This window comes from Notolepis coatsorum (genome assembly GCF_963971535.1).
Source record: "Notolepis coatsorum genome assembly, chromosome: 4".
Lineage (NCBI taxonomy): Eukaryota > Metazoa > Chordata > Actinopteri > Aulopiformes > Paralepididae > Notolepis > Notolepis coatsorum.
In genome coordinates, this window is record NC_140168.1 from 87699896 (window position 1) to 87844074 (window position 144179).

Here is a 144179-nt window from a genome sequence, read left to right on the forward strand (position 1 = left end):
CGTGGATTATGGCTTGTTCAATATCGTCTATGTTTGAATGAATGAATGAATGAAAACTTTATTAACAGATTGCAGAATGGGTACAATACAGTACGGCTCAATACACACAATTGTTAAGGGGATGCAGACCAGAGAAAGACGTTTGTCTTGTTTACATCAGGGTCTCAGATTTTCGATTCATATCGATAGTTTAATAGCTAGCCTTGGCTCGTTTAACAATATGCAAAATATGTGTACAGCCCTGTACTCATACTGAAGTTATTCTTGGTATATAATAGGTCTGATTGTGTAACGAATCGATTCCACGTCGCGCTGTGTGTGAGAGAGAGAAGGAGAGAGGGAGAGATCTGCGTGTGTTTGGAGACGGAGCGAGTTTTGTTTCTAACTTTTCTATTTATATATTGTGTTTCAAGTTGTGAATTAGACTATACTTTATTTGACTGGTTGTGTGTTGTTGTAGTAACAGCTGAGCGACTCGTTCATAAGAGCCGATTCATTGCCGTGAGCGTGAGTCGAATCGCTCACGTCTTGCCATGAGTCGGTTGCGTGGTACTGTACATGTTTGCAAAATGTTTTGGTATAGCGCCCCTAGTGGAGAGAGAACCAGCAGCCGCTACTGACCAGGATTCCATAACAAGAGTGTAATAACACTTGTTCCTCTGCTATTTAAAGTGAGCCACTGTTTACTGTGGGGTGTGACTTCCCCTGTGGCCTTTTATGACCGGCAACTGTTGTTCTCTACTCCAGCTAGAAAACAAATGTGCCCGACTCCTGCTCCCGATGAGCAGGTTGGCACCTTGCATGGTTGCCTCTGCCATCGGTGTGTGAATGTGTGAGTGAATGGGTAAAATGTGAGGAACAAACTGTAAAGCGCTTTGGATAAAAGCACTATATAAATGCAGCCATTTAACCATGACAATGGAACTCTGAATCTTTGACGTTGATTGGCCACTTACCTCAGTGGCGTTCCTAGCTTATATGCCACCTTTTTTTCCCTTTCTACCTCCTCGTGCCGCCCTTACACTGTAGCAAGATGGCACCCTGAGTGGCTGCCCATGTGCCCGCCACTGACTTGCCTTGGTTATGACTTTACATTCAAACTAGTTAGGTTATGTCCTAACTAGTAATCGTGTAAAAACAATTTTAGTAGTTGATTTAGTTACAAACTAACTAGTAGTTACTAAGCATCTAGTGTCGACTTCACACCCCCGACTTACCCACTTTCAAAACCACTCTCAAAGAGCACCTACGGGAGACTGCAATTCGAAAACTGGACCCTGTAAATGTCCTAACCCAACCCCCTCCAATGTACAGTTACCCAACCCCCCCCCCACCCCGCCTACCCAACCCCCCCCCACCCCGCCTACCCAACCCCCCCCCCCCCCCCCCCCCCCCCCCCCGCCCAACCACCTCCAATGTACAGTTCCCCCCCACCTACCCAACCTCCTCCAATGTACAGTTACCCCCCCCTGGTACCCCCACGGTTGAAAAACACGCGCTAAAGTGCCATTTTGAGTGGTGAAAAATGAGAGGGTGTGCCCTATTGGTGCTTTTCCAATGGTCTAAACTTGACCATGTGCCCCACGGTTAAATAATGTCATGCAAAAGTGCCCTTTTGAGTGGAAGCAATTAGGGGATATGCCCTATTGGTGCCCCTCTAATGGTTAAATGTGACCATGTGCCCCCACAATTGAAAACATTGCGCTAAACCTAAAGTGCCCTTTTGAGTGGCAAAAACTAGAGGACGTGCCCATTGGTGCCCTTCCAATGGTCTAAACTTGACCATGTGCCCCCACAGTTGGAAAAATATCACGCAAAAGTGCCATTTTGAGTGAAAAAACTAGAGGATGTGCCCCTCCAATGGTCTAAATTTGACCATGTGCCCCCACAGTTGAAAACATCACGCTAAAATGCCCTTTTGAGTGGCGAAAATTAGAGGACGTGCCCATTGGTGCCCCTCCAATGGTTAAACTTGACCATGTGCCCCCACAGTTGAAAACATCACGCTAAAATGCCCTTTTGAGTGGCGAAAATGAGAGGATGTGCCCATTGGTGCCCTTCCAATGGTCTAAACTTGACCATGTGCCCCGACGGTTAAATAATGTCACGCAAAAGTGTTAGCTACAACTCTGAGCAGCCCCGTCACTACAATATTCCATGCTTATGCCATGCTTAATGCAGTCTGAGCTGTAACCCTGCATCCTACTGCTGTGTGTGAGGTAGGTAATACATCAAGCTTTCTTTGAAGTTGCAAAGATAGAGTTTGTTTTACCAATTATGCATTACTAAATACTAATGTATGTACATTGCAAGTGATTTTATTGATGGCAGTATGTTTTAGCCTAGGCTACTGTAGGCTAGCTGTATTACTACTGTAGCTAGCTAACTAAACAGGTACCTTGCTTAGCTGATTCTATGCTAACCTGTGTTCTCAATTTAGAAATATTATTATTTATTATTATTATTTTAGGACTATTTGCACAAAATATACCCATAGCACTAGCACATAGCAAGTTCAGTGTGAATTGCTTTTTAAAACTAACTTAAGAGTGGTAGTAAACTTAAAAGTGGGTTTAGCATTAGCCTATATTCTATGATTACAGAATCCCAATGAGAGAAAGAAATCGGAAGAATATTAAAAAGCAGCTGAAAAATTGGGTCCAAAGTAAGGGTATAACGGTACACAGAAGCCACGGTTCGGTTCGTACCTCGGTATTGCGGTCACGGTTCGGTACAACAGAAAAAAATATTTATAATTATTATTATATATTTATGATAATTATTATAATTATTAATATTAAATTGAATAATTTTCTATAGGCTTGCCATGGTAGTCAGTGATACTGGTGGCATTCTGTGTTCAGGCATCCACTGGTATACCTTCGCGCCAGCAGTGAGTGTGTCGGGTTTAACGTTTAAACTAAATAATTACTCAAGGTAATGGCTTATAGACCACTGCACTTCCGCGTTACATTTAGCTCATTAAGACATTAAGTTGTTGCTAGGGCTGTGGGGGTGCTGGAGACATGATCCAATAGACTTGTATACGCCCGAGTCTCCTGAACACGGAGAGACCAATCCCAAGTCGATCGGCACTATAGCTATATTCACTTTTCCGCACCTACTCCCGAACTCCACATGGGCAGATTGATGAACCTATAGATCTCTGGACAATCCAGAGACTCCGTGGGCAATCATAGTTCAATCAATCAATCATCTTCACTAACAGACACAGGGTCCACAGAGTAACAAAAACACACAAACATAATCAACAAATGACATCACAATAAATAAAAACATAAACCAAATAGCAGCTCTACAACAGGGCACTGACTGTACCAATACTTCCAGATACAGGACTGGAACTTGATGTCACTGAAAGACTCGGTTGAGACAGCAACTATTCTGACAGATCCTATTCTGAGAAACATTCAAACTACAGATACATCAGGTGTCTCAGCAGAGCATGAAAGGAGTTAACTCCAGCACCACAAAACATTTCGCTGGCGCTCAGGCAATCATTGTAACTGTAAGCAACCTGGAGTTTATGAAAGCTAGCCTGCTTACACTTGGCCCACAGGGGGGCAGTATAGAGAGGAGTGCAGGGGTGCATTGCTGATTTCAAAGCTGGTTGCACTGTGTTTTAATGACGCCACGTGCACGCACGCTCCCCGGCTCCCTCGCATACGCACAGACTAAAGACAATGCCTAATTGCCTCTACGAATGGAATGGAACACATTTCATTCACAAGTTGTGTGTGAATGTATCCGAGAACATATTTGAACACACCTGACGACCTGTGCTATTGTTATGCAAAGTAGTGTTATGCGTGCTTCTGCTCACAGAGCCGGTTGCACGGCGTGCAACCCCGTCTCCCATGAGCAACGCACCCCTGGAGGAGTGCAATATGCCCTAAACAGGTTAACTTTAGTTTCACCCCAGAAGAGCAGAAATGGAACTTCTTCCTCAGCACATTGTTAGCTTGAGCATACAGTACACGCCGATGTCATGTCATTCGGGAGTATAGGTGCGGAAAAGTAACTATAGCTCGGCCGAGAAAGTGCCGATTGACTTGGGACTGGCCGCTCAGTGTTCAGGAGACTGCGTCTATTGGATATGTTTTGGCTGTGATCTTCCTTCAGTTCTGTGGCCTCCATAGGGGAGAAGGTGATCGGTGACCCCTCTCACCCTGCTTACTACCTTTTTAACCCCCTTCCCTCTGGTAGAAGACTCCGGTGTAGGACATCTCGTTTTAAAAATAGCACATATCCCGAGGTTGTCACCTGAACTCAAGTCCTAAATGCACAGGCACTTTGTACCATTACCATAAGGGCTAACACCAGCCGACAGCCACTTAAATTGGAACACTGAGCTCTTTTAGGTACTGTATTTTTTTTTAAATTGTTTGTGAAATACTTCTATTGTGGGGATTGCATCGCATGTATTAGTGTGTTTTTATAAAGTATGTTTGGCACCAAGACAAATCCCAATCAACCATGTGTTGAAATGGCAATAAAGTTTTCCATCTTCTATCTATCTATGTCTCCAGCACCCAAACAGCATCATAACGACTAAATATGAAGCGATTCTGTCAAGGCGAATGTCTTAGTCCTTTAAACAATGTTGGATGATGTAATTGATGGGTCATGAGTCATTTTAGAACAAAAGAAAAATCGCGGATTGATTGATTGATTATTTCTACTTCCTTCCCACTGACTGCAGCGTTCACTCTCACACTGTCCGACGCTGGCGTACCCACAAACACACACACACTCCTGTCTGTAACAGCGGGGGAGTCAGACTGAGAGAGAAGCAGCGCTGTTTTAAGTGAGCATGGTCTATTGAATTGATTGATTGGTTGATTGCTAATTTTATTACTGTACGCCTGGTTTCCAACTGGTTAAGTTTAGGCTAAAAAAAAAGAAATAAAAAATAGGGCGAAGAAAACATTTTTTTTCTTATAGGGCAAAGAAAACTTTTTAATTTGTTTTACCTACTTTCTATAGAAGCATCTAAGAATGAAGTTCTATAGAAAGTAGGTCTGCATCCCCTTAACAATTGTGTGTATTGAGCCGTACTGTATTGTACCCATTCTGCATCTGGTAATACAATTTTCAATCAATCAATCATTCCAATAACCACTAACTTCATAATTAAAAACTAAAGAAAAGTTGGATGTGTTAGTTGGTTGGATGTCTTAGTTGAAAGGCAGTTGGATGTGTTAGTTGGTTCGATGTCTTAGTTGAAAGGCAGTTGGATGTGTTAGTTGGTTGGATGCCTTAGTTGAAAGGCAGTTGGATGTGTTAGTTTGCCAATAACACACAGTTGGATGTGTTAGTTGGTTGGATGCACTTCAAGCTGCTTCCACATGGAGGCAACTTCTCTCAATCATTCCAATAATACACAGTTGGATGTGTTAGTTGGTTGGATGCACTTCAAGCTGCTTCCACATTGTATTTTGTATTTATTTGTATTTATTGGTTTAAAATACAGAGACAGTGCATATTAAGGAACATTTGACTGTAAATATGCCAGTTTAGCCAAGTTGGCTAATTTTCAACTGTAGTCTCTGGGGCAGGTGACATGAGCACAACAATAATTAAAACATAGTACAATAATTAAAACACAGTAGGAATCAATGTTACAATACACTAAAATACATACAAATAAATACATTAAAATACAACCCCTCAGTTAAAAAACATAGTACAATAATTAAAACACAGTAGGAATCAGTATAGGTTACAATACACTAAAATACATACAAATAAATACATTAAAATACAACCCCTCAGTTAAAATGGTCGCACACTTGACCATCTCTCAACCATGATTTTAAGTTAGTTTTAAATGAGATGTAACTTTGATACTCCCTGAGCCGTGTTGGCAGACTGTTCCAGGTGTGGGCTGCTCTCACGGAAAAGGCTGTCTGACTAAAAGCAGACCTCCTGTTTGGGACTACACAGTCCCCTCTGACTACAGACCTGGTATATCTATCAGCAGATGCTTTCTGTTTTATGAAAGTACAGAGGGGGGGGGGGGGGGAGGAGCCAAGCCATGTAGGATGTTATAGGTAAGGCAGGCATCTTTGAATTTGACAAGATTGTCCCAGCTCAGTAGGTTCTGGTTTGTTATGCTATGACAATGGTGGTGGCTGTTTGTTTTCCTGTCCAGAACTTTCACAGCCTGATGGTAAACTACCTGTACAGATCGTAATGTTGTACAGGAGGCTTGTGTCCAGCTAGTCAGACAGTATGTTAAGTGTGACATAATAATGGCATTAAAATACAGTGCTGCTGCTTTTGTTGACAGAGAGTTTCTGATGCGACGGAAGTTTGATAAGTGAAACTTTGCATTGTTTACTACCGATTTAATTAGTTTTTTAAATGTAAGATTGGAGTCCATTTTTATCCCAAGGTATCTATATTCGGATACAACTGTCAACCTTTCTCCTCTGACATAGACATCAGGTGAGACAGTATTCATCAGCCTCTTTGTAAAAAAACATGCAAACAGTCTTTTTGGTGTTTAAATGCAGACATGAGTTAGTCAACCATTCAGTGACCGATGTCAACACCGCTGTTAACTTGTTTGCAGCTTGCTGCTTGGTTTCTGCATGGACATAAATGACTATCATCTGCATACATCTGGATGTCAGACTTATTGCATACAGCTGGAAGATCATTAATGTATAAACTAAACAACAGCGGTCCCAATATAGATCCTTGGGGGACACCAAAACCACAGCTAAGGGCAGAGGATAGCTCACCATTTGCCCTTACTCTCTGAGTTCTACCTTCAAGATAAGACTTCATGTATGTGATGGTATTAGGGGAGAAGTTGTACCGAGAAAGCTTGGTGAGCAGGACACCATGATCCACATGGAGGCAACTTGTCTTTTTTGTAGTTGTGGGAACTACTTTTTCTGGCGGATGGTTTTTTCAATAAATCTTCGATTAATGTGTTTATTGTATAGCAATAAGGTTGGATGAATGTGGCAGTTGTATAAAAGCATTACACCACTTGCAGTCGTGATTTGTGAACAATAAACCATGCCTAGGGGTGGTCGTTAGGCCCGAGGCGCAGCCGATGTAATGCTTAAGCACTTAATGTCAGGGCTCTCATCAACATTCATAAATCCCCCCCCCCCCCCGCCCCCTTTCACATGATTTCAGAATACCGGAAGTGTTGCCGTGGTCTATTGGCACTGGTGTGATGTGGCTGTAGAGGAGAGGCTGAAAGCAGTGTTCTGTAGATTAGCACAATGGTGCCGATAAACCGCCATACAGCACGGCCTTGAGAATGTTATTGCTTTCATAGAATGTTTTCTATATAATCCTTTCAAAACATTAAGGATAAACAAAGACCAAAGCTTTATTTCGGTCCTCCCTAACGGCTAGTTCACCGTTGCCAAGCAACGCCAGGTAGCATTTGTTCTGCAGATGAGAACCCATGTCTCGTTCACTCACAAAAAGCCTATTTGGAATTAAACATATTCAATGGGTTTATAAAGTTGCTAATCTTCAAAAGTTCCAACACAAGATCTGGACTGACTTTAAAATGTGATAAATGCTAGGTGCAAAAAAATTTAAACACAAAAGAAAAACTATGTTTACAAAATGGAAGTGTGGCATTTTGACTGATCCAAGAGGGTAAGGATCAGGGACACATCTAGCAGTGTCTGCTTAATGTGGACGTGGAATGTCAATAGGAGGAAGCCAGTAAATGGCACGGACATAAGTAGACCTCAGTACAAGACAATGAAATAACACGCCATTTCTTGATATTTAAAGCTGCACTATGTACTACTAAATTACACCCTGTGGCCATGAGCTAACTGCACTTAGAGGATAAGAGAAAACATAAAAAAACAAAAACATTTCTTGAAGCAAAGTAATCTCAGACTGTAGTCCTTCATGGATTTTGTGCCAGACCAGAAGCCTGCATTGCGACTCATGCACCGCTGTTGGGAGGAGTTTCTCTTCCAAGACTTAGTTTATAAGCAATATTCCTTCACGAAAACATTTAGCGCAAGTTTAAAATTCAGGAAATCTAAAATATGGATACGGTTATTATAAAAATGTTGAGTCAAGTCACAGCCCCCCATATAAATTGTAATAATTTTGTTGCACAAAATAAGCTTTACAGACATGCCCAGCCTCAGATTAAGCTTTTCAGAAATGTCCATCAAAATAGAAAAGAAATAAAAAACAGAATTTAAGTGGAAATTTTTTAAGAAGTCCTTGTTATCGCTATGCCGTTTACTCTGCAGATAAAAACAAGACTACAAAAATGCCAATTAAAGCTAAATATCAGCTATAAAAATACACTACATTCAAATGAGTTTTAAAGGCCCAAAAATAAGCCTGATGCCAATTGGCTCTCAGGCCCCGCCCAATTTTCTTGATTCTCCAACCACAACTGTTGCAAATGGAGGAACAAGAAAAGAGGGCAGGGCTCGAGACTGGTTCTGCTGATCAGTGCGTCCCACGAGACCCATCCGCGGATCTGGACAGATGGACAGGAGACAGAAAGCGGAAGCAGTTTCTTTTTTATATATATCTTTTTGTTTATTCAGAGGCATTTGACAAGTGGGGCTGTGTGAGGGGGGGGGGGGGGGGGTGTAGGGGCACAAGCATGTTGGCGGAGAGGGGGGGGGGGGGGGGGGTATCATGCTGAAATCAGACTACTTTTCCAAAAAAAGACCCCAGACCAACTCCCTCATGTCTGTCCCACACCAACAGGATTTCCACGTTACACAGCCAAGAAAGGGTTAACAGAACAAATTGCTATCGAATCAGCGAGTGAATGTAGCATCCGTGAAAAGACATGAAAAGGTAAGGAAAAAATACTTTTTTTTGTATATCTTAAGTCTTACAAACCAGAAAAAAAGGCGGGACCTTTTTTATTTTTATTAAATGCATTTTTCTTCTTTCGACCATTGAATGCAAAATCAAAAACAGGTGAATTGACCTTTTTTTCTTTTTTTTAACGAAAAACCCAAGCAAGAAAGTTCAAATACATGGAAGCCACACCACCAAAAAAAATAAAGCAGGAAAAAAAAAAAGCGTCATGTTTGAGGATTTCAATCAATTAAGCTAGAAGAGAGTATATATATATAAACGTTGTCAAAAAGAAATATTTCTGATCACTTTCGATTCGAGTACATGATCTTATTTAAGTTCTCATTCAAATCTGGGGGAGATGGGGAGGGGCAGGGGGGACCCTAAAAATCTAACAAATAGAAGAATGCCTCTAATTCCGATACATGTCTAAAGAGGTAGATCAAAACAAACTGAGGAGGGGTGGGGTGGTAGAGGGGTTAAGAGGGGATAATATAACTGTCACTTGTGCCCCTTTATGTAAAGCGCGGCGCTGGATTGCGTGGAGCACACACACGCTCAAAAATGCGGAGAGAAGTGTTCCAGAGGACTGAGGTTATCGCGGCGCGCGGGCGCTGGCAGGGTGGGACGCGTAATGGCCACACCCCCCTCAGCTGAGGTAGATGGCCTTCTACTGTGGAAGCATGATACACTCGAGCACTTTTTTTTTTAAACCACAATCAACATTATTTACATTCAGCATGAAAAAACAAAAAAAACAAAGAGAGAAATGTATACTTAATGTATACTTAAGTCGTTTGTTATCTCTTTCCTCTTACCCCAATCAAGGTTTATTCAGTTTTATAATTTTTTTGTGTGCCTTTTTCTCATTTTTAAATTTTGGCTTTTTCTTTTCTTTTTTCTGTTATGAATTAACAAATCGAAAAGTCACTTCAATCAAGGTGCAGCTGCTGCCGCGTTTTTTTTGTTGTACTTTTTATTTATTTTTACACAAAAACGCATCCTTTTTCCATTTATAAGTCATTTCTATAGCGAAAAACAAAGCATCTATTAGCGTGACTCAGTCTACTCACCCCGCAGTGAATCATCTAAACATCGACTCGGGACGGCCCGGCTACAAGGGGGGGCCGTCGCAAACACTGGCGAAGCGCTCTATGAAAAATAAACCTAGTTGGTCGGGCTTGGACCTAATTAAGAGACATCTAAATCATTAAGGAGGTGGCTGGTTTTCGAAACGCCTTTTAATAAGCGGCCGAGCGTAGAACAATGGGAATCGCCAGAACTACGCGAGGAGCTCCGCCGTTTCCGCTTCTATAAAAAAGGCTACAGAGAAAGGCCCCTGATGAGACCGCCCGGCGCGGACTGGAGCCGCGAGCGACCCTTCTAGGAAGGTTGAAATAAAAATAAAAATAGGGGAGGGAGGGGTAAGGGGGTGGGGTGGGAGTGTACCGTCGACAGTAAGAATGTCAGAATCCCAAAACTTAAAAAACGGCATCGCTGCAATTAAGTATGGTTGGCATTATTCGGTGTCTCTAAATAAAAGAGTCTGTTATTTTTTTGTGTGTACATTTTCCAGAAGTTGGCTCGACCCTCAGGAGAGAAGCTGAGGGCGTGTTTTGTCTCGATACTCCTGTCAGCCGCCAGCCAGGGGGGGGGGGGGGGGGGGGGGTAGGGGCGCCAACTCTCGCTCCAGGGCTGGACTTATGTACGGATAGACTTTTTATGTACAGGGTCATCGCAGTCGTTATCCAAGCCTCACACATAAACACACGTACAACGCCGCCTAAAGCGCCAAGAGTCGAAGGCAAAGGTCAGTTGGCAGCCGACCAAAATTTTAAATTTTTCTTAAAAAAATAAAAATGTTCAAGAACTATCAGCTTTATAAAGTATACAAAATACCACAAAAGCAAAATTTAAAAAAAAAGAAAAAAAAAAGAAAAAAAAGAAAAAAAAGAGAAAGGAACATTTTTTTTCATATATATAATCATTTTCTTTTCTTCTCTGAGGTACTAGGTCCTGAGGTAGTTCAGTAAAATGCATATTAAATTGGTTTTTCTGGGCAGAGGCCACTCGCCACCGTTCCCCGAAGTGTTGATCGTGGCGCTGCCCACACCTCTCTAAATATATATTTATATATGTATATAGGTATATCTATAAAATGCATCCGAATTTATAAAATGCCACTATCGATGCAGGGGCAGGTCGCCCCCCATATATCCACCCTTTAGAAGGGTGCCCTGGCCCAAAAAACACAAGAATCTCACCCCTAAATCCAACCCCCCTCCCCGGTCTACACTAACCCTCCCTGCAAATTAACCTCCCTCTCTCAGTCCGACAGGACTAGAGCAATGCCTTTTTCCTTTCCACAGAAAACCCAAGAGAAAAAGCTTCCAACAACCAATTAAACAAACACTCCATTCCAGGGGAAGAAAAAAAATTAAGTGTAAAAAAAAAAAAACAGAAAAAGTCGTTCAACTGAACATCTAGTCAACGTGGTGCGGTTTTCATCAGGTACCACACCGTGGAGGTGATGGGGAGGGGGGGAATCCTTATTTCTTCTTTGTGTTTCTAGTGTCAAAAATAAACAAAATAAAAATAAAAAAAATCAGAACACACCCGTAGAGGGAGGGGGACAGGGGGGGGGGGCGAGGGTGTGTGTGTATGAGGGTGGGTGACGTTGTTACCCTCAGAAGTACATTCTCACAGAGATGCAGAGAGGTGAGGTGGGTGGGTGGGGGGGGGGGGGGGGGGGGGGGAGGGGAGGGGCGTAGCATCTTCCTTATCCACACTGGAGGAGGAGGATGGAGGGGGGTTGTTCAGTTGGGTTCCAATGACCTTTTGACCCCTGAGATGAGCTTGGTGACCCTCCCCCTAAAAAACCCCAAGTATTCTTCCCCTTGGGTCTCTGCTGCATCTGTCAGTCCGTCCGTCCGTCCATCCATCCGTCTGTCCATCCATCCGTCCATCCCATCATGGGGCAGATTCAGTCACCGTTCCTCAAGGGCAGCTTGGCGTTTACTTCCTGCGGGGCGCTGGCGTTTGGGTGGCACCCGGTGTGGGTTTAGGTTGCTGCTGTCTCCGGACCTGGGACAGGATCTCCTGAATCTTCCTCTGGGCCAGCTGAGAAAGACCAGGAACAGGGCAATGTTAGGCTCAGAATTTTTTACAAAAACCTATAAAAGGAATAGACTGCGTTAGTTGTGTAGGTGTTGCTCAGTTTGTCGCATCCCAGAAGCTAACAATGTTGAAGTCAAAAGTTTTGATAGCTTACGAAGTGCTCCATTGACTTTAATTATTGTCCAATAAGAAAGCTTATTGTGGAACGTTAATGTCATTAATTTTCAGCTTCAGATGTTATCATTTGATTTGTTCTGGCGCAGCCTCTGAGCAAAGCCAACTCAGTTAAGTTGAGGGGGCTTTGCCTTTTGTTCCTTGAAAGGAGATGTCAAGTTAGTGTCATAATACATGAAGCTTTCAAATGTAAACAAAATCATGGGACCAGTGTGATTGGTTGCTGTGTGGGATTAACGAGTGCGTTTACTGCGTGAAGGAGACCACTAACCACATGACTAAACGGCAGGGGTGTAAAAAGTACCCACAAATTATACTTAAGTGAAAGTATGGGTACAGTCTCCAAAATCGTACTCTAGTAAAAGTCAGAGTATCTGGCTAAAAACACACGCGAGTAAAAGTCAAAAAGTTTCTACTTTTAAATGTACATAAGCACTCAAAAGTAAAAGTTTAACAGTCTATTCTTCTGATAGCAGGTGTTTAATCAAAGATCCCCGCTTTCTAGTCTTGCACAAGGACCAATCAGCATGGGTATGGGCTGGATAATTTTCCATTGATGGCGATTTGATTGGCTGTTTTTAAATAAAGTGCGGCCGCAGGATTAATAACGTTAACATTAGTTTGGCCAGAGAAACAAATATACTAATTAAAATGGTTGGACCTGCGAGATTTGTACTCGTAGGTCTGCATTTTAAATGTAAGGAGTAAAAAGTATGTAGTTGAGTAAAAGTACAAGTATACAAACCTAATAATACTCAATACAGAACTTAAACGAAGTACAATTACTCTTAAGTACTTTACACCCCTGCTAAACGTTTGTTTATTTAGCAGGGGTAGAGAAGCTTTGCATACCATCAACTTCCTCACTGTAGCGTATCCGTCAGTCCTTCCTCATGACCAGGAAGGTGCTAGAGCATAGCACATCGAGTAGCACACATATTTAATATTACCGTGAATCTTATAATTCATAAAAAACACCCCCCTTCCGGAAAATAAGTTACTCTTGTGTATCAACTAGGGATGCCCCGATCGATCGGCCAGCGATCGGTATCGGCCGATATTCAGTATAAATATGAGATTGGGGAATTCCGATAATGCTTTCTAGTCACCGATTGCGAAAACCAATCCGATGACGTGAACAACATGAGCCAATTCTCAGTGGAGTTTGTGTCATTGTCGCATGTTATCTAACTTAAAACATGTCGGCGGTGTGGAACTATTACAATGTGTCTGAGATGGGGGTGGAACAGTACGCATTCTAACCGTACACCGTTCGGTACGACCTCCACGGTTCGGGGCATGTGTGTATCCACTGCGCTACCCAGCCGCACCTGTAGAACAGTTTCATGTGGTGCCCATGTTCTTTTGGCAACGTGGCCCTTGCAGTATCCTAGTCGGTACCAGCAACGCTGTCCCTCCACAGCAAAGCAATGCAGTAGGACTGCTCTTCGTCGTGCAGGAGGTCAGTCATCGCCAGAAGTCATTTTCGTAGATCTCATGTCTTACAGGCGACTGCAGGCTCGCCAGGGCGCGTGTACCACTTCCGCAACGGATTTGATTTCCGGGGTTGCCCCGATTGGCCGTGACGGCCACGTGACACGCCGCGGCAGCCCCAGACGCGAGAGGCCGCTGTGTTGTACTTGAACGCGACCCGACGCGGACGCTGGAGTTGACTTCGCCTTTCACATCGCAGTCATCAGTTGCAGTCATCCACGCTGCAGTCATCAGTCATCTAATAATATTAATCACTTTTCAACGTTGAAGTAAGTGCTATATTGTATATTGTATGGTAACTCAGTTACTTCTATTCTGCATCGAACATTGTACATATGTCTCTATACTATTTTATTTCAAACAACAATGTATGCCTTTCAAATGTTAAATGATTAAATGATACACACTGAAATCCTACGCTCACGCATCCTGCTTTCCACAACGCGACAATATTATTAAACAGCGGCTCTGTCATTGAAGTGGGAAAAGTGAGCCGTATTGTATATTAGTACATTGCATAGTATATTGTATAGCGTATGGTAACTCAGTGGGGAAAGTGATTAAACAGCTCTGCACTCGGGAGATGTGGCCCGACAATGCTGCTCAGCACAGTCTCTAACAGTAAGAAGCATTTTGGATAAAAGTATTCTGTACTTCTGTATGACAACAATGTATGCCTTTCAAATGTTAAATGATAAATGATTAAATGATGCACGCTGTTACTGTTAGAGACTGTGCTAGACGGCATAAGCGTGGTGCGATGTGAAAGGCAGTGGGGCAAGTGATTAAACAGCTCTGCACTCAGAAGATGTGGCGCGGCAATTGCTGCTGCGGCGTTGAAGTGGGGAAGCGGCAGTGAAACACAGAAGCCTCGGCGCTGCCGCGTCTGGGGCTGCCGCAGGGCGGGGCCGCGGCGTGTCACGTGGCCGTCACGGCCAATCAGGGCAACCCCGGAAATCAAATCCGTTGCGGAAGTGGTACACGCCGCCAGGGCAGGAAAAAAGGCATGTTTGCAGCGGACAAAAATGTTGCAAACTCAAAAATAAATAAAAAAGTCCACGTCTCAAATAGTGGTTCAGAGTAGTCATCGCCAATTTGGCTGCATACTGCAAGAAAACATTTAAATGGGTACACCCGATAGCATGTACTGCGTGAAAACATTTAAATGGGTACACCCGATAGCATGTACTGCGTGAAAACATTTAAATGGGTACATCCGATAGCGTGTACTAGGGCTGGGCGATAGCCTGTACTGCGTGAAAACATTTAAATGGGTACATCCGATAGCCTGTACTGCGTGAAAACATTTAAATGGGTACACCAGATAGCATGTACTGTGTGAAAACATTTAAATGGGTACAGCCGATAGCCTGTACTGCGTGAAAACATTTAAATGGGTACATCCGATAGCGTGTACTAGGGCTGGGCGATATGGCCTAAAAATAAAATCTCAGATTTTTTCACACCACATCCGCATCGATTTTTTTCTCTTACAAACTAGAAACGCCAAAGAAATCATTCAAATAAGCTTGGTTTGATCATTTGTGTCAAATAAAAAACAAAGATGAATTTCCCTATTGGGATTGAAGTGCAAACCTAATCTTCACTTAAAAAAAATAATTATATATATATATATATAAAAGGTTACTCTTGATCAAACAATGTCCCTATTGGGATTAATAAAATTAATAAAGCGCAAATCTAACTTTCACCAAACATCACTTTTTGTAAAATAAAAGGAGACTTACATATATTTTTTTAATCTATTTTAATTTTTGAAAATTGTCCTAAATCATTCATTCAAATTAATCGATTATTCACCCAGCCCTAGCGTGTACTGCATGAAAACATTTAAATGGGTACACCTGATGACTGTCGACACCCACCTGGCTTGCATAGAAGTGTCCACTGATCTTGACGACCACCTGGTCGTTCTCATCAGGCGTCTGTTCCCGGGGCACCACCACCTCCGCACTGGTCAGGTTCTGCAGCTCGTTCACCTGCAGCCACACACGAAGAGCAGAAGAAGAATAAGGCACCAACACAGGAAGAGCAGAATAAGAATAAGGCACCAACACACGAAGAGCAGAAGAAGAATAAGGCACCAACACAGGAAGAGCAGAAGAAGAATAAGGCACCAACATAGGAGCAGCAGAAGAATAATGCACCAACACAGGAGCAGCAGAATAAGAATAAGGCACCAACATAGGAAGAGCAGAAGAAGAAGGCACAAACACAGGAGCAGCAGAAGAAGAATAAGGCACCAACATAGGAAGAGCAGAAGAAGAATAAGGCATAAACACAGGAAGAGCAGAATAAGAATAAGGCACCAACATAGGGTAAGGCACAAACACAGGAGCAGCAGAAGAAGAATAAGGCACCAACACAGGAGCAGCAGAAGAAGAATAAGGCACCAACACAGGAGCAGCAGAAGAAGAATAAGGCACCAACACAGGAGCAGCAGAAGAAGAATAAGGCACCAACACAAGAGCAGCAGAAGAAGAATAAGGCACCAACACAGGAAGAGCAGAAGAATAATAAGGCAGAGAAGGAAGGATTATGTTGATCCAATATTAATCCAATCTACTAAACAGAATCAGACAAAATAGAGATGAAAGAGATAAACAATTATTCACCATTAGAGATCAAGGACCTTTCCACGTTTCAAAGGTGGAAAGAATTAAGTTGCTTTGCTCATTGACATGTGCTCCGTTTGCATTTTACAATACATGATCCCACAGAGATATCCGGTAACAATTCATATAAAAAGGATTTCCTCAAAGGATTTCCTCACAGATCCTTCCGTACCGTTTTGCCACCCTTGCCGATGACTCGTCCGGCAGCAAACGAGGGCACCTTGATGTGAGCTTCCAGTTTCACCTCCTCCTTGGGGCCAAAGAAGTTCTCTTCTTTCAGCTTGCCAAAGATACGACCCTGAGCCTGCAACAGACAGATGGGGCCAGTGGTCATGTAGGGGACAGTTTTAATAAAAATAAATGGTAAAATGTATCAAAGAAATTAAAAAAGGAATTGTGTAAAGTGAAGAACATGCAAACAGCAGCCAAGAAACAAGCTTTGACTAAACTGTGGTACAGAGTAGAAGCACCGACAAAGGAACAATGGACAGAGATAATAGAGGGCAGGGTTCAAAATTAAGGGGGGCTTGGGGCAAAATGCCCTCGAAAATTTACCAAATGCCCTCGAAAATCAGTTAAGGGGGGCAAGAAAAGCCCCTGCACAGATGTTTAGCCCTTAGTATGCACTAGGGATGGGCATTTTAAAGAAAAATCCAGATCGATTGATCGCATGCTATACTCAAGTGATCGTGTATTACTTGAAAAGGGAAAAAATACTAAAAAATAAAAATTATTGTATTTTCTTAATTTTTTTTACTTATTTTTGTTCATTCACGTATATGTTTAAGGAAACCAACAAACAGTTATAATCTTACACATACATGTGAACAAATATGTAAAAAAAACTTAATATTTTCCTCCGATTTTTCTCATAGCTACAAGTAACGATTACTCACGCCCCTCCCTAGTATGCACACGCACAGTATAATATGCATGTAATAAATAGTTTAACAATTTTCACTGTGCTCCAATTTCTTTTTTTAGATTTTATTTATTTAAATTTTATTTAGGAGCACATGTGCTCCTTGGGAAAAAGGTTAGCGTAGAGCCCTATATATGGAGACATTAACATTACGTTATCAAACATAGGGACGAAGACTGTAAAAAAAAGTGTCAACAATGGTTTATAATATTTATGTTAATTTTAATCATAAAAATTCAGTGCCCCCGAAATACAAAAAAAGCCCCTGAAAATAAATTAAGGGGGGTAAAAAAAAGCCCTGGAAAGAAAATGTTAATTTCTAACCCTGATAGAGGGGATACAGGAAATGGAGAGAATCACACATATGCTGAGGCTGCAAGAGGAGAAATTTTAGTCAAAATGGGAAAAGTGGGAGGAATATAGGAAGAAAAAGAACAACATCACAGAAGAATGAAATGGAAACAAGAAAATAAATGTAAATGTAAATAAACAATGTAAATATAGAATTGACCGAAGGACCCATGTCACTTTTTTTCCTCTTTTCTCATTTGTCTATTTGTTTTTTATTTGTATTTCTTTTTGATACTATGTCTTTATAATTTTGTATGTTGAACTGTATCGTCCATGTTGTTTTAAAAAAAAAAAAAAAAAAAAAAAAAAACTTGCAAACAATAGTCGAAACACAAGGAACCGGACAAGTCTATATTAATCCCAGACCAAGAGTGCTTCGCGTTTCTCTGATTGGCCACGACGCCCATGTGACCGCGGCGCGCGGCAGAGCGGAAATAGGCTGCTGCCTCGGCGTCAAGAAAGAATTCTATTGCCATGCTCTGCGACAAACTCTAACCTGAACCAACTCCGAAAGAATGACTAAACTTAACCCTAACCAACTCCGAAAGAATGCCTAAACTTAACCCTAACCATAACCAACTCCGAAAGAATTCCTAAACTTAACCGGCGAAAGAATGCACGTTTATATAGAGATGATAAATGAATTAAACGTTAAAAAAAGAAGAAAAAAAAATGGAAGTGATTCGAACTTGTCACCAACGCACCGCAGGCTCCACAGCAAGGCGGCGAACGAGTTGAGCTAACCGTCGATGTTAAAACAGGGGGGATTACGGCTGCATAATGCCGCGGCAACCTCGCTCTGCCGCTGCCGCGGGGCGTGCTAGGCGTTGTCGCGGCCAATCAGGGAAAACGCGGAAGCACTCTGCAGCACTCTTGGGCTGGGATTAAAGAATAGGCGAACCGCGTACCTCTTGAACTTTAGGTTGGACCTCAAGTCCACATAAGTTCAAAATGTCACATTAAATATATATATTTTTTTTTAAACTTTATTTTTTAGCGTTTATCGCTTTTCTGGTCAAGCATGACCGACAGAAACAGGTTGAAATGGGATGTAGAGCAGGGGAAGACATTCTGAGAAATGGCGGCAGGTCCGGGAATCGAACTCGTGTCCCCCAGATCCGTGACGAGCACGGTTTTCCCCGACGCAGAAATAGCGCTGAGATATGCGGTGAGCTACGGGAGCTCCCCCACATTAAATATTTCTACACAGGCTGCCTAAAAAAAAGCTGAAAACCTTGCTTGGTTCCTCCGACTGGGCATCATTAGAAAATGTTCAATGTCTGTGCCAATACCAAAAACACTTTTCCATACCGTACTCTGCTGAGAGCCAATGTGCTGTGTGAGCCAATCAGAGTGTTTGTTAAATTTTGGACGATTTTGGATTGCGGTTAAAGGGGAACTCCAACATTTTGGGAAATTAGCTTATTTAACATCTTCCCTGGAGTTAGACAAGAAGATACATACCTTTTTTGTCTCTGTGTGTGCATTTTAGCTTTGGGAATAGACGCTCCGTTAGCATAGCTTAGCTTCATCACTGGAAGTGAGGCAGGACAGTAGCCTTACAGTGCCTTACAGTGTATTGCAAGGTCTGACATTGACCAAACTTGATATGCATGACCTTGGTGGGCGCTAGGTCAACTCCTGAAAAGGGGGTCAATGTCAGACTTTGCAATCAAAAGTTAGGGGGCTAATAACCCTTGCCATAATTTCAGTGCGCCCCCTAACTTTTGATGTGTATGTATCTTCTTGTCTAACTCCAGGGACGATGTTAAATAAGCTAATTTCCCAAAATGTTGGAGTTAAAGTATTTCACATCACAACTTTCCGACGACACTAATTGTTAACGTACACTTCGGTGGATAGCTTCAGTACAGATGTGACAGGTGTCAGAAATTCTCTTTTGTTGTTTTGCCTAGCACTCTTTATTTTATATTTACCTAACTAACCCATCTTATTTATCTTTGTCATCCATATTACTGTGATTTTCGTTGTTCTTGTGTGCAATAACTTGTTTTCCCTGGACATTGCCTACTGACTTCCGCCACTAATTGGACACTGCGCCATATAAGGCAAACGCCAACATGGCGTGCAGGAAGAGACGGTAGGTATGCTACGGCGGGGGCTGTGTGCGCGGCATGTTTTCATGAAGGGAATAAGGAAAGGCACGGGTCCACGCCATTGGTCGGGATAGATGCGCCTCGACTGGGCAGCGCTGGTGAGCGGAGAGGAACGTGAGGACGAGGGGAGTGAGTTACAGACGGCGGAGAGCTTCCCGTACAGACGATTCGACCGGAGGGTGTCGGCAGATGCACTACGTCGTACTCATGATCTACGCAGCGACCGGGTTAAACCGGTCGCGTGTGTAAGTATTTCAAGAACGGCGTAGTGTCCATTACCAACACCTGTTAAGAGCGGTCGCTGCTATAGGCTGCTTGAAATGGGAAGACTGCCTTCGTTTTTGTAATTTCAGGTCTGAGGGGGACGGACGTCCAGCGCTCTCCGGCTTGGAGACAGACGGCATCTTTCATGCACACAGTTCACCCATGCTAGACTGCTGGTTTTGCACCACGCTTGTTTGCACACTGCCGTATTCTCAATTATTTTTGTTAGTTATGGTTGATTTAGTTATTTGGCGCCATAGGGTATTGTATTTCCGTTAAGAGCACTAGTCGTATAGATACAAATGGTAAATAAAAATGGAATAACAAGTTAAAAATGCACTATAAAACACTATGTATAAAAAGGAGGATTTGTGTGTAAAATAAAATTGACAAAAGTCAAGGGGACAACAGTATTGCACATTGGGTATGTTGTAGCAGCAGTCCAAGTTGAACAGCAGCAGTCATGGTTGACGGTGTAGACAGCAAGTAAGCAAAGTGGAATGTTTAGCTTTACGAGTCGAGACGCCCGATGCCCCGTTGGTAATAACAGCCCCAAAGTCTGGCGGCACACGCAGCCAGCCAAGCTCCTGCATAGTCTGCCAGACGGTAACGGGGGGGGGGGGGCAGCCCCTTCTGCAGGCACAGCTGATTAAAGATATCCTGTATGGCTGGGAGTCCGTTGGCAGTGATGTGCTCCACTATTGTGTGATTTGCGGCTGTTGGCCCGCGATGCACGCCGTCTGCAAGCTCTCGACTAGGAAAGCTCCTCAGGAAATGGAGCCGCTGGTGAGCTTTCTTGCCATATATATATATATTAGAGCTGAGCCGCTAACGGCGTTAACATGCTGCGTTAACGAACTTAACGCGAGACTAGTATCGCGCGATAATATAATTGACGCCGTTAATATTTTTCTCAACGTTGGGTCTGTATTGTCCTTAAATACTTGCCGTAGTTCCCAGCTGTGGTACCAGAAGTGATTGCACTACCGGAGCTGTAGTCAGAATAATGTGTTAAACTAAAGTAGTGGTCCGGTAATCATAGTTATACAGGTGAGGTTAAGAAGTCTTCAGGATATAACACAATTCGACGATGAGGACGTCTGAATCTGCGCAATGCAAGAAAGAAGAAGTCCGTTGCAAGCTTTGTTTACATTATTAACGTTAGCGAGTTAGCATGTTAGCTCACGTTGATCGGGCGGCACTTGGAAACATCTACAAGAGGAGGAATTGATCGACTGGACTATCGTGAGTGTTTACAACAGAAATGGCTTGGGTTATTGGAAATATTGGACCGTTTGATGACAATGTAGCCCCTTCCGTGACTGTGATGCACGGAGTGAATCCACAGTCACTTGCTCCTCAATAGGAAACCAACCTAGATTTACCATGAAGGACTGGTTCTGGCCGAGCCGTTCGTTATACAAGTATCACAGAGACGTTTCAAAGGTGCTCACAGTTGCACAAGGGTTTCGGACAGAGATACGGGATGGTTTGAAAGCTCTGCGTTGCCAATAAACATTTTAAATAATTTTTATAAACAGCTCAAAACGGCATTATTTCCTCCGTTGGGTGATCACAGCGCATGCGCACCATCCCGTATCTCAGTCCGAAACCCTCGTGCAACTGTGAGTACCTTTGTAATTTCTCTGTGATACTTGTATAACGAACGGTTCGGCCAGAACCAGTCCTTCAGGGTAAATCTAGGTTGGTTTCCTATTGAGGAGCAAGTGACTGTGGATTCACTCCGTGCATCACAGTCACGAAAGGGGCTAATGACAATGTGGAGCAATATGAAATGAAAATGGGGGACCCTGATGTAAACAAGACAAACGTCTTTCTCTGGTCTGCATCCCCTTAACAATTGTGTGTATTGAGCCGTACTGTATTGTACCCATTCTGCAATCTGTTAAATAACGTTTTCATTCATTCATTCATGGAACTGTTACACTGAGCTTGCACTGAATTTGTTGAGAAACCTGCTTCTGCAGCAGTCTGTGTGAGCAACCAGTCAGCAGCATTGTGAATTTAGAGATTCACTCAAAGACACATTGTTTCAAGTTTCTTTAATAGTTGTCATACAGAAGTACAGAATACTTTTGTACAAAATGCTTCTTACTGTTGCGCTCCAGAGACTGTGCAAGACAAGATAAGTATGAAATAAAAACATAGTAAAATTAGAAGTAAAAAAAAAGAGGTCACAGTGTTCAGTTTAGACATATGTACAATGTTCGATGCAGAATAGACGTAGTTACCATACAATATACAATACTGTGCAGTGTACTAATATACAATACTATATAGTGCAAGGCAGAAATGGAGAAATGGGACGAGGTGCAATTTAGGTACAATTCACAGTAGGTGTACGAGTTGTAGTGCAAATCCTTTATCAATAAATATAAAGTGTAAGTGTGTTTGTGTGATCTAAAGTGTGGAGAGTGGGTGCTGCAGTGTGTTGTTTGTTTGAGTGAGTGTGTGCGTGTGGGTGTGTGTGCTGTGTGCATTTGATGGTTGTTGCAGTGATTGTTCGTTTAGCGATTATTGTTCGTTTAGCAGCCTGATGGCCTGGGGATAGAAGCTTCTTCTGAGTCTTTCTGTGCTCGCCTTAAGACTCCGGTATCGCTTGCCTGACCGCAGCAGTTCAAAGGTTTGAGAGACAGGTTTGTGTGTGGATTAAGAAATGAAGGTGCACAGAAGAAACTACTGACAGAGTGATTTGACACTGGAGAGAGCTGTCAATATCAGTGTAACAATGTTAATGGCATCAAAGGAAGGGCACCGAAAATTACGATAAATCTGGTTTTAAATGAAACACTGGAAATTACAAAAAGAAGAGACATGTTCATGCTGTTGAACAAGGAGATAGAACAGCTAGTGACTCCTCAGATGAAGAGGAGAGGATAAATCTCCTCCTCTGGTCATTATTTGGGTAGAACACACCTATTTTGAATGCCTTTGGCAGACTTAAAAAAAGAATTTTGAGCCATTTTAATCTAGATTAATTCCAGGATTGCAGGTAGATTAAAAAATGTAATCTATGCCCAACTCTAATATATATATATACACATACATACATACATACACGTAAAACAATATCTTCCTTTTGAATGAAAAAGGTTCAGGAATCAGGATTGTTCGCCTAGTGTGTGAGAGAAACTCTGAAAACTAAACCGATCCTCCCCTGTGCGCGTTTCCAGGGTAAGCTTAGTTAGCATTAGCAGCTAACGTTAGTTTAGGCCTTTACCGTGATGTGGTCATAAAGGAATGGCGAGGATGCAAAGCATGTTAGACGCATTGGACCAGTTGCTCTCGGAGTTTTCACTGTACATAGAAACAGCGCAACTCACGAGAGGAGTTGTCACAGGGCTGTCGAACGCAAGGCTTAAGAGCTAGATGTGATGGCTTCTAAAATTGAAGGTCCGCGCTGCTCTCTCACACACACAGCTCCGGTCACGCATCCACTCAACTCATGGAAAATACCATCAGGCTATTATTCTAAAAGTATCAATACCAAGTGAGTATTGAACTGTTTTTAACAGCTGGGTATCGCACTACTTTTCTAGTATCAGTGTATCGCGCAACCCTAATCCTGAGTAGGGATGCACGATATTGATTTTTTGACACGGATAACTTTATGCTCCTCAAGCCGATATTTATTGTATTACAATATATATATTTTTTTAAATGTATATACCGGTATATATATATATATTTTTTTTTTGGTATTTATAAGCTCCGACGTCATCGGTACCGCTATCGGTACTTGAAAAATTATGGAGTTTTTTTTTGAGGAATTTAAACGTCGCAAACTAATCTTGTTGGCCGTTTTCTATATCTCTCCTGCCTCGGTGTCTCTGCCTGCGCGAGCAGCGGGCTGTGCTCACACACACACACACACACACGAAACGTTCAAAAGTCTGGGTCTATTTTACTAAAGTCGATGCGGACAACGCTCGTTGCCACAAGTGCAACAAGACATTTGCCAGTAATGTATAAGCGCTGGTACTCGTCAATGTGGCTGGCGGGGATCTAACGTTATTAGCCTGAGCTCCGAGTAGAGTAATGGCTGACAATCCGGAGGTAAATAAACGAACGAGAGCTTCTGATTGGTGGTAAGAAGAAGAGGTGGGTGAAGGCGGTGGGACGTAATTGGCAGATCGACTGTCTGCCTCCGAATGTAACGAGACTACGTCACAGCCAAGAAAGGGAGCGCTGGATTTGTGAAAAACTCCGTTCCTAAACCACACGCCATCAATCGTACCACAGTACTGGCAAAACGGGAGGAGGCTATAATAAAAACAAGCGCCCTTCATCCAAATCCACCCACACCGGATTTCCTTTAACCAAAAAATGTATTATTATCGGAGCTATCAATAACGTTATCGGGTTTATCGGGATGACGTCATAATTGCTGATATCGGCCCGATAATTATCGTGCATCCCTAATCCTGAGTACTGTGGTATTTAGGAGAATACCAGGTAGACTGAGGAGATGCATAATATTGTGCATTACCTCCCTGGTAGACTAAGTAGATTAACACTTTGATCGCCATGGGTTAAATTCATAATTTACCATCCCTCGCCAGCTCTATTTGTCTATGGAGAAGTTCCCCTTCTTTGCAGGGCTATAACTTTTTAAATTCTATTGCTACATTGCCATTATTATGGCCCATTCAATGTCCTATATGTATTGTTCAGGGTGTAGCAACGTTAAACTTTTTCATTCACATATTCATACTAAAATATGGTCTAAAGTATAAGTATGTTTTTATCGTTTTCTGCAGCTTTATTCAGAACGTGATTTATAGCCCTAAATGCATTATATTGATGATGAAATACAGTTTGGTAGCGATCGGCGCAAGATGAAAAATTTCAACTGGACGTACTTCTAGAATGATCTACGTATGATCTGATGATGACCGGATGGGCGGGGGATCGTTTATAATTCCGTGGGCAACATTAGATGATTCATCCAGAGTGGGTCATATGTTCATCATAGCAGTTTATATTGAACACGTTAGAATATAACGCTGAATCTTACCGTATGTTCCTCACGCCGTTGGACGATCAGCGTGGAGTAGACCGTTTTCGATTATGGGATGTAGAAATGCCCGATCCATTTCCAGGTTGTATAATAGTATATATGTCCAAATAACGTTGTTTATTGAGTTAGGGCGAGCAATCTATTATCCAGTGTTTCAAGATGGAGTCGCGGGAGCTATAGAGAGTGGCCGGACCACATTTGCATGAGTACTACTGGTTCAAAGGTTAATATCCGGTTGGCGATCTGCCGATCGGCCACCAGATGACGCTCTTGAACCGCTAGAGAGTTGAGAGGAGATCACACTTGTGTCTCAGGGCCCCGGAAAGGAAATATGATTTTAACCGCGTTTTCGGCGGTTAAAGTGTTAAATAAAGATTGAATACTGTACACAAAGGGTCGTTGGTCCTCATTCACGAACAGACTTACGAGAAAAGTTACGAGCAAATTTCATCGTAGCAGGATTTACGAGGGCGGAAAAGCAGTCGAAAGTCAGACAGACTGGTGTGCGCCCGGGCTTCATTTGGGAGAAATCATGGTGATTGAGTTTACGTCGATTCTACAGACATCCTCAGAATTAAATAATTATAATAAATGCAACAATATTTGCATAATTAAAAATGACGTTTTAAATTTATAGTCAGGAATCATCATACGAGGAATCATGATGTCCGAAAATAAATAAAAGCCCTACAAACACTGCAAATGACGGTGAATAAATAAGAACTAAACTCAATCGCGCAGATATATAGTGGAATAGAATGGACACATCTACATTCTGCTCTCAGCACACCCCATTCCTTTCATGTAGGCTATATATTTAATATACATTATAAATCTATAGTTTATTAGCAACGACGCACTAACATACGTTACATGCGTTATATTGTACTTGTGCTGTATAATTACAATACATCAGTCGCAAATCGCTTCCACGCCACCGGTTGAATATGGGGATCAGCTCAACCAAGATGCAATGCTTAGCCTCTCCCTTCCGGTATAAGGAGCTGTTGAACCAGTTTGCACACAGTCCTTCATGCCCTATAAGGAGCTGGGGCGTTTCTGGATGCAAATTCAGGTGTACGAGAATGCGCTTTCAGTTAAAAAATTTGTGACGTTCATTCAGTTGCGATCATTTTGACAATTTACGAGCACCCGTTCAGGAATCCGGAGGACTATCGTAGGTTTCATCTTACAAGCTTCTTACGAGGTTATTTACGAGGAAACTGCATGAGAATGTTAGTGAATGAGGTCCATTGAGAGCAAGCTCTCATTCAAATTACGTGGAAATACAAAAAAACAGAAAGACTGGTTTGCCATTAAAAGATAAATGTTTTAAAGTGCACAGAAGCTAAAAGCATTTTCCTAATTCAGTGCAAACTCTAGGAACCTTAAGTGGAAGCAAATCATCAGAGAGTATGATGAGGTCAAGTGCTCCAATCCAGCAATGAGGTGATGTAGGGCGGACCTTACTACAGAAACAGATGCCAATGCAAGTCATGTCTCTGCCAGAGAGGACCACCCAACCTTGGCATATAGGATACAATAACGTCTAGCCTAACCATCACCAGTGATAGATCTAAGGGCAGAAGCATACACAGAGTCCAGAGGCTTTAGAGTGGAAGTGGCAGCATGTCTATAAACTAAGTCTCCATCATCCAAAACGGAAAGAACAACCGTTTCAATTACCTTCTTTCTGGTAAACATAGGAAAACTGATTTTGTTTCTGACAGTTTACTTGCGAGATTATTTACATGAGTGGATTACGCGAGTGTCTACACTACACTCAAAAAGACGTGGAAGAATTCCTCGCCAGGGAAAATAAGTCTACTTCAAAGATCTCAGAACTGGACTCTGTGGTTGCAAACATAAGCGAGAACATCCTCTCGCTTCTCTGGAAAATGTAAAAAATACTTGGAGGGACAATCACGAAAAAAAAAAAAACATTGTGATTGATGGAATACAATTAGTCCAACAACGAGAGCTGGGATGATGCGGCGTCCAAGGTGCGTAACCTGTTTTCTGACAAACTGCAGCTAACGGGGATAGAGATGGAACAAGTTCAAAGGATGGGTCAACCATCTGGACAGAGCGGAGCTACCTAGACCTAGGCCTATCTTAACCAGGCTTGTTCTTCAGTTCAAAGACAAGATTGCTGTCATGCAGAGGGCTAAAGGGCTGCAAGGATCCGACGTGTATCAACGAGGATTATACGGAGGTGGTTCGACAAAAAGAGAGCTCTTGCCGGAGATGAGGGCTGCGAGACATTGCGTTCTTGAGGCATGACAAGTTAACACATTCGGGGCCATTGGGATTAGACGGGCCCCACTCTATGAGGCCAGCTTTTCATTACAAGTTTTCACTGTGCGTGAGGTTGTTTGTAGAACCTATATTTTATATTATTGCCATTGTCAATTGACAGTATAAACCTTCCCTTCAATATGCCATAAAGAAATAAATGTTTCATCAATACGTTCCCGTTTTATAGCGTCATGAATATGAACTATATACCGCAATGGTCTGGGGTAATTCCTGCAAAGCTAGTTATAGGGCGCTAAGCTAATAACGTTAAATCGTGGCGTTTCGGCCCTACACAAACTAGAGTTAAAAATCTAAATGCAAGGGGAGCTCCAGTAGCTCACCGCGTACCTCGAGCGATATTTCGGCGCCGGGGACAACCGTGCTCGTCACGGATCTGGGGTTTAGCGAGTTCGATTCCCGGACTGCAGCCGTGCCTTTCTCAGAGTGTCTTCCCCCCCATCTGTACCCCCATTCAACCTGTTTCTGTCTGTCGGTCATTCTTGACCAGAGAAAAATGCGATAAACGCAAAAAAGAGCCGGCGGGATGGCCAAAGTTTAAAAAAAAAAAAATCTAAATGCATTATGATCTGTATCATGTTCCACCATGAATGCATGAAAGGGGGGGGCGGGGGAAGTCGTTTCTGATTAATACCAATAACGGCATTCGTTATTGCAAGCAACATCAATATACGCTGACCGGGTGGATGGCTATGAGAACAAGGCCCGATCAGGCTGAAATTTACATCAAATCGCTCTTCCCAGTTTATTTGATCGCCATCTGGTAGATTGATATGTCCATTGGCTGATGCTATATTCCTTTACTGCATACTGAATTCGGCGTCGCAAAAAGTATTCCAGGCGATCTGGTGAAGCCATAGCTTTAGGCTGACAGAAAAGCTAACCCGGAGTGAAAAAAAGTGACACCCGGTCTGCAACAGGGGAAACTGCATTCTCGAGACAGCGCCAATACCAGGATCTGGCCAGTACTGCACTTTCGGAGTGCCAATATGCCTTTTCCAGCCAAAAATACAGCTCTGTGACAACATACGGTATATGTTGAACAGCCTCAGCTATAGCCTACTTGGTAGACTAAGTCAATGTGACAAAAAGCCTACCTATGACAAACACACCCTAGGCCTACCTAGAGGTTTAGTCTTGGGTCATATCAACATCTGTAGTCTGTAACACAGGAAATTTATCACTTTCTGCAGTTAAACAAAGTTGACATTCTGGCTGTGTCAGGCTCATTTGGATAGTAATTTTGATGACTGAAGTGAATGTGGATGGCTTTTCTATATACAGAAGAGACCGAAATAGGTTTGGGGGCGGGGTCGCACTTCGAGAACACTTTCCTGCGAAACAACGGAATTCTCTCATGGAGAATAACACTGAGGCAATATGGCTCGAGGTGCTACTACCACACCTCTTTTGTTGAAGTGGACGGTGTCTACTTGACTAAGCCGCTGCATATTTCAAATTATTAAAAAAAATTAAAAAAATTGTTGATAAAGGTTTCCAGGCTTAGAAGTAGCATGTACAAGGCGGTTAGGTGGCCGAGCGGAGATTGCGTTCGTCACCAGCCCCGGAGCTGTGAGCTCGATTCGCCTGTTCGAATCCAGCTCACAGCTCCGGGGTTGTCACCAGCTTGGCTGGCCGTCTGCACTGATACAATTGGCTGTATCAGAGGGTGGGAGAAGCTGGCGGGGTGGGTCCGGGTCGTTGTAAACAGCGACTCCTACAGTTCGGTCGGGGTGCCTGCTAAGCGCGGATTGGACGTGAGGGGGATAGTGTGGTCCTCCCACACGCTACGCCCTCTCAATGAGAATCCGCGCTGCCAGGTGAAAAGAAGCAGTGATTGGCTGGACGTGTGTCGGAGGAAGCACGTGGTAGCCTCCACTCTCCCAGATGATCTGACTGTGGGGGGTAAGTGCGCAGCGATCAGGAAGGGACTGGGAATTGGCATACGACTAACATTGGGATGGGAGAAAATCGGAGGAAAATGGAGGGGGAAAAAGACCAATAAAAAAAAAAAAAAAAAAAAAAAGAAGTAGCATGTACAACACTGTTATTTCGGTATCAGAGAAGTTAATACAAATTTGATTATCAAAGACAAGGGTTGCGGCTTTGAGTTGACTCAGGTTGATGTTGGGATGGTGGTGGAAAGGTTGTTAAGTGCCCTGCCACTTGATGAATCTGCAGGAACAGATCTCCTTGACAATAAACTATTGAAAATAGCAGCAATACACATCTCCATACCAATTTGCCATATCTTTAACAGATGTCTAATCAGTGGTGTCTAATCAGTGGTGTATGCCCTCAAGCATGGAAGGAAGGATTTTTTTTACCTCTTTCCAAAAAATAAAAAAACAACCCTTTAATGGTCCCAATAGTAGACCAATCACCATTCTACCTGTACTAAGCATGTTGTTAGAAAAGGTTGTTTGAGAAAATTCTGCGTTATTTCTCTCAAAACAATCTCACAACTGAATTTCAACGTGCATACAGGGCAGGTCATTCTACTCTACAGCGATGCTCCAAATTACTGATGGCTGGCTTGCTTCAATTGACAAATCATTGCTTGTAGGCACAGTAATGCTCGATTTTAGTGCCGCTTTTGACTATGACCTTTTAATTAACAAACTCGGACACTGCCATTCTGTGGATTAGGAGCTACCCATCATCAAGGTCACAGATGTTATTTCAATGGCACGTTATCAAACAATAGGAATGTAAACTGTGGAGTTCCACAGGGGAGCTGCCTGGGCCCGCTCTTATTCCATTTTCACAAATGATATGCCACTTGCTATTACGCGGATGATTCTACTCTTTATTATGCAGCTCCCACTTGTACAGAGCTCAAAAAGGTTTTGACAAGGGAGCTTAACAGTATATACAATTGACTGCTCGGGTGATTGGGGCGGGACGAGCAGGTATTGAATTGTGGACTGGTCAAAAGCTCAATGTAGCGTCGGAGTGCGGTGGGGTCCTGGGGGATCCGGCTGTCTTGGGGGGGGGGTCTTATCTAATGTCTCTTATTGTTTAGTCATTATTGTTGTAAAAAATTAAAAACACATACAATTGGATCAAAGCTAACAAACTTGTGCTGAATCCATCTAAAACGGTTGCCATGCTATTTGGCTCCAAGCTTAGATTAGCCCAAGATCCTCAGCTTAATTTAATCATAGAAGACAGCTATTGAGACTATGGCTCGACAGCACACTGTCCTGGTCTGACCATATAAAAAACATTGTCTGTAGAATGGGTGCATCAGTAGCTGTATCAAGAAGATGTGCGCCTTTTCTTCCATCTGTGTTGTTGAATCAAATTGTTTGCTCCTTGGTTCTCTGTCATCTGTATTATTGTTCAGGGGTGTGGTCATCTGCTTCAAAAGGCCTTCTCAGGAAGCTACAAATTACACAAAACAAGGGGGCTAGACTTGTATTGGGTTGCTCATCTAGGGCTAATGTGGCTGAAATGCATGAGAGACTAAAATGGCTGAGTGTGGAGAAAAGTTAGCTTGTATTCTTTTACAAGGTAATTCATACTCAGACACCTGAATTTATCTTTAACATCTTCCAGCCGTGCGGTCCATCGGCGGACCGCAAATTACATCACGTCATAAATCATTCTCTCTAGACTATGACATAATGTTGCGTTTTATTTTTAAATGTATCTAAGAGTAAAGAACTTAACCATGTCACAACAGCAGTCAGTGTATATTTTCAGCAATAAGTTTGTTTACCAATAGGTTAAAGTGTTATTAATGAAATATCAGTTTAGGAATTTGATTCAATAGCTAGCGAATTTCGACTGGAAGTAAATCTGAGTGGCCATTTTGCTGTAGTCATTATGATGACGGAAAGACAGGGCTTTCAATGAGCGTTGAAATTTCGTTGAGATCTCCAGCTTTCTGCAAGCAAATGACTTCCTGGTTATACTTTTTTTTGTTTCTCTGAATTATGTACCACAAAACTGAACGTTATTGGCATAGATTGGAGCGCAGTTAGTGGGTCTACCTTCTGTGAACATTTAGCAACCATCCGCGTTGAAATCCGTTTAAAAATGGCAGACCTGTTGCAAGAATAAAAAGCCGATTTCATTCTTGGTTATTCATGCACGCCTGGTGATACTAAATCCAGATTGAACTGCCATTGGAAAGAGAAGATTTGGCCCGATCCATAGATGTGCGACTTGGCTATAATAAAGGTCATTTATAGGCCTGATATTCTATATAATATTTCAAATTGCATGGGTCCGGATGGCAGAATTCAGTACTGTATCTACAAAACCTTCTGTTTAATCATCTTCCCTTTATTAATTTCATTAGATTTGTTGTACATGCGATCTCAAGAAGACATAGATCATATTAATATAAGTCCACATAGCTAGGAAACAATGCTAAACACTGAAAAAGGCCATTTATAAGATAGTTCCCCTTTAACATCTTAAGCATCGGACGACCCAACGACACACGGCGCGGCACTTTGCCCTCGTCTTCGGGCTGCGTTTTTGCCGATCAACCAATACATTGTTGGAAAGTTTAATTTGCCGCCTTTCGATCGTCACCCTAGTCGACCTATTGCCCGCTTCCATCGACTTATTGCCCGCTTCCAGTCTCGAGTTACGAGACGAAACATCAGACGAGCGTCATTTGACAAGCCATTCAGACAAGTGACCATGTGCGGTTTAGCCAGGTCCTGAACGGACCAGTCACCTCTGATGGCGAAAATTAAGCTAGGCTAACGGTGCACGTCTTCCTACTCCTACTGCATGCACAGAGAAGAAAAAAAGGTTATGTATCTTCTTAACTCCAGGGTAGATGGCAAATAAGCTAATTTCCGAAAATGTTGGAGTTTTCCTTTAAACCATTTGCAGGCAAATGTCAACCAACATTCATTAACCCTTGCAATAGAGGTGAGTGAGCAACTGTGTCAAATGTTTTTGATCTACAACACAATGCTTTCTTTTGTCAAGGTTGGCCACTATATCATATACAGTGATATATCAAGCACCGTTGACCTTCAACCAATTTGAACTAAATGTAATAGTATGTGTCCGTAGTAGGGCTGTCTTAAATAAGCTTCGTTCGATGGGCATGGGATTCGAATATGAAAATAAAATTTGATTCTAAAAAATAAAATAAAATTATATATATATTTTTTTTGGGTGCTAAATCAACTCTGCCTCACTTTGTTAATTACAACAAGCAATGCTGTTTGTTATTTAAGATGAGGTCGGACTCGGCACCGACAGATTTTTGTTCATTGTGCTGCTTTTATAAAGCCTCAAATGACGGCTTACAATATTTCATGAAAGCAAAGTGTTTTGTTTGTCTAAGATTTAAAAAGGTTTAAACTTTACAGCACTGACAAAGTTGAACAAAGTGATGTACAAGTCCCACAACATTATTAAAAAAAAACTTGAAGCTTCGAATTAAAATCGAATCTCGGTGCCGAAGCTTCAAATTCCAAAAAATAATTTAAAGGTCAGCCCTAGTCCGTAGCTGACACATCAACTTAGTCACAAAGTTTGACCTAAAAATGAATATCAAACCTGCGAGTTATTGCAGTTAAGACCTACAACTGGGAATGATTACAATACCTCCTGCACTCACTACACATGGTGTAATACAAATAAAAATGTAATACATTTGAAATTAAGTGATTCTTTTGACACAGTATATTGCAATCGTGATATTAGAGGAAAGCATTTTTTGCATGATTTTTGCAGGTTCTGCACCAAAGAAAGACGTCTTCTCTTATGTATATTTTGACACACGTTTCATCTTGATCAAAACAGTGCAGCCTCCTGCGATTTGGATATTGCACAACTAGGCTGCAATTTTAATGACATTTCGATTCAATTGTTCAGCCAGAGCTTCCAGCTACATCTTGTGTACTGTACCTTAAACTGAGCCTCTGGTGGTCCAGCGATGATGACCATCCTCTGCTTGGCGTCCATCCCCTCCGCTGGGGCGATCTGAGGGAAGACGAGTGTTAGATTATAAAGGAGATGAGGAGACCTTCACTCATCCTCAGTGGTCACTAGGGCTGTCAAAATTGGCAAAAAATGTACATTCCTTCTAAAAAAAAAAAAGGATATTCGACAATATTCAAATATCTATTTTTGCGCATATTTTTATATATAAAAAAAAATAGTTAGTTATTTCCGTTGCCGTTATTGTTGTTGTTACTATGTCCTGTGAAGTCCTGTTTATTGTTGTTACTACTGTATTGTGTCGTCTTGTTTAACACATTGGGTGCCGTTAACGTAGATCTACGTTTCTGTGGCCCAGCGGTTGAGTGCCAGAAACGTAGATCTACGTTTCTGTTTCGTCATTTCTTTTATTCGCTATTGCCATTCATAATCCATCGAGGGACCTTGTGCAGGCTGTCCTGAATGTGTCAGAGATTGCAAACGGCCAATACCGCCGCCTAACGCCTTGCGGCCGCTATTGCACTCCTTTTGAAACGATGTGGTTTGTTTTCTTGGCCGAGCTGCGGCGTGGGGGCGGGGTCTGAACACTCCAGCAAGACAAGCGGTCACCACAGTTGCCTCGACGAGGGTCCCCGTCCGCCAGATCATCTGCAATGCTGGATAACGTCGGACAAACGATCGCGATGAATATTTGGAATGGCGATCAGATAATTGGATTCTTCTTTTTGCAGTACATCCGATACAAGGTAAGGACTATACGTTACCAATCTGGCGATGATTTTTTTCGCCACGATTGCAGCGTGTCTGTGTGTTGTGTGTGTCCCGTTGGTAGTGATCACAGCACGGAGGGGAGCCCCGCTCCAAACCCCCTTTCATGCGTGCATGATGAAAGATAATACCGATAATCTAGCGTTGATTTCAGATTGATTGTTTACATTTACATTTACATTTAGCTGACGCTTTTATCCAAAGCGACTTACAAGTTCTGTACGACAAGCCATCAGGAAGGGCACAACTCTATCAGCTGAGCAACAATGTTCATCAAAGTGTTGAGTGCTACAGTGTAGGTTAGTTTATTAGGACAAGTGCATGACAGTACGGTTAGTTAGGGTTAGATTTTTTTTTTTTTTTTTTTTTTTTTTTTTTTTTAATTCAGATAATGGTTGAAGAAGTGCGTCTTTAGTCGACGGCGAAAGATTGGACGTGATTCGGCTGTCCTAACTGGGGTGGGTAGTTCATTCCACCATTGTGGGGCAAGGACTGAGAATAGGCGACTTCTCTTTGATGACCCTCCCGGAGCTTGGATAGGAGTAGGTCTGAGGCGGCCAGAAGATGCAGAGCGTAGGGGTCTTGAGGGTGTGTAGTTAGAGACCATTGACCGGAGGTAGGCGGGAGCGGTTCCCTTTGCCGCACGGTATGCTAGGTCGAGGGCCTTGAAGCGGATTCGTGCAGCAATGGGGAGCCAGTGCAGGTCCCTAAGAAGTGGGGTGACATGGGCCGACTTCGGTAGGTTTGAGATCAGGCGGGCCGCTGCGTTCTGAATGAGTTGAAGAGGCTTAGTGGCAGTGGCCGGGAGACCAGCGAGCAGTGCATTGCAGTAGTCGAGGCGGGAGATGACTGTTGATTGGACGAGGAGTTGGGTGGCTTCTTTTGTCAGGAAGGGGCGTATCCTTCTGACGTTGCTCAGGAGGAATCGGCAGGTTCTGGTCGTCGCTGCGATGTGAGCAGAGAAGTTCAACTGGTCGTCGAGGACAACACCAAGGTTCTTGGCGGTCGGGGACGCAGTCACAGCTGCATTCTCGACTGTGATTGAAAGGTCGGTTAGGGGGGAGGATTTGGCCGGCAGGTGGAGCAATTCTGTTTTGCTTAGGTTCAGTTTGAGGTGGTTGGACGTCATCCAGGCTGAGATGTCGGACAGACAGGCCGAGATCCGCACAGAGACGTGGATATCTGAGGGAGGGAAGGAGAGGAAGAGTTGAGTATCGTCGGCATAACAATGGTAGGAGAAGCCATGAGACGTGATAATGTTACCCAGTGATTTAGTGTAGAGGGAGAAGAGAAGGGGTCCTAAAACCGAGCCCTGGGGGACACCCGTCCGCAGGGGGCGGGTGGCCGACAGGGTCCCTCTCCATGACACTTGGTAGGAGCGGTCATTGAGGTATGATGACAGCCATGTCAGCGCAGAGCCAGCCACTCCCATTCCTGCGAGGGCCGCAAGGAGGATCTGGTGGTTGACTGTGTCGAAGGCTGCAGATAGATCTAGGAGAATCAGGACAGAGGAGAGGCCTTTCGCTTTTGCTAAGTGAAGTGCCTCTGTGACCGCAATGAGGGCTGTCTCTGTGGAGTGACCAGTCCTGAAGCCTGACTGATTAGGGTCTAGGAGGTCATTCTGTAAGAGATAAGTAGTAAGTTGGTTGGATACAGCACGTTCAAGTGTTTTAGAAAGGAAGGAGAGAAGAGAGACAGGACGGTAGTTGCCTATGACAGTAGGGTTCAGGGTTGGTTTTTTTATGAGCGGCGTGACTCTGGCTTGTTTTAGGGAGGTGGGGACCACCCCCGAGTTGAGTGAGGAGTTGATGGTTGCAGTTAGGAATGGGAGGATGTCTGGTGCTATGGTCTGGAGGAGTGGGGAGGGTAGCTGGTCCAGCTGTTGATCCAAGCGAGGAATGGCAACGTGTTTAGTGAATTCCACTAAAACGCTGTTTTCGCGTCTTTTCCTGGGATTACTCAGAATCACTCAAACTATACTCATATTCACCACGGTATAAAATGAAAATGTATGGATGAAAAAATTATGTTTTTTGCATGTTGACCGGAAGAAACTCACTGACAATCGACAACGTTATTAGATCCATAGCTATAATATTTAATATAGTTCTAGCGCTGCAAACACAGCATTATCCCCAAATGAATCTAATGTATGTTTTTATTTTTTTTAACAATTTGATTATGAATTCTAGAATATTCGTTGACGGCCCTAGTGGTCACATCTAGGGGTGGGAATCACCAGAGGCCTCACGATACGATTCACGATACGATGGTATTGAGATACTAAATATATTGCAATATGCTGAGTATTGCGATATTAATATTGCGATATATTGCGATTTATTACCTTTTTTCAACTGCAAAGTAAAACTTTGTCAACATGTTTTATCTAATAAAATAAAGTTTTCAGTCTGTTCATCTCACTTCAATCATGTTTATTGCAGAACATGGTATTTTCTCAAGCAGACGGATGTAAACACTAATCTGTGTTGCATGTACCTGACAAACTGAACTGTTTGTATTAGTCATATTCCAACTTAACTGAATGCACATGTGTGCGTGGACTACTGTACTATTACAGGTATTGAAATGAACAATGCAACTTCCTTATATTATATATATACCGTACTTTTCGGACTATAAGCCGCGGCTTTCCCCCCCATTTTTCGACCCTGCGGCTTATATAACGGTGCGGCTTATATGCGACTCGACGTGACCAAATCCGAAAATGTAAAAATCTAAATATAGCTTTTTTGACTGCATTGAAATGTTATTTATCTGTTCCCTTATTTGCTAAACTTAATACAACTTGTAAATTAGTTAATTCTTGTTATTTGTCCGACAGTATTGTGTCCCAATGCTAATTGCATGTGGTAATTAAACATTAAAACACCTGCGGCTTATAATCCAGTGCGGCTTATATATGTACACATCATTCAATTTAGCTGCTGCGGCTTATAGTCAGGTGCGGCTTATAGTGCGAAAAGTACGGTATATAAAAATACAATAAAAAAAAATAAAAAAAAGGGACAACAGCGGCATCGAGACCGGGATCATAGCGATTCACAAACTCAAACACCGTCCCGTCGCTCACCTTTATGGAGGCTCCTGCGTAGCGTGACAGCTGCTTGATGTGTTGACCCTGTTTGCCGATGATGGCTCCCACCGCCAGCGCCGGGATGAAGAGGTGAACCATCTCCGACTCGGGCTGAGACTGACAGGTACGACCACATACACATCACATTCAAAGTACACACACACACGCATCATTCAAAGTACAACCACACACGCATCACATTCAAAGTACAACCACACACACATCCCATTCAAAGTACAACCACACACACCACATTCAAAGTACAACCACACACACACACATCACATTCAAAGTACAACCACACACACACCACACACACATTCCAGGTACGAACACACACAAACACACCACAGTCACACATATAGAACAGTCAGGTGACAGGAGACTTATGCAACATGACCATGTGACCACATCATAAATGCAGCAGCTGCAGACCCACTCACTCAACACTCCGCAGATGCAGGGAACCGCCAAGCGGAGGCTAAAAGCATTAGATGGCTGCAAATCATCAGTCTCATCAATTTGGACGATCGCTATTGGTTCCGTTGATAGTCATTAGTTACCCAGACGGATCCTAAAATGAACTTCATTGCGATTTGAGGCCTTGTGGTAGAAATAGCTTGACGTAATGCTAAATGTTAAGTGTTTGGATGAGACATAATTCACCATAGAATTGTATAATCTTGAGCCATATTTGATGAGGGGTAATCTATTTTTATAACACTTAGTTTTGAGGGAGGGAGAAAGGTGTGCCTTGGAGACAGTGGTGTGTGTGTGTGTGTGGGGGAGGTGTGGCCTGTATTTATCAAGGATGTGTGTGAAGAAAAGGGCAATAAAAGAGTTGGGTTTCAGAGATAACAGCTTTGGCCAGAGACTAGAGCAGCGGTTCTCAAAATACAGGTTGTGACCCAAAGTGGGGTCGCGGGGAGGTGACAGTGCGCATTGGCAAGTAAATGTTCTCTTTTTTAATAAAAGAATATTTAAAAAAAATCTATATTACATTTTATTTTTTTATGTTCTGGCAACATATTTAGGCTAAATATGCCTCGTTTTCTAAATGTGTATGATAAGTGCTGTAATACAATTTTCTAATAAATATGCATGATCAAGTTCAACAACGTGTGCTTTTATTTTGATATTCCTTTTAATTCCACGTTGAAATTACGCAATACAAGTGTCGGGTAAAAAAAAAATCCTAAATAAAATGGGGTCGTGGTACAAGTTTGAGAACCCCTGGCCTAGACGTACAGGTACCAATGTAGCCTACATTGTAGCACTCAGCACATTGATGAACATAGTTACTCAGCTGATAAGTGTTGTACCCTTCCCGCTGACAAAACATGCAAGTCACTTTTAGATAAAAGCGTCAGCGAAAATGACTAAATGTAAAAAAAAAAAAAAAAATTATGTAAATGTACCAATGACATCTTGGTATTATGAATGATCTAGGTCTCACCTCGACCATTTCTATGAGGGCAATGAAAGTCACATAAGATGAAAATGGTGAATACTGGTCACAAAACAAAAGGCTCCTAAACATTAATTCTGGAGGTTAGACCAACTAGCTAGGGAGTCTATAAGTCAGTTTTAGGGACATGCACTAGGAGGGGCAAGACAAACTTTTATATAAAAACCAGAGCAGAGGGTATAGGCCAGGACATATCGGGTGAAACTAACCTCTTGTTCTGCGTTTGTCATGTAGCTTAGGCCGATTAATTCTCTGAAGCCTACATAGACAAAGGTTCGCCTGGACATATTCTGAGCTTATTATTTTGAGTCAGTATCAAGTGTTATACCTTTTATGATTCAGGGGAACCTACCCTTTATTTCTGGTGCAGTGTAAAGTCACCATCATACATTACCTTTGGTATTTGACATAACTTTTATTTGAATCTTTTATTGTGTTTAGTTGAATTTGTTGAACCAGGGATTTTTTTTATAAAAAAAAATTTAAACATTGAACGTTATATTTAGGTGTTTTGAACATCAATGTGAAATTTGGTGCAAATACACCTTTTCCTTAGTTGTGACAGCTGACTAGATATCGTTCTGGGCCATTTAGCAGACAATGTGAAAATACATAAATGGCGTTGCCTTCATATTTGGACCAATATCTCCCTCCAATAGCTCTCCTATCAAAAGGGTTCCCACAGACATTGCAAAATGAAATTCAAGGACTTATGGCTTAAAACCAATTTCTGACAATTAGTTACACTTCAAATAAAAAGAATAAAATTCCTTGATTCAGAAATGTTTCATCATGGATGAACAACTTTCAATGCGAATGGTTGATTTGAATTTCAAGGACTTTTTAAGCACCTTGTTGAAAAAAAGGGCTGTTCCAAGGAATTCCAGGCCTAGACTTTTTTTGGTACCTTGTGCGAACCCTGCATCAATGTCCCCCTCTGCATCTGAATTCATCTGCATACGATTCTAGTCAACCCTCAACCCCAACGTACACTCGACTCTGCCCGACGTCTCCTCCTATATAAACCAAAGCAGACTTCATGCCCTGCCTTCTGATTCCAGTGCCAAGTTCACAAACCATATTAGAGATGATTAAAGGGCGATGCCTGGTTGCAAACTGCCACAGCACATGGGCGGTGTTAGAGGCGTGTGCGTGTGATATTCCGTTAAGATCTGGAAGGCGGGAGGGGGGTGCTTGCATCTTCCAAGAGGGACAACAAGTAGCGCTGTTGCTTATGGATGAGAGCCAATCAGTGGAGGGGCCACACCAACAACTCTCCTCGGCAGGCTGCAAACCAGAGAAGGGCTTTTCCGTGCTGAGGATGACGTTTTACTTTCACAAAAAAAGAAAAGTACCCTCCAAAACACAACCTTGCAAAATGGCAATTAAAAAATAAACTAGTCCCCAATGAGACATTTTGTGGAAGGCATCTTCAATCTTAAAATAACCCCCATTTCACTAACGTTTCCATGGCAAACAGAACGTCTCGTGGAGGAGGGTTAGCTGGTCAAAATTTATGGTTTTCCACATACAGCTTTGGAGCACTAGCGGCGATAGAAGGTGTTCCGTTTCCATAGTAACGTCTTAAGTGAAATGGGGGCAATTCCATCGTGTTTCCCCAAATAGGAACCAGGAGATGAGCCATTTGTTGCCCTCTTAGATGATGCCCAGTCAGCCGTCTAGGTTGAAGAATGCGCGCTCAACCTTTTGCCTGCAGGTCAAATAGGTTATTGGGTGGCAGGGGGAGCATTGGGTGGCAGGGGGAGCTTATTAAGATGTACGCAAAGCCCCGCTCCCTGATCCGGCAGCCAGCAGCCACAAGCCGTGCAAAGCACTCTGGGAAGGGTGACTTACAGCAAGGGGCTGGCTGCTCGCCGACAGCACAGAGGCCCAAAATGGCCCTTCACCCCCAAAGTGACCGTTCTAAAGGGAAAAGAGAATCACATGAAACTGAGTCGCTAGCTGGACCCCAAAATGGCTGCTCTGGGGGATAAATAATCAATGTTAGTTTGGACTATTTTTGCCCGCTCGGTGGTAACACACCACCGAATCCAGGGTTGGAAAACGGCGTCTGTATGGAGAGAGAGCCAGGGAACGTGACAACAGATTTACCAGGAGTCTGCTTAATTTTTTTTTTTTTAAATAAAATAAAAAAGGGTGAAGAGCGCAGGTACTTACCCCGAATGAGTTGTATCCAGCCTGGGCTCCGGGAGGTGGGGCGTTGACCATGGAGGGTCCCATGCCACCAGGACCTCCTCCGGGGAACAGACCCAGGGCGTTTAGATTCAAGCCAGGGATCAGGTTGGACTGGAGCTGGAGAGAGAGAAACAAAAACATTTGAACCCTTTCACTGCCACACGACAAAGGGTTAACCCTTTCACAACCACACTACAGCAGGTTAACCCTTTACCATCACACTACAGACGGTTAACCCATCTGTAGTGTGATAGTAAAGGGTTAACCTGCTGTAGTGTGGTAGTGAAAGAGTCAACACTCACCATCTTGACCAAAACACACTTATAAAAAAAGATTTACTGGTTTTATTCATCTCTGATAACAAGTAAGGGTGCACCGGTACCCGTATTGAATATTGGGGCAGATACCAGGCTTAAAAACGGGCCCATCGCCTCCTGAGAACATCGCAGATACTAAAAAGCAGATACCCAGACTAACGGGCGGGTAGTTTCAATTAGACAGTGCAGCACATTTATAAAACCACAGAGAATCATGACATGAAAGCCATCTCTGGATTAAGCTCCAGGCATGCCCGATACCTACCATTATAACTGGTATACTAAAGTCGTTGGAATAAACCTGAGGTGCTCAGGCAATTAAATTCTTGTATATAGTCTCAGACTATAAGGCACGCACAGTTGAAACCCATTGAATCTAATACATTTAAAAAGTTAATAATTAAATAATGTCAGTCCTATGTAGCCTGAAATCTACCTTACACCACTCTTCAAATGCCAACAACTTTAAAACCATGTGTAGCCTAACTGTGGTAATGGGGACTCAGTGAGAATGTGGCCCAGATTTAAATAACAGAAAAGGGGAGTTTTCTATTAAAGCTAAATAGTAAGTGGGATATATCAAGGACATGTTCAATACAGACAAGATCAGATTTTCATTTAAAATAATTCATCATGATTCTCTGCTAAAAGGCTGGGGATTGTGAGTTGCCGTGGTAACCAAGGGACTGTGGCAGGCCGAGTCGAGGCTGGTCACTCGCAACATAACCATTTACCAGCCACTTCAAATACGAAGAGACAGACAAATTGTGTATTTTTGTTTTTGTTTTTGAGGACTGCATACTTTTTTTGAAAACCAAAATACTATACTTTATAGCACATGCATAAGCCTGGTCTCTTTTGACAGATAACATTGACGTTTCTGATGGAATAAAGAAAGAATTTTAGTGCTAATGAAATAGAGTAACATAGGTCTGAACTAGAGTTGTAGAAAAACTTACTCACGTTTGTCTGTAGTAGTTGCAATATCCAGAAGTAGTATATCGAAAAAAATTGGTATGAGTATTTCATAAAAATACGTTCAGAAATGTTTCCTTTTCCTCATAGACTTCAATTCATTCTGCCGTTTTTTCTCTTCCCGTTTTCGCTCGTGACTTTTCACCTAGATCCCTGATTCGCACATCCACACTCATTGGCTACAACAATGTCCAATACTTTGAGATCGCCAAATGATTGGCGGAGCTAGAGCCCCGGGGGTGGTAATCTGACTCTGCCATGTACTTTGGCGCACGCCTTGCATATCTGCACGTAACTCGAGAACTGCTGAACAGATTTTTTTGTCACCTGAAAATGCAATCGATCGTTTTTATAAAAAACGATTCATAAATAGGCCGAAGAATGACAACATGTTTTGTGTATTCCAGTAAAGGGTGATTCATGTGGAATCTTAATTTTTTTCTGAAAGTTTAAAAAAACAACAAGTTTTTCAAAATGGTATAAAACGGAAATGAACCGATAAAAAAACAATCCGTTTGACAATGTTGACTGCAAACAAGTCATTGATAAGCGACGGTCGTATTAGACACATAGTTGTGATCGCTCTGTCGTCATTGAATAGAGTGTTGGCACTCAACGTATCTAGGACACCCCCTGCTGGCACAGAAAGTGTTAATAATATCCTCCTAAGATATGACGGTCGTGTCCCCTCTTCTATTTAGCCTTTCCTTGGCTCGCATTAGAAACCCAGTTCCACATATTCGACAGACTAGAGCAATTTAGTCGAGACCCCAATGGTCGCGCACAGAAGAGGTCGCAGGTCACTTACGGAAGAGGTCAAAGGTCACTTACGTTCATGGCGGCCACGTCGTTCTCGTACGACTCCCTGATCTTCTTCATCACCTCCTCCTCGGCCTTGGCGCAGGCCTCGATGGTGCCCTTCACCGTGATGGTCCTCTCTGGGTTGTACAGCGTCAGGTCCTGGAGGCTGAGAGGTGGTGAGAGAGAGGGTAGAGTTATGACCAATTAAAGGACATTAAATTGACATCACGCTTACAAATGTAGACAAATTGTCAAGAGATATCGACGTGCACATTAAACCAGAAAGATGTGATGGAACGCGGTTTGAGCTCATGAACATAAACAAGGAAATACGAGAGCAAGAGAGAGAAATGAGAATCACGCTTTCTAAGGAGCGACCCCTTTGTTAGCGTGACCAGGTCATTTTGGGTTGATCTATATAAAATTACATGGTTTACAAACATTTTGTTCGCATTAAAATAAAAAGTTAAGTGTCGAGGACACTTAAGACATGCTGCCAGGAGGAGATGGAATTGAACTGGGAACCTTCTGATTACCAGACGAGCCACTGTCGCCCCCCCACATAGTTATGAAATAAAATGACTACACCCAACACATAGTTGTCGGAACAGATTCTAGCTTTTCTGATTTCACAGGCTCATTCTTGTCATTTGCAATTAAGTTAAATTTACAAAAACGTGGGGAAAGTTTTTAGCTTATGCATATTTGAATTTGTAATTCTTACTTTTAATTGAAAGTAAAAATGATCTTGTATTTATTACATTCATTAAACGATGGGATTGGTCTCGGTAGAGTGTGTGGTTATGACAACGAAGCCACTCACAACCCCCATCGGCTCCATTCCATTATGGAATACAGCTTTTTAACGGACCTTCACTTTGAAGCCAACGTACCCAAAGACCTGAGGTCCGGCTATAGTCCTGGGAATGTTTAATGAGTCTCTCTCTGCAACAACAACTTGTTCCAGAAACAACACAAGAAACACCCAGGAGCTTCCCCAGTCTTCTACCGTTAGCAGTGATGTTGCGTCTGGATAGGGAGCCATCAGGTGTCCGCAAAGGTGAGTGAGCATGTGTGGGGTGTAACGGTACACAAAAACCACGGTTCGGTACGTACCTCGGTTTTGAAGTCACGGTTCGGTACGGGTTTTCGGTACAGTGGGGGAAGGTTTGGCTTTCCATGTTGCACTCAGGGGTGATGTAGTGTGCAGTAACTAATTGTACTTGTAAGGCTGTCAATGAATATTCTATATTGAAATTAATAATCGCTTTGTTAAAAAAAAAATCAAAGAAAATATTAGATTGTGAAAAAACACTGAACAGCCCCCGGTGGGCGGTTGTTAGTGGTTAACATACCGTTGTATTCGTTCGGTACACAGCTGTACTGAACATTAGCTCCAGTACTGAAACGGTTCGGTACGGATACCTTTACAGTTACACCCCTATGCATGTTAGGTTACGTGGCAATATTGTACCGATACACTGACGCCAAGTATCACTTTTTTTTTGTGGCTTAGAATTTACCACAATCTTAAAACATCTAGGATTGGTATTTTTCTGTCTGAAGACTAGTAAATCCAATGCGTTTATCCATCTCTCATGGAGCTTTTAGCCTATAGCCAATGGAAATTCTAGAAATTAGTCACGTGGGCTGGAGGGACCAATGGAGAATTCCTATCGTTTCTCTATAGTTCAGCTCTGCACTCAGGCTGCCATTCAGGCAAGCACCGAGAGAGAGGAGCTTGTCCCTGGTTTTATAATAAAATGGCAAAAAGACATGAAAAGAGGCATAATGTTCAACAAACATTGGATCTTGTTGTGGATGATCCATATAATATAAATTAAAATTATGTCCGAGCCAGAATGCTGAGACAGTGATGATGACAATCATAGTGACGGATTTGATGCGTTTTAAGCTATGGTTTGAAGTAGCTTACTCTTGTATCAATGTATCTCACAACTATATAATTTATTGTGCAGCTTGAATGAAAATCACCTGTTGATTCATGTGTGTGACTGTTATTTGGATAAGATGCAGAGAGGGACATTGATAGGAGCCAACAACAGAAAAGGGGGAGAGTTATATGATGGAGGGGCCTTTTGTGTGTGTGCGTGTGTGTGTGTGTTCGGAAGTCTTGGCCATGTACACAAATGCACCATGACCGGTCTGAGAATTGCTGCAATGTCTAAAAGAAAAGCCAAACAAATTGCCAAATATTGCTCTGTCTCAGCTATTATTGGCAGCTTAGCCACGTGGAGAAGGAGGTGCTATGTGTAGCTACCCTTAAGTGTTCAGTGCTGCTTGGCCCCGATACATTTGATTCCCTGTTTAGGCAATATAATTTGTGGAACCAAATAAAGTATTAAAATGTGTGTGTGTGTGTGACCGCTCTGGTGATTCCCAACCCTAATATGTGTGTGTGCAAAATCCTCTTACGGTGAGATGGTGATCTTGGTCTCCGTGTCCTGCTCTATCTTCTTCAGGTTGCGTCCTTCCTTCCCGATGAGTCGGCCTACGAAGTTGTTGTGTGCCAGTATCTTCAGTGGGATCTCCTCCGTGCTGCAGAGCGGGGCAGAGACACGTCACGGTTAGCAGCTCACCAAAAAACAAAACCTGAATGTTTCAAAGCGCTGCCGTGGTAAATCGAAAACCATATTAAAATGGTCACAGGAGTCAATAACGTTTGGATGGTAATCCATTTTGTAAATACATTTGTTGAAACAACGTCTTTGTTGGCAGACGGCCCCTGCCATCTTAACGTTAGCAAGCCAAGCATGCATAGCGTGACCCGTGTAACGTTAAGTATCTTGTTACACTTGAGTTCCGCTGGGAAAGACCGTTCATCATTGCATACAACTTGGTTTAATCCAAACGTCCATTCAAAGTTAATGCTTTAACTTGAGATTAATTTAAATTATTTAAAGCGTTATTTTTTTTTAATCTAGATTCATCTATAGAGTGAAAATGTTCAACGTTCTGAACTTTCAGCAGTATCTTTGCTTGTTCTTTTTTTGCATCGACTCATGCACCTTTTTGAAAATCATCCAACATGAAGATGGAACACATTTCGCTTCAGGCTAACAGAAAAGCTAACCCGGAGCGAAAAAAAAAGTTACACCCGGTCTGCAACACGGGAAACTGCATTCTCGAGACAGCGCCAATACCAGGATCTGGCCGGTCCTGCACTTTCGGAGTCCCGATATGCCGTTTCCAGCCAAAATACAGCTCTGTGACATTGAGTAGGATATTAAAATGGAATAAAAGCAAAACAGAGTTTACCACGTATATATACACGTGGTTGGCCTTCAAAGGATGGCGCCCAATCGAGTCTAGTTCTTTACAAACAAACCCATTTTTCCGCGATCAGATTGGCCACTGACGTTTCTGGTCATGTGACATCTGCACCAATCGCATGACGCCTGTTTCTGCGCCTATTTCCGCCTCTAACAGCCTGCTACCTAACGCCTAGTTCTATCACTGGTTAAGCTTAGGCAACTCTCGAAGTTGGTTAAGGTTAGAGTTTGGAATCGGGGCTGGTGTTCTATCGCCCTGCTCTAAGACAAACTCTAACCTTAACCAACTTCGAAAGAGTGCCTAAGCTTAACCAGTGATAGAAACAGGCGTCACGCGATTGGCGCAGATGTCACATGACCAAAAACTTCAGTGGCCAATCAGATCGCAGAAAAATGGAAGTTTGTTGGTAAAAGACTACACGCCGCCCAATCACTTATATATACGTGGTTGGCCGCGAATCGGTTAAGTAGAAAAATGCGTTTATTTTTTATTTTGATTAATTACAGAAGTTATTTTTATCATCTATTGACATCACTAGAAATAAGACATTCGGGGATGTCCGACTATTTCCCTATGCCTTGGTGCGAGTTCAGCTGATACTACACAAAGTGTGTGCTTTCTCACACACACACGCCGAGCTAGATGTGACGGCTTCTAAAATTGAAGGTCCGCACTGGTCTGTCCATTATGAAATGACAAATTGTGCGTAGACACTGTTGACACGCCCACTACGCAAAGCATGCTCTCACGCATCCTCGAGCCAACAGCTGGGTATCGAGATACTTTTCTAGTATCCGTGTATCGTGCAACACCAGTTTACTGATGCTTCGCCATTCAGCCGAAGCATTTCCAGTCATTTTATTTAGACAAATTCCACAAGGTTGGCTAAATGCGATCAGTTGGTAGGGTTGTTGCTCAAGACAACATCCCGATGTCAGTCACCAGGGGGAACTGGGAGCTGTGGAGTGAAGCTCCACTCTGTACTTCTGTGGTTAAAGCGCTTTACAACTCATGCCTCACACATTCATAGCGGTGGGGGAAAAGCACCAAATAAATAAATGCAGTCCCTTTACCTACAGTCTGACGGGCGAGAACACACTGTACCGACCTGCTCACCGGGAGACGCTAAGGGTCAGTGTCTTGCTCAAGGACACTTCGGCATGGTCCCGGGAGGAGGCGTAATCCCCCCCCCCCCCCCCCCTCTGACACACACTGCCACTTCACAAACTCACTGCCACTTTACTACCATTATTTTAGTTTACCGCCATATCCAACATCTCACTGCCACTTTACTGCCCTTATTGTATTCTACTGCCATTATTTATTAGTTATACTTACTATGTACCACTGCTGCTAAAAAAGATTTGCACCAAGTTCTCTTTTACCTCCTATATTTATTTCAATCAAAAAAAATTGCCACCGTTTATACTGTATATCAGGGTTAGAAATTAACATTTTTTTTCAGGGGCTTTTTTTGCCCCCCTTAATTGATTTTCGGGGGCTTTTTTTTGTATTTCGGGGGCACTGAATTTTTATGATAAACGGTAGGGGTGGGACGGTTCACAAAATGGACGGTTCGGTTCGTATCACGGTTTTCAGTTCGGTTCGATATACGTAAATTTTTATAAAAAAAAATGTAACACTCAAATCTAAACATGCTTCTCATTTATTAAAAAAATAAATAAAAAAGTTTACAGTGTTACAGTGTTTACAGCCTTAAATAATGTTTGGCACACAAAGACCGAACTGACTGAAAAATATAGGCTACATTTGTAGTATTAACTTAGTGCAAACAAACAATATGCTCAGCCAGCACTAGACTTTCCTTTCTTTAATATAAACACAAAAAAACAATGTCAACCATGTTTAAATTCCCTGATTGTCAGTTCTTAATGGAAAGATTCGTGTTCTGCTTGAAATTATTATGTATCTGTCTACATTTATTTAGACTAACATTATTTAAATATTGAGTGCAACTGTGGTGGATTACGTAATTCGGTGAGTTGGAACTATCTATGGGTTGGCGCCGGGTCCCCACGGACATTTTAGTGTCACGCACCTTCAGATCGGGCAATGTTATTATCAGCTCCAGTAGCTCCGGTAACGTTAGGAGGTGATGGCATGCAGTGGGAAAGCGGCAATAGTCCCGGTTGGAGTTAGTAAAACACAGTTGTATGTTAGCCTTCTTGGATGTTGAATAAACGCCTATCATTGTCTTTAAACACCCCGCCTCTCAGACTCCCATTTCCTCCTCTGCTAGCTAGTAGCTACGGTAACATTTCGTTGACTGTATTACCTCGCGGGCTGATTCTATAGTTAAAACGTGCGTTGTTTTGTACAAACTGCTAACGCTATGGCAAGATGTGTGTATGCCTATGTAATGTTAATGGCTATGTTTTTAAAGTCGTAATGAAGATTGATTTAGATTGTGCAACTGTCGGGGGCATTTTGTGCCCCCCTTAACTGATTTTCGAGGGCATTTTGTCCATTTTCAAGGGCATTATGCCCCAAGCCCCCGTTAATTTCGAACCCTGCTGTATATATATATAGTCCTGTATAGTGTGTGTACATCGTGTGCCATATGTTACTTATGTTTATAGTGTCATACATGTAACTTTTTTTATATACACTGTGGGAAGGGGGAAAACGCAATTTAATTTCTCTGCATGTCTTGCACATTATGAGAAGAGACAATAAAGCCGACTTTGACTGATCGAACAAGGAACCACCTTCCGATCAGGTTTGTGCCCGACAGCCCTGTGAGCACGCAGGGCTCTTCTCACACCTGCGTTCGAGTTGTGGAGACACCTCGTCACAATAGGGCGGTGTAGTGGTGACGTCATTGCAGTCATTGCAGTTTCCCACGCGGTCCACCCTCCTTGAAATTGCCATGTATTTCCAATGGAACCATTTCTAAATAGTCTAGTTTAAAACAAATAAAGCATGGGCGGCTAGGTGGTGTAGTGGGCAAGGCGCTCGCCATCAACGCTGGAGACGCTGGGTTCGAGTCCAGCTCTCGGCTTTGCTATCAGCTTGGCTGGTCGTTCATACTAACACAATTGGCAGTGTTAGGGGTGGGAAAGCTGATGGCTGGGTCCTGGGCGTTGTGGACAGCGACCACTACAGTTCGGTCGGGGCGCCTGCACAGCGAGGGTAGGATCTGGAGGGAGGTAGTGTGCCCTTCCACACGTTACTCTCCCGGTGAGAATCTGCGCCGCCAGGCTGGCTGCCGGCTGGCTGCACATGCGTCGGAGGAAAGCATGCGACAGTCTCCGGCCTCCAGTAGGGGGGAGTGCGCAACAACCAGGAAGGGGGTTGGGAATTGGCATAACGACTAAACAGTGGGATGGGAGAAAAATCGGAAAAAGGAGAGGGGGGAAATATAAATAATAAAAATAAAAAATAAAAATAAAATAAAGCATGACCATTGGCATGGTGTACCTTTCGGTGTGTATTCATCCACAATCTATAGCTCAACGTGAAAATTTGCAATTAATCGTAAAAGTAGCAAAATGTGTTGTGTTTTCGTTCACCGAGGAACTACTCACTTTGGCGCTGCTGCCTGACGTCACCACAGCGTAGACTAGGGGTGGACGGTATGGTCTAAAATTTATATCACGGTATAATTTGAAGCATAGACGGTAACGGTATCAGTGTTTCCGTGCCCGATAGGCAGGCTATATAAAGAATGACATCCTCAAGGCATGTAGATTTATAACATTTTAACTTAAAACTAGGCTACTTTTGCGTATAAAGTAATTATATTCCAAATAAAATAAGTCCCGAGTCGAGACTCCGTGCTGCTCCCATTGCAAACAGCGAGGCTGGATGCTGGATTTTGCTAGAAGCATATGTAGCTGCAGAGCCGCAGAACCATGGGCGCTTTCAGGAGCCATTGGCAATTCAGCCGTTGGGTGGGGGGGGGGGGCGCTGTTGAGCGGGCCTGTGACCAGACCTAAAAGCACCCATGGTTCTGCGGCTCTGCAGCTACATGCTATTCGCAACTCCACTGCTGCAGCCGTCCTCCCGCTGCAGCCGTCGTTATCATAACACTACACACATATCATAATGTTTACAGCAAACTGTAGTTGATCACCAGGTATGTTTTATTAACGTAGAATAATTCATATAAGAAAAACGATAGGGAAATCCCTTACCTTTCTCCACTGGTTAAAAATGTCAGGAACTGAAATTGAAACTTGCTGTGCGCTGCGGTGATATGTGTTTATATATGGGAATGACAATTGCGTGTCGACACGCCCACTGCGCGAAGCCTCATTATGACCATCACTATGGCGATCATCATGACCATGACCAAAATCATGACCATGAGTCATGACCATCATCCAGAGACTAAGGAGTAAGTAGCAAAAATTCCATTCATCAAATACAATTGAGCCACTGAGTCATTTGTGTGACTCATTCATGTGAATGAGACTTTTCATTCCATCGGACATGAAACCAACACCGCCGGCCTTGTGATACCGACGGTGCCGCTAACATGATAAAGTTTGCCGCTACATTGGTTGGGCAACTCTCTCGCCCCCCATGGAAGTATAATAAGAACCCTTGCAGTGAGCCATGAAGCCGCTCTGTGTCACGACTGCTGGATCAGGAGAACCACTGGATTCCTCCACCGCAGCAGCGGAGGCTACAGGAGCTGCCGGTCCACAAGCAGAGGACTGGAGCTGCCACACCACAAGCAGAGGACTGGAGCTGCCGGTCCACAAGCAGAGGACAGGAGCTGCCACACCACAAGCAGAGGACTGGAGCTGCCACCCCACAAGCAGAGGACAGGAGCTGCCGGTCCACAAGCAGAGGACAGGAGCTGCCGGTCCACAAGCAGAGGACTGGAGCTGCCACACCACAAGCAGAGGACAGGAGCTGCCACACCACAAGCAGAGGACTGGAGCTGCCGGTCCACAAGCAGAGGACAGGAGCTGCCACACCACAAGCAGAGGACTGGAGCTGCCACCCCACAAGCAGAGGACAGGAGCTGCCACACCACAAGCAGAGGACTGGAGCTGCCACACCACAAGCAGAGGACTGGAGCTGCCACACCACAAGCAGAGGACAGGAGCTGCCGGTCCACAAGCAGAGGACTGGAGCTGCCGGTCCACAAGCAGAGGACAGGAGCTGCCACACCACAAGCAGAGGACTGGAGCTGCCACACCACAAGCAGAGGACTGGAGCTGCCGGTCCACAAGCAGAGGACAGGAGCTGCCGGTCCACAAGCAGAGGACAGGAGCTGCCACACCACAAGCAGAGGACTGGAGCTGCCACCCCACAAGCAGAGGACAGGAGCTGCCACCCCACAAGCAGAGGACAGGAGCTGCCGGTCCACAAGCAGAGGACAGGAGCTGCCGGTCCACAAGCAGAGGACTGGAGCTGCCGGTCCACAAGCAGAGGACAGGAGCTGCCGGTCCACAAGCAGAGGACAGGAGCTGCCACACCACAAGCAGAGGACTGGAGCTGCCGGTCCACAAGCAGAGGACAGGAGCTGCCGGTCCACAAGCAGAGGACTGGAGCTGCCGGTCCACAAGCAGAGGACTGGAGCTGCCGGTCCACAAGCAGAGGACTGGAGCTGCCGGTCCACAAGCAGAGGACTGGAGCTGCCGGTCCACAAGCAGAGGACAGGAGCTGCCGGTCCACAAGCAGAGGACAGGAGCTGCCGGTCCACAAGCTGGGGTGGCACAAACTGTTCCAAAGACTGGAGTGGTTACACAGGAACAGCGTGTTCAGAGATGGAAGGTAAGGTTTAAATTAGCCTCACAAGCGAGACAACACTCGCATGATTTCACAAGCCAGATTGGTCTGGCCTCCCGTTCATTGAAAGCCATTTCAGTCGGTGAAGCAATCAGAACAAAGAGGCCGTCATGACGGCACTGTGCGCTGCTCGCAAGCATTTATCGTTACCATGGAAACTATTAATTTGGCAATAACGTGCAGGTTGTTGATCGCGATCTTAATATTAATAATGGACGGATGCAGAGTGGGCAGGAGCCCGGTCTCCGTTCTGCTCAACTCTAAAGTGAAAGTAAAAAGGTGAGCCACGGGTGGGGCAAAGTGACATTAACCCTTTCAAAGTGACATTAACCCTTTCACTACCACACTACAGACTAGTGTGGCAGTGAAAGGGTCAACCTTATGTAGTGTGGTTGTGGAAGGGTTAACCATTTGTCGTGTGGCAGTGAAAGGGTTAAACTCCTGTATTGTCGCAGTGAAAGGGTTAACCCTTCTGGTAGTGTGGTAGTGAAAGGGTTAAGACACAAGTAAGCCAGTAACTTTGACACAATAGCATAATAGTAAATGGGCTTTCTGCAATGCAACATTGGACAAACTACCTGGAGTGGTTTTAAGCACCGCACCCCATTCTACTGAAACTACCTGGAGTGGTTTAGAGCACCCCACTCTACTCAAACTACCTGGAGTGGTTTAGACTAGAGCACCCCACTCTACTCAAACTACCTGGTAGGGATGCACCGAATGGGAAATTCTTGGCCGAAACTGATACCGAAAATAGGAAACAGTTGGCCGAAAACCGAATGCCGAAAATGATTAATATAAATATATATATATGTTTTTTTTTTTTTTTTTAGCTACCAGATTATGGCAAAAGACATGATTATGGCTAAACTTAACTTAAATAATATTAATAATCACTATTATGGGCCCATAAAACATGTATTCAGCACTTTTGAATGCATACATTAATTCCAGACTGTTAAGACTAAAAGACTACAACGATTGATGACTACTTCCTGTCCTCTCATTTCCATTTCCGGTTTAACGATACATTTTCAACAACGGATTGCTGCTAATTAAACACTTCATTTAAACGGAGTAACGTTAACGTTATGTCGAGTTCATACGTGTAGTGTAGTATGAACTCGTCATAACGTTAACATTACTCAGTGTCCACTGTTGCTGCCACCGTTGCGTCGCAGATGGATGGTACACTGTTAGCTCCGTAGCTAATCCGCTCCTAGACTACTGATAGCAGTACCGTTAACGTCGGAGCTGATCAATACTCCGGTTTTTTCTAATTTAGTTTAGAACCGGGTTTCGGGGGGCATCCCTACTCCCAAGAGGAGTTAGTTATCACAGGCTGTAGAATGCAGGAAGAGCTGCCAAGCTGCTCACGTTACATGTTGCGCATGCTACCGGTATGTCTGTAGTGGCGTTTTGATGACGTCATCACAACAACAACAACACGTTATTTGACTTTCGGTCATATATTTTCGGTGCTAAAACCCTTTCGGCCGAAAGCCGAAAGAGCCTTTTTAACCATTTTTGGCCGATAATTTTCGGTGCATCCCTACTACCTGGAGTGGTTTAGAGCACCCCACTCTACTCAAACTACCTGGAGTGGTTTAGAGCACCCCACTCTACTCAAACTACCTGGAGTGGTTTAGAGCACCCCACTCTACTCAAACTACCTGGAGTGGTTTAGAGCACCCCACTCTACTCAAACTACCTGGAGTGGTTTTAAGCACCCCACTCTACTCTACTCAAACTACCTGGAGTGGTTTTAAGCACCCCACTCTACTCAAACTACCTGGAGTGGTTTTAAGCACCCCACTCTACTCTACTCAAACTACCTGGAGTGGTTGAGCAGCCCACCCTACTCGCATGCTCTGGTGTGTGACCGAAAAAAAAGAAAAAAAAATTACGCCATCGTTTCCTTGCGTGTAATTCATCCGGTTTCTGATCCAGTGCGCTGATATTACCATAAACTCATATTTCGCTTATAAACACTTACAATCTTTGTAAAACATACACTTTGACTGCCGTTTTGACATGGTTAGGGTCTTTACCCTCGGCTACATTTGAAAAAGAAACGCAACATTAATTAATACGGACTGTATTGATCGATTTATGACATGAAATTGATCTCTCGACCGAGTACTGGGCCCGTCGGGCTTAATAAAGGAACACTTTTAATAATCAAATAAAGTCTAATGCCATTGTGCTCCCCCGCCAATCCCTAGAAGACAGTCCCCTCCTACAGAGAGCCCCGACGGGGGACGGCTGTGTGCAACACACTCACAACTTGGTGTCCAGGGCCTCCTTCTGCATGATGTCCATGATGGTTTTGCAGGCGTTGGAGCAGCCTTCTGGGGTGGAGTGCACCGTGATGGGCTTCTCTGCCGCTCCTGCGTTCTCCTTTCTGTGGATGTCGATCCTGGGAGAGGGAGAGAGGGGGAGAGAGAGAGGAGGAAATGGGTTGGTAACAACATCACCTTGGAAACGAACACAAATGTGTGGCCCTGGTTCTGGATCGTTCCAAGCAGCTCTGACTAGAGTCCTGGACTGATTTTCAGGACTCGTGACTCGACTTGGGACTTGAGCACTGACTGCATTCGGACGGTGCAGACGAGGACTCAAAATAGAGTAATTTTTTTTGTAATAGGCCCTAATCATTTGGCATAAGATATTGATGGCTAGTGCATTTGTTTGGCTATTGTGTCACAAAGTAAATAAACTGGTGACCGCCGTGTCATTTATGTTTACTGTAGACCTTTTTTTATTTGTATGTCAGCTCTTTGACTGCCAGAGTGGAGGTGACTCAACCTTGATGACTCGGACTCGGGTACTGGGGACTAGACCGACTCTTCTTTGGTGACTTGGACTCAAACACTGGGGACTCGAGATTTAGTGACGCGACTACAACACTGGTTCCAAGTGACCATATTCACAGGGTGGCCATTTTACGCTTATGTCATGCTAGTCATTCCTTAGAAGCGTACATATATATTATGTACTCATCATGGTTCCCAGACATTGCAAAATGAAATTCAAGGACTTTCAAGTACTTTTCCAAGCAATATTTGTTTATTTTAAAAGGGCATTTAGATATAATTCACTTTTAAATGCCGTCAAGGACTTTTTAAGCACCTTGTTAAAATAATTGGCTGTTTAAGGAATTCCAGGTCTTGACTTTGTTTAAAAAAAAAAAAAAACCAAGCACTTCATGGACCTTGTGCGAACCCTGACTCATGGTAGTGCAAGTATATATTGTGTACATGTGGAGTCGTCACGTCAGCCGCTTGTTTGCAACTGACTGCTAGGACTTTCACTGGGAGAACGTCATGCGTGCAGAGGTTCAAACCATCTCCCCCAAATTTTTTTTTAAAGGTAATCAAAAAAAAAAGCTGTCCTTGTATTTAAAAAAAAAATTAAGGCAAAAGAAAAGACGATGAAATGGCACCATGATAATTGTATTACATGATGTGCTAGAAAACTAAATACCATCAAACACCGTTTGACCTTATAATCTAAGACAAATATTGCGATATATTTTTGTCCATATTGCCCTAGATCAGGGGTTCTCAAACTTTTTTATAACAACCCCATTTTATTTAGGAATTTTTTTGGCGACCCCACATATCGCGTAATTTCAACGTGGAATTAAGGAATATCAAGTAATCTCGCCTTATGGTACATACATGTGGGTATATGCATGTATATATGTATATAATATATTCTTATTAATTTATATATTTAATTTATACATGACTATTTTATTTTTTATTATTCTGATTTAACTGATGGTCTTGTCATTGTCGTTATTATTATTATTATTATTATTGTCCTGTGATGTCTTGTTTATTAGTATTGTTATTGTATTGTATTGTCTTGTTTCATGTTGAAGGGAAAATAAAGAAAAACTGTGAAAAAAAAGAAAAAATACACATTTATAAAACGAGGCATATTTAGCCAAAATATATTGCCAGAACTTAAAAAAAAGAAAATCCACGACCCCACTGTCACCTACCCACGACTCCACTTTGGGTCGCGACCCGTAGTTTGAGAACCGCTGCCCTAGATTCTACTGTAGAGTGTTACAAGCTTCAAAACAAACATTCTAAAATCGTTCCAGGTTTATTTTCTGTTACAGTGCAAGGAATCTATCAAAGAAGGAAGGGTCATCCAGTCACTGTAGCACGTGAACGCACATGGTGCCAAGTGTGGAAACGTTCAGTTCGGCAGACAGAGTTGAATGGGATTAGTAATCTCGTATAACCCATCATTTAAAATAACCTCCATAAGAACGTCAGGCCAGTCGTATTTTTATACTAGTTAATGTTTTTCTAACCAGGAATAAAACTCTGAACCAGAGATGTTCTCCAGCAATGCAAATTCCACTGAAGAGGTCTATAGAGACCTTGAGAGAAGAGACCCAGGACTTTCGAATTTCAAATAACTACACTTCCCAGCTCACGCCAGCCCCCATCAATCATCCGACTTCTAGGTGACTTTTTTTTCTTAGATTTTTCGGGATCATATCCCACAAACCTGAACATTATTGCCATAAAACAGAACGCAGTTAGTTTCTCTACATTTGTGAACATCCGGGCGTTGCAATCTGATGAAAAATAATGTCAAAATGTACATTATAAAAAAGTATTTACTTACAGTAGATTTCATTCACGGTTATTGCTGCACTGTGATGCACCTTGTGATACTAAATCCAGATTGAACTTCCCATTGGAAAGGAGATTTGGCCCGATCCATAGATGTGTGACTTGGCCATAATAAGGTAATTTATAGGCCTGATATTCTATAATCATATTTCAAATTGCATGTGTCCAAATGGCAGAATTCAGTACTGTATCTACAAATCATCCCGTTAATGATCTGCCCTTTATTAATTTGCTTATATTTTTTGTACACATGATCTCAAGAAGCATGGTGTTATTCACAGTCAAAGATGAAAAAAGAAAAATGATATTCTCCTTTTGGTTCATTAACAATTTACTTGATCCATAGATGTCCCTAGATAGAACATGCAAATGGACCTTGTAGAAGTGGAGCAATCTTCCATTTACTTGTGTATTTTTAGGCGGATTTTCAGAAAATAGGGCTAGGCTTAACCAGTTAAAAAATAAAATAAAATAAAAAACACATTCAGTGAGGTTCTCACGTACTTTGAGTGAGTCTGTTTGGTGATGTTGCGGATGGTGGCGCCCTCCTTGCCGATGATGGCCCCGACGAACTGCGTGGGGACCAGCATCCTCAGCGGCACGTCCGACTGCACCTTGGGCCTGGCGCCCAGCCCCGGGGAACCCGAGCGGGGGGGCCCACGGGGGGGGAAGCCTCTCCTGCCGCCCAGGGGAGGGGCGTCCTGCGCAGCAGTCTCGTCCGGGATGTAGGACACCTTGAGGGCGTAGTTCTCCATCATGAAGCCGTTCAGCTTCTCCATCGCCCTGGCGAGCGTTCGGAGAGAGAGAAGACGGGTTACGAGAAGCAGAGGAGAGCGTACTGGTGCTGGAGAGTTATGATTCAACGGCACAGGAAGGCCTTCCAGTGTGTGGGAGACAAAACTCCCTTCCCCACCTCTTTGATCTCCCTCACCAATCTTCCCTTCCTACCCTCATTCTTAACCCCAAAAAACCCTCCCCCACCTTCCCCAAAATGGCATGACTAGGGGTGTAACGGTACGCGTATTCGTACTGTACCACCTCAATGTGGTCCTCCCGTACAGTACGCGCTGTGCACCGAACGATTGCAACGGTACGGAACCTTTTTTTGCAGAACTTTAATCCCCCCGGCCCTAATATAACGTGCACAATTAACCGGATGTTGTTTGTTCATCCCACTCAGCCACGCTGAACGAGAGCTGTAATTCAGCATAGCATATTAGCCTTAGTATGGCGAGTGCAATACTAACTGACAAGCCAGAGCTAGAAGATGCCGGCATTGTTCAACTTTATTGCAAACTTTATCACGCATTTGAAACGGCATCACCCGAATGTGAATATCACTGGTACAAGGAAGAAACAGACCCTAGTGCAAACTCAGCTCCCCGTGGCATTCAAGCAGCATCTCGCTATTAATTCAGACCGGGCCAAAGCAATAACAAACGCCATAGGTGTTTTTATAGCAGCAGATCTGCGACCATACTCAGTTGTCGAGAACACAGGGTTTAAGCACATGTTAAAAGTAATAGAGCCCCGCTACCTAGTTCCCTCTAGTCCGTATTTCAGGCAGCAAGTCATACCAGCTCTGTATAAACAAGCACACGCTACAGTTGTCCACGACTTATCCAAGGCATCTGCTATATAATAATCTTCAGATTTACTTTAAAGCCCAACCTCCAGGTTAAACCCTACTGATCAATTATGGGTAGTTTACATCATTGGTATATAATTTCATTATTTATTTTTTTCCATTTGACACCGGAAATGCCACTCTGAAAGAGTTAAAAAGGTCCACGCACGAATAACATGCACGCACGAATAAAAAAAGCTTATCAAACGCCGACGTCACTACAGGTGCATATTAATGAGCCGAATCTAAAAGCTAGCACGGCCGTGACGTCACTTCAGGAAATGCCTTGCCCATCCGGGTCATAGTACTAGTTCAATGGTGGCCCACTCGGTGCATCACAGTTAGCCTATATAGCTCCGCCGTCCCTGCTGCCTACAGTCGGGACCACTACACTGACGTTAGCCTATGGTTCTCTCCTCTTTGTGTGCCCCCGTCCTCGCGGGTGTCCTGCGGAGGAGCTTGTGGACGCGACAACAGCGGCGGCCGTTGTTAGCTCATAGCTATCGTGTACCACTAGCCTTTACGGGCTCGAGCACCCTACAGGCTGCCACCATTGTCGCGTCCATGGGCCCCCCGGCAGGGTACCCGTGGGGACGGGGTGTACAGAGAGGAGAGAAACATTTTGGGTCGGCCGTTCATGCCGGCCAGCGAGCCGGATGTCGGGATATTTTGTTAGCACAATAGCTACCAAGCTAAGCTATGTTAGCTACTAACGTTATAAACACAATATGTGTACAACGACACAATGATTTACATTATTACAAATATGGTAACGTGGTTGTGGCTTTAGAGATGGGTGGCTATAATCACGGAGCAATAGTGTTAGGTGAAACAGATACATGATACATTTTCATTCGGCTAGTAGTAGCAAGCATATATCAGTGCCTGCCACTAGCTGTGTGTGACTCTCAGCGCCCCCTGGTGAGCCCCCTGGTGCCCTGCACCTGTTGTGACGATCATTTCGATTACACACGCACGTTATGAACCATTGATTAAAATATGCACGTGCGTGGTGATTGTGTTGGGCAGACAAAATGTTTGATAAAAACGCTAAAACTGGGTCAATTTCAATACTTTTTTTTTCTTCCATTCTTCATGAAAGTCACTGTTGGCCTAGTCCACATTGTTTATTGAACAAAAATACAACGTGAAGGTTGACCTTTAAGTGTTATTAGTAGGTTACAGCAGTAAGCCTTAGTTTGCTCAGTAAATTATGGCCAATTCGTTTTATATTGTTTAATACAGTTAAATAAATAAATAGATGAATGAAAAGCTATTTTTTGTTTTGTATTGTATTTCTCCCCCCCCCCCCCCCCCCCCCCCCCACTGTACCGAAAATCATTCCGAACCGTGACTTCAAAACCGAGGTACGTACCGAACCGTGGATTTTGTGTACAGTTACACCCCTACCCTATACCCATGGCCCTCACCCCTTTCAGTGTTGTAGGTATAAAGATCCGGTGGGGACTCTCATTCCGGGTGTCCTAGCTAGTCACCTCGTTGAGTCATCCAGCATACTCTTGACTATTTTGTATTGATACTTTGACAGTTAATAAACTGTATTAACCAGGTCTCTTCTGAGTAAGTTATTCAGCGTCGGCTACTTTCCACCAGAGACGCATCTCTCCCATCAAAAGCTACACTTTTTGTAAATATGACTCAATAGTTGCTTACAGATTAACTCCAGAGTTAGGTTAATCATCACATCCTACCTCCCTGCCCTCTATATATAAAACAGAATCCTCGAGTGAGACCTCACATCCAAGGAAAAGGTTTGTAGACAGAACGTCAAAACAATCAAAGACACACGAGAATTACATCCTTGAGACGAAAGGGCAGCAAAGCAAACCTAAACCTTGCACCAAGCTCTCAAACGAAACCCAACAGCTTGCGCAGGCGAGTGCTTCAATGGTAACAAACACCACTAAGCCAAGACCCAAGCCAGAGAGGACAAGACAATGAAGCAGCCAATCAAGCCTGGGCGGGGGCCTCCCACACAGGCTCTGCAGCGCACCACCACACTGTGATCCATGTACACTAGGGGGCAGCAAATGGCAATTCTTTTTTGCGCCCCCCCCCCCTACACGGACATTGCACATCAAATTAAATTAAATAAAACTGGTTTGGCTAGAATCAGGTACAGTCGAAGGAGAGGAAGCAGGAATGGGAATAGATATGAACTCTGGTCGCTCAACACGGGGCCATGGTTTCAACCCGGAAGGAGCGAAAACTGTCACAGATTACCGGTAGATGTTAAAGAGCCAGAAAAGCAGCACAGCTGGATGTTAACCCTTTCACTACCAAATGGTTAACCCTTTCACAGTGCCAACACAGAAGGTTAACCCTTTCACTGCAACCGACAAAGTGTTAACCCTTTCACAACCACCTACAGACTGTTAACCATTTCACTACCACACTACAGACGGTTAACCGGAGGGCGTGTGTCCCGACAAGAATGGAAAAACAAGAATTTGGAATACAAGAATGTGTACGTCGTTGTCGTGGTCTCTTAAGTCCACGAGGACATGGGGGGGCGTGAAGGGAATGAATTCAAGTCAACGGAATGTCTCCACAAAGAATGAAAGTGTGTGACTCACAGTCTGGCCTGGTCCTTGGCTGCGTATCGAACGTTGACCACTGCAGTCTCCGTGTCGGTGTTCACTGCATGAGAGACAAAGGTGGTCAATAAGGAAAAGACACGCGACACAATAGTCCAAAACAACAAGGAAGAGAAAACACAACTGGAAATCCTCCATTGAGAAGAGTTTTCGCATTGGACCACATGAGTTAAGAGACTAACGACGACTACGGATTAATAGGCATGGACACAAATCTGATGGGAAATATATCTATAATGTACTAAAAACGTATATAATTTTTGCCTCGTCTTGTTTTATTGTTATAATTTTATATGCCATTATTATGCTCATTTCTGTATGCACTGCACACTCGTTGTGACTGTAAATGAGGGAAACCTCAGTTGCCTTTCTAATTTAAATAAAAGGTTTGAAATAAAAAAATATTTAATAAAGATAAGCATGACAAACTCCCCCACAAGTTACTCTATTTTCACACATCATAATATCACTGCCCCCCCCCCCCGCCCCGTTTGTCACCGTTGAGTTAAAGTTAGTCACTGTTAAGTTAATGTTTGTCACTGTTAATAGTCCAGTCATTATATGAAAAAACCTAGGACAAATTGCAACAGTAGCAAACTCAACTGATTTTGTATCCTCATTATGTCCTTAGTGAGGGAAAAAAAGTCCCAAGGAATCCCATCATGGGAAAGTTTTGAAAACGACCTATATATATTCATATCGAAAAATGCCTGTTATAACATAGTGGTGAAAATTTTACTTTTAGATATCACTATAAAAACTCACACGCTGATTACACACACAAAGACAAGAAAAAAAGTCAATCACAACTTCATTGAATTATTCTGTTTACTCATGCAAATCACACATTATCTTATTTGATATGCACCAATTAGCATACACGCCAGAACTAATCAAAACATTTGATAAAGAAATTTTTTTCTTCTTGGAATATTAGTAGATAGGCTCTGTGGAGCTCAGTCCACGAGGATGGGGCTCAAGGGTTTATGTCCGTGGGGATAGGTCCATGGAGATGGGTTTTTTTTTATAATAGGCGGAAACTACATATTTGTACAGCATGCAAAACACTACATGATTATTGCACAAAACTACATGGGCTTAACATAAATTTGGTATGTCTGTATAGGGGAGGCTTGTAGGTACCCATGTAACCCATTTCCATTAACATATATTGAGGTAGAAGGCCAAGGGACCATTTGAAAAATGGTGATGGCCATATTTCCCTCCCCAAAAAATCGTCTTAACTTTGAATAATTAGGTATGTAGCCCCCTTTCCAATGAGGTAACATGACATGGTTAGTCTCATTGGAAACCCGAGGTTGTCTAGAATCAAATGAATAAAAATTTGAACGCGTTACAATCTCTGAAAGACTGTCGTCAGTGATCCTGCCAGCAATCAAGTACATTGAAAAAAAAACACATTTCCCATGATGGGATTCCTTGGGACTTTTTTTCTCTCACTAAAGACATAGAGGATACAAAATCAGTTGAGTTTGCTAATGTTGCAATTTGTCCTAGGTTTAGCCTAATTCTGGCCTATAATGACTGGACTATAAGTTAATCAGGGTTCTTACACCCTTTTCCAAAGCAAAATTCAAGCACTTCAAGATTTTCCAGCATCTTATGCGGCTGTGGTAAATTAAATATTTACTCAAAATGATAATTTCACTTCTTCCATCACATTAAATCAGATGTTATTGTGCTATAAACAACCAAAATGATGTAGACTTGGCATCCCATGTACCCTGGCTGAGCAAATAGGCAGTCAATAAGCTCATTGGAGCCTTAAAATGTATACAAAATCAAACACTTTGTATTGTGCAAAATCAAAACATATCTCCTTGAGGAAAAAAAACTGCACAATTGAACACCACAAAAAATATAATTGGCCTAGTTAAGCCAAATATGGCAGGACCCATTAGGGAGTGTCCTTCAGTTCCTTGAGTTTGTCGGTTAGCTGTAGTTTTCGTGTTTTGAAATACATGGAAGGGAATGAGCTCAGTGTTTCCCCTAGGATCTGTATATAACCCCCCCACAGTGGCGTGTTCAGTTGGTACGTCCCAGCTAGGGATGGGTACCGAATTCTGTACTTTTGAGGTACCGAACCGAAACACGTCGGTACTACAGAGTATCGATTCAAGTGAGATAGAATTTTTTTTTACCTTTTTTCTTTTCATGTCAACATTCACACGCACAATATATGCTTACCTAGGATTTGACTTGATTCAACAACAAAGCAGTCGGAGCAATGGCAAGCCGAAAACAGTTGAAATTGTAGTTTTTTTTTTTCACGGCTGAGGTTGGTAAATTACATTTTTTTAGACTAAAGTACCGAAAAAGGTACCGTTGGGTACCGGTATCGATCACAGGTACCGGTACCGTATCGGTTCAAATGTGAAAGGTACCCATCCCTAGTCCCAGCAGGGACCAGGATGTTATATAACCCCCCACAGTGGTGTGTTCAGTTGGTACGTCCCAGCAGGGACCAGGATGTAAACTATATGATGCCCATGTTATTGTTTGCAATACAGACGCACAGTCAGGGAGCGAAATTAACTTTTTGACTCACCGGCCAGTGGCGGGTAGATGGGAAGAATCTACCCGCCAAGCAGATTTCTTACCTGCCAACTTTTTTTTGATAAAAAAATTATTATTTTATATAAAACGTTTTTAAATAAAATATATATATTATATAATCATACTTGTAGTTGTATTATCTGTGAGACATCGCCACCTAGCTGTCTGCAAACAGCTCCACTGTCTGTGTGTATACTCGAGTGGCCTCCAGCTCCAGCAAGGATTCTCCGGCGCTACAGCTGGACCCTAAACTCTTACATTCAGCATGAAAGGATTCTCCTGCGCTGCACCTGGACCCTAGTCAGCAGCCCGCATGCTGATGCGATGTAACTGGACACTTGCTGCAGTTGTTGATGTCGGGAGCTATGAGTAGCTAGCCAGCTGGATAACGTTACACAATGGCTCATGTATTAAACTAAAACTAAGTGAATAGTTGACTGGGTCATTTGGGTCATTTTGTAACAGTAGCTAACATCAGCTCACGGAGGTCTCTCTGACTAGACTAACGTCAGTCACGGTGACTGTGTGTTTACATGCAGCATACAGAAACAGGTAGGGGAGGTTTAGGAGCAGCAATGCGCTCAGACAGCGAGTGAGAACTCCGCTCAGAATTGGATCATGATTTTCGGTTTTCACATGACCATTTGATTGGTCGCCACACGGCGGGCAGACCTCATAGTGGGAGGCGCCAAACGTATAAACTGAGCGCAAATGGCGGGTGGCGCTCTCTAGTTTCGCCCCCTGCGCACAGTTGACACACGCTCTAGTCTCCTCTCTTGGTAAATTGGCTTTCAGTGTGTCAGAGCGAGCGCACCTCAAGTTGTGCAGACTGGACACTGACCGAAGAGTCAGTTTATCAGAGCGGAGCAAATTTTCAGAGTGAATTTATTAACTCACCTTAATATACGGTGTCGCGTTGTCGTCAACATTAACAATAAACATAGCCATCTGTGGCAACGCTAGCTCGCTAACGTTAAAAAATAAAATAAGAAGTTTGCTAACGTTACTGGGATTAAAGCAAGCTTTCAGGAGGGGCGGGCGAGGCTCGAGAGAGGACTCCTTCATTTTGCGTGAAAGGCGAAAGCAATTAGGCGCTCTCCGAATTTAATTTCTTTATCTAAAAACCAAACTATTCAGTCAGATAGCGATTTATTATTAAAGTATACAGTGCAATTACAATTTCAATAACTTTCCAGCACTTTATACACAATTCAAGCACTTTTCAAACCTTGAAAACACCACATTGCAATACAAGCATTTAAGGATTTCCAGCACTCGTACAAACCCTGGTTAATGTTAGTCACGGTTAAGTTAATGTTAGTCACGGTTAAGTTAATGTTCGTCACGGTTAAGTTAATGTTCGTCAGGGTTAAGTTAATGTTCGTCACGGTTAAGTTAATGTTCGTCACGGTTAAGTTAATGTTCGTCACGGTTAAGTTAATGTTCATCACTGTTAAGTTAATGTTATGCCGTTAAATTACGTTGTCCATCTTCTGCATATTAATATGGATGTTATGTCTATAGACGAGTTTCAACTTGACAACATGAAACATTATAAATGAACCCCAGGTTAATCTCCTGCTGCAGTGTAAACCCTTTCACTACCACACTACAGGCGGTTTGTAGTGTGGTAGTGAAAGGGTTTACCTTCTGTAGTGTGGTTGTGGGTTAACCGTCTGTAGTGTGGTTGTGAAAGGGTTAACCGTCTGTAGTGTAGTAGTGAAAGGGTTAACATTCTATTGTGTGGCAGTGAAAGGGTTAACCATTCGGTAGTGTGGAAGTGAAAGGGTTAATGTAAAGTCGCCGACAGGAAATAGAACTTGGGTCGGAGCCGCTCCTCTACCAATGCAATTCCACTGAGGGTGTTTGAAGCAAAACATTTATAAATTATCTTAACCTGATCTTTGCCCTCGTCTGTCGGCCTAGCTCTGTACTTTTGCCGGTCAAGCAATACATTGTTGGAAAGTTGAATTTGCCACCTTTCGATCGTCACCCTACTCGACATATTGCGTGCATCCAATCTCGAGTTACAAGACGAAACATCCGACGAGCGTAATTTTGACAAGCCATTCGGACAAGTGACCACGTCCGGTTTGGCCGGGTCCTGAATGGATCAGTCACCGCTGATGGCAAAAATGATGACCACCTTAGTAGCCAATGAAATTCTGGAGCCAACGATATCTTACATGAGGGGCTGATTCCTACGGTAAAGGGAGAGAAGACGACGAAGAATTTGTTTGTTTGGAGAATTCCTCCCTTGCTGTCCAAATGAATGAGCGGTCCGCCCTTTTGGACGAATTATTACCGATACAAGGATTACAAAGACATCTGTAAAACACTAATTTTCCATGGGATTGTTATAAACCTGGACCTGTACTGTAGATCAGACTTCAGGCTATGGAACCATTATGTTTTCCAGCTCCTATCTCTCAGCTGTACCTCAAAAACAGGCATCTGGCAACAACCCAACAAGTAAACAAAACATGAGTAACTTTTATTTTATCTCAGTGTGTTCGAACCTCTAACTATTAGATTAGCACTCAGTGATTCCTCTCCTGTTGTGGAAGAAAGTTGAGAATGTTTCCTTTCAAAAAGAGACCAGACTCATGCATGCGCTATAAGTGGTTCAAGTAATAAATCGCAAATGACTTTGGGTATGCAATAGTCTGGCATTTAATGCAAAATGTGCCCTCAGCATAAGGGGTTAATAGATAATAAAGCAACTAGTCTCTACATGTACCTTGTTCACAGTTTTCCACTCCTCCATACTGGGCTAGCATGCCGTCCAGCACCTGAGAGAGAGACAAGAGAGAGAAAGCGAAAGAGAGGTCTGGTTATACATAATAATAATAATAATAATGCAGGACCTCTTTAGGGGGTCTTTATTCAGCATGCAACAAACTGGACATGCAATTGGAGCGGCACACACAAACCGGGATACACACACACACACACACACATGCATCGTCTTTCCTCAGTCGCCACATACAGCCTGAGGAGTCTAACACAGAAAAACACTTTCCCCAACGTCTAGATACATTCAATTTTATTTTACACCTCGCACATCTTTCATCGTTTAGGGTGCCCTTACTTGGGGGGGGTTGGTTTCCCACGCTACCCGTGAATCACCGTCCAAATTCTCCATCTATAGTCCTCTGGTCATATTCAGAAACCATTAATCCAAGTGGAAGTAGCACGTTCAGTGCTAGACTAAGACTCCCAAGATGTAGCACTGAACGGCACAGGAAGTCCTTCATTCCGACAGCCATCAGACTCTATAACGCATCACTGTGCCTCACTGAATCACTGAGCACAGGGTGACAGTACCATCTTCCTGGACTTTTACTTTTAGACGGACATAGTACAATTTTACACTTACTATATATTCTGGATATTTTACATTAGAATGTAACATAGGACATTTATATTAGAATGTAACAAGAAATGTATATCCGGGACCATATTTTATTCTTAGGCTTATTTTTATTCGTATTCGTGACACTTTGTTTTTGTCTACCTAAATGTTTGCCGTTTACTGTGAGCGATTTGTAGTGCCAAACTTCCCTCGGGATGAATAAAGTATTTCTATTCTATTCTATTCTGTTCCATGCGGTATGAAGATACAACCCTTTTCATTGGTCGTTTATGGGCCATTTGGGGGGGGTTTGCAACCTACCCGTGACGTCTAGAAGTCAATTCATCCGATTTTATTTCAGAGCCAATAATCTAAGTGTTTCACACATGTTCATCTGTGGTAAAGGTGGCGGCCGGGGCGGGCAAAGTACACCGTAGCGCATGCACGCAGGGAAACAAGGGGATTAATCTGTAGCGAGTCAGTGATATTGTGGCTCAAATAAAAGTATTTTCTATGGGGAGACATAGGTGCTTGGGAGATATGACCTCAAATCCATATCGTAGTACATTATAGTATGAATAATTTACTTTTTAATAAAAACACCAGAGCACAGACATCACATTCTCCCATTGTGTTGGACCTCATGTCAACCCGTTTGTAATGTTTGTCTTTCAACATGCGATTGGTTGTTGAAATGGCCTCTGCTGTACATTTACCCAACATATTGATGTGGGCAGAATTAGGCCAGGAAGAGATTCATAATGTCTGTCCATTTTCCTTTAAATCGCCAGGCCCTACCATTGAACTAGGGCTGGGAAATAAAAAGCGATTCATATCAAATACCATCCAACTGTGATAGTTTCAAATTTCACAGTCTAAAACAATGCTAAAGTGTCAAGATTTCTGAAATGTCACTTTCCACAAAAATTCAGGCCCAATATGATAAACATTGATTGAATTATCGACTTATGATTTTCCATATCCAAGGGCTTTTGAATATACTCGCCCCCCATATTGAACCTAGCACCTCCTGAGAGAAGCTCTACCTCAATATCACTACCAGAACACTAGCACCTCCTAAGAGAATATCTACCTCAATATCACTTAACAGACTAGTATAGCTCTAGTCTTTAGAAATAGCACATTTATATAATAAAAATATCTCCCCAAAACAGGCTTTTTGGCAACATTGTACAGCAAACATCTAGACCCAAGCGAGGATCGGTGTGAAAACAAAACCAAAAGTTAATCCCAGCCAGTGTTGGGCAAGTTACTTTCAAAAAGGTAAATACATTACATATTACTAAATTATATGTAGTGCGATTACATCATATTACTACTCGTTCTTCATAGTGTTAATGTTGATATTACTTTGAACAATAGCGAGGCTATATGCCGTGTAATCAATCATTTCACATCAACCTAATGTTGCAGAGGAGGAAACTAGGTCTACTAAAAGATGGCCATGTGATCGTTTCAATAAATATTATTAGGCTTCGAAGAAATGTAATAAAAGGAGGGACATATAAGCCATGTAATCAATTGGGACACATAAGCCAATCTGGGTATTCTGGGATATGGCTGGGCGATATAACGATAATTATCGCGATATATTTTAATAATGGATATGGGGGGAAAAAAATTCTCTTTTTTTTTTGTGACCTGCAACAGGGCAGTTTTAAAACCAGAGACAGTGGACAGACTTGTCCTTCTTGCCTGCAACTTAAAGTAATGGCTTTGCTTGTCCAAATGACAATACTGACCAAATTGAGATTTATTTTTCGCTTGTCCATTTATTTTGTTTGCTTTCTAATTTAAAATACAGTTTGAAACCATCTGTACACAGTAGGCTATGTGTGCTAGCAGAGCTAGTCTCCAGTATAAAAAAAAAATAAACTAACAGAGCCAGAACTGTTCAACTCCCCTGGAGCCACAGCCAGCAGAGAAGCCGGTTTACTTTCGCTTTCAAACCAGCTGTAGCCTGAGAACTGGAGTGTGAGGGGATGTAACACTACAGATGGCGGCAACGACAAAGAATTGCTGCAAAATAAACATACATATGTTTAAAAAAAAAAAAAAAAAAAAATGTTTATACTTATAACAATACCGAGTGATATTAGATATCGTTATCGCGATATCATTTTTGGCCATATCGCCCAGCCCTATTCTGGGATAAAGGAAACATCCAACAGGTGAATTATGTTGTTCTTATAAATGTTTGCGTCGCTCAAGCTAGTGCTAGGGGATCCAATGATTTCGCAGGCTTTCTCCCTGTAGTGCCAACATGATCACTTTCTCCCTGTAGTGCCAACATGATCACAGGTGAAAGGAGTGTAAAGGTGACGATCAATTCTCTACCAGGTCTGCAACGGCAGCATTTTAACCCTGTTGTCAGTAGTGTAGAGATGGGTATTAAATGAAATATCACCAAAACACTACCCAGCCAATACAACGTGGTAGCAACAGACCTCTATAACTGTTGTGACTAGGGCTGCAGCGATGTGATGTTCTAAAATCATTAAGTCTGCTATAAGCTATTCTCTCTCTCTCTCTGTGTGTGTGTAACCTACTATAAGTTATAATTTTTAGATGGATTAGGCTAATTAGCTTTAACAATACCGACAGTCCATAAACTGTCATAGTAACTGGTGGGTTATATTATTTCAAGATAACTACTTTATTATGAATCAATGGATAAAAAGCAGTAATGTCATGTAGGTTACTCGCCCTACTCATGTACAGTAGGCGTCCACACAACACAGCATAGAAATAAATAGACAAATAAACGTCCTGGCTTCATGGCTAAACTTATATATATATAAATCCCATTTCTCTACACTGGGCCGAGTATGCTTGGGTATGTAGTGTACATACTTTGGCGACGTAGAATGTAAATTTGCCTATAGTGTGCAAATAGGTATGAGTGCCCAATAGGCAGGGGTGTGAAAAAGTACCCAGAAATTATACTTAAGTGAAAGTATGGGTACAGTCTCAAAAAAGTCAGTATCTGGCTTAAAAAAAATTTCTACTTCTACTAAGTCAAAAAGTTTCTACTTTTAAACACTTTCTTTCTGACTGTCTATTCTTCTGATAGCAGGTGTTTAATCAAAGATCCCCACTTTCTAGTCTTGCACAAGGACCAATCAGCAGACCAATCAGCATGGGCGGGTTAATTTTCCATTGATAGGGATATGATTGGCTGTTTTTAAATAAAGCGCGGCCGCAGGATTAATAACGTTAACGTTAGTTCAGCCAGAGAAACAAATACACGAATTAAAATGGTTGGACCGGCAAGATTTATACTTTGTAGGTCTGCATTTAAATACGAGTAAAAAGTATTTTTTTTTTCTCTGAAATGTAATGGAGTAGAAGTACAAGTATACAAACCTAATAATACTTGAGTAAAGCACAAATCCCCAAAAACAGTACTTAAGTATTGTAACAAAGTACCATTACTCAAGTACTTTACACCGCTGCCAATAGGTATGAGTGCATGGAGAAATATAAAAGCTAATTGGGACACACCTTCATAAACCCCCCTTCAGTCGTGGATTGCGCAGATCTAACGTTACCGTTCTGTAAGAGAAAAAAAAAGGTTGCCGATTATGTTTGGCATTCTTCCAGTCCACTTTTGTAGGACCCACAAGCACAAACTTCTAACATCGATAACCGGTTTGTTTAGCTGGTGCCACATCAGCTTAAAATATCACAGGGGCATTTCATTTCTTCTCCCTTTCAGCTTCTCTTTACGTAGATGTCACCCCCCCCCCCCCCACACACACAGGTGCGTCAGGTCAGGACCGAGGCGCTCGCCTCAGAACTGAAACTGTCCCCCCCCCCCTTCAGGCTCTTCCATTTATTTGTAATTGGTTCAATAAACGGAAGAGAGGATGAAACAGTCACTGGTCTCCCATCAGTTGCAGTATTCATAGCACCGGTAAACAGGCTGCTCTCCGCTCTCAAATGTGATGAATCAGAATGGTTTGTTCCCCTGTCCCCATTTCAAATAAACGTATTGTAGTAATGCCACTATTAATAGCCGCGCAAAGCTTGATGTGGACTCGCTAACAGCAGACAAATCAACAAGCTTGCTGGGTTTATATTTGCATTAAAGGAACAGGCCAACATTTTGGGAAGCAGATACATGGCCTTTTAGCTACCTGTACTACTACACCCACACACTTAAAGACAGTATATAAAACAGTTAGCTTTAACTGTTGGGAACTAGGCTACACTGGCACACCTACTTCCAGTGAATGACGCTAAGCTAGGCTAACGGAGCGGCTGTTCCCTAAGCCTAATGCATGCACAGAGAAGAAAAGGGTATGCATCTGCTGTCTAACTCCAGGGTAGATGGCAAATAAGCCAATTTCCCAAAAAGTTGGCATGTTCCTTTAACAAACACCATTCATGATGTCACAATTAGGGGTGTAACGGTACGTGTATTCGTCCCGCGAATTTACGGTACGGCCGTCACGGTGCGGTACATCCAGCCATACGGTGAATACGTCTCAGATGACAAGCGGACAGAATAACAACAGCGCGTACTGACATCTGCACTCTGCTCTCCCCTCCTCCTCTCCTGTTTACTACAGCCTATATGTCCCTAAAACAAAACCATGATGAATTAATTAAATGTATAACACAGCAGGGCCATTACAATTTTGCAGTTCTTTAGTTTTCTTGTTCGCCCAATAATGTTAACCAAAAGACACACGCCAACCTTTTCCGGCGGACCGCGGAGTCTCACAGCTGATCGGAGAAAAAATAAAAGCACAACATACCTAGGGATGGGAATTGATAGGATTTTATCGATAAGATTCCATTATCGATTCTGCTTATCGATTCAATTCTTTATCGATTCCCTTATCGATACCTGCTCAATTTATAGTTTAAATAAATAGGAAATGCAACAGAACTAAGCTGGTTAGAATAACAACATGCAACTAGACATTTCTGATAGTCATTTATTGTTGAGCCCCCATGTCAGAAAAATACAAGAACAACGATAGCTAGTTAGCCAACGCTAGGGGTGGACGGTATGGTCTAAAATTTATATCACGGTATAATTTGAAGCATAGACGGTAACGGTATATATCACGGTATCAGTGTTTCCGTTAGAATAATTTTTTTTGCCTGATAGGCAGGCTATATAAAGAATGACATCCTCAAGGCATGTAGATTTATAATATTTTAACTTAAAACTAGGCTACTTTTGCGTATAAAGTCATTATATTCCAAATAAAATAAGTCCCGAGTCGAGACTCCGTCCTGCTCCCATTGCAAACAGCGGGGCTGGATTTTGCTAGAAGCATTATGTAGCTGCAGAGCCGCAGAGCCATGGGCGCTTTCAGGTCTGGTCACAATTCAGCCGTTGGGTGGGGGGGCGCTGTTGAGCAGGCCTGTGACCAGACCTAAAAGCGCCCCTGGTTCAGCGGCTCTGCAGCTGCATATGCTTCTAGCAAAATCCAGCCCCGCTGTTTGCAATGGGAGCAGGACGTCCACCCGCTGCAGCCGTCGTTATCATAACACTACACACATCATAATGTTTACAGCAAACTGTAGTTGATCACCAGGTATGTTTTATTAACGTAGAATAATTCATATAAGAAAAACGATAGTGAAATCCCTTACCTTTCTCCACTGGTTAAAAATGCCAGGAACTGAAATTGAAACTTGCTGTGCGCCGCGGTGATATGTGTTTATTATGAAATGACAATTGCGTGTTGACACGCCCACTGCGCGAAGCCTCCTAAATAACCTTTTCCAGTTTGCACTTATCTATTATCTATGACTAATTCTATCTATTTTTAGGGGCAAATGCGATTGAAATAGTCGCGCTGTGGTTACATGACGTCATTGCTATTTTAGAGCTGCCCTACCGGTTACACGGTATAGTCAAAATCCATACCGTAGAGCAAATTTATACCGTTTATACCGTATACCGTTTATACCGTCCACCCCTAGCCAACGCTATCCAACAACTGCGAAAACTAATGCCAAAATGATTATATCAGATGTTGATATCAGGAGCTATCGGTAGCTAGCCAGCGAGATAACGTTAAACAACGCCTCATGCATTAAACTAAAGTGAATATTTTACTGGGTCATTTTGTTTAAACAGTAACGTTAGCTAGGTAGCTAACGTTAGCGCACGGAACGATAGCTAGTTAGCCAACGCTATCCAACAACTGCGAAAACTAATGCCAAAATTATTATATCAGACGTTGATATCAGGAGCTATCGGTAGCTAGCCAGCGAGATAACGTTAGACAACGCTTCATGCATTAAACTAGTGCTTCTCAAACTTTTTCTGTCAGGCCCCCCTTTGGCGGACCAAAATATTTTGCCCCCCCCCCCCCCCCCCCTCAACAAAATAGTCATGAAATGGGCCATGTTTAAATTGATTGAAATAACACCAATAACGTGACCTTTCAAATTGGCCCTATATTTTGTTTTCAGAGCTGTCATAGATGAAAAGCCAGCTTCACACAGATACTGTATGTGGTGCTGAATGGTATCAACACCTTAACTGCTGCATCATGAGATACTCGGTGGGCCATGAGATGAGATGAGATACTTGGTACTAGGGCTGGGCGATATGGCCTAAATATGATATCACGATATTTTCTGACCTTTCGGCGATACACTATACACATCACAATGTTTTTCTTTTTTTACCCCAAACAATTCATTATGAGGCTTACCAAGACAGTATTTGATTTTGCAAGCTAACATTAAAGACAAAATAAAATACCCATGCATTTAGCATTTTTATATTATATATTAGATTTAGATTATTAGATTATATATTGCATATATTTAGCAATGAGATATTATATGATTTAGATATGAAATATGATGAATTGAAAATGGGGGACCCTGATGTAAACAAGACTAAAGTCTTTATCTGGTCTGCATCCCCTTAACAATTGTATGTATTGAGCTGTACTGTACCCATTCTGCAATATGTTAATAAAGTTTTAAATCAATCAATCAATCAATCAATAGCATTTTAATGAAACTACTGTATATATGTATGTCTAAATGTTTTGATGAATTGAAAATGGAGGACCCTTATGTAAAAAAGTCGAAAGTCTTTTTCTGGTCTTCATCCTCCTGTACTGTATTGTACCCATTCTGCAACCCTTTAACAAAGTCTTCACTCATTCATTCTGACGGAAACATATAATTTTGATTGACAGTCGAGTCTGCCAATTACGTCACAGCGCTTGCACCCGCCCTGCTGTTCTTAGCACCAATCGGCAAGCTCCTAGTTTTTTACTTCCTGAATGTCCTGTGGCTGAACAACGTCAACAAAGCTACTAACGTTAGCTCCCCGCGGCCGTCGAGTAGGAGACCAGTGGTCAACAGGATGACTAAATGAGGCATAATGATTTTACTACAACGAATGTTATAATAAAAGCCTTTCCATACATCTGTCTGATTGAAAACTTTATTAACAGACCGCGGAATGGGCATATCTCAGCACGGGCTGAGATATGAACGAGTAACGTGTGGACAGATTGACGCGACACAATCCTCTTGGGCAAAACATCACGATATCCACGATACGTTGAAAAAGTGTATCGTTAATGAACTGTACCCGATATTTATATAATATCGTCATATCGCCCAGCCCTACTTGGTACTCAGCACCACACTCTGAAACTAGCGCTCTAGGTGGTATCAGATGAGATTTCAAAGAGTTCTTCCAAGAGTTTGGATGGAGATGTGTCAGGAAGCTTTGTCTCAATGTTGTCTGTAAAGTTTTTTTTTATCCAGAGTAACTTGGTGATCCTTTTCTGTGTTTTATTAAATAAAGATTTTCAGATTTTGAGAAATGGTATTTTCATGGAGAACAGTGCAGCTGCAACAGATAGCACTTTAGTGATAATTTTCTGGAATCAAAAAAAAATATATATATATATTTTTTTATAAATCTCAAGGCCCCCCCTGTCATGCCTCTGCGCCCCCCTGGGGGGCGCGCCCCCCACTTTGAGAAACACTGCATTAAACTAAAGTGAATAGTTGACTGGGCCATTTTGTTTAATGCTCGTTATGTTGAAAGAGGAGCTGCACTCAACTCGACTGAGCATTTGTTGACATGACGTGTCTGTGAGGGGGGGGGGGGCAAGGCGTGCACTGCTGCAGCAGCCAGCAGCTGTGTGTGAGAACGCCGCTGAGAATTGGATCATGTTTTTCGCACGTGTCATCGATCGGTTTTTGGATTATGTTTTACAAAGTAACAAGTATAAAACGATTAAACAAACCACTCTAGCAGCAATGAACTATTCTGCGGAACTAAAAAAAGGTACACATCTATATATTTAAATAAATATACCTGAAGATGCTGAACAACTGCTTTGTTGTTGTTGAACCAAGTCAAATCTTAGGTAAGCGTGTATTGTGCGCATGAACGTTGACGTGCGGCACACTCCATGGTTTCGTGGTAAACAAAACGTTGACATCATTGGACTTTACATTACCGAAATGTGGCACTGGTGGATCTCACGTGAATCGGTACTCGTCGATATCCTTAAAAGTACCGGATTCGGTACCCATCCCTACCAAGTGCCCAAGCGTGTACTGTACAGTGATCAAGGGCACATAATGGGACAGCCTCCAAGGTGTGTTCAGTTCCCATTCCCTTATCATAGGGGTGGACGGTATAAACGGTATGAATTTGCGCTACGGTATGGATTTTGACTATACCTTGTGACCGGTAGACTAGAGCAGCTAGTCACAGCAGTAGCAATGGCGTTAGCGTTACTTGACGATTCACTCAACGTTTGCAGTAGTCATTACATAAGTGTTTAATTGTACAGAGTTTTTCTCCACTTGTTCACGGACCTCGCCATATAGTTTGGGCATTTCAATTTGGCTAAGGAGGCTGAGAGGAGACTTGCTTTAGCACAGCAACGGGCTAACGTTAGCCGCTAAGCTAACGTTCTAACGTGACTCTGCGGCACCAGTTCCATTAGTGAGGAAAGGGGGGGGTGGGGGGTTATATTGACTAGGCTCGACAACGGGGCTGCTCCCGTTTCCAACTGTGTTGACAATCCTGGTGTGACATCACCTACAGCATCTTAGGAAGCTCAAACATCACGCTCTCTCGCTCTCTCTCCGTTGTCAAACATGTACACTAAAGTTAAGTTATGTTGGAGTTGTATTGTGTTTGAGTTGTTTGAGGGAAAGAAACCTCCTGTCCTGCTGTAGTTTTTATTTTCACTTTGTGCCGCTTGATTTGATTGTATTTCATGAAAAAAGTGTTTTTCAGAGATGGAAGTAACTTGAGAAAAGGTTTTGCATTTTTCTATTGCAGTTTTGCACAATAAATGTTCTTAAAATACCTCTGTACTATGTGAAATATGTCCTAGTAATACAAGAGTACAGTAATATCTGCCAGTGTTTTACCCCTTCAGAAGCATTTATATAGACATTTTAAGATAAATGAATATACCGTGATATATACCGTTACCGTCTATGCTTCAAATGATACCGTGATATAAATGTTAGACCATACCGTCCAGCCCTACCGTGATATAAATTTTAGACCATAGCGTCCAGCCCTACCTTATAATACCCACTTAAAAAAGGAAGACCGGAGAGGGATGAGAGAAGCAAATGGAACACCCTAGTTCTCCTCTGCCTACTTGCAAACCGTAGGATAACAACGTACCCTCAGTTCTACAGATATTTATGAATGGCAAATATAATTTGCATAGACTAATTGGGGCATGTAGAGTTACTTAAAGGAACAGGCCAATTATTCCCATTATGGGAAATGCACTTAAGTCTTCTCCAGTCAGACAAAGAAGATGGATACCAATTTCCTCAGTAGAAAGCTGCAAGCTAGCCTAGCAAAGATTAATGGAAGCGGATACAGACCACTGGCCGAGCTTAAACTTAACTGGTACAACTTAATGACTTATTGGATTGGCTGAACCAGGTGTGCCGATGGTAGAATTGAACAAATCAAACAAATCCATTTAAACTACATGGAATTATGTTTTTAGCCCTCTCACAATGTTAACTTCTTGAAAACGCAATACATTTTTATTTTATTTTGATGTATTAATGTTTATTTGTATTCATTTTTCTCTGAGCAAATAAACACTTCCTGCCCAGATAAATACGGTAGCGTTAAAACATAAGTTCTTTTTTTTGCACAGTACTGTAGTTTAAAAACCATAACACATCAACTTTTAAACTACAGTACTGTGCAAAAAAAATTGCAACCGCATGATGTAGACATCAGTTTACAATTAGGTCTGAATTACATTCATTAAAGATTTCCAACCCCCTGTTTATTAACTCTGGAGTCTAGAGCAACAAGCTGGGAAAATTGTACTTTTATTAGAAAACAAACCCAATGGAAAAGCTAAACCAACCTGGCAAGTGGCAACGTGCCCAAATCTGGCAACCACAGGATTTGAATTCATGGAGGTGATGCGGGTGAGGGGGGACTCTAAGCTGAACCTACCAAGACCTCCAACCAGCTCAGTCAAACACAACCCCCTACCCAACAGCTCAACCCCCCTTTCTAACCAATCAGGCCGCCTGACTGCCTGCCCCCACTCCGCCAACCGACCAACCACGTGGCCTCCCTGCAATCTCCAATCCCAGTCATTGGCTGCTCCAGAGCCAACGCGAGAGTTCACCCGCCCCCCCCCCCCCCCCCCCCCCCCGGAAGCCGAGAGCAGCCAGCCACACGGCTGGATGCTCTGCCTGTCCGTCTCCGGGGGAGCGGCCAATGGTATCCCGGGCCATTCAGGAAAGGGTGGGGTGCATTCCAGCAGGAAGCGGTGGTTGGGGGAGGGGCGGGGAGTTCATTCTACACATTCTGTGAGTCGGCAACACATGGGAGGCTCAGAGGGGAGAGAGAGAGAGAGAGAGAGAGAGAGAGAGAGAGAGAGAGAAAGAGAAAGAGGGCCCACCCACCTACTACGCCTGGAGAACACGCCACCCTCCATTCTGCAGGCCGGCTGAGCCTAGACGCCATGCAACGCAATATTTACCCGATAACAAGGTCTTTATATCCATATATCTCCATTTATTCTCCTCCACCATTACTCCACCTCCCCCCACACACACACAAAAGGAAGGTGACAGAGAGCCGGGGGGTTTTCTTCCTCCATGAGAAGGAAGCACAGGGCTCTCGCTCGCCACACGTCTGAAAGCTGGCGGTTTCAGGGGACGTGCAGAGGAGCCGACCGTTACAAAGCACTGGGCCTGTCCGTAGCCATTTGATCACAGGGAGTGAATCTGAAATCTAAGGCTCTGCATTATGTCCTCCATCTTACAAGCTCCAAGGAGGAGGAGGAGTAGAGGGGGGGGGGCAATTGTATCCTTTGTTGGATCTTTGTATACATTTCTTCAGCTATGTTTAAAAAAATATATATAAAAAAGCCCTGAAAATTAAACCATACCCCATAAAAAAAACACTAAGAAAAACCCTATAATCTGTTAAATTAGTAGAGATATAAATGTGTTGTGCCTGTGACTTAAGATTCCTAAAAGAATATCCAGACAAGTGGAATCTTGACTTTAGAACCCGAGGGGTCCCGTCTGACGAGGGGCAGATATTCTTTATAACCTTTCTTCTAGATAAAGAATATGTGGTCAATTAGGGGTGGACGGTATGGTCTAAAATTTATATCACGGTATAATTTGAAGCATAGACGGTAACGGTATATATCACGGTATCAGTGTTTCCGTTAGAATAATTTTTTTTGCCTGATAGGCAGGCTATATAAAGAATGACATCCTCAAGGCATGTAGATTTATAATATTTTAACTTAAAACTAGGCTACTTTTGCGTATAAAGTCATTATATTCCAAATAAAATAAGTCCCGAGTCGAGACTCCGTGCTGCTCCCATTGCAAACAGCGGGGCTGGATTTTGCTAGAAGCATATGTAGCTGCAGAGCCGCAGAGCCAGTGGCTCTTTCAGGTCGTTCAGCCGTTTGGTGGGGGGGGGGCGCTGTTGAGCGGGCCTGTGACCAGACCTGAAAGAGCCACTGGCTCTGCGGCTCTGCAGCTGCATGCTATTTCGCAAATCCACTGCTGCAGCAGCCGTCCTCCCGTCGTTATCATAACACTACACACGTATCATAATGTTTACAGCAAACTGTAGTTGATCACCAGGTATGTTTTATTAACGTAGAATAATTCATATAAGAAAAACGATAGGTAAGATCTCTTACCTTTCTCCACTGGTTAAAAATGCCAGGAACTGAAATTGAAACTTGCTGTGCGCCGCGGTGATATGTGTTTATTATTAAATGACAATTGCGTGTTGACACGCCCAGTGCGCCCACTGCGCGAAGCCTCCTAAATAACTTTTTCCAGTTTGCACATATCTATTATCTATGACTAATTCGATCTATTTTTAGGGGCAAATGCTAGAGCTGCCGCGGTATTGATTATTTCCTTACCGCACAAATTTGCAAAATATTTCCTACCGCCGCGGTTTTTACCGCACGCACACAAAAAAAAGAAAAAAAAAAAGTTTGAATGCATTTTTTTTTTTAGTAGTAGTCTACTCTTTATAGCATATAGCCTGCCTCTAGTCTAAATGTCTATCTTTAGAGGATGACTTTGCAGCATGAATATTGTTTGGGATTCGGCAAGCACGCATTCGTTATTAAAAGTGAAACACGGATTAGAAGTCTCCCCTCTGGTCGTGCGCCGTTCACTAGGTGTCGCGGGCAGGAGTGGTAGCGGCGCGCCCGCCGGTTACCCCCCCGACCCTTTCTTCTTATTATTATTATAACGTTACTACTTATGATTACAAAGGCATTCGATTTGTGGCATTAACGTTAGTATAGTTACACGTTCGTATTTACCGGACCATAGCAAGGCAAGCGTTACTAAATTAATATCCAAGTTCCTTTCTTTGCTCAGAGCGTGCCGAGTTGTACCCATTCTGCGGTCTGTTAATAAAGTTTTCAATCAGACAAGTGTATAGAACGAAGGGCTTTTATTATAACATTTCGTTGCAGTAAAATCATTATGCCTCGTTCCCTGAGGAGCGACGGCAATCCACTCCGGTCTCCGGTGGGAGCTAACGTACTATTAGCCGTGTTGTGACTGAGCTCTGATCAATGGCTCATGGCTGAGATTCAGGAAGTAAAAGCACTTCGCGTATCTCTTCTGACCAATCTGTGGTCTGCAGTGTTTCATGTGACTTTTCTGGTACCCAATAGGGTCGCTTGGAATCTCGACAGAGAAGTAGGGTATATCTGCAGAGCCGCAAGCCCAACGAGAGCGTAATAATAATAATAATATAATAAAAAACAGTGGTGATGCCGGTATTCAGCCCAACGCTGCGGTGGGCATGATGTAACAGCGATACCGCGGTAATACCGATACCGCGGCAGCTCTAGCAAATGCGATTGAAATAGTCGCGCTGTGGTTACATGACGTCATTGCTATTTTAGAGCTGCCCTACCGGTTAGACGGTATAGTCAAAATCCATACCGTAGAGCAAATTCATACCGTTTATACCGTATACCGTTTATACCGTCCACCCCTATGGTCAATGCGTTAAGACTTATGACCAGAGGCTCAGCTCTGAAATATAATTACAAGGCATCTCTGCCAACCACGTGTCATAACGGGACACATGTGACATACGCTGTGAACACACATTTTTTATATATATAATATTAGGGCTGGGTTCAATAAATCTATTTCGATCTTCAATTCATAAAATCCCAAGATTTTTTTTTTATTTTTGTCATCCCCCAATTTAGTCGTTATGCCAATTCCCTTCCTGGTCATTGCGCACGTTGCCCCTACTGTCGGTCTGGGGAGGGTGTAGACGAGGGGTCGGCAATTAGGTTTGGCCTCGGGATAAGCATTTTCCATTGGTTCTCCCAGCCCACGTGACCATTTCTAGCATTTCCATTGGCTATAGTGACAGACGTAGATAATGATTGTTGAAATACAACAAATCTACGAAACCACTTACTGAGACATCACCCAGAATAAGTGGCGATACCAGCCCTAAATAATATTATACATTAGGACAATCTCCAGTCTGGCTCGCTCTTTCGTCAAGAGTGTCGACTCTTCCATAATCTCCATACGCCATTTCAGCAGATTGAATCCCCTCACAAATGAACCCTTTCACTACCACACTGTGTTGCTCGATACTCATCACTAGCAGGGTAGTAGCCTTCCAAGTGCACACTCAGTTTCCCATTTAACCCGATAAAACGGGGCTGCTGGCCCCTTGAAGGTACAGGGGGGGGGGGGGGCTAAATGACCACCTTTTAGTGATGATATCTCCAATTACTGTGGGTTTACATTCACAGAAGGAAGTACTTTTTCCAGGACATTGATTAAATGTGTAACGTGGCAGCAGCTAATCTAGAGACTCTTGCTTCAGGTATTTCAAAATATCCTAGTAGATACATTTGCGGAGGTCATTAGTAGGAGGGTCATTGCTAAACAAGGACGTTTACTTCAAATTGCCAAATTCATATAACGGAGAACCCGCCTGTAATCTTCCAATTATCCAGAACCATAAAAAGGACTTCAAAGACATTTTACCCTGATAATGAGAATCATTACGTTTATGTTTTATTTCAGATACGCGTTTATCGTTTCCAGGCTACACTTCCTCCTCCTCAGCAACGTGTGTGAATCCTGGTAAGTAAACAGGACTCACCCAGCTGGCAAAGAAGGTTTCTGGGCCATTAAAAGAAGGTTTACGTATGGTTATAGTTCGGTTATGATAAGATTAGATTAAAATGTATAGTCATTATACAGCACAAGTAGAGCACAACAAAAACACGCTGCTGCAACGTTAGTGTAACTTTGGAACGGTTTTACTTTCATTAGCGGTTTTACTTTCAGTGTAGCATAGCCGTTGCCGCGGTAGCAGTTTGTGTAGAGATGTTTTTTCTTTTTTACACAAACCCAGGGAGGGTGGTTGTTAAAACATTCTAACACACATTTTGAACATGTTTTCCCCAGTTACGTTACAAATGAGCGTTATCAGAGCCAAGTGATGGGTTCTCTTGTAACATGCTCTAGAAAAGAAATCATTTTCACAGTCTTGGGACATGAAACAATCCAAAAAGCAAAAGGACACCAGGATGTCCCGCTAACTTTTACATCACTGCGCAAAAATGTAAGCTAGGTCCCTTCTTTTCACGGCTCTGCAGGTTTTATAGCTGGAATGCGAGCCGCCAGGACAGCGATTTAAGGTTGTTTTTATTCTATTGCTGTGCAGGATTTATTTATTTCACTGAACATAAAGGCTTAGTGTGAAAAGTTGTTCATAAATTAACAAGATATGATAATACATTTATAAAAAGAAAAACGACATGAAAAGCACTTGGGTGTATTTTACTCAATGAAGGTATTAATTCTCCTTTGACGAGGCGATATAATTGAAATACAAAATAGCACTTCATATTTCAGATAATTCAGTCGTCGCATCTTTTCACCTGTACAGCACGATCTCTCAGTGTCGAGGAGTAACGCGTGGGAGGCTCACGCTGCCCGATACTTCCTGATTCTGCTGTACAGGCGCACCAACCGACCTGTAGGAGTCGCTGTCCACAACGTCCGATTCCCACCCACCAGCTTCCCACCCCCTAATACTGCCAATTGTATTAGTATGAACGACCAGCCAAGCCGGAAGCAACGGCGAGAGCTGGGCTCAAACCCAGCATCTCCTGCGTTAGTGGAGCGCCTTGCCCACTGCGCCACTTAGCCGCCCATCAGTTGATTATTTTATCGATTAATTGAAAACATTTACCAGAAATAAAACAATTGATTATTTCAAAATGTTTAATGAGTATCCTCATCCTTTTTAGCTTTAGATAAAAGAAAACTACCAACCAGAGATTTTTACCCCGCCATAAATATCTCTTTAGTATATTTCCATGAATTATATGTATTGTGTGTCGTCTCTCCACTCCACACTATGGTAGTGCTTGTGCCAGCACAGGAGATACGATTAAAATTGCTTTTTTTATATTATAGGCTATAGACATATTTAAATCAATATCTTCCTTTTGAATAAAATAGGCTCAGGAATAAGGATTGTTAAAGCTAATTAGCCTAATCCATGTCAAAAAGAGTAGCCTATAGTAAATGTATGCACACACACGAGAGGGAGAATAGCTTTATAGCAGACTTAATGATTTTACAATATTTTTGCTAATGAAGTGAAATATTTATCATCATCAACTATAAAGTTAGTAACTTTTGGCTACTTCATTGAACGTACATTCATTGAACGTACAGAGAGAAAGAGGGAGAGAGAGCCCCCCCCGCCTTTACTCTATTAGAACGCCATGAAAACGATTTCTCCTGTGCCTGCGAGTTAGCAGCCAACGTTGGCTAAGGTTTTTAACCACACAACAGGCATACAGGAATGGCGAGGATATAAAGGATGTTAGATGCATTTATTGGACCCGTTGCTCACCGAGTTTACATAGAAACAGCGAAACAGCGCAACAGCGCAACTCGCAAGAGGAGTCATGACAGGCTGTAGAACACGGGCTGAAGAGCTGCCATAGCTTCTAAGCTGTAAGGTGTGGGTATCAGGCTCAACCTCTCCCTTCCAGCTGGAGAGAAACATTGAAGTTATCAAATGAGAGCGAAACGCGCGCTAGGCAGAATCACGATAGTGGTTTAAGAGAAGTTATTTATATTTTGAACATGATTCACTGCGCATTAGTTAGATTACACGTTGCGCATGTTACGCATTTGAACGTCTGCCATTTCCACCGCAAAAGGCACATACAATTAACAATAAGATGCGTCGATCATGAATATGCAAATAGACTAAATGTAATAGTCGACGACATCGGACAAGGGCGACGAATCGCGACAGCCCTAGTGCACAGCAAAACCTATATACAAAACTTGCACCGCTAAAGAGAAACAACGGCATGTTCCATCGGCCCAGTTCTGCTGACAAATAAATATCAGCAATATTATATGTGCCCAGCTTTACTCCCCGGACCAGTGCCAAATATAATATGGGCCAACATGGTTCCTATTGGGCCTCAACCACCAGCACCCTGTTGCGCAAACAAGGTGCTCACTTCCAAAAGAGAGAGCAGCTACAGCGGCTCCATCCAGAGGACAGTAAAAATGGGAACCCCGTTTGACTGCCCAGCCCTGCCCTGCCCTGCCCAGCCCAGCCCAGCCCAGCGGCAGTTAGCAGTACTCACCTCCCACTGCATGTGAGGCGGGATGTTGCGGATCTGCAGCTTACAGCTCCTGGAGGGAGAACAAGGGAAGAAGAGGAGGAGGAGGGGCGGGGGTGTATGGGAGAAGTTGAGGGGAGAGAAAATGGATGAGAATAGATGGGAGAATAATTTAGAGAGAGGGGGTGGAGAAAAAAAAAGTGGTTTAGTTTTGACTCTTACTTTAAACACCCTCTAAACAGCAGGGGCTCCTCTACCAGCCTACCATGTACTACATTACTCCTACTTTAATAAACACCCTCTGGTACACCTTGAGAGAGAGATGGGAGAGAGACCTTGAGGGGTGGGGAGAGAGATGTTGGGATGGAGGGAGAAAGGGAGAGGGGTGGAAGGACATGGGTGGAGAGGGAGATGGGGGTAGAGGGATGGAGAGACCGAGAGGGATAAAGAGAAGGGTGGGGGAGAGAGAAAGAGGGATGAAGACAGGGAGGGATTGAGAGATGGGGGAAAGACAAGAGCAGGAACAGAGGGAAAGAAGGAACTGGGAGAAGGAGAGAGAAGGAACTGGGAGAAGGAAGAGAGAAGGAACAGAAGGAGGAGATAAGGAATAGAAGGAGATAAGGAACAGAAGGAACTGAGAGGAGAGAATAACTGAGAAGAAAGAAAGAACTGAGAGGAGAAGGAGGGAGAAAGAACTGAGGGGGTCAAGAAAAGGAACAGAGGTGAAGAAAAGCAGGAGCGAGTAGGAACAGAGGAAAAGAAGGAACTGAGAAGGAGAAGCAGGAGAGAAGGAACAGAGAGGTAAGGTTGGAGAAGGAGAAGCAGGAGAGAAGGAACAGAGAGGTAAGGTTGGAGAAGGAGGAGAGAAGGAACAGAGGTAGGGTTGGAGAAGGAGAAGCAGGAGAGAAGGAACAGAGAGGTAAGGTTGGAGAAGGAGAAGCAGGAGAGAAGGAACAGAGGTAGGGTTGGAGAAGGAGAAGCAGGAGAGAAGGAACAGAGAGGTAAGGTTGGAGAAGGAGGAGAGAAGGAACAGAGGTAGGGTTGGAGAAGGAGAAGCAGGAGAGAAGGAACAGAGAGGTAGGGTTGGAGAAGAAGGAGGAGAGAAGGAACAGAGGTAGGGTTGGGTAACGTTTAGGGATGGGTACCTTTCACATTTGAACCGATACGGTACCGGTACCCGTGAATCGGTACCTTTTTTCGGTACTTTAGTCTCATTTTTATTTACCTACCTCAGTCGTGAAAAAAAAATCAAAACTTCAAATAACTACAATTTCGACCGTTTTCAGCTCGTCATTGCTCCGACTGCTTTGTTGTTGAATCAAGTCAAATCCTAGGTAAGCATATATTGTGCGTGTGAACGTTGACATGAAGAAAAAAGGTTAAAAAAAAAGATTACATTTTTTATTTATTTTTTGGTATCTCACTTGAATCGATACTCTGTAGTACAGACGTGTTTCGGTTCGGTACCTTAAAAGTACCGAATTCGGTACCCATCCCTAGTAACGTTCACATTTGAACCGATACCCGGCGCCGCCGGTACCTTTTTTCTGTACTTTCATAATAACAAACATTTTATTTCAGTTGTAAAACTAAAGTCTAGACTTCTTAAATTTCAACATTATCATCAGTCACACCACACAAACTAATACCCCTCCCCATGTCCCTCTTCCAAACCGTTCCTACAACCATTTGATGATCATGTATTAAAAAAAATTATGTTTAAATCAACATTTTCTGGCCATCCTCAGTAAATACCATCAAACTCCTTTGACCTCATCTGGTCTTTCCAAAGACCAGAGATGGGACTTGCACGCATGCACACAGACTGAAAGAGAATGGCTTATTTTAGAATATTTCAGCTAATGAAGTTAAATGTTTATTACCATCAACTATCTGGGCTTATCAAAATAAATGGTTTGGTTCCGGTTGCCGACCGGCCCTGCCGATTTAGGTGCGACCCAAATTATTTTATGAGTTAAAAAAATTAAATAAGTTAAAAAGATTTTTTTTAAACAATAAAGTTTCATAAAAATCTTAGTCAAACCTTTAGTATTATGGATATTAAACATGCTGGCAGAGTACATGCATCCATGTTGTCGTGAACATTTTAATTAAATAAAGAAATTCCCTATCCATAATCGCCGTGGGAATCTTTTTTATAAATTCCCTACCTACCCATGGCCTTAACTGACAACCAACAGGAACCAAACAATTTATTTTGTTAGGCCCTAGTTAGTTTATATAGTGCAACATTTGGCTACTTAAAATAATTGAACGTAGAGAGCGAGGCGGGCCCTTTCCTCACTATTGGAACTCGAAACTGACGTTGCAGAGTGTGAGCGTTTCCAGGGTTAGTTTAGCTGCTAACGTTTGTTAAGGTTTTTACCACGACATGGCCAGGAATGGCGAGGATGCAAAGCATGTTAAGACGCATTGGACCCGTAGCTCAGAGTTTTCACTGCAAATGGAAAAGGCGCGACTCGCGAGAGGAGTCGTCACAGGGCTGTGAATGCAGGGCTGAAGAGCTAGATGTCATAGCGCTAGTCTGTGTGTTATGAAATGACAATTGAGCGGCATTGAAGGTCCGCCAGGTCTGTGTCCATAACGAAATTACAATTGAGCGGCATTGGAATTCTGATTATTTCCTAACTGGGCGGGTCTTCGGTACCGAAATGTGGCACAGATTGATCGAAAGGCGAATTGGTACTCGGGGTAGTACAGACGCAATTCGGTCGGTACCCTTAAGTACAGAGTTCAGTACCCAACCCTACTGAGAGGAGAAGCAGAAGGAGAGAGAAGGGAGAAGGAGAAGCAGGAGAGTGCGAGGAGCGTAAAACAGGATAAGGAAGTTACGATTATGTTAAGTCATGTTAAGGGAAGAATAACGGTTTGGAACAGAAGCAAACATTTAGAACAGGTTCAACTAATCAGCAGAGTTCCTCCAGCACTGAAACTAAACACCAACCAAGTCAGAAACCAAAGCAGGGAAAGGGAAAATGAATCGGTGGCGTCGAGTTATCGGACGATACATACAAGTTTGTAGGGCTGTACCGAATGTCATTTTATATATTTTTTTTTTCTCTTCTTCTCGAAGCTTCTATTGAAGTTTTCAAATGAAGCTTTGAATGTCTGTAATCATAATTTCCTTTTTTATACATCCTCAAACAAAATCCTCAATTTGAATAAAGTGATTAATCTGATTAAAAGATTTTTTTTATATATATATATATATAATCAACTTTCTTTAATGAATATAACTCGTCAGTTTCGTCAACATAAATAATCCAATAAGGGCACGGTTGGTACGAAAGTGATGGCGACGTCTTGATGGAGCACAGAGCCAGATGCAGATAGGCTACATCATTTATGATAAATGTTTTATTTACATTTTAATGATTAGTCATAATACTATAATATTAGTGTAGCCTAATCTTTATCTGCAACTGTGAAGAAAAACCCCATTGGTTTAAACGGAATAGACAAAAAGAAAAGTTCAATTTTTTTTCTTCGAATGTTGATTTCGAACTCTAATGTCAACATTATGTGTGAAGCTTCGAACTATTCGGTACAGCCCTACAAGTTTGGTACTCTTGAAATTGATGGGGAGTGGGCGGTGAAAGAGTGGCGCGTCGCTGCCCTGCGTGTTTGCCCTGGTGCCACGACCACCCTACCCTGATCACCCTCCTGCCAGCCAGTCAGCCACCCTACCCATCATCCTCCTCCTCCTCTCAGCCAACCTACCCTGACCATCCTCCTCCCAGCCAACCTACCCCGACGGTCGTCCTCTCAGTCAACACAACCTGACCAGCGGTACACTCCGTGTCGAGGGAGAAGTGTCGAAAGGAGAGGAAAGAGAGGGAAAAGGAGAGAAACGGAAGGAAATAGAGAGAGAGAGAGAATAGGAGTGAGCAAGCAAGTGCAGGGAGAGGGGAAGGGATGCCAAATGAGGGGAAGGGAATCTCCACTGGATGAGAGAGATCGGGAACGGAACACTCGTTCACACACACCAGCTACAGGAGCGCACACACAGTAGAGATCACACACACAGCAGCTACAGGAGCACACACAGTAGAGATCACACACACCAGCTACAGGAGCACACACAGTAGAGATCACACACACACCAGCTACAGGAGCGTACACACAGTAGAGATCACACACCAGCTACAGGAGCACACACAGTAGAGGCAAACGGAGACGGCCAATTACAGCGGAGCTGCTGCGCTGCATCGGGAAGGACCAGGCTGAGTCCAGCACGACAAGCTCCCAATTCATCCCCGTTCCTTCCGCTCAGAGATGCCCAATTAAGATATGTTTATGTGGCACTAGAATAGGAGATAAAAGTGTACCGGCGGGGAGTAGAATGTACAGGGGTACGTTTGGAGGTCACAGCGACAATGGGACTTGTGGATCTTAACGAGGCACGCGCGCAATTTCTTCAAAGTGTTTTTCGTTTGGAGCGGTGTGCGTGCGTGTGTGCATGCGCTTTTCACACGTTTGACATAACATACATGTCCAAAGTCCACCGTCTGTTGACAGAGCTACAGGGACATGGGTACATGCTGCTGGGAGCTCTAGCATGAAGACTGACCCTTGCACGCACACACACACAGAGGAATGGTGGTATGATGTGAACTCCCATTAGCATGGTATAATAATAATCACATTTACCTCCAACGATAAATGTTGTCGTTTTATAGTCGTTGAGCACAAATGCCACAGTCTCCATCTTTGTTTGTCAGATCTGCTGTCACACAATCAATTGAGTTAAGGGACAGAGTGTTAAAAGCCTATGCAGCGGACCGACTATGCCAACATGCCAATGTGGGCTAAATAAATCCGAGCATAGTGTGCATTGGTACGCTGTGCGTGCATCAACCAGCCCCTAGGGACTGGGGGCTACGGCGTGAACTCTGACCCTTGTGCACACGCACACAAACTCTTAAAGCCACGCAGAAGACCAAACCCTGACCAAAGTTCTGCACATTACTTATAAACGCAAAACGCCCACACAGACCTGGCATGTATCCAGCATAAACTCCACCCAAACAATCCGGTGGAAGCACTAGCCACCTCTCACACACGCGTTTGCACTGTAGGCCTAGGCCATGTGGTACGGAGCTTCGTGTTGCTGAACATCACATACATACTGCTCAACTTGACATGTATTTGAGCAGCCCATTCATTTCTATAAACTGTTTGAATGCTTGAAATTTAGGGACATCTCTTCCGATCCGAATCATTAGATTTAGTTATCAAGACCTTTTTCTTTTGCCCCCCCCATTCTAGTAATTAGTTATCTGAAAACATGACTTATCACATCTCTGATGAGAACTAGAGGTGAATTGAAAATGGGGGACCCTGATGTAAACAAGATGAAAGTCTCTCTGGTCTGCATCCCCTTAACAATTGTGTGTATTGAGCTGTACTGTACCCATTCTGCAATCCGTTAGTTTTCAATCAATCAGGTAAACAGGTCCCATCTACATGTATGAAAGAGACATTTAGCCTCAACATAAAAACAGACCTTTTGTTAGAAACAAAGGTCACCAACAGACACACAAAACAAATATACACACTCGGTCTGCTATTAGTGATTAGATGAGGCATTTCGTCACTAGTAAAATAAATATATATAAACGTATATATATGTATTATATACATTAAAATGTTTAGGTCCATCTACATATTTTTTTTAACTTGGGGCCAACACACAACGTAATGAAACAAGTAAAAACGCAAAGCAGAAGACAGAGATGGTAGACTAACCCCCGGGGACAGATGGGTGCACGCATGTAACCAAGGCCGCCCGTGGAGAACCCTCACCACACTCAAGTCTCACAAAAGAGACTTCTCGGGACGTCAAGCCAGGTGCTGCACTTCAAACCTTATTTAATGCATCCCATTTAAAATGGAAACATTTAGGAAGTTGCAACAAGCCTAAACAGGCAAATCCATAAAGAAAATTCCCAAACAAGCTTCAGAGAGGAATTCCAGCCTTTTCCCAGCCCACCGTGCACTGATCGGCCGGCCGGCCGACCGGCAAACCCCCCCCCCCCCCCTGCATTGCGGTGGGAACGGCGTACGAAATGTGCAAATGCACAGAGCACTTCCAGCCGGATCAACCTATAGCTGCACAGGGAGGAAGTCAGCCAGGGTATGGAAGGGGGGGTGCATTCCCCAGTCCCAGCCTTTGATTTGGGAAAAAAAGGGGGGGGGTTGGGTAGAGTGGGGGTAGAGGAGAGAGTAGCCCGGTTTCACGGCAAGGGCCCTCTCTCTGCCCCTGTGTGGGGGTGGGGCCCTGTTGCCATGGACACGGACAAGTCCACTGACAGAAACATGTAGAGCGGGGGATAAAAGTAGGAGGGGAGTGACTGTGGGGGGAAGGAAGGCTCATCATGTGACACAGCTTGGGAGGAGGGAGGCCCAGTTCCTCATTTACTTTTAAATTCAACCAACATTCTACACATTCGCCCGCCCGCCCCCCTCCACAGCCCAGCTGCGATGTACGGGCCTACCCCTGCCACCCTTCCTCTCGCTGCTCTGTGCAGTTTGTGCACACAAGTGTGTGTGCGACTGTGCGTGTGTATAAACGTATATGCAGGCATGCATCTAGGAACTCGCACAGAAGTCTATGACGGAGGCGGCATGAGACTGCAGCGCATCCATATTCATCTCCATTACCCCAACTATCCATCCAGCAATGCAGCCAGCCAGCCCCCCCCAACATCAGTCAATAATGACCGCACGCACAGTGCCCGTCCACAGCCCTGGACTCCCCAGCATGCAGGGGTTTTGACACATGGCCCTTCTTTTCCGCTGCCCTTAACCCTTTCACTGCCGCACTACCAAACAGTTAACCCTTTCACTGAGACAACAACATAAAGTTAACCCTTTCACTGCCACACGACAAAGGGTTAACCCTTTACTATCACACTACCGTCTGTAGTGTGGTAGTGAAAGGGTTAAACACACGCATTCTGCATCCAATGAGCTACACTCAACACTTCCCCCGTTTCATCCTAGGGGGGGGGGGGTCAAAATCATCTGTGCATCATCAACAAGTTAAGAAACAACTCTGGACATTCTACAAAAAGAGTATGGCTAACGTGCATGTATAGATAAATAAAGCTACACCAGCGTGGGCAATGGTGTCCACTGCACCGAGCCCGAGAGAGAGGGTTGGGACAAGGGGCCACATTCACAATTCTCTGCCCCCGCCACCCCCCACCCGGTCTCAGTCCAAAATCCCTCTCTTGCAGGTGGGGCCCCACGGTGACCCTTTGACCCCAAATTCTACTAATAAGAGCCAGGAGCCACTTCTCTAAAAGCACAGTGACCCTGAGACGATCTCCATCAAGCCTGTATGGTAATTCCTAGGCCTAGTAGTGGTAATTCCTAGGCCTAGTAGTGTTTTCTATCAAGTCTGTATGGTAATTCCTATGCCTAGTAGTGTTTTCTATCAAGTCTGTATGGTAATTCCTAGGCCTAGTAGTGTTTTCTATCAAGTCTGTATGGTAATTCCTAGGCCTAGTAAGGTTTTCCATCAATGCTGTATGGCAACTTCTAGTAATGTTTTCAACACTATATGGTAATTATTACTAATCATAATAACACCCCAAACCCCCAATGCTAGAAATATAATCGTGACGATAGTGACTCTTTGATTTTGCTCCTCACTAAAACTTCACATACCACACCACACCAGTCAGATTGTGCGTCATCCCTCAATCTGACTAACGCACACCACTGACTCAACACACAGATGGACAGGCACAGTAAGTACAAAAGCACTCCACAAACCCAAACATTTTCATCTGCCATACTTGAGGGCACCTCCCCAAAAAAACCACAACACTTTCTCTCCTCCTGTACCAGACACGGGGAGAGCTGTGGGGTGAAAAGTATAGAAATAATCCAGTGAAGCAGACATAATCTGGCCTAGGAAGAAAGACAGATCAAATGTGTACAGGTACATTAAAAAAAAATCCATCATGTTATTTCTGAGTTTTTTTTGTACAATCCAAATCCCACAGCATTCAAAGTAAAATACACATAAATCCACATGACCATCAGATAGCAGGAAGAGAATCACTCAAAAGAACACAGGGCAGCTATGGACGAACGTTTGTTGCTAGAAATAAAGAGTTTTCAACACCAGACAGCCCGTAACTCTTAAAAAAGTTGTAGTTTACCAAAAAGGTATGGTTGGCATGTACTACACCCACGTTTTGGTAATCCTGTGTGGAGTGCGAAGCTCTCAGGGCCACAGCCATGACTAAGCCTGAAGTAATGCACACGAGAACACACAGCAGTCTTCCTCGACAACAGCCCCCCCCCCAGTCTCCCTCGGTAACACAGATACCCAAGGTGCCCGGCTCTGGGCGGGTAGCCCCCCCTTGTAGTGGCGGTCGTCCCCACTCGGGGTCCCTGCGAACAGGCTCTCTCTGGGCGCCTCTGCCTCACACTTCCCCTTCCTGACGGGTTCAAAGGTTAAGTCATGGTGATTGACCAAGCCCCCAGCTGATACTCAGCGGGTTGGAATGCAAAAAGAGGGGGCCCAGTATGCACTCCCGTGTGTGTCTGTGTCTCTGTGTGTTTGAGTGCGTGTGTAAATTAAGAGCCAGGACACTGGTCCCATTCACTCATATCTTCCCCCATTGCAAAGAGAGGGCAACCCAATCCTTGCATTTATTTATTTTATATATATATATATATATATATATAAAATGTGGCTGAAACTAGTGTGTTTGCTACCATGTTCAAACAACAAAACAGTTTACACCATCATGACACAGCATTCAACACCCACTATTTAAAAATCAGTAAATAATTAGGGGAGAAAAGGTGTGAGGAAATTTTCTTAGCTTAGAAATGAATCTTAGCTAGTATTTATTCACGTAAATGCTGTTGGCAACAGTGATTTAGATAAATCTTTCAAGCTACCACCAGACTGCAGCACTATAGCTGTGCAGAATTTTACTTACCACTTCAAAATGTGTCAAATAACACAAATTATCTATATTAGGCTCAAATATAGGCTGGTTGTAAAAATTTTTTTTATTTAAACCTTGAAAATAATCTCAATTTCCATAATATTGTTTTCTAGCCTTACACCTCAATTGTCTGATTAGGTGTAGCAGCCTAATGCATTACAGGGTCACACACTCCAGATATTTTGGTTAAATTCACACTGAAAAACACAACTACATATATTATCAGAGTTCCAATGCTTCTTAGAAATCATTAGAGTAATAAATAAAGGGAGTGGTGTCAATTTAAACCGAAAATATTTGTAATTGACTGATACGTGTCACATCATCTCCTAATACGCAAACAGCGCCCGGCATAGAACACTCCCAAATATTTCCCCATCTTCGGCGTAAATCCAAAAAAATGGGCCCCAAAATAAAATAAAACCCATCCCAGTCGCGTGTGGGAGTCCATCTCGTGCTCCACCACAAAGAGTTGAGGAGAGGGAGGGAGGCGGGCGGAAGCGCGTGGGGCAGCAGCGGGGAGAGTGACGGGCAGATCCTTCTCAAATGGACGACTTCGCAAAGGCTCGGCCTACACGCCTTAAATCAAGCCTGCACTCAGCCTATACACTCCAGTAGACCCAGAGCTTCGCGTAACAACAACAAAATCCATATTGTATTAAGCATTTGACTTTGACAAAAACAGTGTATAAATATAGGGTAGTTGTGTAAAGGCATTGTTTTGTTTCCAGGGCGCCACTACTAACTAACATGGCGTGGGGGGAGCGGCACCACACGTCCCGTTGATTTGACCCTCAAAACGTTAAAATAAATAAAAATCTCATGTCAAGCTAAATAAAAATACGTCCACATATTTATTTAACCCCATCTGCTCCACGTTCACTGGCAATAACATAATACGAATGCACAATGAGAGTCAATAGTTCGAAGAGGGGGACGAACAAGACACTTCTTTAAGACTAGAAAATGGCTGGAGGAAATAAAAACAGCCTCTCGCCAAAAAGGAATCTAGATAGTAGATGCTAGATCCCACGGCCCGGAAGAAAATGTTTACATTTATTTATTTAAATAGTGGGGGAGTAGTTAGTGTTATAGGGTTTGGGGGATAAAGGTTCGTAAACAACTTTGTTAAAAGGTTAAAATTAGTACGACTTGTGAGTTTTGCAGCTTGGCAAAAAAAAGAAAAAAAGAACCGACGACCCCCATTAAAATGTCGATGACCCCGTGTGATCTAGCATCAACCAATCTAGAGGAACCACGAGGAGCTGGAGACGTGACGACCCGGAACACTGTGCTGCTGCTGCTGCCTACCTTTGACGTTTAGGGACCGAGTGCTCCACTTCCAGAAGGTTTCCATGAAGCTCAACTTTACCTAAAGGGAGGAGAAAGTACACGGAATATTATTAATCCCAAGTAACACTTGTGGCATACAACAACAGGGCAGGCCTATACGTTGTTATTCCACCCAGAGACTAGCCTATATACGTTTATATAATTGTTTCAGTGAGTATGGTTAAATCTATACTAGTAAAAACACACGGATATTGTCAAGTGTATGCGATATAGGATAGGTAGAAAGGCGAGCCATGCCACTAGTACAGAAAGGAGGGACACCTGAGAGCCACACCATAAAAAAACCATACGAAATACATTAACACTAGTTTTAACTCGACCATTTGTACGTGTGGCCCCACATTATCTTTGTGGTTTCATTGCAGGCCATGATGATGTTAAACAAAATCAAAAAAAATATATATATATGCCTAAAAACGAGGAGAAACGGGGGGGGGGTCTTGTGTGGCTCCTTCTTCCCGTGGTTGGCCTATATTCTGGGCCCCAACACAGTTAACCCACCTGGTGTGTCGGCAGCAGCGGCAGAGAGGCTCGAGCTACAAGTCAGTGGGTCCCGGAGTAACACGCGCGCGAGCCGCGAACAAGTTAAAAAAAAAAACGACCGTTAACCCTTCCACTGCCACACACGAGTACAGAAGGTTAACCCTTTACTATCACACGACACCCGACGCGGCGATGCTCCATCATTAGTAGCATTAGTGCTAATGATGGAGCATCGCCGTCGGTTGTAGTGTGATAGTAAAGGGTTAACCTTCCGTCTCGTGTGTGGTAGTGAAAGGGTTAAAGTAGAAATGTGCTAATCTTAAAAAAAGTACTCTCTCTCTCTCAAGAGTTATTTTTATATTAACACTGCCCCTATGCGCCCTACTGTAATACAAACCCCCCCAAGCATATACATATATCTCCTCTGTGTGGTGGGGGTTTATTTTTTTGATGGAGGCGTGTGGTTACTTAAATAGTAAGACAGAATTTCACCCCAACCCCCCCATACGCTTGGTGAGTCTATACGGTGTGGAGAAGCCCTGGAGAGGAGAGGCTTGTTGGGGAGATAAAGGACGCGGGGATACACCCCCCCCCCCTAACCAACATGAGGACATGCATATCGCAGGGGCCTCCTGGAAGTTACAAAAAAAAAAAAAAAAAAAAAACACAATCACCACAGCCTTGTTCCTTCTCGGTCGCCACCTTGTTCCAAACAGTTCCTCCTCAGTCTCTCTCACCTGAAAGAATATCAATGGCCTTCATCGCGATCTTCTCGTCGGGGCAGTCCACGAACGCGTAGCCCGTTTTGACGAGAAACGGCCCGCTGTGCGGGATCTTCCACTGCTCAAAGATACTTTCCAAGTCCTCCGCGCTCGCCTCCTCGCCCACGTTTCCAATGTATAGCTTATTCATGTTTGTCGGAAAATGGGGACAATCTTTTACGCTTCTGAGACGGGGGAAAGCGGGTTGGTTCGTCTCTCTCTCTCGGATATGCAGTTGTTGGTTGTTGTGTGTTTTTTTGGAGCAGCCTAAAAAAAACTCGCCTTTACTACTAAACGACGGAGTGGCCGCGGCGCGTGCTGCTGCTGCTTCCCGGTCGCTCCGAGCCACAGAGAGAGTTCACTGGCGACCTCGCTGCTGCTGTGTGTGTGCGCGCTGTGTTGCTCCCTTCTGCCCCCTCTCTCTCTCTCCCTCTGTCGCTCTCGTATCGCGCACAAAAAAAAATGAATTCTCAATTATTAATTATTCCGTGTCTCTCTCCACAAATGATGACCGGCTGTGTGGGTGAAAAAAAAGGGAGGAAAAACTACTTTTTTTTGCGTCTTCCTCTCTCTCTCTCCAAACCCCCCGCTTTGGCAAAGAGACAGAGTATGTCACACACCGTGAGGCTCGCGCCCGCCTCTGAATAAAACCGAGAAGAAGAAGAAGAAGCAGAAGAAGAAGAAGGGGCGAGTGAGTGAGGAGGAGGGGAAATCCTCCGTCTATTCCGGCTTTTTTTGAATGAGCCACGTGTTCAAACTACAAATCAAGCCCACACGTGAGGAATCCCAATTGCTCAATTAAGTGTTTTTTTTTTTTTTTTTTATACAATTGGGGGGTGGGTGGGGGGGGGGGGTGCCACTGGAAACCGGGGTGGGGGATAGCAGAGGGGAGTCGAGAGAGAGAGAGAGAGAAATAAAAGGAGGGGATGAGTAGATTGGTGTGTTGGGGAAAAATCTGGCGAGCTATGTGCGTAAAGGGATTCCGTGAGAACCCCGAGTATCTTTTGCTAGAATCACATTCGTGTGCCTTTCTCTCTCTGCAAAGCCTCGATTCCCATTGGTCGTCGGGGGCAATAGTAAAACGGCAGTGCGCTCGCGGACGCCCATAACAGGGTGGGGGGGGGGGGGCAGTGATATTGCGGGGGCCCGCGCGCACGCGAATCGCTGCTGCGATAGTGAGCGCGCGCGCTGTAGTGTGTGTGGATGGCACGGCTAGAAGAAGAGGAGGGGGTGGGGCCATTCATAAATTATATCGCACCATGTTGTTACATTGTATAGGCCTTACATATGGACACATTTATTCTGGAAGGGGGGGGGGTGTAGGATAGGGAGAGCCCGACGTCGGTCCTCCTCGGGCCCACGGTCAACAACATGGGGAATGACACGTACTACTATCCACATGACGGCATCCATCTTCTCCCAACTAGAATGGGAGTGATTCCCTCCCTGTGTGATCTACGGTTCAAAGTTCAGCTGTTCGCCCGTGAGGTGGCATCGAGAGGGGGGGGTCTTGGTGGTGGTGGTGAGATAGCGGCGTTCACGCCTTGTATTTATTTTAACCCTCCTTCCGTGGATATTAAAACCGGCCATGCCGACGACTACTGCGCATGCATATGGCGAATCCGCTCCCATACCTCTGGCTGCATGGGTCCGTGCGTTGCACTGAAAGAGGGAGGGGTCTCCTATGGAGGAGTACCCCTAGCGTCCTGTCTCACACACACACAGCCTCCACACGATTCAAATGTAGAATGCATGTCTAAACATTACTGCTGCACAAAGGAACCGTCAATAGGATTTATGTTGCGAAGCCCCGTCGAAGGCCTGCAGAAAACGTGGGATTATTGTTGTATATCTTAAAAAATATATATATATGTTGGCACTGGAAATGGGTCAATTTAGAGGAGTAATTAAAAGATATAGACTAATAGAACTCTTTGCCAAATACCCATAAACCTAGGTGACCTCAGCCATCGTTCCCCCCCCCCCCAAATACAAATACATTCCAAAACATTTTATTATTATTATTATTTATGATTTAGGATTGCATAATCTGTTACACTATATGCAGGGGGAAGGGTGTTGAAAGCCACGTTGTAATCGCCATTGTTATACATGTTTCCGTTGTGCTGACTTCTAGTTGATCATGTGATCGCCCCCCCCTGCAGGACGTCCACCCCGGAGAGGGGGGGGGTTCGGTTCCGTGAGGTGGAAACCTATGACCTTGAATATGTCAAATAAAAAAGTGTTGGGCTGCATGTCTCATCATCCAAACCCCGGCTCCTGCCTGTGAGTGAGGATGATTACCGTCCTACACTAGAGAGATACAAAGTGCAAGTGTTGTGTGTAGTAGTGCATTAGGCTAGTAAGATATAAAACACAGTGACACAATTTGAGGTGTAAAAAAAAAAAAAACATGCTTGACGCAGTGATTTCTACACCACGCAGTGATCATCATGCACGAAGCCAAATTAATTATTCCCACACATACCCTCCCATATAACCTTCCTTTAGAATAACAAAATTGAATGGCAAACGCATGCATATTTATTTTAGGTAAAAAAAAAAAAAAAAAAGGCTATGACCATTGTGTTTCCTAAACTAAACGAATAATAGACTATACTTTAGGCTATGACCATTGTGTTTCCTAAACTAAACGAATAATAGACTATACTTTATTATGTGCCCGTGTGCACACATGCTAAACTACTAAAAGGGAAGTTGGTTTTGTGGCCCCTTCTTGCCTGCAGTGACACAGACTGGGCCGGCACAGTATAGGGCACTCCTTTAACCTTCTGTCGTGTGTGGCAGTGAAATGGTTAACCCGCTGTTGTGTGGCAGTGAAAGGGTTAACCTTCTGTGTATTGTCGCAGTGAAAGGGTTAACCGTTTGGTAGTAGTGCGGCAGTGAAAGGGTTAATAATGCTGCTGAACACACACACAGTGCCGTGTCGTCGGTCGGGCGGCTCGTCCAACCAGAGGGCGCCGGCTCTTCCCCGTACTACGTCATTGGCTCCCGTGCCGCGCGCTACTATTCTATATGAATCGGCGCGCGAGTTGTGTACCTTTTCTCTTCTCCATGTTTTCTCAATGATGTGTTCAACAAGCCGCGCCGACGGAACGAAATATGAAAGGACGCGATCCATTCTGCTCTACAAAACTGTTATTCATCATCCGTATAAAGAGATGTGGCCCGTATTCGGTCTATATTTGTGTATAATTGAAAAAGAACTGTAATAAAAGTTCAAGTATTTAAAACGTACCTTTACTGTGGTGATTATTTCCCACTCGCTTGGTAATTCGTTTGACGTTTTAAATGTAAACGTCTATCTCGATTATGATACATATAGGCTACATTTCTTTACTTAATTCACACTTAACAAATTCACTCGGCCTACAATAATATAGGCCTGTACAATTTATTTGAACTTGTTCTGTTGACTTCAACCGTCTCCATTATAGGGGAAATAACGAAACGCAAACATTATTACAGTGTCTCAACAACAACACGCTTTCTATGATAGATTCACGGATCGTATAAATATATCGGCCACAAAAAAATAAGTAATTTTGACACTATACTACTAGTAAATGAACTAATATTATACAAGGCGTGTGGCCTGGTCTCTCGCAGTGTGTTGCTGGCGCTAGGAGGGAGGCTCGGGAGGGATGGATGTATCGCGGAGGAGGAATGCACAGAAACCCTCCCCGCCCCCATCCGAGCTATGGCCAAATTCCATATAGGCACAAGCCGACATAAAGTTTCAGACTCGGGCATGGCTTGCTTCCTATGACGAGGAAGGATTTCAGGCATGGGGGGGGGGGGAAGAAACCCGACAGAATCGATCTGAATTTAAACATTTAAATCCACAACTATTGAAGATATTTCAGGAGAAAATATCGTTTTAAAAAGCTTTAACGCATCCTATATATATAGACGACGCGACGTCGCAAGATTGTTTCTTCCCCCCCCCCCTTATAGGAAACGTATAGGCCATTTGAATCAATGGATTCTATGTTCCGGTGAGATTGTTTTATCTATTTATCTATTTATTTATTATTATTATTTAAGTATACGTTGGCTGTGAGAGAGGGGGCTTCTTTGGCCAGAACGTATGGAACATTATTGTCCGCACTCCTCCTATGCAGAGAGTTGGACGACGTTCCACTGTCAAACATAGGCTGCTGTGACGTACAGCTCTGCGCCATGTTGGAGAGAATGTTGAGGAAATAGCATTAAACTTCAAATAAAAAGAAAGACAAAAAACAATACATATACATTGTCACTGTCGATGTGATAACCGTGTGGCAACGGGTTCGATTCGGACAAATGTTCTCTATTTGTATCAAGTGGTTCCATACGGTCTCGCATATCATGGTTCTTTAAAGAATTTTGGAAAATAGTTCCTCTAGTTTGTTTCCCCCATGGACAAGCACCCCTCATCTCATCAGAAAATGGCGGTTTTGTGCCCTCTCAGTATAGCCCATGCCAAGGAACACTTATTTTCAAAAGTATAGGCCTAAATAACGAGTTAATGGCGACTGGCAATAACTACAATAATTGTTTAATTAACACATACCTATTTTTTTAAAAGGCATATTGCATGTAAAGCCATTGAAACGTTGTTTTGGTTCTGATAGTTCACGTTTGACTTCCTAGTCAAATGTTCTCAGTTGGGATTAATAGTTGAGTACATCAAAACCAATGTAATAATACACGACAACTATGAGAATTTATTTTTACGTTTTTTAATTAAGTAAATAAATAATTGCTGTGGGACATTCTTGTTGCAAAAAAAAACATTAATATCATGCATAGTTACTGTCATAATTCTTAACATGACCATCACCATAATCAAATTCTTGTTTTCGGCTTGTCGCTCACCTGCTGTAAAGTAGAAAGATATTGCGTACCCTTTTTATTTTGAGTTACCTGCTTTGTTAATTGCTGTGAAGTTACCCTGATATTGTAAAGGGAATTTTTAGGAGTATATTTTTCAGGTGAAAGAACACACCATATCTGGACATCCACAGTTATAGCCTGTTAAATCAGGGTATTTCACAGTGCGAGTCACATGAATACTTGCTGACTTTGTCACACATTGCAGTTGACGTGGCCAAACATGGCCCATCTCCCTGAGCATGTAAAGCTAATGCCCTTCTTCTTATTGGGCAACTTTTTTGCTCTCCTGTCTGTATTCCTTGTTGCAACACCTTGATTGATTGCTTCCAATGTGACTTCTATGACTAATTGGTGAGTGGTTCTAAAGATGTTTCTTATATTTTTTGATCTGTTTACGCTTGTGTTTCAATACTTTCAGCAATTTCAACGTTCCATTGTATTTATCTCAGAAATTAAATGCACACATTTGTGAGTCTGGAATGAAGTATAGGGTGTTATATTCTTATCACAGATGGAAAGGTTTAATAAAAGCCTTGTTGGAAATGTAGGTTATATTCTCTGTGTACGACACTGATGAGTTGAGACGAAACAAAAGGTTTGTCTTGATCTGAAATAAAAGTGTTTACATTTGATCCTGTGTCAGCTCCATGATTTGGTAACATTTCCACTGTTAATGTTCTTCTAATGTACTCTTTTATCCTACATGTATGTTTTTGAATTTCTAGTATTTAAGACACTTTATTGCACAACAAGTAATGCCACACCCACTGGCTACATTGCCCTTTATATAAAGTGTTTATATTTGTAAATTTGCACATCCCTTACATGTAGATTTGACATAGATTGTATAGATTATTATGACACATTGTCCAATAGTGTGACAAAGCAAATGCCAGTTCAACAAAACAATTCAGTGACATCAGTAAACAGTAAACACACACCTCAATCTCTCTGCTTCAGGAAACTCAAGTGTCTCTCGATTTGTACAAAACCCTCAAAATGTATTTTGAGATATAAAACAGTGGTTGAGTATTTCATAACCCCCCCATCCCCCATACATCCTGAACGCAACATAGTGACTCAACAATGAGTCGGCTTGCTCTTTTACCATTAAGAACGTAGCTGTGGACGTAGTAGTTAGTTTAGTAGAGAAGGAGTACACCTATGCAACCCCCCCCCCCCAAATAAATCTGTGAAACTGGTGCTGAACCAAGAAAGATTCACATTAAAGTAACATCCTGCTGTTCCATATTTTATTTCCTGGGCAAAACATTGTTATAGATTGGTTTGATGAAATAAATCACAGGACGGCAGTATGCTGTGTGCAGATATTACTTCTCAATAGCCCATTTACCATTATTCTGATGATGTTCTATTAGAGCAGACAGCTCTCACCCCCTGAATCCGGAATATCAATGATTGCCTTCCGGACAACATTTAGAGATCCCTTCAACTTCAAATTACTTTATTTTCCTTTCGGAACTTCATTTGTGCAGTGGTTGAAAGACAAACATACAGTCACAATACATAGGCACTCACCACTATATAAAAAAAAGTTAAAACTACTAACTAACTAAAAATCCCTGCAGCTAAAAACAATACATACATTCTAATTTATACCTACCTCCATTCGTGCCATCAATGAAGGAAGCAGGAGGAGGTAGCTTTGAGGTGGGGGGTTGGTTGTAGTTGCTTATTTAACTGTTATCATTATCTGATCTTGTGACCATGTACATGTCTGTCTATGTTCTTCTTGTTTGTGTATGTTTAGTTTACTGTGTTTTTTGGAGTTCTTATTATCTGCTGTAACATGAATTGCCCAGTTTGGGCCATGCTAATAAACTTGACTTGGCTTGACTTGACTTGTCTTCCCTTTCTCTGTCAGAGAAGATGGCAGACCTGCCTTTTGAAGTTGGAATAGAAAGGATATTTTGACGCCTGAGTCCAAAGAGTAGGGCTGTCCCCTCTTAGTCCATTCATTAGTTTGGTTTTAGTCGATCAAGACTTCGTTAGTTAATAAAAACATTTCTGTGTGCCCAGGATCAAGTCAAGTTTATTAGCATGTCCCAAACTGGGCCATTCATGTTACAGCAGATAATAAGAACTCCAAAAAACACTGTAAACTAAACATACATAAACAAGAAGAACATAAGACAGACATGTACATCCCTAAATTGATACACATCAAATGCCCTCCCATCTGAGAAGAGTTATGTATGATATATGATTAAGTCCAGAACTATTATGTACTTTGCTACTAAGTAATCTATGCCTATACTACCTACTATGCTAATATGTCTATACTGCTATGCACCCAGAGTTTAGCACCCACGTTCGACACTGTTTGACGAACAATACCACCTTACAGAGACGTACCCCTCCTGCTGACTTATTGTACACAACTTGTAAGTCGCTTTTGATAAAAGCATCAGCTGAATGATTAAATGTAAATGTACCTGTCTACTGGAGTTACAGTGGACAAAGTTAAACTGATCACGTCGTAGTCACTCTAATACAGTATATTCTCTGATTAGGCACATTTCTAGTTAATTAAATAGTGAAATTCAACTAATTCCCTGTTGTTGTTGTTGTTGTTTTTTGGGGGATCCCCTGGACCCCGCATTGAGAACCACTAGCCTAGCTGATGGTATAGCAGACTATTAACTTACATCCCTGCCACCCCAGAAGTCCAGTCCACCCTCCCTTTTAGTGTTCACAGATGTGAGTGAATCATGAGAGGGTCTGTGCGTTTCATTACTGGTCAAAGTCTCAGACATCGGACGTCCCGTGTGGAGGTGCCCCGATACCACTTTTTACTAAGTGTGAATACTTACTTTTGAGTACTCCCTGGTATGAGTACTTGATATTGACCTTTTTTGACAGCAATTTTATTTGATAGAAAATAGTGTGTGTGTGTGTGTTGTTTGAGGGGGGGGGGCATGCTTTCTACAGACGGCTTGTTAATCTAACGAAATACCAACTTCCCGTTTTGTTTTCTAATTTAACTGATAATCCTTTAATTTTTTACCATAACCCGTTCACTACCACACTACAAAACCGTCTGTAGTGTGGTAGTGAAAGGGTTAACCTTATGTATCGTCACCGTGAAAGGGTTAACCCTTTGACGTGTGGTAGTGAAAGGGTTAACCTTCTATATTGTCGCAGTGGGAGGGTGAACCCTTTGGTAGTGTGGTAGTGAAAGGGTTCAACAGCATTGTGCTATTGTGTGTTGTATTCAGTTCTTGGTATCTGTGGCCTTCATTGATACAGTATTTCTGGCCTGTTATCAGGTCAGCTGGTATCGCTGCACCACCTAGTGCTGCGCTTCAGGACCTGAACCAGCCTCCTCCTGTCTCATTCTGGCCCAGAGAAGATTAGCGGTTCAATCGCCTGGCATAGAAAGGACGGTGTGTCCCGGCTGTGAGCTGGTGACTGAAGGGTGGCTGGTAAAAATATCTACGGTGTCCTATCTATCTATATCTATGTATGTGCCCTTGAGCAAGGCACTGAACCCCCAAACTGCTCCAGGAGCGACCCTGCGCTCTGACCTCTCTGATGAAACGCAAACTGCGTGTGGGACTGTGTGTAACTACGAGAGACATGAGGACTGTGTGTAACTAGGAGAGATATGAGGACTGTGTGTAACTAGGAGAGATATGAGGACTGTGTGTAACTAGGAGAAACATGAGGACTGTGGGTAACTACGAGAGACATGAGGACTGTGTGTAACTAGGAGGGATATGAGCACTGTGTGTAACTAGGAGGGATATGAGGACTGTTTGTAACTAGGAGGGATATGAGGACTGTGTGTAACTAGGAGGGATATGAGGACTGTGTGTAACTATAGGAGAGATATGAGGACTGTGTGTAACTAGGAGAGACACGATGACTGTGTAACTAGGAGAGACATGATGACTGTGTGTAACTAGGAGAGATATGAGGACTGTGTAACTAGGAGGGATATGAAGACTGTGTGTAACTAGGAAGGATATGAGCACTGTGTGTAACTAGGAGGGATATGATGACTGTGTGTAACTAGGAGGGATATGAGGACTGTGTAACTAGGAGGGATATGAAGACTGTGTGTAACTAGGAGGGATATGGTGACTGTGTGTAACTAGGAGGGATATGAGGACTGTGTGTAACTAGGAGGGATATGAGGACTGTGTGTAACTAGGAGAGATATGAGGACTGTGTGTAACTAGGAGGGATATGAGGACTGTGTAACTAGGAGGGATATGAAGACTGTGTGTAACTAGGAGGGATATGGTGACTGTGTGTAACTAGGAGGGATATGAGGACTGTGTGTAACTAGGAGGGATATGAGGACTGTGTGTAACTAGGAGGGATATGAGGACTGTGTGTAACTATAGGAGAGATATGAGGACTGTGTGTAACTAGGAGAGACACGATGACTGTGTAACTAGGAGAGACATGATGACTGTGTGTAACTAGGAGAGATATGAGGACTGTGTAACTAGGAGGGATATGAAGACTGTGTGTAACTAGGAAGGATATGAGCACTGTGTGTAACTAGGAGGGATATGATGACTGTGTGTAACTAGGAGGGATATGAGGACTGTGTAACTAGGAGGGATATGAAGACTGTGTGTAACTAGGAGGGATATGGTGACTGTGTGTAACTAGGAGGGATATGAGGACTGTGTGTAACTAGGAGGGATATGAGGACTGTGTGTAACTAGGAGAGATATGAGGACTGTGTGTAACTAGGAGGGATATGAGGACTGTGTAACTAGGAGGGATATGAAGACTGTGTGTAACTAGGAGGGATATGGTGACTGTGTGTAACTAGGAGGGATATGAGGACTGTGTGTAACTAGGAGGGATATGAGGACTGTGTGTAACTAGGAGAGATATGAGGACTGTGTGTAACTAGGAGGGATATGAGGACTGTGTGTAACTAGGAGGGATATGAGGACTGTGTAACTAGGAGGGATATGAGGACTGTGTGTAACTAGGAGGAATATGTAAAAAGGCACATTTCAATTGGCTGATGCAAGGTGTCAATATAGTAACCTTCTAATCTCCTTGATTAATGAGCGCATGAGCACCAGAGATCATGCATGCGTGTGGCTCCCCTGGAACTCTGCTGTGTAACCTTGACCTTTCCAGTAGACATCTATGAGGGGCATTGTGGAGATGCTCACAGATATACATGTTTTAAATATATATAGCCATATATATCAGGATGCATCTCATGTCTCTGGCCCCAAGGTCAACAATGAGTCAGCTCGCCTTTTACCATCAGGTAGAACGTAACTGTGGAGTACACCTATGCAACCCCAAAATAAATCTTCTGTATAGTGCTGTTTCAAGATGCAAGAAACTGAGGAACCGCCCGCTTATAGAACCCAAATGTTCTAGAATGTTCGGTTATGACATCATACGGTGACATCACGAAGGTTCCATAACTTTCTATCATAACATCATATGGTGGTTCTAGAATGTTTTACGTTCTAGAAAGTGCTATTACGACAGCACCACCAACGTTCTAGTGGTCACCAACCTTTTTAAGTCCAAGATCACTTTTATTTTTTTTGGTGAAGGCAAGATCTACCTATTGAAGCGTTGAGAGAAAAAGACAGCCAAGATTGTACTTTAAACTAAATGACTTTTATTTGCCTGTATTCTAATTACATGCAATGCTTTGGTCCAACATTAAAACGTCACTGTAATATGTACTTTCTCAGTCAGTGCTAAGTGCAGTCATCTTATGCAGCATCACTTTTCACATCAAAACAAAAGTAGAACTGTAATGTGGACCTTCTCCTATTAATTAACATTGCCAAACATATTTACAATTAGCATTTTATAAAGTAGAACTGTAATATGTACTTTCTCAGTCAGTGCTAAGTGCAGTCCTCTTATGCAGCATCACTTTTCACATCAAAACAAAAGTAGAACTGTAATGTGGACTCTCATATTATTAACATTAGAAAATGCTAATTGTAAATATGTTTGTCAAAGTAGAACTGTAATATGTACTTTCTCAGTCAGTGCTAAGTGCAGTAATCTTATGCAGCATCACTTTTCACATCAAAACAAAAGTAGAACTGTAATGTGGACTCTCAGGGAAATTATTATTTTTTTCTTTTTTTTTACATTTTTTTTTCAGGGAAATATCTACAGGGAAGGTCTCAAAGATCGACCAGTCGATCGCGATCGACGGGTTGGTGACCATCTAGAACAGTGGTCACCAACCTTTTTAAGCCCAAGATCACTTTTTTTTTTGGTGAAGGCAAGATCTACCTATTGAAGCGTTGAGAGAAAAAGACAGCCAAGATTGTACTTTAAACTAAATTACTTTTATTTGCCTGTATTCTAATTACATGCAATGCTTTGGTCCAACATTAAAACGTCCAAGTAGAACTATTATGTATTTTCTCAGTCAGTGCTAAGTGCAGTCATCTTATGCAGCATCACTTTTCACATCAAAACAAAAGTAGAACTGTAATGTGGACTTTCTCATATTATTAACATTGACAAACATATTTACAATTAGCATTTTATAAAGTAGAACTGTAATGTGTACTTTCTCAGTCAGTGCTAAGTGCAGTCAGTGCTAAGTGCAGCATCACTTTTCACATCAGAACAAAAGTAGAACTGTAATGTGGACTTTCTCATATTATTAACATTGACAAACATATTTACAATTAGCATTTTATAAAGTAGAACTGTAATGTGTACTTTCTCAGTCAGTGCTAAGTGCAGCATCACTTTTCACATCAAAACAAAAGTAGAACTGTAATGTGGACTTTCTCAGTCAGTGCTAAGTGCAGTCAGTGCTAAGTGCAGTCAGTGCTAAGTGCAGCATCACTTTCACATCAAAACAAAAGTAGAACTGTATGTGTACTTTCTCAGTCAGTGCTAAGTGCAGCATCACTTTTCACATCAAAACAAAAGTAGAACTGTAATGTGGACTCTCATATTATTAACATTAGAAAATGCTAATTGTAAATATGTTTGTCAAAGTAGAACTGTAATATGTACTTTCTCAGTCAGTGCTAAGTGCAGTAATCTTATGCAGCATCACTTTTCACATCAAAACAAAAGTAGAACTGTAATGTGGACTCTCAGGGAAATTATTATTTTTTTTCTTTTTTTTTACATTTTTTTTTCAGGGAAATATCTACAGGGAAGGTCTCAAAGATCGACCAGTCGATCGCGATCGACGGGTTGGTGACCATCTAGAACAGTGGTCACCAACCTTTTTAAGCCCAAGATCACTTTTTTTTTGGTGAAGGCAAGATCTACCTATTGAAGCGTTGAGAGAAAAAGACAGCCAAGATTGTACTTTAAACTAAATTACTTTTATTTGCCTGTATTCTAATTACATGCAATGCTTTGGTCCAACATTAAAACGTCCAAGTAGAACTATTATCTATTTTCTCAGTCAGTGCTAAGTGCAGTCATCTTATGCAGCATCACTTTTCACATCAAAACAAAAGTAGAACTGTAATGTGGACTTTCTCATATTATTAACATTGACAAACATATTTACAATTAGCATTTTATAAAGTAGAACTGTAATGTGTACTTTCTCAGTCAGTGCTAAGTGCAGTCAGTGCTAAGTGCAGCATCACTTTTCACATCAGAACAAAAGTAGAACTGTAATGTGGACTTTCTCATATTATTAACATTGACAAACATATTTACAATTAGCATTTTATAAAGTAGAACTGTAATGTGTACTTTCTCAGTCAGTGCTAAGTGCAGCATCACTTTTCACATCAAAACAAAAGTAGAACTGTAATGTGGACTTTCTCAGTCAGTGCTAAGTGCAGTCAGTGCTAAGTGCAGTCAGTGCTAAGTGCAGCATCACTTTCACATCAAAACAAAAGTAGAACTGTATGTGTACTTTCTCAGTCAGTGCTAAGTGCAGCATCACTTTTCACATCAAAACAAAAGTAGAACTGTAATGTGGACTCTCAGGGTAAGATCTAAATTTTTTTTTCTTTTTTTTTTTTCAATTTTTAATTTTCATGGAAAGATCTACAGGGACAGTCTCAAAGATCGACCAGTCGATCAAGATCGACGGGTTGGTGACCACTGAAGAAGGTTCTATGTTCTAGACTGGTCTAATATGACATCATACTGTGACATCACAAATGTTCTTCCCATAATAGCATTAACTATTTATGTTCTTATTCAATGGCATTAACTATTTATGTCCCTATGACTAAATAGTTATGAATCTGAAACCTGGGTTACATAAACTGGTGCTGAACCAAGAAAAAGTCACATTAAAGTAACATCCTGCTGTTCCATATTTTATTTCCTGGGCAAAACATTGTTATAGGTTGGTTTGGTGAAATAAATCACAAGACGGCAGTATGCTGTGTGCATAGGCCTATATTACTTCTTAATAGTCAATTTACCATTATCACAAACCTTACCATTATTACCACTTTGGTATAATTATATATATAAGCACTCAAGTTTCAACACTTTGATGAACATTGTTACTCAGCTGATAGAGTTGTACCCTTCCTACTGACTTGTCGTACAGAACTTGTAAGTCACTTTCGATAAAAGTGTTCAGCTAAATGACAAAATGTAAATGTAAATGTTAAGGTAGGACATAAGGTCCAATGGGGTTAAAGTTAGGGTTAAGGTATGGGTGTGGGATTATACATGAGATACCAAGTTTTTAGGGAGTCCCAAACATTGACACCAAGCTATTATTTGTATTTTCCTTTTTCAGGCTAATCAACTCAATCACTAATTGGTTGTAGACTTCAACTGGCCGTCCTCTCTCCACACAGGCTCCTGACCCGACTCCTACCCCAGGAAGATGTCAGTCAGATGTCAGGGCACCTCCACACGGGATGTCTGATGTCTGAGACGTTGACCAGCAATGACACGCATGTTTTAGATCATCCACAGACTCTGAAGAGCCAGAGACGACTGGGCGAAGGAAGTGGGAGCTTCTATTATACCCTGTTATGATTCATTCACATCTGTGAACACTAAAAGGGAGGGTGGACTTCTGGGGTGGCAGGGAAGTTAATAGTCTGCTATACCGTCAGCTAGGCTAGTGGTTCTCAATGCAGGGTCCAGAGGATCCCCAAAAAAACAACAAGGAATTAGTTGAATTTCACTATTTAATTCACTAGACATCTGTTAACTCATAGTAGAGGGGAAGACATGAATCAAAACCCTCACATCCAAACATGCAACTCCGTGGGGGTTTCCCCTCTAGAATCTGTGTGCCTGTTTTCTACAACGTCTCACACTGTGGGACAGAACGTTTGAGAACTAAACGTTCTAATGATGACTGAAAGCTGTGGAGTTGTAGAATTCAGAGAGAAAACCTTCCATTTATAAAATACATTACAAATAAAATGATATGCTCTAGTGATAAGGTTAAGCAGTCACAGAAGAAACCCAACCCCCTTGCCTCCCTACTACTTGACCTTACTCCTAGAACCCACCTCACCCCTGCCCAATTTGACTACCTAGGATGGCTTAGAAGACAGAGTACAGCAACTTGCAATGGGCCTGGTCTACAAGATACACTACACGACCAAGGTACCCATGTACATGTTAAAATACTTCCCAAAGGTCAGTGAATACCACGATCACAACACCAGAGGGAGCTCCACAAATCATGTTAAACCCAGATTCGGCTCAAACAAGGGACTAAACACGTTTCACAATTAGGCCACATCAATGTGGAACGCCCTACCCACAGCTGTAAAGGAATGTGAATCACTACCCACTTTCAAAACCACTCTCAAAGAACATCTACGGGAGACTGCAATTCGAAACTGGCCCCTGTAAATGTCCTAACCCAACCCCCTCCAATGTACAGTAAATAACCTAACCCAAAAATACACGAGACCCTCTTCTTGGAACCAAGTATGGTTTCGTAGATATTCCAATGTACAGTTTTGCTTGTACAGTTGTAGAGTTCCCCCCCCCCACCCCACCCACCCAACCACCTCCAATGTACAGCCCCCCCCCACCCACCCAACCCCCCCCCACCCCACCTACCCAACCTTCTCCAATGTTTTTTTAGACTCTTTTTGTATCACAAACAGTACTGTATTTGCAAATCTGGTATGTCATAAATGTCATAGATGTGTAGCAGTAGGCCTACTGTCTATCTGTATGTCGTGTATGCCATATGTTATGATGAATTGAAAATGGGGGACCCTGATGTAAACAAGATGAAAGTCTTTCTCTGGTCTACATCCCCTTAACAATTGTGTGTATTGAGCTGTACTGTACTGTACCCATTATGAAATCTGTTAATACAGTTTTCAATCAATCAATCAATCAATCAATCAATCAATCAATCAATCAATCAATTAATGCCAAACATCTATTGACTTAGTGGTCAAATATGGGGGGGGGGGGGGGGGGGGGGGGTAGGATACAAACCTGGTTTAGGGTAAGGGGTGTAGGGGTAGGGAATAGGATATGCACCTGGTTTAGGGTAAGGGGTGTAGGGGTAGGGAATAGGATATGCACCTGGTTTAGGGTAAGGGGTGTAGGGGTAGGGAATAGGATATGCACCTGGTTTAGAGTAAGGGGTGTAGGGGTAGGGAATAGGATATGCACCTGGTTTAGAGTAAGGGGTGTAGGGGTAGGGAATAGGATATGCACCTGGTTTAGGGTAAGGGGTGTAGGCGTAGGGAATAGGATATGCACCTGGTTTAGGGTAAGGTAATGTGAGCTCCAGGTATGGACATACGTCATGCTGATATGTCAAGACAAATGACTGGGTCGCCGATGCGATTGAGTCTCTGCACTTGACCCATCCCGTCGTCCTTCCCCCCAAGGGCAGCCGGGAGCAGATCGGGGCGCCGGGGACCAATCCAAGTGCTCCTGTCCGTCTTCGTCAGCGATCTGTTGTGCATGTTTTTCCATTGGGTTTCTCTTATCGGGGGGGACCCTTGCGAGCACACGGGGAGAACATGCAAACTCCACACAGAAAGGCCTGGGAGATACGGTACCCCACCTGGGTACCTGGCAACGCAGAAACCTGGTCCCCAAGCGGGAATCGAACCCTGGACCTTCTAGCTGTGAGGTGACAGTGTTAACCACTACATCATGTGCACCTGGCGCCAGCAATGTGGGCCCCCGCCCCCCCCCCCCCCCCCCCACGCAGCCCAAGGCCGGGTGCCACACGGTGGGCGATGAAAGAACCAACCCTCACAGCGCAGGGCGCCCCAAGTCCCCCAGATGTACAGGTACATCTGAAAGGATTATCATTAAACAGTGTCTCAACCAGACCCTGGATTAGAGGACAGTCAGAGGAATACATTTTCTGATTCATACATTGCACTAAATGGTAAATGGCTGCATTTATATATCAGCTTTTATCCAAAGCGCTTTACAATTTGTTGCTCACATTTTACACATTCACTCACCGACGGCGGAGGCAACCATGCAAGGTGCCAACCTGCTCATCGGGAGCAATTAGGGGTTAAGTGTCTTGCTCAAGGACACTTCGACACGCTGCCCGGGAGGAGCGGGAATCGAACCGGGAACCTCTGGATTACCAGACTGCTCTACCTCCCGAGCCACTGTCGCCCCCTAAAGGTACATCTGAAAGGATTATCATTAAACAGTGTCTCAACCAGACTGTGGATTAGAGGAGAGTCAGAGGAATACGTTTTCTGATTCATACATTGCACTACTCAGTGCTTTAATCAAAAGGATGCGGAAACGCCGGAAAGTAAAAAAAAAACTACAGGTTACACACAACAGGGCATTTGAGATCAATTTACCTTTGATTCAATGAATTCAACAGTGAAGTCAAGAAGATTTTCGTTCAACTTCAAATATTGAAAAACCTTTGACGTGAAAAGGTTGTGTTATGGTTTGTAACCGACCCCAATCGCACAACACAAGACAGGTATGAGAGTAAGCCAAAACAGGGCAAATATTTATTATAGAACAAAAAGCGGCACAGTCCCTTTAAGGGAAAACACAAAAACACTAGAGTCAAGGAAATCTGGAAAATGCGGCACTGTGCCTTTAAGAGGCGAACAGGCTAAGGGACTAAGGCTAAGGGCCAGGGCTAAGTGTCAGGACCAGGACCATGGGCACTGGAGAGGGGGACAGGGACAGAGGCCCGGAGAGGCGGGCTGGAGACAGGGACAGAGAACAGGGTTAAGGCCCTGGACAGGGCGAGGGCCAGAGCTGCTTACAGGGATGAGGACAGGGTTCCGACGGCAGAGGCCTGGCACAGGGAACAGGGGCCCGACGGCGGGGGCCTGGCACGGGAACAGGGGCCCGACGGCGGGGGCCTGGCACGGGAACAGGGGCCCGACAGCGGGGCCTGGCACGGAGATCCTCCTCCTCCTCTTCGGATGCTGCAGACGGGCAGCGCAGAACAAAGGGGGTCCCAGGGGACCGGGATGGGAACACGCCATCCTCCCGTGGAATACTAGGGAGCGACGACGAGCCTGGGTCCAAGGGGAACGGGATGGGCACACGCCGTCCTCCCGTGGAATACTAGAGAGCGACGACGAGCCTCACCCCCAGGAACGAGGATCACGAAGAGACGCCTTCCTCCCGTGGAATCGGGAGCGATGACGAGCCGGCTTGACGTCTGGAGTGGGAACACTGGAAAACCTCCTGTAGAGAATTAGAGAGCGAAGACGGTGTCCCACTCCAGGCAAACGGCGACAGGTGGTGATGGCTGGCACGTCGTCTCACGCCGGAGACGCGGCAGGTGATGGTAACGTACAGGATGGTAACGTACAGAACTCCATGAACACAGAGTGTACACAGATACAGATACAGAACGAACACAGAGTCCAGAACACAGAACGACCCGACCAGGACTGGAGGGGAGTCTGCAACCTAAGTACTCTCCAGCAGATTGCAAACTCCCAACAGGTGCGTGAGGGTAGAGGAACAGAATGTCCAAGGGTGGGGGCTGGTGAAGAGTAGGAGGCAGGCAAAAGTTCTCACAAGGGTGGGGGCTGGTGAAGGAGAGTAGACAGGGAATGTCCAAAGGTGGGGGCTGGTGAGGAGAGGACAGGGAAATAAGGTCCAGGGAAACAGGCGAATCCTCACAGGTTGTCCTCTATCCAATCTATCAGGCTGAAGTAAAATAGAGATGTTCTATCATCAGCAAGTAAATGGTTATTATTTGTTTTAAAAATTAAATGTTTTAATTGAAAGTGAATTGATCTCAACTCTTTACTAGGAATTGACCTGTGGGATATGGGACTGTGGGAAAGAAAACGCCTTCCTGTGGATTGATAGAGTAGGTATAACACTAGAAAAGCATATTACTGTCCTCGTTTACAGGATCCAGTAATAAAACACCAATTTATATATATTTTTGTTGATATACAGCGACTGCTGTTTTGCACATAGCGACTGTCTCCTCCAACATGGAGAAAAATGGGCATTCCTCACATTCTAGTGCAAAGCCTCTCTATTGATTGAGAAAGAACTCACACTTTGACCCTTGTATCCTACCAACCTTGGGATCTATATAATTATCTTTGTGTGTGTGTGCAGTGTGGGGGGGGGGGGGGTGATAACAGTGACAACCCGTCACATGTCCTTCCTCGGGCAAACTTCAAAGCTGAAACCCATCATAATTTTCACCTAAAAAGTTGTTTAGAAAGAAAACAATTAAAGAAAAACTCACACCGTGACCTACCCTGTAACCTAAAAATAGATTGTTAATCTTTTGAAGATATAGCGATGTTTTTTTTTATTTTTTTTTAACCTTGCAGCACGACCGACAAGTGATAACCCCATGATAAGTCAGCAGACGTGTTTATTTACCCGAGCGTTAGGACCAAGGTCTCCAGATAAAGACATCTCCACTTCTTATACTTATTCTCCTTTGATCAGCCGCACAGCGTGAAGACCTGTTGGCTCCTATACCTCCCTGAAATCACTCCATTCACAGTGACCCTGTACGTCAGTCAGATAGAAAAACCTCATTGATCGCAACTGAAATGTTCTGTTTGACTGGACACAGAAGCCGTGAGCCTGACAATGCTATGATTTGTTCGTGAGATATGACCTTGTTCTTTCAACACCTTTATAATAAATAATGTATAAGAAGTCCCCCTGGGGGGCTTCCGGTTTCTGCTCAGGTCCGATGGCTGCTTGATTTTTTCGAGCTCAGCGACCACTTCACATTATTCATTATAACAACGTTAATTTCACGCCATACGCTTATAGCGCACATCGTAAGGATGACCAAACAAATATCGAACCCGACAGGAACGTTAAATGAGGCAGACAGAGATTTTACCAGAACTATATTCCGCGAGGAACTTGAAGCTAGCACGCTGAAGCTAGCTAACAGATTGGACTCATTCCAAGCAGAGCTAGCAAACGTGACCACGCGGCTCTCGGGAATGGAAGAGGAGGTGACCATGGTCAAGAATAATTTTGAGTCCAACTCCACCGATATCTCAGCTATTACAGACAAGATGTTTATTTATGAACAAAAGGTGGCCGACCTAGATGTAGCAGGGTGGATTATCCCTGCTTCGTGGGAACGGTTGCTGGCAGTCACGAGGTAGCTGGACACAGTAGAACTCTGTCTGACCCTCGTCTTTGGGCCTGGGGCGTCGACTGGAGGCTGGTAGTGTGAGTGGATGGGGCCCGGGATTTACCAACCTGGTCTGGTACTCTGGTCTTCCTTCCCTGCAGCAGGGCGGTCAGCAGTACGCCCCAACACGCTCCCACTCCCCCCAGTTGCTCCTTAAACCCTCCCACACCTCGTGACTGAATTGTAATCAAATACTCTGAGTTCCCCCCGCAAGCAGTACCCTCCCTCAATGACCCTAGAAACCTTACAATGAAGAGGGAACGGTGGAATAGGAAAGGGTTAATTATATTAACATTACCCACACCAAAAGGATTGTCAACCGGCCCATGGATAGACACACACACCAAATCTCCCATCCGATTCTTTAATGTTATGTACTGGTCAGTTACAATGATCTACTACTAGTGGCCAATTGGACGGAAGTCCCACTATAGTACCGTTGGTAACTCCATACCTCATAAACACGTATATTATGCACCCACCTCTGGGTTAATATCAGGGATAATATACTTCACTGTGTTTGACTCATCACCCACGTCTGGGTCTTCACCCTGTATAATACCTCAAAAGGCTTTAATTATACGGCCAGAATAATACCTCAAAAGGCTTTAATTATAATGCACCAGGTCTGTAACTTCCCCACAGGGAAAGGGTTAATTGGATGGGAAAATATTATTAAACACACATGTTATCACGCTCAAAGGAAAGGAACGAAAACAAAAGTGTGGGCCCACTAATACCTTGCAAAAAGCCCTATTCTAATGCCGGCATATATAGTCTGGGGTACCCCTTAAACACTGGTTGTTAGTGTTCACTTCGCCCGCAGGCCGCACCACACTGTGTAACGTGCAATAGATCCTGGGCACCGAAGCCCTAATGTTACTCTACCAAAATGGCGGCCGCGCCGCTCCACCACCGTCCTGGTGGCAAGATGGCGTCAAACGCTCTCGTCGCAGGTGCTAGCAAGCGGGGCTGGGGCAGGGGCAGTGGTGGGTTGAGAGCGCGTGCTGGCGACCTCTGCTGGACGGGACGACTCCCGTGCTGGCTGCTCCCAGCCGGTGCAGAGCTGATGCAGAACGCCGTTGAAGACAGCTGCTGACGGCCGGGGCAGACTGCTTGTAGGTCCACGCACATATCTGGGCTCGCACTCTATACCGGCACAGTAACTGCTATAACCCGACTACCAAGGACTCATATGTTATTAGCCGCACGCTACTTATACCGCACACAGTAACTACTATAACTCGATAGTGTTAGTACCTTGTTCTATACCGTTCGCTCACACACTATCGCTGGTACTCCTAGGATGTCACGTCAACTAGCAAGTACTTCCTATCACCCGTCGCTATCCCACGGGGCTCTCCAACATAACTTCTGCAACAGGGCTTTCCAGAGCCCCCGTCCGTTGCGACTGTTCGTGTTCAAGTTCACTGGCGAAGAGGTTCTCCTTCCGTCTCTCAGTTCCATATATCTTCTCCCATCTCTCTCTGCCTGCTACTGCCCCCTGCTGGTCCCGCCTGCCAGTCACACAAGGGAAGGATGATGAATCGAGTCCAGTAATGCCGCTTATAATCCATATCCCAGCGATATAAGAAGGAGACGCTTGTGTCATTGTTTGTGCGAATCTCAATTAAACTAATTAGAATGTCTTGGTGCAGAAAGGGGAAACAAAAAGGCAAGTCAGTAGCTCTGAATAATAAGCAATATCTTCAGGCTGCTACATAGAGGACCGAAATAGGAGGTGCAATATCCGAGTCTACGGCTTGCCCGAAAGCGTCGAGGGTGATGCGCCGATTCAATATCTGGAACAGATGATTCCCAAGTGGTTCCCGTCCATCGCCCCTCCGGAGATTGAGGAGATTTTCAGAAAAGGTCCGCCGGAGAAGGGTGAACGTCCCTGCGCATTCATAATAATAATAATTAATTTAATTTATATAGTGCTTCTCAATAACCCAAAGTCGCTGACAATAGTCGGGAGCAAATGTAAAAACAAAGAAACAAAAGCAAAGAAACAAAACAAAGAAACAACAAAGAAACAAAAACAAAAGGAACATGAGACCATGGGGGGAACAGGGAAGACAGCATGATAGCACAAAAAGACTGGAGACATCAATCAGGTTGGAGGGGGGGGGGGTTATGGGTGGGGGGGGGGGGTTGAAGGCAAGGGAGAACAGGTGGGTTTTGAGGCGAGCTTTGAAGGTGGAGAGTGTAGGGGAGTCTCTGATGGACTGGGGGAGGGAGTTCCAGAGTCGGGGTGCAGTACGAGAGAAGGCCCGATCTCCAAAGTTTTTAAGTTTGGATGTCGGGACAGTGAGGGAGGCAGTGGAGGAGGACCGGAGGGAACGGGTGGGGCGGTAGGGAAGAAGGAGATCAGTCAGGTAGGGGGGGGCCAGGCTGTGGAGGGCTTTGAAGGTGAGGAGTAGTGTTTTGAAAATGAACGATGAATTGAAAATGGGGGACCCTGATGTAAACAAGACGAAAGTCTTTCTCTGGTCTGCATCCCCTTAACAATTGTATGTATTGAGCTGTACTGTACTGTACCCATTCTGCAATCTGTTAATAAAGTTTTCAATCAATCAATCAATTTTAAAGTTTATGCAGTGTTTGATCGGGAGCCAGTGGAGAGAGTGGAGGACAGGAGTGATGTGTTCGCGGGACCGGGTGTTAGTGAGGAGGCGGGCGGCTGAATTTTGGACCATTTGCAGTTTATGGAGGGAGCGGGAGGTGATACCAGTGAGGAGGGAGTTGCAATAGTCCAGGCGGGAGGAGATGAAGGCGTGAATGAGGGATTCAGCAGCAGGGGGGGAGAGGCAGTGACGGATTTTTGCAATGTTGCGGAGGTGAAAGTAGGATATTTTTACGATGGAGCGGACGTGGGGGTCAAATGAGAGGGTGGGGTCAAGGAGGACACCAAGGTTCATATTCTGCTGCCTGCGTTTCACTGCACACCAGTCTCTTCTGCGAGAGGCCAGGAAACATCCTCCAAACATTGTGTGTGCATCAGTGGTCCAATGCCACCTATGAGAGGTGGAGATGAGCGTTTCAGCAGACTTTCTGCACTGAGCAAATGGCTTTCAACCACATATATAAATGAATCTATGGATTTTATTGACAATTTCAAGTTTTTCTGTGATCGCAGACATCTTTTTGCAGATGGAATCCACCTGAACAAGCAAGGTGCAAAACTGTTCTACTCCAATGTGTTCTACATGCTTGGTGTGCCTCCGCACAAGGTCGGAACACAAGTTTCCCAAACAACAGACAAACAACTCCTATCTGCCGAGGTCGCGCCCGCCCCCCTCCCCTCTGAGGCTGGTGGAGAGGATATCAAAACTACCCAACTCTCAGCTGGCAGCACTGATAGCGAGGCAGCTAGTGATGGAATCATAACAACTGAAGAACACAACAATCTCCGGGAGGAGATTGCGACAGAGAGGTCCATCATTGACAATGGGGAGGAGGACAGTGAGGATGAAGCCCCACCATTCTCTCCATCTTTCTCCCCGTCCCCAGTACGTCTCCTCGAATTCACCAACGACATGAATGACTTGATAAGCGCCGGAATTAAACTCACCCCCCTTATCAAACGCAAGGCCCCGCAGCCACTAACTCTGCCCCAGAAAGCGATATGCCCCCCACCCTTTCCTCCTCCACAGCGCTGTCAAAATCACACTCTGGTGGCCTCCCAGCTGACAAGCCCAGCTCCAAATGGTTTAGAAAATACATTTGATTACTGATATCAACAGGGTCCTATGTGCCTAGCAACAAACATGTATGGACCCCACACGCTGGGAGATCAAAGGGAGGGTGTCTGTATCGTCAGGCCCACAGACTCCCCTTTGAACCCGCCTGTCATCAGTGATTCTCCGTCTGTCACCAATATCCTAGACCCGCTTTGCAAATCCAAGGGCCTTCATTTTCTACACATAAATACTCTAAGTCTTCTCCCCAAGCTTCATGAACTCCGGATTATCTCCAGTCAGAGTAAAGTATCTATAATCTGCTGCTGTGAAACCTGGCTGGATGACTCAATAACAGACTCCGAAATTGAAATAGAAAATGTTATTGTTGTTAGGAAAGATAGGAACCGCAAAGGCGGTGGTGTCTGTGTTTATGTTAAGGCAGATTTGGATTTTAATGTAAGAACGGACCTAAATAATGAGTTGATTGAGGCGGTGTGGTTGGATATTACTCTTCCTAGGAGTAAGCCTATTTTATTGGGAGCGTGTTATCGTCCACCCAACCAAAACCATTTCTATGAGCTACTAGAAGAGGTATGTTCAAACGGTGAAGGTTTTGCTAAGGCAGAAGTTATCATTCTAAGAGATCTGAACATGGACATTATCAAGAAAGACACTGCAATCTTTAAAGCCTTTGTTAATTTCTGCAGAATGTTTGATCTTCTTCAGATAATAAGAGATCCCACGAGAGTCACAACCACAACCCAAACTCTAATAGACCTTATTCTGGTGTCCGACAGGAGTAGGATTATCACCAGTGGCGTGGTTGATTATAGCCTCAGTGACCACTCTATGATTTTCGCCACCAGAAAGAATTAAAAATGTTTTTAATTGCCATAATTCAGTCAAAATGAGATCGCTGAAAAAGTATAGTAAAGACTCTCTCATTGAGAATATGACCAAAGTAGATTGGTCTAATGTTCTGAATTGTGTTGATGTCGACAAGGCATGGGTCAACTTCAAATCAGCTTTTTTTTTATTCATTTTAAGAAAACTAGGGATGAGACTACTTTTAATGAGTTTAAAAAAATAGAAATGAAGTGAACAGGACAATAAAACTAGCTAAGAAATCCTTTATGTGTGAAAAGCTAGTAGAACATAAAAATGATTCACGCAAGCTGTGGAAATCCCTGAAAGAGTTGAGTTACAGCAAAAAAAATTAAACAAAACCCAGCAGATTTAGCCTGGATATAAAAGGTTCTACCATATCTGATAAGGTGAAAGTGGCAGAATGCTTAAATTACTATTTTACTTCTGTGGCAAGCAACCTGTTTAAGGAGATCCCTTGCCACTCTGGCACATATGGTGCATCACATGTTCAGAGTTTTTATCGTCAACAAGGGCTTCAAGCCAACTCCTTTCATTTTAGCAGGGTAATGGAGAGTACTGTTCTCAAGAGGCTAAATGAATTAAAAGACAACAAAGCCACAGGTCTCGATAATATACCGGCCAGGTTCTTAAGGGATGCAGCTGAGTGCATTTCACCTGTTGTAACTCATATCATTAATCTCTCCATAGAACAGGGCAAGGTACCTTCTGATTTTAAAAGTGCTAGAGTCATCCCCCTCCATAAGAAGGGAAAACATCTGAAAAGGGTAACTACAGACCAATTTCAGTTTTAAGTGTTCTATCCAAGGTCATGGAAAAGATTATTCACAAGCAGATTAATGCATTTCTAACAGGTCACAATATTTTATTCGAACTTCAGTCAGGTTTTAGACGATCCCACTCTACGGAAACATGCCTCCTCTATTTAACGGACCGCATCAGAAAAGAGGTTGACACAGGCCACTTTTGTGGAATGGTCTTGCTCGACCTCCAAAAGGCCTTTGATACGGTCGACCATGGCATCCTGCTAATGAAATTAAAGGCCATAGGCTTCAGCAGGTTGTATGGTACCTTTTCCTCCCCCAAGAATGTTAGCTGTGGGGTGCATCAAGGGAGTGTGCTAGGGCCACTATTTTTTTTATTATATATTAATGACATGAAATCTGCCTGTATGTCTGACCTGTTTTTATACGCCGATGATTCTGCCATTCTTGTGTCTCACAAAGACCTAGGAGAGGTAGAGAAGACCTTAAGTAAGGAGCTTCAGAGTGTGGGAACATGGCTGGCTGACAATAAGCTGTCTGAGGCCATACTTTTTGGATCCAAAGTAAAGCTGCGAAGGTCCCCAGGGCTGAAGATCCAGGCAGGAGAGTCGGTCATTGCTGGTAATGATTCTGTAATATATTTAGGATGCACCTTGGACGAATGTCTCACAGGGGAGGCTATGGCCTTGAAAGCCCTGGCTAGGATGCCTATTGCTTAATAACAGCGGAGCAGTGCTGCCGTTGCTTCCGCGTTTTCCCTGATTGGCTGCGACACGCCCCGCGGAGCGGCAGAGCTTGCGGCATTATGTAACCGCCCTAATCCGCCATGATTTTCATTCTAAGCTCAGCTCACCTGGCAACGCAGCGGTCCTGCGGTCCTGCGGTCCGTTGTTGACAAGTTCAAATCCCATCAATTTTTTTTTTTAACATGTATTCTTTCGCCGGTTAAGGTTAGGCATGGTTAAGGTTAAGGTTAAGGTTAGGCATTGTTTCGGAGTTGGTTAAGGTTAGAACGGTTAAGTTTAGGCGCTGTTAAGGAGCTGGTTAAGGTTAGAGTTTGTCTTAGAGAATGGCAATATTCTTTCTATGGTTAAGGTTAAGGTTAGGCATGGTTAAGGTTAAGGTTAAGGTTAGGCATTGTTTCGGAGTTGGTTAAGGTTAGAACGGTTAAGTTTAGGCGCTGTTAAGGAGCTGGTTAAGGTTAGCGTTTGTCTTAGAGAATGGCAATAGACAGCCTATTTCCGCACTGCCGCTCTCCCGCGTTGCCGCGGTCACATGGTCAAATTGTCACATTCTTGCACTCCTCCGCTGTTAGAAAGCAACACGCGGCTAGGATAAGCAAAAGGACCAAATTCCTAGCACGTAATTATGTTGGATAGAAAAACACTTAGGATGTTGTCAGGTGCCCTGATACAGAGTCATTTTGACTACGCTGCCTCCTTCTGGTACAGTAGTGCACCCCAGAAAATAAAAAATACATTTCAGACTGCCCAAAACAAATTGATTAGAGTAGTGTTAAAGCTTCCTACCCGCACTCACCTGGATGTAGCCATATTTAACCAACTTAACTGGCTCCCAGTGGAAAAACGGGTTATTCAAATCAAGTTGGGCCTTACACATAAAATAATGTATAATAGGGTCCCCTCATATCTCTCAAATTATTTTATGTGCTTTAGGGACACCCACTCCTATGCAACGAGGGGCAGTTTAACTGATATCAAACTGTGCATTTTCAGTAGCTCTATGGGGGAAAATACCTTTCGGTACTCTGCAGCCTATGAGTGGAACAAACTGCCAGTGTCCATAAAAATGATTGTCTCAGAAAGAATTTTTTAAAAAGATATGAAGAAATGGCTTAGTCGCATAGGATGATGATATATGGGGGTGTGCTGTATACTTTGTGTTTTGTTTGTGTTATTGCATTTATTTTGTATTGTATTTATATGTCTTATTTGTGCATGGTGGATACTAGTAATCTTGTCCATTGTCCACAATGGAAATAAACCGTAAGGTTTTATTGTGTTTTAATCCTCGACGATTTTAGATTATATGTGATGGCTGTACATGTGTGTACCGGTATTGGATGTAATTTTGATTGTCAAATAAATTCAATCAATCAATCAAGGTATAACAGGCCCTGAGCTTGATTAAGCTAAGTTCAAGGCGTGCTGGTTATCCAACTCTCCTAGCTAACACAACCGTTACCACGCGCCTACCATAACTTTTTGGTCCAATAGAGCGGTAATGCTCAAGGTTTTATCTCGGCTGTATTATCTCATCGATGGGTATGCATATTGCCTCTTTTCAAGTTTAACTCAGACAAGTGTCACCTGACCCCCACGGGAAGCATCCAGGTCTAAGGCTAAAGGCGCTCCCATAGTCCAGCAGACTGTACACAGAGCAGACTCCGCGGACTCAGCGGACAGCAGACCCACAGGTGCGACGCTCCTATTTTCTGAGGCGCGGACATCCGCGCCGCTGACTTGGTGTCACACAAAACGCTGCTCGGCGTTTTGGTTGACATCGAACTGCATTTAATGTGACGCCGCGCGAGCGATTGGTGGCGCGAGGAGAGAGATGAGCCCGTGAAGCGCTCTCTCTCTCTCTCTCTCTCTCTGTCTCTCTCTCTCTCTCTCCCTCTCCCTCTCTCTCTCTCCCGCTGATAATGTTCACTCTGATCTGCCAGTACAGTAGAACAGACAGAATTGTGGGAAATGTAGTAAAACTGGTGCGAGAAATGTAGGAAATAGACCGCGGACGTCCGCTGAGATCTGCTCGACTATGAAAGCTCAAAGAGCCGCGCGGACATCCGCGGAGTCTGCTCTGTGTACAGTCTGCTGGACTATGGGAGCGCCTTAAGGTGTGCACATGCACGGATACTCTTCCCAAAGGGGCCAGCCGACCTACCACCATGAATTTCCCCAGGACCAGGCATGCGTTGTTCATGGCACGGGGTACCACTCAGTGGTACCTCACTGAGTATTAAAGATTTGAGCAGAAGCGCGTGCACGCACATGCACGCGCTCGCGAGAACGCGCTGCGCTCGGCTCGGCTCGTGTTTACCTGCCGAGTCCCGGGCCCCGGCGCTACCTCGCATTATCATAACAATAGCCGCTATAGGCTGGTGTCTTCAACCAGTCTGGGACTCTTTGTGATGTAAATATGGAACGTCCCAAGTTGCCGCTGCCCACAGAGTGCACCGCGGAATTGACAACTGTTTTGATTCAACCCCCCACCCACCACCACTCACCCCCGGACAACAACACACTCTGCAAACAGCAGCAACCCGGGACATTCCATATCTACATCACAAACTTCGGGACTGAGTAGATAATTAATTAATCTTCTCTTTATTTTTATTATTTATATTAAAACTGAATCAAACCATAAACAAGGTTGCCTGTTGGGATGTTAGATCCTAATGTGAAAAACTGATTTTATATGTCTGCACTTTATGTGCTCATTTTATGCCTGTCTTAATTCTGTTGTGAAGCACTTTGAGCTGCAGTTTCTGTATGAAAGGCTATACAAACAAAGTGTATTATTGTGCGCGAGGGAACATATGCGCATGCGCGCGGGGCCGCGCGTGCGTGTGCGCGCGCGTGCGTGTGCGCGCGCGTGCGCGCGGCGTCATTATCCTGCGTGGCGGCTCAGCCCATAATAACAACGCAACACTGCCCAGGACCACAAACAGACACGGGAGAATGCGCCGAGAAACAGTAAGAAAGCTTTTATTGCATAAAAATAGATAGTTTAATACAAGGTTATATTTCGATATAAATAACTGGTCGGTTAGCCTATTTAAAAGACCCACGCCTCTTAAGCCTAAGGTAGTTTAAAAGGAGGAAGTGCTCCATGCCCCGTAAACCCACCCCCAGACTGTTACTCCCACCCACGCCACCTATCCCCGCCCCTGAGACACTACACACGTGAAGGAAAAAGAGTCTGCCCTGCACACGGGTCTATGACTATCAAACGTCAACTTAGATTCACACTATACCACATGGTTCACTGCAAACAGCCTGAAATAAGTATCGATATCACACTATCCCTCGGGGAGCCACGGCAAATGATTTAGGGAGAATATAGGTAGATAAATACACACTAAGTGTTCACACGGTAAATTAAGGGGGTTTGGATAGGATAGTGGGTGCTGTTCACCGCTAGGGGTTGTGACCAGGCCTAGAATACTCCTCCCATATCCTAACCTAGGTCTGGGGCAGTGGAAGCGCTGAGTTACAAACAATACAAAAAAGGTTAATGATGACCGGGGCCCGAAGCTGAGGGCCGGAAGGACGCCACCTCCTTCCGCTCCAGTAGCCCCTCTCGGCTTCGGGCTAAAAACTGTTCTGTATGTACTGGGGTGTTTTAGGCACTCCAAGCACCAGGCGTGCAATAATGTCCTTCCGCCTGCAATGAAAGGCACAGTCAGTAAGAGCAAGGTCCCCCCGTTCACGGGTTCGTCAAAATGCACAATGGATTAGATATCCTCCATATGATTTAGAAAAGAGAGAAAGGTAGTTCACAGAGGATGGAGAATCCACAATACTAGGTTCCAGTCTTCGACAGTATTACTGGCTTTACTGTATGCCGTTCCGATAATCTTCAGCTTCACGCCACTAATAATATTCCTAATTCAAATGCAGTCACTGTTCGTCTATGTCTTCATTTACCACTCGGGAAATAGTTCGTTTGTTTAGGCACGTATTCTACTGTCTTGCGTTCTTTACTCACGGCGCCCGGTGTGGCGATAATGTCTCTCCGGTCTGAAGCTCCACTCGTTTCCACTGTGGGGGAAACACCGCAGTCGCCGCTATGAACTGGTTCCACTGGAGGAAAGGTAAAAACACAAAAGAGCCGCGTGTCCTCGTACTCCTTAGCCCTGCGTCCTCTGCTACCGTCCTCTCGACTCCCGTTTTCGTTCTGCCATTGTCCGTCATTGATTCTCCTTTCAGTAGCGCCAGCACTTCCGGGCACCGAGCACTTCCGGGCACCGCCCCCGTCACGCCAGCCAGCCAATCACCTCGCGCTCCCTCCAGCGACGCTCCCCAGCTGCGTAAGAAGAAGAGGGCACACATGTGTAGCCTGTATAATGTTTACATACGCTACCCCCCCCTGGTGGTCCTGCACTCGCCTGCTGTAGCTGCCGTCTGCACAAAATCACCATCCTCCCAAGATGGCTCTCTCCGCTCCCGTCAGGACCTCCTGGACTCCACTCCGTCTAAACAAAACAACAGGGACAGCATGGTGCAGTACAGCGACGGTACTTCACATATCATCATCAGCTGATATTCACTTGCCTTTTCCATCAGCCAGGTATGCCTTTAGGTCCTCTTCCAGACCATCCCGGGACACGTCCTCCTCTTTGGCTCCCGCAGGTATATACACCCCCCATACAGATACCCCTATACCCCCACCCGTGACACAAGCTGTGTTTGAATGTATCTGATTTTCATCGTCTGCACATTGAACTTTGCATTGAACTCTGCATAGATTTCTTCGCATAGATTTCTTATGCGTATTGACTTTTTTCAAGTTTCACTCAGACGAACTGTGTTTTAACGTATCTAACCGGCCAAGGGGGATGGACCCCTCTCGACAGAGCTGTCTACGCAAATCAAGGTATAACAGGCCCTGATCCTGATTAAGCTAAGTTCAAGGCGTGCTGATTATCCAACTCTCCTAGCTAACACTACCGTTACCACGCGCCTACCATAACTTTTTGGTTCAATAGAGCGGTAATGATCAAGGTTTATCTCAGCTGTATTATCTCATTGATGGGTTTGCATATTGCCTTTTTTCAAGTTTAACTCAGACGAGCAGTGTTTTAATGTATCTGCTTTTTATCGTCTGTGCATTGAACTTCGCATTGAACTCTGCATAGATTTCTTCTCTCTGTTGAGCGAAGTGGGTTACTTTTTCTAAATTGTTATAATATACCTTACAAAAATGAGGGCGGCTACGTGGCGTAGTGGGTAAGGCGCTCGCCACGAAATGCTGGAGACGCTCGGCTCGTCAGTTCGAGCCCAGCACTCCACATTTGCTTTCAGTTTAGCTGGTCGTCCGTACTAATACACATTGGCCGTATTAGGGGGTGGGAAACTGATGGGTGGGGATCGGGCGTTGTGGACAGCGACTCCTACAGGTCGGTTGGTGCGCCTGCGCAGTAGAATCAGGAAGTGTCGGGGGCAGCGTGAGCCTCCCACGCGTTACTCCTCGCCACTGAGAGATCGAGCTGCGCAGGTGAAAAGATGCGACTGCTGTTACCTCAAGTACCGGAGGGGACTTGTGCTATGTATGACTTAGTCCACATTGCAGCTGGCTTGTGGGAGGCAAGAAACAGCGTCCGTGACAGGGGAGGGTTGAATTGGATGATACGAAATTGGGATGGGAGAAAATATAGAAAAATGGGAGAAAAAGTGGATAAAAAAAATATATACCTTACATAATGTTTTTTTTTTTTTTATCCACTTTTTCTTCTTTTTTTCTATTTTTCTCCCATCCCAATTCCACTGTGCCAATTCTCCCCTCCCCTGTCTTGAACGTTGCTCGCATATGCCCCCCACTGGCCGGTTGTAGGGAGGATAGAAGCCTTGCATCACATGTCCCCTCCGATACACGAGGAGGCAGCCTGTCACATCTTTTCACCTGCCAGCGCGGACTCTCATTGGCGAGGTGTAACGTGTGTGAGGCTGACACTACCCCCGCCATTTCCTGTCTCTGCTGTGCAGGCTTCCCCAACCGACCTGTAGGAGTCGCTGTCCACAACGTCCACCCATCGACTTCCACCCGCTAACTCTGCCAATTGAGTTAGTATGACGGCTGACCCAAGCCGGAGGCAACGCCGACAGCCGGAGTCGAACCCGGTGTCTCTTGCGTTGGTGACGAGCGCAATGTACGCTGCACCACCCAGCCGCCCAAGTTACATAATGTTGTTATGGTTGTTATGCTCAGTCATAGTGGCCAACTGATGTTTGATCGATATCGGACAAGTTATCTGATGGGGGGTGGGAATGGGGGGGTGCGTTGCTTTTTGTTTTTCTTTTCATTCGACTCGCTCTATTTTATTTTTGTTTTCACGCTCATGCTCGGAACTCAATAGGACCTTAACGAGTGGATATGTATCTGTTATAGTGCTCTACTCCAAACGAATTACATTCAGTCATACTGCAGCCTTTTTAGACTATGGCTAATTTAAATATCTTGATCTGGAATACAGGGGGTCTTAATTTTCCGCATAAACGCACAAGTGTACTAACGTTGCTAAGAAGGAAGGAGGTGGACCTTTACTGAGTGAAACGCACCTTTTAATGGCTGATAATGCAAGACTGGCAAATAGATTTGACCATAACATAAGTTCTTCTTCTTTTGGCACTAAGTCCTGTGGGGTAGCCATAATAGCGAAGCGAAATTTGAATATTAAATTGTTAGATGTGTGGTCTGATGCAGATGGTCGAATTACTATTGCTAAAATGGAATACTCTAACCGAAAAATTGCTCTGGTCTCTGCATACGCCCCTAATTGGTATGAGGCTAACTTTTATGCTGTACTCACTGCAGCTATGTTGAAACTACCTGATTACTCGTTTATAGTGGGAGCTGATTTTAATGCAGTTTGGGATCCATTGATTGATAAATCAAATCGCACTGAAACATTTGATCAGAAACAAGCTTCCACTGCCCTACAGGCCTGGTCCAGGGACACAGGGGTAATTGATATGTGGCGTTCGCTCAACCCATCCGCGAGAGATTACTCTTTTTTCTCCTCGAGACATAAGACCTTTTCCAGAATTGATTATGTTTTCTCTTCCCTGCGTCTCTTCGATAGCTTTGACGTTGACTTAATGCCCATTGCACTATCAGACCACAAAGGTATCCTTCTCAAGGTTTCTCTCAGTAAAATAACGTCCGGCGCCCCTAGATGGCGCTTTAACTCAACGCTGCTGAAAAACGGAGAGTTTAACTTGCAATTTAAAGAGAAGCTCACTGAATTCCTGCAGTTTAATGCTGGCTCGGTACAGGACCCCAGAATTCTATGGGATTTGGTTTTATTAGAAGTAACACTACTCTCTTTGCATCTAATCTCTGCAAGGGACGTCTCTCCAAGTTGGTGGAATTGGAAAAGCTTCATGCCACGTTGATGTCCTCTATGCAGCACAACTACTCTAGCCGACTGGAGCTTCAAATTAAGGTGGTGAAAAAAGAGATTAACTTAATTAAGAGATACATTTTAAGACAGCAGTCTGAATTTCAAATGCACAGAACAAGACAGCACTACTACTTTCACGGCTCCAGGCCTAGCCACCTACTAGCTATGAAGATACGGGCCAGTGAACAATTTGCTGATATCCCTTCCATTAAGAACCAACAGGGGGAGGTAACCACCAACCCCAAAAAAATCAACGATACATTTAACTCTTTTTATTCCAACCTGTACAAGTCAGAAGTGGTCTTTGATCATACTAAGCTGGAGGACTTTCTTAACCAAATCAACTTACCACAGGTCTCAGAAGATGACGCTAAACGGTTAGCTGCAACTATCACACTAGATGAGCTTAGGGAGGCGATTGCTGATATGCAACGGGGCAAGGCTCCTGGTTGGGACGGCATTCCACCAGAACTCTATCTTGCTTTCTGGGATGTACTCGGTCCCTTATTACTTTCAATGATTTTACACTCAGTCGAAGAGGGCAATTTTTCCAGAGATGTCAATATGGTGCTTATATCTGTTTTACTCAAGAAAGATAAGGACCCCACCGAATGTGGCAGCTATAGGCCCTTAAGTCTCCTCGGAGCCGATCTCAAGCTATATGCCAAGGTTCTAGCCATCCGACTTCAAAAGCATATGACATCTCTAGTTCACCCTGATCAAACTGGCTTTATAAGAGGCCGCCTGGTTACTGACAATATCAGACGGTTACTGCATGTGATTGATGCCAGCAAGGATGTCGCAGTCCCTACAGCTGTCATGTCCTTGGACGCAATGAAGGCCTTTGACAGATTGGAGTGGTCTTATTTGTGGGCAGTTCTTAGAAGGATGGGGTTAGGTGAGGGGTTCATTCATATGATCAAAGTTCTCTACACAGGGCCTTCAGCCATGATCTTAACAGGGAAGTTCTGCTCCAGTGGCGGCTCGTGAATTTTTCTCTTGGGGGGTCGATCGATACCAAAAATGTACATGTACCAAGGCACAATGCCACACTGCACACAAACACGCGCGTGCGCACGCATCGCGAAACCACACACTACTGTGTGCGTCAGAGAGCGTCGGTGAAACCAAAAGCATACGGATATTTAAGTAGGTACAGTTACAGTACAACTATCACCATTGCCATCAGCGAGAGAGAGAGAGAGAGAGAGCGAGAGAGAGCGAGAGAGAGGGAGAGAGAGAGAGAGCGAGAGAGAGAGAGAGAGGGAGAGAGGGAGAGAGAGAGAGAGAGAGAGAGAGAGAGAGAGAGAGAGAGAGAGAGAGAGAGAGAGAGAGAGAGAGAGAGAGAGAGCGAGAGAGAGAGAGAGAGAGAGAGAGGGAGAGAGAGCGAGAGCGAGAGAGCGAGAGAGAGAGAGAGAAAGAGACCGAATTAACTCACTGTTTACGTGGTCCACTGTTGTCCCCAGACTGTTGATGTATATCCAGTTATCCACTCTGTCCAGACTGCATCCAGATTAGCTTGTTAGCACAACACAACAGTACTGTGATGAATTCAATGAATGAGTGTCTTTGCCCATTTCCGTGTCGAACAGCCTGCAAACTACCTGGCGTTCTATCACCATGCTCTAAGACAAACTCTAACCTTAACCAACTTTGAAAGAGTGCCTAAGCTTAACCGTCGAAAGAACTTGCCGTCACGCTCTAAGACAAACTCTAACGTTACCTAAGTTGTCCTTAAACTACTTCGAACGAAGAGTCAAGAGTGGCTTAACCAGTGTAAAAACTGATGTCGGCCAATCAGAGAGCGTCTCCGCGAAATGCGGCTACGAAAAAAAAAACTGACGTCGGCCAATCAGAGAGCGTCTCCGCGAAATGCGGCTACGGAAATAAAAAAAAACTGCTAAGGCTGCTTGCCTAGACCGCTTCAAATCGCGCCCGGCTTCCAACATAATACATCATATTTCAACGCACAGCGCGTTACGCACTGATTGGCTGCGACGGATACAGCGATGAAACAGTGACGCGCACTCAGAGCGCTATTGCGTCTAGCCCGGGCCAAGAGAAATACGGCTAGGAGAAATGCGGCTATGCGACAGTGAGTCACTTCCTGTTCAGGAAAACGATTATTTTTATTTGATATATTAACGTTATATTGTGCATTGGAAACACAAACATACTTAAAATGAGTAAATATTATTCATTTTAAACATGTTTATATTATTTATAGGGCTATAAAACAAAAAATAAATATTTCTTGTTCTTCTCTCTTTTAACCAGGGTTCACCAGGGGGGTCGGCGCCCGAGCGCCCCTAGTGGCCAGCCGCCACTGTTCTGCTTGCCACTCTTCTCTGTCTCGCGCTCTTCTAGACAGGGTTGTCCTCTTAGTCCCGGACTTTTCGCCTTATCCCTCGAACCTCTAGCTCAATACATAAGACAATCCCAGATTATATCCCCTGTTTCAATTCAGGGCACACATCACCATATCAGCTTATATATGCCATATCTAGCTTACATGTAGATGATGTACTCTTATTTATGCAGAATCCCGCCATCTCTCTACCTCATCTTCTCAGCGTAATAGATGATTTTGGCAGTCTATCTGGATTTAAGATCAACTGGCCAAAATCTGCCTTTCTTCCACTTAATGAGACTACGAAGGCTACCATCCTCCCTGTAAACATACTTATGGTGGAGCACTTTAAATGTCTTGGGATTGAAATATTCCCCACTATTAGCCAGACAGTAAGGTATAATTACTCCAGCTTGGGTGACAGGATTACGAATGACTTCAACAGATGGTCCAAATTAAAAAAAACTCACTACAGGCCCGTGCATCAATAATTAAAATGAATATTTTACCCAGAATTAACTGTATCAGCTCCATGCTCCCGTTACCTCCTCCTGTTGGTTACTGGCAAAAATTGCACTCTGCCTCATATAAATTCGTCTGGAACAACAAACGCCCGCGCTTAAAGAGATCCACTGCCCAGAGGAGTAAACTCGACGGGGTTTAGCATTTCCAGACTTCAAATATTACTTTCAAGCTTTTTCTTTGAGACCATTGATCACCTGGTTTGATTCTCAAGCAGCCGTATCCTGGCGACCATTGGAGGAGAAGATAGTATCCCCACTTAGACTTCAGGATATAGTGTATACCAACATATAAATTAAGCAATGCAATTTACGATTTGGCCCTCTTATCACACATGTGATCCAGACTTGGCGGGATACCCAGAAATTGTGTGCTAACCGTCATCGGTGGCATACGCATTCCCCTCTATTTAATAACAATCTACTCCTTATTGGACAACAGCCTATTAAGTTCCCTCATGGGAAAAGAAAGGCATCCACACTTTGGGGGATATCTTAGATAACTCTGGTCTCCGCTCTTTCCAGGATCTATTCAACGGGTATGATCTCCCCGGAACTTCCTTTTTCTTTTATTTACAAATAAGGGCAGCTCTGAAGGCTCATGGCGTTCCATGGGATGCTCCACTAGAACGTCACCGATTTCACTAATTATTTTATGACAAGGAGACATCGAGAGGCTTAGTTTCTGACTTCGCCATTTACTCATGTCCTCGTATAAGGACCTCCCCCTGGATACAATTTGGAGAAAGGATGTCCCGGAGTTGGATGTAGATTTTGATTGGGATACAGTCTGGGAGAATGTCCGGCTATCCTCACGCAACCCAGATCACCAACAGATTCATCAAAAAAATTCACAGAACTTATCTGACCCCTAGACGATTGAATCTAATGGGTCTCAGACCTGACTCTCGATGTACCTTATGTCCAAACGGTGCCACCAGAACATTTATGCATATGTACTGGGAATGTCCTCCTGTTGAGCTATTCTTGGAAAATGTTACCTCTCAGCTCTCAGATATTTTCTCTCTGACCATACCTGTTTCTCCTTCTGTATTGCTGTTGAATGACGTTTCTCAATTGCCGACCTCTACAAATGTGAAAAGGCTGATTCTAGTCGGCCTCACAGCCGCCAAAGAATTTATTGCCTCACGATGGATACACCCAGACAAACTATGCCCGAAGGTATGGATCCTCACTTATCTTGATGTGATGTGATGTGGAGATATCCACTGCACATGTTATAGGGGTTAATTAGTCTAATATCGCTATCTGGTTGGCAGCTGTTGCAGAGCTAAAAGAGCGCATATAACTCTCGATTACTGAATAATATATTATGTATGACACTCACGTTGAGGTCCTGGGGTGAGTGGGGGGGGGGGGGGGGGGGGAGAGCGAGCGAGTGCCTATGTCCACTTGTTTTTTTTGTTTGTTTTTGTTTTGTGTTTTTTTTTTTTTTTTTTTTTTTTTTTTATTGCAAAACAAAAATTATTAAAAGTCAGTACTCAACACATAATGCATAATGAAACTTTCAGTCAAGGTGGTTAAAATTACATGCAAGTACAGAAACAAGATAAAACAAAAATAGTCTATAATAACATTTTAACCGTATACAGTGTATATCCAGCGAAATTACAATTATATAAATGTTAGTATAGAATATACCCCTAATACCTATTTTCTAAAACCCTACACACATATGCTCCAGCTCGAACCCCCCCCTCCCGGACCCCCCCTTGGATAGTACCTCCATTATCCCTCACTCCTAACCAGACACTACCATTATAAGCTAGCTTTTATTCTCTCCACCACTTCTACCCACATTGACATTTTGGATTCATTGAGACCCAGAATTCTTGCTGTAGATATTTCTTGATATATCACATCGAGATATGTAAGAAACCAAACTTTCCGGCACATTTTTTCCGGTTGAAACCAGCGTGATGCGATCAGCTTTTTAGCTACTGTGATACCCGATAAAACCAATCTCTTTAGCTGTGGATTCACTGCAAACTCAAAAACATCATTCAATAGTAATACCGAGGGGTGTACAGGTATATTCCAAGATACGAGTTTTGATAATTGTTGGGACACATCTTTCCAGAATGCCTTAACTGGTGGGCAGTCCCAATACATGTGCATAAATGTTCCTTCGTCCCCATTTGTACATTGGGAGCATTTGGAGTCTTGTTTAAGCCCCATTCTGCACAGTCTTATAGGAGTCAAGTATGTCCTGTGAATATAGTTCAAATTGATTTGTTGATGATCCGGGTTCCTTGATGTAAGTCGGACATTTGCCCAGGCTCCTTGCCAATCAAAGTCATTTTCCAGGTCTGGTATATCCCTCCTCCAGACAGTGTCTAGTTGAAGGGTTTCATACGAGGACGTTAATAATTGATAATAAAAACCTGATACAAAACCTCCCAATGCTTCTCTTTCATAGAAAAATGTGTGGTATCTGTGGTGTTCAATTGGTATGAGTAATGGAACACCGTGAGACCTCAGACATAGTCGTAACTGTATGTAAAAAAGCCATGTGGACTCGGTGAGGTTAAACTTTGTGCATATTTCGCCATAACTACAGAAGCCCTGGTTATTAAAAATATCCCCTAATGAGTGTATGCCTTGCTCTTCCCATATAGGGAATCTTATAGGGCGTTTTCCCATTAAGAGTGCATTGTTATTGAATATGGGAGTGTGATTATGCCATTTTTGAGGGTTAGGATATTTCTTTTGTGTTTCCCGCCATGTTCTGATTGCATGGGTAATTATGGGGCCAAATTCCCGCTCACAATGCTTGATTGAAAGTTTAGTGTGTGCTATGTCTTTCAGTCTCTGTGGGGCTACTATGTTTTCTTCCAATTCTCTCCAAGATACCAAAGCCTGGGGATCAAACCATATTTTCAATGGTCTTAATGTGAAAGCCTTAAAATATTGTAAAAAATCTGGAACTACCATGCCACCGTCTGCTTTATTTCTCTGTGCGGTGGATCTTTTTATGCGAGGTGGTTTGTTATTCCAAATAAATTTGTATGTGGAGGATTGTAATCTTTTCCAGTAGCCCTCTGGAGGAGGTAACGGTAGCATTGAGCTGATGAAATTGATTCTTGGTAATACATCCATCTTAACTATTGATACCCTTGCCTGTACTGAGTTTTTAAGTTTTGCCCACCTGTCCAGGTCGTCTTTGATTTTGTTCTGTATTTTTGTGTAATTGTGCTTCACCGTTTGTCTTATGGTGGGATATATTTCCACACCCAAGCATCTAAAATGTTTAACCATGGGTATCGCGCTTGGGAGGGTTGTGTCTTTTTTTGCACGGATGTTAAGAGGAAGGAAAGCCGACTTCGGCCAATTTATTTTAAATCCCGATAAATCACCAAAGTTCTCTATCAACTTGAGTAGATGCGGCAATGTGGTGTTGGGGTTTTGCATGAACAATATTACGTCGTCCGCATATAAACTAATTTTATGTTGTGTGCCCTTGATTACGATTGGTTCTATGTGTTGGGATTGTCTTATAAATTGTGCTAAAGGCTCTAATGATAGATCGAATAGTCCGGGACTAAGAGGGCAACCCTGTCTGGCTGAGCGTGATACCGGAAAGATTTCGGAGATGAATGTGCCTGTTGTAATCATGGTCGATGGGTCCTTGTATAGTACTTTAATCATATCAATGAATCCTTTTCCTAACCCCATCCTTTCTAATACTGCCCATAGAAACGACCATTCCAGCCTGTCAAATGCTTTCATAGCATCCAGGGATAGCATCGCCTTAGGTGTGGTGTCCTCTTTGTCTGCATCTAGTACGTGCAGTATTCGCCTTATGTTATCATTGATCAGGCGACCTCTTATGAAGCCAGTTTGGTCCGGATGAACTAAAGACGTCATATGCTTTTGCAATCTGATGGCTAATATCTTAGAGTACAGTTTGACATCGGTTCCGAGGAGGCTTAAAGGTCGGTAACTACCGCACTCAGTGGGGTCTTTGTCTTTTTTGAGAAGGACTGAAATGAGTGCTATATTGTGGTGTTTATGGAAGCTCCCCTCCTTGACTGAGTATAAGATCATATTTAGTAATAAGGGTCCAAATATGTCCCAGCAAGAAAGGTACATTTCTGATGGGATACCGTCTTTTCCCGGAGCCTTACCGTTTTTCATTCCGGATATGGCCTTCTTGAGTTCTTCTAATGTGATCGGTGCTTCTAACTGTTTAGCGTCGTCCTCCGAAAGTTTAGGGAGAGTAATTTGATTAAGATATGTGTCTAATTTGTTTTGATCAAAGGTCATTTCTGAATTATACAAGTCGGAGTAGAATTCTTTGAATGTATCGTTTATTATTTTGGGGTCTGTTACAAGTACTTGTTGTTTTCTAATGGTAGTTATATCTGCAAATTTTGCATTAATTCTTAATCGCATGGCTAATAGGTGACTAGGTTTAGAACCTTGGAAATACTGCTGTTGTCTTGTGCTGCGTATTTGCATTTCCGATTTTTGTCTGTATATTGCTTTGATCTCTGTCTTTAGAATGTTAACTTGGTTTTCTAGTCTAGTAGAGTTGTTGTATTTTAAAGAATTAAAAAGCGCTGAGTAAAGCGTTTCCATTTCAGACAGTTTTGTGCATTGATTTTTGCGCAATATGGAGGAAAATCTATCCGTGAAATCCTTGATCATACCCTTTACAGACATCCAGAATATTCTGGGGTCTTGCTCCGCGTTTGCATTATCCCGTAGGAATACTGTGAGAGCTTCTTTAATTTGTGTAATGAATTCCTTGTTGTTAAGCAGCATAGTATTAAAACGCCATCTTGGGGCCCGGGAAGATAGTGTACCAAATGTTGCTTTCAGGATTAAGTAACAGTGATCTGATAGCGCATTGGGTATCATTTCCACTTCATATTTATCAAATATTCTCGGGGATGCAAAGACGTAATCAATTCTGGATAATGTGTTGTGTCTCGCCGAACGACAGGAGTACTTACGGGTCATGGGATTAAGTGAACGCCATAAATCAATTACCCCTGTAGACTTTGACCAATCTTTTAATGCTTTAGATGAATTTTTTTGTTCGCTGGAAAAGGCAAGGTAAGATTTGTCCATCCTTGGATTCCAAATGGCATTAAAATCTGCACCTATTATATATGAGTACTCGGGATGGTTTAACATTTCTCCGGTTAGTGAAGTGAAGAAACCTACTTCGTACAAATTTGGGGCATATACCGCTGCCAACGCAATTTTCCTGTTATTATGTACAATCCTAGCTATAGTTATACGCCCCTCAGCATCCGACCATACCCCTTTCAATTCGATATTTAATTTACGTCTGACGACTATGGCTACACCTCTAGTTCTCATACCAAAAGAAGAGTGACTAATATTATGGTATATGTTATCCGCTAACGTATTTATGTCTTCCTCTAAAATGTGCGTTTCGCTTAATAGAGCCACGTCCACGTGTTCTTTTTTCATCAGTGTGAGCACGCTTTTGCGTTTGTGTTGTTTGTTTATCCCACCGGTGTTCCATACCATTATATTCAAACTAGCCATAATCTATGCATGTTTTTGTGTAGTTTTTGGTAATGCTTCTGGAGTGCGAAGCTACAATAGATGTACATCCAATTAATGAGGTCCCGTTGAGAGCCAAGCTTAAAAACATATATATATACAAATAAAAATCCCCTATTTTCCCCTCGCCCAGAGAGTCGTACAGGCCTGTGTTCCAAAAACTGTTTTGTGTTTTTTGTGTATTTGATTATGTATATGTTGTGGGATCACTGCACGGCTCACTGCATGTGAGCCGGACCATCAAGACCTCCTGATTTTACAGTTTGCAGTTTTGTAATCTCTAATCTGCCTTGTTGCTGTGCGGATGGGTTTTTGGGCCCCTTTTGGCTGTGGGTCTGGTGGTCGTGGGCTTGGACTGGGGGGGGGGGGGGGGGGGGGGGGGGGGGGCGTGGTTCGGGGTCTCTGCGAGTCGAGGTGTTAAAGAGGCACAATGCTTTGGCTCGCTGGGGCGCCGGACTCGGGGTCCTCCGGGGTTGAGGTTCATGGCTGCCGTGTCTGGAGATGGAGCTCAAGAGGCTCACTATATAATTGTTTTATTTTTCCTGTTCCTTTACTTGGTATATTAAATTGTATTATGTCTATTCTCTTTCTTTTTATTTCATTGAATTATTAGGTGGCTTGTTAGTATGTTTTTCTTTTTCTGTTATTATTGTATTATTATTATTATTATTATTATTATTATTATTATTATTATTATTATTGTTGTTGCTGTGTCTGTCCGGTGATGTTTTGTTTGTTATTGTGGTGACTGTAATGTGCTGTGTTTTTTGTTTCATGTAAAAAGGGAAATAAAAAAGATTTGATAAAAAAAAAAAAGTCCCCCTGATCAATGATGATGTTGATGGGTAGAGTCCTTTTCTCAACTATTTTTACACTTCTCATATTCTTCATGGTCACTTCACAATCTTTATACTTATTACTGTACATTTGACTATATATTTCTATATATTTTTGGCTGTATATTTTATATTTAAGATTTTAGAATGTGGGCCAGAGCCGACTCTACTTCCTCAGAAGGCTGAGATCCTTCAATGTCTGTACAAGGATGTTGAGGATGTTCTATGCGTCGGTGGTGGCGGGCGCCTTCTTGTACGCTGTGACCTGCTGGGGCAGCGGACTGAGAGCAGGGGACACAAACAGGCTGGATAAGCTGGTCAGGAAGGCCAGTAGCGTGGTTGGGGTGGAGCTGGACTCCCTAGCGAGGGTGGCGGAGAGGAGGAGCCTTGCTAAGCTCCAGGCCATCAGGGAAAACCCCTCCCACCCACTATACACAGACTTGGCGAACAGGAGGAGCAGGTTCAGTGACAGGCTCACACTACCTAAATGCAGCACTGAACAGCACAGGAAGTCCTTCATTCCAACAGCCATCAGACTATACAATGCATCACTGTGCCTCACTGCATCACTGAGCACAGAGTGACAGTTACCATCTTCCTGGACTTAGTTTGAAATAGCACTGTGCAATATCCACCTACTGTAGACCTCAGCATATTTTTACTGTATTTATTTACTGTATATTTTATTCCATTTTTATTCTATTCTATTTTACTCTACTCTTATCTTAGGCAACTTGATTTGATTTGTTTTATTATTCTTATTCGTGACCTGTTCTGTCTAAATGTTTAAATGTTTAAATGTTGAGCGATTTGCAGTGTCAAATTTCCCACGCTGCTGTCTGTACAAGCTGACTGAGGCTCACTGTTGTGGAGCAGATTTCAGCGAGCCTCAGTCAGCTCATACAGACAGCAGCGTGACCCCAATGACTTTGCACTGGCTTGTGGCTGTGCGCTCAGTAGAAAGCTATCTGGCTGCACGTGACGTTAGCCTAGCTTAGCACAAAGCTTAGCCTAGGCATTGTCCAACCAACACCTCTCCCGAAGGCTAATCGGCCATGTCCGCTTCCATTCATTGTGCTAAGCTAGGCTAACATGCAGCCAGATAGCTTTCTATTGAACACACAGAGAAGAAACTGGTATTTATCTTCTTGTCTCTCTCTGGAGAAGACGGTAAAGCTAATTTCCCAAAATGTTGGCGTGTTCCTTTAAAGGGGAACTATGGCCAATTTAAGAATTCATACTATTGCTACCAAGGCTGCGTATTGGCACTGATTACAGGACTTTGTGTTTCAGAAGCAAGAACGCTATAATAGAATAAAGCTCGTTTGGCTTCAAATTCGTAGTCGAATGCAGCGTTGTGTGCATGTTGGATAGACCTTTCTCTGACTCGCATTCTGGGATATCTGACCACGCGTTCATGTGCTTGTTGGTCAGAAATAAATACAAACATGGAGGTCATGAAGCTCTGATTTGGTTCTGGCAGCTTATTTATTTTTTAACTAAATTAAACAATTTAGTTGACGGGTTTGATTGATTGATTGATTGATTGAAAGGTTTATTAACAGATTGCAGAATGGGTACAGTACAGTACAGCTCAATACATACAATTGTTAAGGGGATGCAGACCAGAGAAAGACTTTCGTCTTGTTTACATCAGGGTCCCCCATTTTCAATTCATCATAACATATATGACATACATGACATACAGATAGACAGTACTGCTACATCTATACATTTATGACATATCAGATTTGCAATTACAGTACCGTTTGTGATACAAAAGTGTCCAGAAAAAGAGTGTATATACATTTGGCGTAGAAACTGTACATTGGAGGAGGTTGGGTGGGTGGGGTGGGGTTGGGTGGGTGGGTGAGGGCTGTACATTGGAGGTGGGGGGGGGGGGGGGTTGGGTAGGGGACACACACACATTTTACACTGTACATTGGAATACTGACAAAGCCTTACTTGGTCATTTACTGTACAACTAGGTTAGGACATTTGTAGGGGCCAGTTTCGAATTGCAGTCTCACGTAGGTGTTTTTTGAGAGTGTTTTTGAAAGTGGGTAGTGATTCACATTCCTTTACAGCTTTAGGTAGGGCGTTCCACATTGATGTGGCATAATTGCGAAACGTGTTTAGTCCCTTGTTTGAGCCGAATCTGGGTTTTACATGATTTGTGGAGCTCCCTCTGGTGTTGTGATCGTGGTATTCACTGACCTTTGGGAAGTATTTTGACGCGTAGTGTATCTTGTAGACCAGGCCCATTGCAAGTTGCTGTACGCTGGGTCACAAGCAGCATTCTTCTTACAATCAATTTTTTTGTTTGTTACTAAGCAAATAAAACTTAACCAATCAGCAGTCGATTTAGGTAATTATGTCACATCTCGGGCAATTTGTGTAGGGGAGAGTGGGGTAAATAGTGCCAATTTGTACTTAATTTTTACTTACTTGGATTACAGTAATGCCCAAACTAAAATATGTACATATAGTTTGGGATGTTGTGCATCCCTGGGGACAATCATTTTGGATCTTAAATAAACTGTTTCAGAAATATAGCTTTAGGAAAAAAAGTGGTAAGTTGTGACATTAGAGAGAATACACTGGGGTAAATTGTGCCATTGATAATTGTAAGTAAAACAGATCATTTTAATCTCAAAAGCGGTAAAAGCATCCTGCAGATCTTCATCTCCTTTCCAACCTGACATATAGTCTTCCCCTGGTGCACCTCTTTCACTGCTCTTTCCAACTTCTCAAGAGGAGTTGAAACCCTGTCGGTCTTCTGTTTGTATCTGCGTGGCATGATGGATTTTGGTCTAAAATTAAGAATATCACATAGTGGTTAGGTGGCCGAGCGGAGATTGCGTTCGTCACCAGCCCCGGAGCTGTGAGCTCGATTCGCCTGTTCGAATCCAGCTCACAGCTCCGGGGTTGTCACCAGCTTGGCTGGCCGTCTGCACTGATACAATTGGCTGTATCAGAGGGTGGGAGAAGCTGGCGGGGTGGGTCCGGGTCGTTGTAAACAGCGACTCCTACAGTTCGGTCGGGGCGCCTGCTAAGCGCGGATTGGACGTGAGGGGGATAGTGTGGTCCTCCCACACGCTACGCCCTCTCAATGAGAATCCGCGCTGCCAGGTGAAAGAAGCGGTGATTGGCTGGACGTGTGTCGGAGGAAGCACGTGGTAGCCTCCACTCTCCCAGATGATCTGACTGTGGGGGGTAAGTGCGCAGCGATCAGGAAGGGACTGGGAATTGGCATACGACTAACATTGGGATGGGAGAAAATCGGAGGAAAATGGAGGGGGAAAAAGACCAAAAAAAAAAAAAAAAAAAATATCACAGTTTTAGTGATCAGATGTACCGTAAGAATACAATGTACAATAACAATAAAATACAATAAAGTAATATATATAGTTAATAATAATAATTTGGGGCAACTTAACAAACAGAACATCTGGCACAACTTAACCCAGGCCCTTTGGCACAAATCACCCCAAGCCTACCATTTTGAAAAAAGAAAGCATCCCCCAGCTGTTTTGAGCTAGCATCATGCTAACTGTATAGACTCATGGTGTAGCTTACTAAAGCACTAACATGTGTGAACTGTTTTCAAAGTTGTCTATAATTGTTCAAACACAGCAATAAAAAAAAAACTTGATCATACAAATTTGACTTTGGAGGGCAAAACAATGTTTTTTTTTTACTTAAATGTGCTTAAATGTGTCTCCCTTCTTTGCAGGTTGAGTGAAATGGATGCCTCTTCAAAAATATTTTGTCACATGACCAACTTCTTCTATGGTTTTCTAGATAACAGGGGTGACACTACTTGCCTCTTGGCACAAATTACCCCACTCTACCCTACCATCAAGATCCCCAATGTCTGGGACATGGGAGAGCATACACTCCTATACGGACTCCTGGGGGGTCATCCAAGTGTAGCAGGCTATTCTCTGTCCTGGTTCCATGATGCTGGAACCAAATTCTCACCAGTCATTATAGCTGAAACCCGCCAAATGTTCAGCCGTCAACTAAAAACACACCTCTTCAATTGAAATTAAAAAATATATAATAATGTAGTGGGCACTTACATGGGCACTTACCTGGACGGGACATAATCCACCTACACTGTCACTTTAAGGACACGGGGCATCCGGGGTATCTAGAGCGGCCATATTAACGCTTGACTTGTTTTGTTGTGGTATCCATGGCTATGCTATTAAATGATGCACACCGATGTGTGGTCAAAGAAACTTCACTCTCTTTGGTCGTGATTTCCCGTCTCCTACAATAATAACCTTCTTACTGTCTACTATTATTACGAGGGCAAAGTGCTCAAGTCTATTTCATTAGCACTCAAAGTGATTTTTCGTTATTGTGTAAGACACTTCAAAATGTTACCTTTCAAAAGAGACCAGACCCATGCATGTGCTATAAGTATAAAGTATAATACATCGCAAATTACTTTGGGTATGCAAACCTGTGTAGTATTGCCCCCTTGTGTTCGAAAGGTGTAACTTGATCCTGAATATGCATTTCAATGGGAACAGAATTCACGTCCCTGATTGATTGATTGACTGATTGAAAATGTTATTAACAGATTGCAGAATGGGTACAATACAGTACAGCTCAATACACACAATTGTTAAGGGGATGCAGACCAGAGAAAGACTTTCGTCTTGTTTACATCAGGGTCCCCCATTTTCAATTCATCATAACATAATATGACATAGATGACATACAGATAGACAGTACTGATTGATTGATTGATTGAAAAGTTTATTAACAGATTGCAGAATGGGTACAGTACAGTACAGCTCAATACATACAATTGTTAAGGGGATGCAGACCAGAGAAAGACTTTCGACTTGTTTACATCAGGGTCCCCCATTTTCAATTCATCATAACATATATGACATACATGACATACAGATAGACAGTACTGCTACATCTATACATTTATGACATATCAGATTTGCAAATACAGTACTGTTTGTGATACAAAAGTGTCCAGAAAAGGAGTGTATATACATTTGGCATAGAAACTGTACATTGGAGGAGGTTGGTTGGGTGGGGTGGGGTTGGGTGAGGGCTGTACATTGGAGGTGTGGGGGGGGGGGGGGGGGTTGGGAAGGGGACACACACACATTTTACACTGTACATTGGAATATTGACAAAGCCTTACTTGGTCATTTACTGTACAACTAGGTTAGGACATTTGTAGGGGCCAGTTTCGAATTGCAGTCTCACGTAGGTGTTTTTTGAGAGTGTTTTTGAAGGTGGGTAGTGATTCACATTCCTTTACAGCTTTAGGCAGGGCGTTCCACATTGATGTGGCATAATTGCGAAACGTGTTTAGTCCCTTGTTTGATCCGAATCTGGGTTTTACATGATTTGTGGAGCTCCCTCTGGTGTTGTGATCGTGGTATTCACTGACCTTTGGGAAGTATTTTGACATGTACATGGGTACCTTGGTCGCGTAGTGTATCTTGTAGACTGCTACATCTATACATTTATGACATACCGTCTCCTACATTGGTGAACCTGACGTTCTTGGACGCTTTCAAGGACGATTGAACAATGGAAGAGGCAGTCGCGCTGAAGTTTGTGGAAGCAGCAGTCGCGCTGAAATTGCCAGAGTTCTGGGAAACGCAAGCTACTGCATGGTTCGTGCAGGCGGAGGCGCAGTTTGCAATAAAGAAAATAACGGAGGATGACACTAAGTACTATCACGTTGTCGCTGTGCTGGGGACTAACACGGCAGCCAGAGTGGTGAGTCTACTCACAAACCCTCCGGTGCATGACAAATATGGCACGCTGAAGGCACACTTGTTGAAGTGTTTTGAACTGTCTGAGGTGGAATGAGCTAACCGGCTGTTTTCATTGCAAGGTCTGGGCGACACTAAACCGTCCGAGCTTATGGATAGGATGTTGGCGTTGATGGGAGAACATGAGCCCAACCATTTTCTCTTCCGACAGCTGTTCTTGCGCCAGCCGGCGGCTCAGGTAAGGGCCGCCTTGGCAAACACAACAATAAATGACTGCCGTATGTTAGCCGCGGAGGCGGATACGTTCTTTTTGGCCAGCCAGCAGCAACACTGTACGGCCGTGTTCTATCATGACCAACCCTCTACCTCTCACCATGGGGATTATACCGTCGCTGCTGCGGTGGCAGCCCCTCGCCAGCGAGGGAGAGACACTGGCTGGTGTTTCTTTCACACCAAGTATGGAGCCAGGGCTAACCAATGCCGTCCCCCATGTACTTACAAGGGGCCGGGAAACGCCCGGGCCGGCGCTCAACAGTGGCCATGAGCGTTGGTGGGGCCGGCAGGCTACTGTTTATTCGGGACAACATCTCAGGCAGGCATTTCATGTGCGACACAGGGGCACAGAGAAGCGTGCTGCCTGCGTCAAGGGTGGACACCCTGGCCGACGGGCATGGGCTCCCTATGGAAGCTGCCAATGGTACTACGATCCGCACGTAT

The 144179-nt window shown here is 43.4% G+C and overlaps 1 protein-coding gene across 2 annotated transcripts; it reads right to left on the reverse strand.

Moving 5' to 3' along the window:
* Positions 1-11601: 11601 nt before the first annotated feature.
* igf2bp3 (insulin-like growth factor 2 mRNA binding protein 3) lies at positions 11602-95879 on the reverse strand. 2 transcript variants are annotated; one of them, XM_084312212.1, is made up of 17 exons: positions 95465-95879; positions 94203-94263; positions 83920-83968; positions 70241-70291; positions 66101-66152; positions 60763-60826; positions 57043-57321; positions 54162-54296; positions 45254-45376; positions 42848-42983; positions 40707-40841; positions 40383-40451; positions 37058-37177; positions 33163-33237; positions 16438-16569; positions 15516-15629; positions 11602-11964 (listed from the first exon to the last, which is right to left on the reverse strand). In XM_084312212.1, exons 1-17 carry the CDS (start codon positions 95637-95639, stop codon positions 11860-11862), a joined length of 1875 nt encoding a protein of 624 aa, XP_084168338.1. In that variant the 5' UTR covers positions 95640-95879; the 3' UTR covers positions 11602-11859. The 2 variants fall into 2 exon arrangements, with proteins under 2 accessions (XP_084168338.1, XP_084168339.1); XM_084312213.1 differs by lacking the exon at positions 70241-70291.
* Between the last annotated feature and the right edge of the window lie 48300 nt (positions 95880-144179).

Excerpts from the sequence above, each read along its gene's own strand:
- igf2bp3 (XM_084312212.1), bottom strand. The coding sequence starts at position 95,639 with ATGAATAAGCTATACATTGGAAACGTGGGCGAGGAGGCGAGCGCGGAG. Across the intron at positions 57,322-60,762 it reads GCCAAGGACCAGGCCAGACT|GGCGATGGAGAAGCTGAACG; the intron begins GTGAGTCACACA and ends AACGCTCGCCAG. Across the intron at positions 45,377-54,161 it reads GAGGCCCTGGACACCAAGTT|CACGGAGGAGATCCCACTGA; the intron begins GTGAGTGTGTTG and ends CCCGCTCTGCAG.